General features: G+C 43.3%; 2 protein-coding genes and 1 long non-coding RNA gene across 5 annotated transcripts; 2 read left to right on the top strand and 1 right to left on the bottom strand.

The window, feature by feature from the left end:
- Positions 1 to 383: 383 nt before the first annotated feature.
- Positions 384 to 11615, bottom strand: LOC306838611. Of its 2 annotated transcripts, none has more exons than XR_013781106.1 (4): positions 11265 to 11615; positions 4994 to 5272; positions 4814 to 4899; positions 384 to 608 (listed from the first exon to the last, which is right to left on the bottom strand). It is a non-coding gene; the product is annotated as an uncharacterized lncRNA (long non-coding RNA). The 2 variants fall into 2 exon arrangements; XR_013781107.1 differs by having other exon boundaries at positions 4825 to 4899.
- Positions 11616 to 26829: 15214 nt separating this feature from the next.
- On the top strand, positions 26830 to 117430 carry sdk2a (sidekick cell adhesion molecule 2a). Of its 2 annotated transcripts, none has more exons than XM_079366894.1 (45): positions 26830 to 27658; positions 74208 to 74367; positions 75957 to 76063; positions 76343 to 76490; positions 79267 to 79400; positions 85189 to 85300; positions 85720 to 85910; positions 86181 to 86264; positions 86393 to 86587; positions 87091 to 87207; positions 87465 to 87632; positions 88084 to 88186; positions 89036 to 89212; positions 89508 to 89644; positions 90284 to 90431; positions 91677 to 91817; positions 92193 to 92374; positions 95670 to 95785; positions 96052 to 96247; positions 96342 to 96440; positions 96541 to 96732; positions 96914 to 97035; positions 97189 to 97298; positions 97663 to 97813; positions 99633 to 99870; positions 99959 to 100074; positions 100263 to 100452; positions 100826 to 100924; positions 101127 to 101321; positions 101941 to 102142; positions 102262 to 102365; positions 102593 to 102663; positions 102760 to 102895; positions 103441 to 103497; positions 103960 to 104061; positions 104188 to 104303; positions 104429 to 104615; positions 106394 to 106531; positions 107213 to 107395; positions 107493 to 107618; positions 107736 to 107900; positions 107997 to 108137; positions 111049 to 111193; positions 114157 to 114286; positions 115958 to 117430. In XM_079366894.1, exons 1-45 carry the CDS (start codon positions 27502 to 27504, stop codon positions 116366 to 116368), a joined length of 6699 nt encoding a protein of 2232 aa, XP_079223020.1. In that variant the 5' UTR covers positions 26830 to 27501; the 3' UTR covers positions 116369 to 117430. The 2 variants fall into 2 exon arrangements, with proteins under 2 accessions (XP_079223020.1, XP_079223021.1); XM_079366895.1 differs by having other exon boundaries at positions 26831 to 27658; positions 107234 to 107395.
- A 6947-nt stretch (positions 117431 to 124377) lies between these two features.
- cdc42ep4a (CDC42 effector protein (Rho GTPase binding) 4a) lies at positions 124378 to 137572 on the top strand. The gene is made up of 2 exons (XM_079365861.1): positions 124378 to 124675; positions 135224 to 137572. Exon 2 carries the CDS (start codon positions 135367 to 135369, stop codon positions 136420 to 136422), a length of 1056 nt encoding a protein of 351 aa, XP_079221987.1. The 5' UTR covers positions 124378 to 124675; positions 135224 to 135366; the 3' UTR covers positions 136423 to 137572.
- Positions 137573 to 144179: the final 6607 nt, after the last annotated feature.

The raw sequence follows: 144179 nt of genomic DNA, 5'->3' as shown, positions 1-144179 counted from the left end.
AGGAGAAGGCCATTTTCTACACTTCAGTTTAATCTCCCAGATTTGAAAAATGCAACACTCCGGCTCGCTTGTTGCTTGTTGTCAGGGAATCTTGTTTGTCTCTGCGAGATATGGATGAAGTAGCTGTCCCTTTTTGTAAGCAAACATTCAGACACACTAGAAATAAATCCATCCAGCTGAAATGAGGTGCAGCATTGGGCTGCGAAAGTGTTGACACGAGTGTTAAGTAGGGTACAGTCTGTGGCGTCATATGGGTGTGACACCCCGGAGAGAAAAGCTTGTTTTGTTAGGGGAGCTTTTGTTCAGCCCCGATAGCAGCGATAAGCTCGAGCTTATTGTAAGGACCATTGTTCTGGAAATAGAAAACACACAAATACGATGTGTAACATGTCTGGCAGTCCTTTATGCAGTGTTAATATATAATCTTTGACTACAATCCCTTGTTATTGATTACACGGTTTTTTAAACAAAAATTATTTCAGGCACTTTAAACCCACAACGTTTCCCTCTGCAGAGAGCTCCTTCTGAAATTGTTGTCAAAGTCTCTGTGCTCCGCCACCCCATCCTCATTAGGCAGCGGTCCAAACCTCGCTTCGGATCCTCAGCCGCTGTGGAAAACAAGAAATCAAACTTTTCAAGATGCCTTGCCAATCAATATGATGATAGAATGATTCCTGTGACTATGCTCTTATCTGAAGGTTATGCTGTGGGTCAAACTAGCTCTACTGAATTTCACAAATCTGACTGTTTATTGCTTGCAAGTTTAAATCCGCTATTTACAAGTGGAAAGCATCCATTATTCGACTGATGCAGCATAGCAATGTGATACTAGAGAAGCTGTACATACTGTAGTAGTGAATGCATCCTTTTGGAAGGACACTCTCCCCACTGTATATCTAATAAAGGCAAAAATAAATCTTTAAAAAATAATAAATAAGTAGCTTGCCAAGCAAATCCAAAATATAAAAAAACCCCAAAAAGAATCTACCCTATATGCATAAACAAAGCCTCACTCATAGCAACCTGTATCTACTAACTACAACTCTAGATCTATCTAACCAGATGACAATGCCCTGTTCGACAGCATGCAGTGTCAGAAATGTCATTAAAAGTTTAATATTAATATACACTGCAAAAACAAAACAAAAACAAGGGGAGTAGCAGAAGCTTGTGTCTTGTTTTATTTTTTGAAAGTAGCTCTCATCCTAAAAGAGGTTGGAGACCCCCCCGCTAGAGTATAGCCTACCTAACATATAATATCAAAACAACCTGGATTTGTATTCAGGTTGTTGTCATTGTTCACTAACACGCGCATGATACGGATTGAATGAAAGAAGGAGGACATGACAACGTTTCTGAATCTGAAAGAGGGAGGAGACCGAGAGAACTCCCTGCTCCCGACCAGGTTAGGTTCACAGACTCAGAGTGACCTCCCCCTCTGAAACAGAAATCCCAGAGTTTCCCTCATTTTAGGTTTAAGTGACTCAGTGTTTTCTTTATTAAACCCTTGCTGTAACATTCAGCTGAATCATTGTTTCCATTAAACAAGCAAAACAATCAAGATCATAAGTGTGCAATATGATTCCAAGCCTTTAGTGGGTACTAACCAAGATTATTTTTGTGTTTGGTTTTCCAAAGAAAGGCTAAAATATATAGATATTTTTTTATAAAGAAAAACAAACACTAAAGAATAATCCAAACAAATATTAAAACCTTTAAAGACAAATTTCACAACTGCAATTTCCTGACCATATGACCAGCATTGTGGATGCTTTTCATATCAGATCTTTGTTTTTAAATCCAACCTTCCTTCCCAACATTTCCTAACTAAGCTCATTCTGAAGACTTGCAAAAGTTAAAACATGCCTAACTGTCAGTCAACTCAACCACCTTAATGTCATTACTGATGAGTTGTCAATAAAATCTCTCTCTCTCCTTACATATATGTCCTTGTAAGACAGTTATATATGAAATACAGGTGTCATGGTGTTTAATTTTGAGATGGGGGGCAATTTAGAAGACGAGAAGCAACAGAGGGATCTGATTGGTTGTTTGGGTTAACATTGTGTTCTCCATGACCGATTCAAGTATATGATGACTTTATGTTTTGTACTCCTGTTGTATTTTTTAATAAGCAGAGATAATTCCACCTGCCATACAACTGCATCAAATTGTACACATTTCTGTTGCTGTTTGTGGATTAAATGCAGTAAAGTGAAGGTACTGTTGTTGCTGTTAGCAAAAGTCAATACTTGTGCCCACAATGTCATTATTTCGTGGACTTCAGGGACTCAGTTGACATGTTCTGTTCCCCATACACACACAAGGTCACACCTTGGCTGTGTTTGCTCCACTGCTCTCCACCCACTTCTTTCAGCACTTTATGTTATTTCTGTTAGCTTCTGACTTGTCCTAGATTGATGCAAACTTCAGTTGGACAAATGTATTTTCTTTTACTCTAACGGCAATAGAAAATAATGTGGAAGAAGGAATGCTCAAATGAAAACATGAGTTTTAATCACCATCATCATCAAACAGGGTCAGCTCTCGGCATGGGGAATAAAGGTGGCCCTCTAGAGAGCTGTGAGCCCTACATATTTTGAACGTAAACAAACCCTTGGATTGTAATTTCCCCCGCTCCTTACCCTAAACTATGCTTAATTCAGCCTCTTTCTCTGACTCTCTCTATTGCTCACTTTCCCACTCACTCTGCAACAGCCGGAGAAGAAGAGAGAGGTTTGAGTATTTCGATCCTGGCGGTGAAAAAACCCCAAAAAACTCTGTGTCTTCAGACTGTTCCAAAACCGAAGCGAGGGTAAAAAGCTTGACCCTGAAGTAACTCAAAGAATGATGATTGACATTGTACGTGTCCTCATATGATCGTCTGTGCTGATCTTACAGGAGCAGTCAAATCGGCTCTTCAGTTCAGCTATTTCTATAGAAAAGATTGACCACCAACATCTGCACACATAATGCATTCACTGACTGCATTAGAACATAGTAAGTTTTATCCTTTCTCATTCTTGTTCCTCCGTCTTCAAATTAGTGACTGATAATCAGTACCTTCTGTCTGACTGTACTTCCAGGCCACTCGTTGCCCTCGTCCTTGCATCTTATCCCAGCTAATCAAACATCTGATGCAGTATGATTGGCCCGCTATGTTATACTCTTCTACTCACTCCTGAAATTATACGACACAGTAGTTGAATGTTGGACTATTTTTCTTCTTTCAGTAATGAACTCTCCGTTTTCTCTTCGTTTTACTGCAACAAGAGTTTTTCAAGCTTTCGAATTATTTTCCACAGTCTCCCCACCAACAAAACAAAACAACAACTGTGAAGGTCCTTTGCTCAAGCAGCTCCCTGCAACCTATATTCACTTTCAACATAACAGAATGCACATACAGTACCAACATTATTTGCTTTGTTGACTGTTGTTTGAAGCCTTGGGTTTGCAATGCTAAAACATTGCCTGTTTGTGTTTTTTTCAGAATTATAAGCATTTGGATTAGCATTGACAACATTTGATTATCTATACGACTACAAAGCTGTAAGAGCTTGTAGGAGGCTGGCCCGCAGAAATAGCCGGGCCCCTGAAAGGCCCAGTGAATGGGCACATTTGACCAGTTAGCACTAGCCTTGTGGCTAACATTAGCTCCCATCAGCCTTTGGAGCTTACTGAAATAAGTTTGTCAGCAGGTTCTTGTTGGGATCAAATGCTTTTTCTGGCATCTTGACTTCGTGCAGTTTCTTGAATGGCAGTTTGTAACGAACAAGTTCACTGGGTCCGCTTACGTCGGTCACAATACAACAACAACAACGGCTCATATCATTTTATGAAGAGGGGTTTTACATGTTGAAACAGCCACAATTTATGGAAGCAACAATAAATAAAATGTGGGTTTTTGTTGCTTTAGATGAAATGGTGAGTATTTAGGTGTAAAATAAAATGTGGTCATTGTTGATTGAAATTTAGATTTTTCCTCCATGGGCCCCCACCATGCGACTGGACCCCAGAAAGTGTTCCTTTTTTTGACAAGATGGAGAGATACATCACCCAACCGTGACTCAAAGCTGTCATGCCCCTTACTGTGCATCATTTCAAGCCTTTACAATTTCAATCAGTGAAGTGTTCAACTTTTGTTTCAGTGAGAAAGTTTCAGAAAACAGAATGTTCAACCCCGAGTGGTCCTTATCTATGGACAGTAATTGCAGCAATTAAACTGATTTTGTTCCCTTAGGGGATACTTGTACGGGACAAGACTCCTAAAGAAATAACTTGATTTTCTGCCAAATATATGCTAAAAAATCCCCAGAAACAAGCATGACCTCAGACCAACTACATTTGGCAGTATGACAGAAAGGAAAACACTTCTCTGAAAAGTGTATTTACTACTCCTAGGTCAGGTCAGGATACCCTATGAGGACACATAGCCTTTTTTTTTCTTTTTTTTAGCCATGTAATAAAGACGGTGGATATTGTTCAAATATATTAGGAAATCTGGTATAGTCTACATGTCTTGGGACCGATGAGCTCTTTAGCAGTGAAGCACACTTTTTTTTTTTTATCACTGAAATGCACTTGGAAGTGAACAATACAAACAGCTGGATCTATTCCATAGCATGCTTGGCAGGAATTTTGGAGGTCAAATTGGATTAAATAGCTTGAATAAAAAAAAACAATCTTCTTGTTTAGTTGCTGTGCAGCTAAAATTGGCATTAAGCTCCTCTTTGATGAAGCTTGTGGCATTAAAATCCCATTGCATGTGTCAAGACACTGGAGCGACCAAAACAAATACTTTTAATGTACTCACACTTAATTTACCTGGCTTTAACCAATTAATGTTTTGGGGTTGACCACATGTTCATTTTTCATGCAGTGCTGGAGTCATCATAGCATCTTAAACAGAAAAATAAAAATCAGATTTAATTTAGATGTCCCTTAGTAAATACAAGCAGTTGTATAATGGTTACATTATGAATAATAGACTCACGTTGTGCCTCCGATGTTTCAGTCTGTTGGGTGTTAATAAGAGAGGCACAGCTCTGTGCCAGGCTGAAGCAGAGGGTACAGAAGGTGTAGCTGCAGTCTCCTGAACACAAGCCAGTGCATACGTTCACACACATCTGGCAGCAGATGTCACAGCAGCGGTCAGGGCAATATCTCCAGTCGTCACTCCGCACACATGAGCAGCCGCCAGCAGCTCTGCAATCCTCCTTACTTTGTAGACACGAGCTGCAAGGTTTGCAAAACTGTAAGCCCATGGGTCCGCCTGTTAAAAACACACACGCAGACACCAAGAGATGAGATTGGAGGAAATCAGTGTCTGGAAAAAAAGTTTTTCAAGACCGGAGCTGGAATGGAGAATGAATGTACAAAAGGAATTCTGTTGAGGAAAAACAAGCTGATAATTGACTGTCAGGCTGTCCTGAGCATTGAGCACGTCTCCTATCTCCAGTTAAGTCCAAAGTTCTTGCCAAATGAAATATCTGCCAAAGTCCCATACGAAGAGCCTGAGTAACTTTTATATGTAATGCTTGATGTCATAGTGTTCCCCCCTGAGGCCTTCCTCCAGTCAGCTCTATCATCTCCCACATTCACAAGACAAAGAAGGAAGTCAGCCTGAACAGCAATTCAGGGAAGAAACCAGCCCTTCAAAAGAAAACAAGAGCGTGACAACCTCAAACGTCACTATCAACCCAGTTCTCTGTTCACAGGAACTGAAAATAATCAGAACACCAGAGACACTGTTTTATTCCTCTTCTGAGCATGAAATTAAACAGAGGAGCTCATTCTAGAGCGACTCGTCACGGGGCCTTTAAGATGGAGAAGGTGGTTAGCAAGGCTAATGAGCAATGCAGCACAAATGAAAAAGCACTGATTTAATTACAGCAGCAATAATCATCCAAGTTTCTTACATAGGAATAAAAGATATTACAACAGATGTCTCCATTTGAAACAGAAACAGCTTTTTTGGGGTGTTCACTCAATGATAATGTGCAGATTTAGTATAACAATTAGTCACTGTTATGCAGAAAACACAAGATCATCATTACAAAAACGAGACTGAAAGCATTCACAGTTTTCCTGGGATAGCGATTAAAGTTCATCTGTTGTCTTGGAATCTCAACTCATCTATCTTTATCTTTGTATAACAATGCCACTTTTTCCACGAAAGAGAGTTCATTTCAGGCAATGCTCAAGATTGTTGCACCTTTGATCTGTAGTCCCAGATAAAAGTAGCACAAGACATACAATAAAACCCCTGTCACCCAGTACAAACACTACATTATGAAATGATTTAAACACAATACAGTGTACTAAATACAGAAAGGTGGCGGTGGATGTAATGTAGTGGGGATAGGGTGGAACAAATGGGTGAGAGCTTGTGTTGGTAGCTCAGCTTGTGATGTTGGAAACTGAAACGCTTGGTCACATAATTTTTTACCATATTGCCCTTTTCTAAAATCTACTTTGCACACTCTGCTGAATACATAGCTGCTAACCAGATGACTTGTGGTGATAAACTTACAACATATTCAGTACAGCTATTCTTAAATTAAATTAAATTTGCAGCCATAGTTGTTTAAATGTGTTTTTTTTGTCCTGACATTTTCAGCTCTCATTCAGCTTTCGTCCCGCCTTGCGTAGAGTCGAGTCGTGTCGTGCCCAAAACCCTTCAATCAAACTGGATGTTTTCAGGTCACGGGGGCAGAGGGGTTTACAATTTATGAAGCTTTGGATTGTAAATGTGAATGAAAGGTTCAACCCTTTGTTTGTCTTGCAGTTAAATATACACTGAACAGAGTTAAGTAAATAAGTAAGCAAGAGCAAGGGAACAGTTTCAAAGTGCATCATATGGAACGCTTACTTTTGAAATTGTATGCAAAGTACAACATTTTTGTTTCTGTAGCTTTAAATGCAATGAGCTGTGTCTGAACATTTGGGCTTTCTCGCTCCATGCCCCATTGATTACAGCGAGACCACAGACTCAGAGAGCAGAACAAACACCTAGCTGTGGGAGTGTTACCGACTTAGGAGAGGGGTTACTGCCCTTTGTGATGTCATGAAGGGAAAATCTCCAAACAGCCTGTTTAAGCAGACATTTTCTGAAAAGTGGAGCAGGCAAAAGACGGAGAGGACTTTTCTCATTAACAGGGGTTTGCAGGAAGACTAGGGACACACCGTGATAGAAAAACATGTTTTGTGTTATACATTATGTGTAACCATCAAATCAAATAATGTACTATATAACAGCTTAACCTGAAAAAAATTAAGATTTAAAACTAATCTCCTTTTAGGTTGTAGCGCCGTGAAAATCGAGGAAGTTTCCCTTGAGAAAAAAACTAAATGGGAATAGTGCCACGAGATCACCTTGAAATACAAAAAAAAAAAGTTATCAGCAGAGAGAAAAACTTAAATTACAAGTCACCACAGAAAGACGGAGTGAAACAAAATGCATGCAGTTTAAATTTGTATAACTTACAATGCAAGTGTAAGAATACTTCAAAATCCTATAAGAGATGGTACATTGTATTGTAGAATGCAGATTGTATTGGACTGGACCTTTTTTCAGAATTGACTGATCTAAGTGAAAACTGTGGCACATTCAATGTTTAATTCAATGAAGTTTTCAACTCTCAACAGAAACCAACGATCCAGTGATTAAAAAATCCACCTCAGGAAACAGATTGGCTTTTTATTTTTTACTTACACATTGTATTCTCATAGGAGCCACACTCATCAGGCTTAATCAAGGACAGCGAACAGACTACATCTGTTCACATGGCAGCTCTCCTGACGTTTTATTATTTCCCTTCCTTCTTCTCTCCGTCATTCTGTCTCTTTCTGTCTCTTACCCTCTTCCTCTTCTTAAGACACACACACGCTCCTTCCTGCTCCCCATAACACAAACGTCAGCAGGCTGAGTGTGGCAGGTGAGCGACAGCGAGGCAGGTTTGACCTTGGCGGGCTCCGAGAGTGAAGTGACAGTAATAAAAAGCTGTAGTGAGCTATTGTTGGCCCTGGGGCGCCCATTAATGAATGACATGAAACAGCGACAGGAGGGAGGAGGTAGGAGGATGATGGAGGACAGGTGACAGAAGCCCACACAAGGCCCTCACCTGTGATGAGCTTGGCCAGCACCTTGCACAGGGTTCACACTTAAACATACACTTGATGGCATACAGTCAGACATCTGCATCCACACACACACACACACACACACACACATATACAAGCTATGTACAGAGGTGTCAAAACACACAGCCACCTCCAAACACTCACCAACTGAGGACATTCTGTCAAAAGGGTGTGTTTACTGAAGAATAAATCACCAGCTATTCCATTACATTATTCATGTGCTAAGTAGACCTCCATGCACCCGAGGGCGACTTGGAGTTTTTTTTTTTCCTCCACCTCCCACTCACTCCAACTCTCATACCCGGATCGTGCACTGATACAAACCCCAGTGACAATTCAGCTTTAATCCCCAGCTTCCCTTGCTGCAGTGCATCCTGTTAGAGAATTGTTGCGAGTGTGAAAATGAGGCTATTTCAGGGATTCAAGCATCTTATACTCAAAGCTCTGACAGTACAGAACCGTTTCAGGTTCTTGCACTGCAGCAGGATCGGTTGGGTTTCTTTTTTCCCTCTGATATCATGATAATTATAGATAATGAATTGATAGGGGTGATAAGAGTCAGACCACTAATGGAATGCAGTACTTAACCTCCATAATCCCTTTGTGCCCTTCACTTAGTGTCAGGATAATTAGATTACTGCTGGTGATACCTTCTTTAATCGCAGACACCAACACACACACACACACACACACACACACACACACACACACACACACACACACACACACACACACACACACACACACACACACACACACACACACACACACACACACACACACACACACACACACACACACACACACACACACACACACACACACACACACACACACACACACACACACTTTTTGGGTGAAGAATTCCCACTCAAACCAATTATGTTTGAGTGGGCTTCAGTTGGTTGGAGGAAAACCGTCCATTTTGGGAAAAAAGAGGCTCTAGGCATTGGCTGAAATGCCAGGTGTGATTGGCTATGCGTTTAATTATTATTTTCTTTTTTTTAACTGTATGTTCATATGTTGCTATCTGTTTGTAGAGATTAGAAATAAATGTTGTCTCTCATCTCCCACTAAATTCTTGGGTGCCATGATGCCTGTAGCCTGGACACGATGCCCAGGAAAGAGGCAGTCCTGGCCAAAATCTTTAAATTGGTTAACAAGCAGACGTTAACACACACAGACTGATTGTGTTGTGCTTTATTTTAATTGGAGATATAGTATTGCTTTCGACAAGCGCATTTTAACAAATAATTGTTCTCGGGAGACATTAAGGTACTTGTAAAGTTTTCAGATCCCCTGAATGTGGCATAAAGCCATTATTTTTAGCTCCTCCTGCAGTTGTTGCTGCTTTATGTTGCTGTTTATATGCAGTTATCTATTTGTAGAGATTGTGTAGATGGTGTCTCTTCACTCAAACTCCATTCTTGTAGTGCCAGAATGCTAGTCAGACTGTAAACAATGACAAAGAAAAAAGGGAGTCCTTGTCTAAATCAATTATTTAGCTTTCCCTGTAATTCAGCAGAACCTCAAATAATCAATCAATCTGTATTTGTATAGAACCAATTCATAACAAATGTTATCCCAAGACACAACACAAAAGAGCAGGTAAAAGACATTACTCATTCATATATTATCTGCTAAGACCCAAACATTAATCCATCATGAGCACTAGGCAACACTTAAAGTTACAGTACAGTGGCAAGAAAGGACATCCAAATGAAAAGGCCAGCAGGCCTTGTTCCAGCAGCAGGAGTCAGGCTCTTGAGTAGATGGGGCTCCCCCAACATTCAGCGAGGTGATCTGGCACTACTCCCACCCAACGTCCCATGCCCAGATTCCGCCGTCGAACTGTGTCCTCCCTACAACAGCCACCTGCAACCCAGCCACCACCATCGGACTGTGTCTTCCCTCAACCATCGCTTGACGCCTACTCTCCTCATTTATGCATGGCCTCAAACCTCCACCCCAGCAGACAGAAAGTGTGGACAACAGGAAGGCGAGGAATACAAAAGAGGAAATCCTTCCTGCATTTAATCGAATATGTCCTTTTGTAAAGCATCTCGAGATCACACTTGTTATGAATTGGCGTTTTACAAATTGATTGATTAATTGATAAGGGATAGGCTCCTAAAGGCTAAATTGTCATTGGATATAGAAATTGAATGTGCAAAGCATGTGGACGATGCACTCCAAATTTTCAGTCTCAGCTGACTAAACATGAGTCTAAATATATAAATTCTGAATCGTCTCATTTCCTCCATCCTCAAAAACTACATGTTCTAAGGGAAAAGAGTAATCCTGAGAAATTGCACGTTGGATAGTTGTGATTAAAGTTCCATCACTTCACTACTGGGCCCTGCCTTCAGCCGATGGCTCAAGATAAGGGATGAGTAACAGTTTAAACTGTAAAAACTGTGAGAGATTTACTGAACCTGTCGGAGAAGATTTGGTAGTGCTGGGTGAGTTATGAAGGCAGGGACGACACATTGTATAGAATGGGACTCTAACATTTCATCGGGATTGACAAGGTACTCATATTTTACCCCGGTCCCCCCCCCCCAACGGGCTCTGTGCTAGGACCCCACATCGCTACATCACTCCTATCTACTGGGTGGGAGGCAAGATCTAATTGGCAGGTAGCATGTCACATTCAGGGGTGACAGAAAAGAAAGAGGGGAAATATACTGCAAGAAGAGCCTTAGAAGGAATTTGTATCAGACTTTGTCAAATGGCATAACTGTTTGTGACCGCTTCCTAATGACTTGATGTGATTTTCTCACTTTACTTTAAGCCTTAGCGAAAAAAAAAACAAAAAAAACTCTAGAAACAGATATCTACATAGAAGTGAAGTGAATAGTCAATTATATGTAGGCTACAGATGAAATATCTGCTTGACACTGAGTCATGAAAGCCAATCAGCGTTTAGATTTCCTGAGTGCCTGATCAGAATTGATCAAACCAAACTCGACAAAGCCTGACATTATATTTTGTACAAATCTGCATCATGATTTTTATTTCTGCAAACTCACTTCCTGTTAGTTCAAAGTAAATCACAAGAAAATCTATTTCTTTTCTCATGTTAATGATTTGAGATGTAGTAAAACGTCTGTATAACTTACTGTATATTCGACAGTTGCTCGACTTCTTGTTGAAGAGAAAACGGCAGCATAAAAAATGGCAGCATTAAAAAAACAAAAGAAACTCACAACTCAAAGTGGGGGTCCGAACAGACTGACAAAGAGATTATGTGTATGATGTAAAGAACAGCTAGATTGCTGTATTGCTTGTCAAAACCCACATTGCTATAGCAGGTGTGAAAATACAGACTATTTAGCAATTAAAAAGATTACAAACGTCACACTTTCATTTGGTCTCCAAAATCTACATACACTCTACAAAACCTTACTTTAGGCTGGATTAAATTAAAACAAAGTACAAACAGAAAAATCATCCCAATTACCCCCATCCAAAAGTCTAATTTGGTAAATTCAAGATTGCCAACACCTGGGGAGGCATGGTGCATTCAAGTGTGCGTGTTAATGAGAGAACTATCCTTAACCAAAAAGTTGAACATAAATGATCATTCAGTCAGAACCAAGAAAACAAATACTTAAATGAGAACATATTATCAAATTAAACACACATATTAATCAACCAAAGTGGATCCTAAAGTTTTCTGATACGCGCATAACAAACAACCAACAAAGATTCACACAATGGAGTTTTTCACAAACAGAATTTTTTCTGTTTTTTCTGTTTTGTGCAGGTACAAAATGGCACGCCATTTGTACCTGCTCTCAAAACAACTATATGTAAAAACACTTTGTAGACAATTTGGACAACTTTATTTATATTGATGACAGGGTTTTGATAAGGTTAAAGGAATAGCTCACTCATTTTGGGTTTGTTTTGTTTTAAAATGTACGGTTGGGATGTAGCCTAACTTTCCTGAGTGTTCATACCCAAATGTACAGTCAACAGGAAAAAAACAGTGATCAGATTTGACAGTTTCAACTCTTGAATGGCACATGAAGCCATTTTTCTTTAATCGGTATCTTTCTTCTTCGAATAACCTGCAGCAACAACACACCAAATGGCATCAGGTTAATAAATGAGTTGAGGGCTATTAAGCAAATGTTAATATTCCAACATAATAATTAAGCTTAACACTGGAAACATTAACTTTTTCGCAAATTCATTTGGTGCTGTCTGAATTATTGATGAGAACTTTAAATTCCTATGTAAGTGCATTCATTGTATCCCACAATGTGTCATGTCTTTATCGGCATAGACATTATATTCTCACCATTTTTATTGAATCATTCAGTTTTGATTTTATGAAGGATAATAGTTATTCATAATAAAGGGCATAGCTGATCTGAATGATAGTTCCCATTACGCGGCTAGGTTGACCAAAGGTTAGTTTGAGACAGCATTTTCAATTGGGCTTCAAAAATCTGCTTCAGAAACCAATAGGTGATGTCTGTGAGACTATATCCATGTTTATACAGTCTAATAGTTCAACAGATGGTCACTAATCATTGTTAGTGAACAACAATACAAGAAGAAAACAGTGCTGTTTTAGTCATTGTGCCAATTAGCCCACTATATAGCCCTCTACTGAGAACTCCCCAGGTTTCTACTACCTACCCATTCACACACTGATGGCAGTGGTTGCCATGTAGTAAGACCATCAGAAGTACATCAGAAGAATAATTTGGGTTAAGTGTCTTGCCCAAGGACACATTGGACCTCTTGCTGCATATTTTGGGTGAGAATCGACAACCTTACCAACTGAGCCACAGCCGAGCAGAGAATGTATGTGTTTTATTTTGTGCAGAGCCCTTACTAATGCATGCTAACGTTGCTATCTTAGGTTGATAAAAAAGCAGTTTACAAAAAATAAGCACTTATTACTTCTTAGCAAAGGTAAAGCTTCATAGAGCTGCTACCGTGACTTATGCCCTGTTGAGTCTCAACACAAATTCAAAAAGTGTCTTACCGTTACACAGATGTGCCTCTCTGGAGTTTGTTTAACCACTAGGCAGCATCATCAGACCAGCTTTCAGCTCCCTGCCTTACTAAATGACATTTTTTAAAGTGGTTGAGGACTAAGGAGTAGTTTTCATTGCCCCACCTAGACCTCCAGCCTGTCTGGAGATTTGAACGCAACACTTTTTCAGAGACATCCTTGCTTAATTTCCATGCTACAGCCGCGCAAGGACAGACTGGCCATCTGGAGCTGTGGAGGACCTTTGCGCCCGTGGTGACTCCAGAATTGCTGAAATGAAAAAAAAAAGAAGAAAAAAAAGAAGAAGAAAGGATCGAGTCATTTTTCTTTGGATATCCGGATTAAGATGATCCCACTAGGTACAAGAAGCTGCTGGTGTGCATAGGTAAACCATTTATAGCATAGAGACGCATTCTTCTTTGTCTTTGTTGACTTTTTTCTCCCTAGTAACACATGCAGACTGATGGTGTTATGCTTTTATTTTTTTAAATTGAGGTATCACATTGCATGCACAGCTTAATTTCATATAATAGGTCTTGGGAGGATTCGCTGTAAATATGTCAAGTTACCCTGAATGTGTTATCTAGGCTCTTTGTTAGAGCTCATCTTGCAGCTGCTGATGTTACAGTTAAATGAATGGTGATTATGATGCCCCTTTTTAAGCATACAAGCTAAAATGTAGTGTAATTTATTTTTTCAGTCTAGACAACAACTTCTCTGTGTTTGCTCGCTGCAACTTGACAACATCATTTTTACTGTCAGGGTAAAAAGTATAAGGTAGAGTTGACACTGAGAGCTGCAAAGGAGAGCAGCCGTGCCAGGCTTTTCATTATGACTGATATCATCTGTCCCACTTTCATTTACAGTTCAAAGTGATGGCCGAGGGACCGTGTCATCAAGTTGTCTTTTTGAAGAAGTGTTTTTTTGCACTTGACAATCCGGCAGTGTGTTTCTGTCACTGTCTTGCCCACGGTGAGACAAGATCGATTATGATTGGTTTCCCAGCAAGTCTCCGAGCAGCAAGATTGACTTGGTAATGTGTGCTGACATGGAGATCAACGGTGCCTGCTCAAGCAGCTAGCATTAATGAAGCACAAAATAACAACTGTTTGTAAGGTGGCGGCTGCACAGATCCTCATTTGCTCTCATTAAGTGAAACACCCACACACACATGTACTCGTGGGGCAACAAACTGGTCCTTAGTAGCAAACTAGCCATGACTCATGTGTGCTTGTGGCACATAATCTTGCTTGGTCATGTTTAAACCTGCGCTCAGAAGTATAGAATATGGACATTGTCTCAGTGATGTCACCCATTGGTTTCTGAGGAGACCTTTTGAAAAACAGGATGGAGGTTGCCATGTTTGAAAAGCTATCTCCAACTCACTTTGGATCAGTCCTGTAACAGGCAAAGGGTTGGACTTAAGTCAGGCCTTTAGCCTCCTGGCAAACCCAACCTACTCTCTAATATTGAGTTAATCGGACTTTGAGCATACTTAGCAACCTTTAATTGAACACTCAAGGAACTCTAGTTTTGTTCAGGTCAAAATTAGAAACTGGCTCCCCTGTCTTTATTCAATACAATATTCTAGTTTTATTCTTTTTCTTTAACTTTTGCATGAAATCCTGCAGATATAAGTCTCTGCATATATATTGTAAAATATATATCTTAATATTATTCAACTTCATTACAGTGTCTGCAAGATGTCTTATTGTGTTTCTGGCTTTTTAGGTTAGAGAACTCCATACAGATTCCAGAAGACAGAAAAAAACTGCTGCTAATTTTAGCACAGTTGAATCTTCACTGTCTGTTTTTGAAGACTGTGCGCTCCTCTGGAGCTCGCCTGGCATCCAGTGCCTTCTCCAGCCCATTCATCAAAAGGACCAGTGCTCTTGTGAGTGAGAAGATTTATACACCATGGACGAGAGGTGGAGAATTAGCCCAGATTTATGAGCACAGACTGCAATGGCAAGGCACAGGCAGCTGCTACTTGACATTTGGACAGAAAATGTGCAAGAAAATTGGAGACGGGAGGGAAACAGGAAATTGGAACAACAGAGAGGTGGAGGAGAAATGAGACATGCTGGTTGGGTATATAAAAAAAATAGTGGTTTGTGATTGGGAAAGCTAAACTGTAGCAAAGGCTAAAGAGTAACCCATTAATTCAGGAGTCTATTAGCGTACCAACATATTTGTTTTTGGTTAGCCCTCAGCATACACTTTAGTTTTTTGTAGAGCTACAAGGTCAATAAAAAAATCGTATTGTACATCAAATAAAAAAGTGTAATGAGCTACAATCTGAAAGGGGTTAATATATCCCAAAGCGCCAAGAACCATCTTTTATTGTTTCTTCCATAGAAGCTGTGATCAGAAGGCAATACAGGGAACTGCCATCAACCCAGATGATCTTAAAGGGATACTTCACCCATTTACATGAAGCTGTGTATCATTAGAAACATGGTAGTAGTGTTGAATGGTTGTGAATCCAATCCTCATTTTGCCCTGAGACGAGAAAAATGTGTTTTTCTTTGGTTGAAAGTTTTCTTCATGTGATGCAAAAAGCGTCAAATTGCATCACATAAAGAAAATTTCCAGGCAAAGAAAAACACATTTTTCTCGTCTCAGGGCAAAATGAGGATTGGATTCACAACCATTCAACACTACTACCATGTTTCTAATGATACACAGCTTCATGTAAATGGGTGAAGTATCCCTTTAACGAGAAGGGGAAAAAAACAGATCTGTTTCAATGAAGGTTTGGATGAAGATGTAGTGTTCAAAGCCTCCTGTCACAAGTGAAAAGAAGTAACTGGCCCTAAGTGCAGATACTGAAAAAAATGATTTATTTAAACTAAAGACAAAACAAAACTTCCTTTAAAAAACAAAATCAACGAATGAGGAACAGAGAAAAAGAAAAATCCAACAGAAGACATAAGACAATGAACAGGCACAGAGATTAAGAAACACTGAGACTAAATAGACATGGTAATCAGACACAGGTGAGACTAATGAGACAGGTGATCACAATCAGAGTAATCAACACAGGAAGAAAAAACAGAGGGGCAGGAAACGAGACAACACTGAAAACCAGAACTATAATATGAATCAGGAAACACTGAAGACTAAGGCCTTGTCCACACGTAGCCGGGTCTAGAAAAAAACGTACGTACATACGACCTTGTTTGTAGAAAAAACTTCATCCACACGTAACCGCAGAAGTGCATTTTTAAGCACATTCATAAGCATGCCAGACCATTACGTGGCAGTAGTTCCCCAAATCCTATCCAATCAGAGTAAGCTTCCATCTCTCGACATCACTGATAAATAACAATAACAATAAATAACCGTCCTTAACGTCGTCCTTCGCCTGTGTTCTTGAACATGGAGCAGTATCTGGGCTTGTAAAAACAAACAAGAAAAAAGCGCCTGGACAAAAAACAGCGCCAAAACTGTTGTGAGGGCATCCATACTGTTTCCGAATGTAAACACAGGTCGCATATGATGTAAGAACATATTTTGTCGCAGGACAGTGACATTTTGAAACGCAAAACCCCGATTATTGACGTCCACATGCAAACGTGTAAACGGAGAATTCGCAAATCTTCCCTTTGGTCTGAGGATTTTAGAAGCTTTTTAAAGAGTTTATGATGCTGTAAATCTGCGTTTTAGTGTGGATGAGAGGCCAAAACGTAGAAAAAATATCTTCGTTTTGTGAAACAAAACAAAGGAAACACCAAACATCAAACTAGGAAACATTAACACAGAAGTAAAACAGGCAACTCTAAGGAATAATAAAACAACAGAACTCAAAACTCTGAAATACATGACACCTCTAGTTTAGCTCCCTGTCCTCTCTCCTGCCAGTTATGACTTGCTCCAATTACTGCAGCAGGTCAAAGGCTTAAATAAGTTGACTCCGTCCACCACACATCAGCATTCAGTTTATACTGTTGCAACAGCTGTGGTAATATGTGATGAAAATATCAAATACTTAAACACCAGGGTAAAAAATAATAATAATAACCTTTAGGTTGTTGGTATAGGCATTTTTCTTTATTGATGCTGTTAAGAAGCACCCCATCACCTTTTTTTAGCATCCTCCCTTCTCCATCCCAAAGGGCAAAACCTCTTTTTAACGGTTCTTTGTTGACATTGACGTTCAGCCCTGTGGGCCAAAAGAGAAGACGATGCAGCACATGCAAGTTCAAAGAATTGCAGTTCCTCTAGTCTCCACTTGAGGCTGGCTCAAAAAGCCTCAGATATCCTTATGTTAAAATGTCAAACATAGTCTGATTAGTTCAAGACTTTATCTAAATGTACTATTAAGTAAAGTATCAAAATGAGTCCTTGTGCAGAGAGCCCTATTAAAATATTATGTATAGTTATATGATGTGTTAATTATGATTAAAACTGTGTGTAGTCCTGTGAATTTCAACCCCTGGGATCTGAGTTTTTATAACTAGTTGATACAAATTCGGGATTTAATCAAAAATCTGTTAAGTTACCAGTATGTGAAATACAGTATTTGACTTAAGCCAGTTGGAGTAGTAGGTATCACAGATGTAGAAGTAGAAAATGCCAGTTATCATATATGTACCTACCTGAGGGCAGTACGTGAGTTCCTGAGCTACTTTCTACTTACTGTACGATAGGCAGCCTCCAAGTAGCGAGAACAGTGAGTTAAAAGGATCGAGTTCTAAGCCTCTGCCATTTCACCTAGATGACTGAAATGTGTCTCATTGTCAGATTTCTCATGAAAAAAGGAGGTGGCTGCAGAAGTCCTTCTACCCTTCTACATCCACAGAGTGCTAATAATGTCATGCAAAAAATACTTGACAGTGCACAAATAAACATTAAATAAATAAAACCCATTCCAGTAGAAATAGAAATTACACAGCACACAGCACCAGAAATAGAAGCCGCTAATCCAGTGGGATAGCTCATTGACTCTGTTCATACCACGAACATAAAAACACCTACGTTTTGCCTGACAGGTGTTGTGGGTGGAACATGAATGCCGATGATGGCCTGCACCACTGTGGGTCACTGCCTTTCTCACCTGGGGTGAGAGGGCTTGCAGGAATGGCTGAGAGACCAGACATTGGTGACAAAAATCAAAGGGAGGGCTTTTAGGTCATGCTGTGTGCAGTCCCATTGACTGGAGCTGAATCATCGCAAGGTGACACGGGGAATCACAGAGGGTGGTGTGTGCATGGCCCTGCGGCACACGTCCACATCCAAACGGAGCTCAAAACTGACTCACAAAGTCAGTGCTCAGCTTCCATTAGTCCGCCGGTGGTCTTCACTCCTACCTGCTGACATCATCATGATTCTCCCACATCCTGTTAGCCATCTGTGAGCAACGACACACAGGAGGGGATTCTCTGTTGGGGACATTCCACGCCACAGCTAGTTAGGTTTGTCTTGGTTGGATGGCATGAACCCCTGGAGCAGGCTGGCTGGCTTCAGCCCACTGTTTCTTACCTCCGAAGAGTTGTTCAGCCAGATTGGGTTGTTATAGAGCTGACGGGGCTGGAGGTGAACAGGCTGGGAGCCAGTTGTGTCTTCAATGTGCAAATCAGCACTTACTATCTGATACTTTCTAAAGCTGAGGGATCAGCAAGAAAGCAAAAGAAAGAGCATCTCTTTTGGCTATGATACAGTGTGTGTGTGTGTGCAAATGCACCCCTGTTGCTATGACAAGCAAAACCACAAAGGATGTTCGCTTACAAGGCACACATTGTCTTTTGACCCACTGCTTTCAGGCCAAATCTCTCACAATGAAATGACAGGATGTGTTTTTGCCTCCTGAAGACTTTTAATGGATTTGACAAGAAGCTCTGTGGGAGTGGGTGTTTGTTTCTTCATGCAGTACATTCACATTTTTTTATTTTTTTATTTCAGATTTAGATATCTGCGATGGCATTAAATATTTCTTTTCCCTTAAGACTACGGAGTGGAAAAATAATTTCAGGGTTATGGGAGTTCAGTCACTCTGAAGTCTCATGAGGGAGCCAGTATTGAATCAAGAACAACAGAGTTGAGTCAATACAGACCTGTGAGGGCAGGACCGTGAGGGAAACCATCCAGCACACGTCAATCACAACACAGAAAGTCTGCAGATTGCTCGAGTCTTTTTTTTGCTATACTCTTCTCCCTTCTGTTTGTTTATAGACTTGCATAAATTAACTGAACTTTATTCTGAGTAATCACCGCTTGATCTCAGCATAATTACTTGGGGATGGCTTGAGATGAGGCACAAAGTCTATCTTAAAGATAATTTCTAATGAAGTTGCTGTGTAGTGTGTGTGTGTTCCAGTGAGTCTGCGTGTGTGTATTATAAGGAAGGCAAACATCAGAAATGATGAAGATAAAGCTGTTTCAGATGTGTTTGACTATGATCCCTTGACAGAGCTAAACCCCAACGCTGATACATAAAGATGTTGCGTTTGGGAATAGATAAGCGCTCAATTGTAGACTATTGACGCTGCCAAAGGCCCCGGGCATTATTCCTGGAGGTTTGGAGTCTGACTGTATACTTTAGGAGGATGGTGGAAGGCTGTTGCATCAACAGGCGATAATATCTGATTCTACCCTCTAAGCGCCTGAGGGAGGAAAATACATGTGAATGTGAAATGCGCTCTATTTGTTCAATCCACAACTGTCATCGAAAAAGACAACCACTGGCTTGCTCAGTGTTTAATGTTTAATGGACTTAAAGGACATGGTTGGCCCTTGGCAGTGGATCAGATTTATGGAGCAGCCCTTTCCAGTGCCAGGATAAAAGGGTTGGCAGGGTTCTCCTAATGATAAAAATGACCTCTATCATAAGTGGAACGTCTGCTGAAGTTCCCGCAGCTGTCCAAATATGAGCACGATGCTTACGTCACGAGGACACTAATGAAGGTTTTGATCAAATCACTTCACAAGAGCTCTCTATGATCAGCTCAAGTGGCCTCTCTAATGGAAATGATGTCTTGCTTTGTTAACCTTGTGTGGCTCCAACACTCAGGTGTTAAACAGCTGAGGACGTGTGCTGCATTCTGAAAATAAGACATTACATCGAGAGCGTTAAAACTCCTCCGCCTGAGCAGCTCCATCAGCTTTGATGCTTGTTCTAGCTGGGTTATGGCTGCATGTGCTTTACTGCCCACTTTATTGTTGCTTTATGAAAATCAATATGTCATTTTATGGCAAATCTTACAAATGCTGTCAATAAACTGTTAAAGGGTCGTCTAATCTCCTGTGGCCAATTACATTAGAGACAAGGGAAGGAGCCGTTTTTCAAGCCTCATTTACAGGGCAGGATCTTGTTTTTAATGTTTTAATCTCCCTCTTGTGGGAATCATTTCTTAATGATAGTCCGCTAACACTTTAGCAAGACATCTGTAACAATGAGCTCATTACTCGGTCCAACCAATTATTATTAAGTCAAAACCTGGTTGATTTCTAAGTTGCGATTACTGTCAGAAAAAGTGTAACTTCCCTGATGCAACGCGAAGACATGTGCTCCACCTCGCCGTGCTCTTGGAGAGGGATGAGTCACCCCATTGTTTTATAGTCATCTCATTTACACAGTGATTGTGTTGACAATACGGAGTGGAGGGCGCGGAGCATTTGGACTGAATCCTAATTTTTGTATACACCTTGTTTTGTGCTTTCAAGACAGCCCAAACAATGCCCGACCCACATGGGAGCACTCCAGCTCCGGAACATTCATTTACATTACACTGCAGGGCCAAACTCCTGAAAAACGACATAAATCACTCTGTCACTGCTAAGCTACTTCGGGCAATTCAATTGGCTTAAGTTTAGCCGGCTAATATGGTATAATGGCATCCATATACGGTGCAATAATTCAAACCCATTGATCTGATTACAAGCATTCTGCCCCATAATTCACTTAGTTGAAAATCCAGCTAATGTATGCAGACAATAGATTCATCTCTGCGGGATCAACACAGCTGGGTCAAGCATGCTGTTTACATGTTTAATATTCTGCCCATGTTAGCTGTGAATGTACCAGTGTTGCTTTTGGAAATCATCATATTTGGAAATGTTCACACTTTCTTAAACTCTGGGGGCTGTAAGTTGTCGCCCTAGCTCCTCTACTGCTCACAGACGCGCCGCAGCAATGCCAGGCTCTATAATGAACACCTGGAAACAGACTCCAAATCCACAGAGGTTCTTTACAAAATGTTATTAAAACCAAGGAATGGATAGCTTTCTGCGAGGTTGTTGGGATGAGCAGGTACACTGCAACAGCAATGGCACACACACACACACACAGGACTTACGGCATCAGAGTGACGGCTACAGGGAAGAATTTCACATGCTAAAACCAGCGTGAAATCGTATGAGACCTCTGGCTTCTCTATCTCTATTCATCCCACCTAATCTTTCGTGTGCCCAGGGTATTTCATAATGCCATGATACACCATGGCGGGGTTTATGGGCTCAAGGATTTAGCAGTGTGATGTGATCAGCCAAAAGGCAGAGCTGAGAACTAGTGGGGAAAATTATTTTGCTCCGCATGTAAATAGCTGCTTTAATTACCTTCCAGCAGCTGAATATGAAGATGACAAAGATGACCTTTATCAGCCACTGATCTAAAATTATCGGAAATATATGCTCTCTAATGCGTTTCCCTTCCTCATATTTGATTCACTTTTGTTTACAGTGATCTGAACAGTTTTGTGATTCATGCACTGCTATTCATATGCAAAAAGGCGGAAGAATTCATTATTATTGATTAGTGGACTCAATTTATTTAGAACAAAAACTCTACAGCAGAATGTGGTACACATTGATGATTGCACTCTCTATGTAGCGCTTTACACATTGGTTTTTTTTGCACTCTTTTTACATCCCAACGTGTAATGAAGTAATGTTCCTTTATATGCAGTATAGATTGCTGCATCTGTCACACTATTGCAGCAAGTGACAGAAAGAACGGGGAGAGACAGAGGCAAAAGATCACTTCGATTGGCATTTCTCTGTCTTGCAAGCTATTTATTCCAAACAAGGACTCGCGGTGGAAGTAGATAAAAGATTACCCAGTCATTGCTTTGGTGAAGGTCACAGGTAATGACACAGGATGGAGGAATAGTAACCCACTAACCCAAAACAAATGTCAGATTGTCAAGTTGAACAGAAGCTGTATTGATTATATTGTTTTGAAAGCAAACAGTCTGCTAAAGACAAAGCCCTGGAGTGGCAGCCAACTGCATAAATGAAGTCGTAATAGAAGTGGTTGACCCTAAAATGGCCATCAAATGCTCTGAGTGTGTACATGTGAATGTATAACATTTGATGTGTTCATTTCCATCAGTGCAGGGGTCGACAGAAATTGCCTGGGGCAAGGCAAAGAATCAATCCCAATAATGTTGCATCTTTCAGGTGGAGCAGTTTCTCTGACAATTTGAATGAAATGCACCCTTCACATCTCCGGTTTAAGACATTCAATTGCCAGTTGCTTCTGGGGGCAGAATTCAGCAGAGGAAGATCAATGCAAAACGACTGGAAAATTGCTAATGTTATTTACATCAAAGTGAGACTGGAGGAGACCAATTATGCCCGTGATTTAAGGCAATATCCCTAAGTGAGATGTCCCTTAGGTAATAACAGTATAGTATTTCAAGGAGATGAATATTCTGAGACAAAACCGGTAATGTTTTTTGTTAACCAATAAACCTACTCAGATAACCCGACGGGTTGCTTTTTGCTCTTTTTTCATTTTTTAGGAAAAAGTTTAAATTATTTCAACTCCTGTAAGTCATACAGAAGACGCAAAAACACACACAAATCAGCTTTTGTTGAGAGGAGTAAATGTGGAAAGTTAGACAGAGAATGTCAGTGTCTGCTGTGTAGATCAGATGCAACCATGTCTATGTAGCATCAGATTCTTCATTTTCTCACGTTTCAATTTGTTGTCAAAGTTTGGGACTGTCTGAAGTAAAGTGCTCTAATTGATTAGAAAACCGGGGAGAAATCAGATTATTAGAGACTGACAGATAAGGGATTTTGGGGTCCGATACTAAGAAACAAATCAGATACCGATATATCGGCCAATAGCTGTCTTAGAGCTGTCTTTGATTTTTAGAGATAGATATAGATATTCAAATTTATCGTGTTGATCCTTCAAGTCCAGTTTTCACTTTCGGAAAAGAAATATAATGAAGAGGAGATTGTTACTTAATGGGAAAATAACTGCGCATGTACATGCATTACTGCTTGACACTCTGGAGAGCGATGATGCTTGATGTAATCTATAGTGCACACTCTGCTTGTGACTGTGGTGGAATTTCTGTAATTACTTAATTAAAGATGTTGATTCACTGACCCTAAATTCAGTCAGAGCTGAAACAGTTCAGCTTTGTCTAGAAACCAAGGACATCTTAGAGAGTCTCAGTAGGCACTTCCTGATATCTGCAAGGGTGTTTGGGAATACTTGTTTGCTCTTTGCGCCTCAACGTCCCAGATTATTCTAGGTGGGTCAATGTGACACGACCCTGATAATGACAATATTTTTTTTGAATATATGCAGAGCCTTTGGAATAATACTAATAATAATAATGTGCTTGAGCGTGATCCTGAACGACAAGTGTGATGCTGAATCATATCTCCTGCAGTGTTCGTCTGCTGAATAAGATTTCACCAACGTGAGCCATCTGCTTTTAAGGAGTCGTATTGTGTGAAGTCAAGTCTTGGATAATTTCCTCGACAGTGACAGCCATCAAAATAACTAATAGTGTAATGTCATGCCACTCAAATGAACGGCTTTTTGACTGAATGAAGTAATATTGGTACATGTGTGCATTAAAATTAGCCCACACCGATAGCCACTTGATATGCTGGCCATTTAATCGGTAGGACTCGAGAGATGATATAGATGAGGTGACAAGAATGATGCAGCAACATATTCAGTGTATCTACTGTACATGTATGTATATAAGTGTGTGCTTACATTCCCGTTATGTTGAACAAACGGCAGCCAGTTGTAAAGAGGAACACAGACAACAAAAAACAAAGCTGAAGTGAACGACTGGTCTGTTCAAAACAGATACACCGAAGTAACTTCACTGTTTGTACCCTGCAGATGTGATGGGCAGAGGCTGGTATTTCATGGCCATTTTATTTCCCTTTGCACTATCATGCCTGCATGCATAAGTGAGGCAGCAGAGGGGCCAATCTCAAATGAAGCTCATTTCAATCAAGCCATTTCAAATCAGGCGAGCTGATGGGAAGAGAACAGCTTTCTAAAGGCCAATGTGCGTTCTCCCATCTCCCAAACCAACTCAAGCATTTATTTAGTCGTGGTGCAACATGAGAGTGCATCTCTGTCACAGTCCCGCTGCACTGCCGAGTGACTTACAGTGACCCTGAGAAACATTTGCAAAGTTTGAACATCCAGCCATCCTGATGCTATGACAAAAAAAGAGTCAAAATACACAATAATAAAGTTAAAGGTACCTCTTAAAAGGACTGATCTATGCTACAGAGCACCTGCTGTCTTTGTAAGTTGTTTTTTTCCAGACAATCTCAAATTTTACAAAGGAAATTACACTCTATTGAAGCGCAAGTGTGCTCCTTTCACAACCTGTTGAAAAGGAGCCTAAATACCTATCCAAGGTTTCAAAATTAAAAGAAAGGGTTGTTTCAAATAGAACAATGGAGGCGTAATTCTTTTCTTTTCAATTTTGTCAGTCAATGTAACAAAGTGTCTAATTCTGTCAATGTCTACACTCAATTAGTCCATCAAGGACTCATGGGGTACCTTTTGATAACATGTCATCACTCAATAAAACTGCTTGGCTCTTTCTGAATCTAATTTTTTTCTAATTCTGTGTTTTTGCCATATTTTGTAAATTAAGGAATTCTGCTTTTATGTTTGCAGTACCTGTGGATGAAACAGTTGTAACGTTAGTAGATGGGTACATTCTATATATGTGTAAAGGTCCTGTGAGGAGTTTATAGCTGGTTATGAAACAGACTGATAATGATGCACTTTTGTCTCTTCATGACTTACAATAACAGACAGGACATGCCATCGACAAGGTTTTATATATCTATTGGTATTATTAGAGCCTGAAACTGCTGACTCAGGGTAGGTGACAGACAAGCAAATTAACTGACACTGCTGTGACAGCCTTTGTTTACACCTCGTCGAGTCGCTATGAGAGATACATACGAAGAAGACATGTAACATAAGCGGTACTGCTTTGTCCACAGGAGTTGCCAAAATCATCACAGAGCAAATGTTCTTCCCAGGAGCTTTAATGTTCAGAGTAACACTGCTGATTCTGACTTGGCCAGTAAAAATAACCGATTCCTGAGAGCAAGAATGACTGTCAGCTACACAACACCCACAATGTAGTGTCCCCAATTCTCTCCCCGGTGTGCCTTGTAACATCACACAGCCTCTGTTCCCTCTGCTGCAGAACAGTTATAGAGCCGGAGACAGAGCACCTGCCCTCGCGCCTGAGCTCCGTTCCCAGCAGCTTGCTAATGTCAACCTGCCTGCTATGCACAGCGGGGTGGGGGCTCCAAGACAGCAGCAATTTTCCACTGCATGCGAATGAGTCTGGAGAGCAATCTGCTGGCCTAAGAGCCTCATAATCAGCACATCATTATCAGGAGGGGGGGGGGGGGGGGGGGGGGGTTGGTGCTTGGGGTGGCAGCAGGGTGGGGAGGGGAGAGGAAATAAAGGGAGTGATGACACCAGACGAGCCCCTGGTAGCAATGAGATGCTGTAAGACAGAAGGGAATGGGAAGTCGGTTATTTGTAGTGCAAAGGACAGAGGGCAGAATCACCGTGGGACTACACGGAGCACACAAAAAAGGAAGCATCCAGCAGTCAGAGAGGTCTACATTTAAAAAGCAGCAGCAGGCTTTACCTGGCTCCTGGTAGCCTGGATGTTCCCTGCTAGTCAGTATAACAGCTGGTCTCCAAAACTCACAAAATCTAATGGCACACATACAGGTAGGTTTTTTTTTGAGTGAGAAATATTGTGACAGCTCTTTGAAGCTTACCTTGCCCTGCATGCATTTTTCAGTGTGCTCAAAAAGAACCAAGCACAACAAAGCTGATATTACAGCGTGTGTGTATGTGTGTGTGTACCCCTCAGAAGTGGCCACCATTTCTGTGTCCTTAAACTTCCCCCTTTCATCCTTTTGTCTGCTGATAGAGGGAGCGTGAGCGTTCACAGACAGCCTGCCATCGTGCTTGATCTCAAACTGACTTCTGAGTCAATTGAAATTGTTCAAGTGTAAGCTATTTCATATGCTATTTGTCACTGCAATGATTCTGCCTCTCTGCCTTTAAACCACACCACAAAGTCAGGGCTTAACAGAGGCCAATGCAGAATAAATAGATTTACAGAAAAGGATGCATGCCATTTACTCTTAGTCTGTGGCCCAGTTACTGCTTTATCCTAAGCAGTGGCAACACCCAAAAAACAGCTTGAGTGACTGAGTTGTCATCAGGTAGTCTTAAAATCCAGGCATTTTGGTTTTAACTTGTCAACTATCAATCAAAAAGTGTTAAAAAAAACCGTTTCCTACCGCTCTCTGCCGCGTGGTGGCAATAGCGTACAGAGCACATGTATGTCAAGCCAGTGCATGGCTTAGGCTGTGCGCACTCCTTACATCTATGTGATGGTCAACTCTTGAAAACACTGCATGCATGTTCAGTCAGTGATCACCCCGTACTAAAACGGAAGATGTCGTTTTTATAAGAAAAAAAACCTTTTTGACCCCTGGAGGAAGGTGGAGACAATCTATTTACACTCTCAGACAGAACACACTCACCTGGGAGTTTGTGCTACCTTCAGCTGGATGAGGAAATGGGGCAGCTTGCTGAAGTGCTTTGCTCAAGGAGGACAATATGTTGTGGAAATTAAATCATTTCTCCCTAAATGGTTGAAATATGACTGGTAAAAAAAAAAAAATAGGCAAAAACCTGGCATGAGAAAAAACTTGGAGACTATGTTCAGCAACATTTTCTAACTAACTCCATGTCACTATCTATATGTGTAACATTCAGAGGTTACAGGGGCAGTACAACAAAAATGATGTCAATATTCCGTCTCGCACACTTGACAGCCGAGCAAATTCAATTGGACTGACTCCGCCTTGCTCATGCGGGACTTGTCCACAGGCTCCTCATACTACCGCGTGCTTGTCTGCATGCCTGGTGCTCTTTGACGGCGCGAGCGCTCTCCACAATCCCCCCCTCGTCACTCACCCCATATCACCAGTGAGGAACAGTCTGACACACAGGACCAGCAGCAGCAGAAGCAGCAGCAGCCAGGACTCTTCCCGGGAGTGTTTGGCCACTGAGCAACATGTTCCCAGCGCGGAGACCGGGACGGCGCACCGGGGGCTCGGTGGTGGCGCCGCGGACCATGGTTACAGCTGGACGGACTGGACAGGTCGGACAGGTGTGGGTCTCCTGTTGGATTCTGCTTTGTGCGACTTGTATCCTCAGCGCTCAGGCTCAAGGTAAGATGCGCTTCTCTGAATATTTTTTTTCTCCACGTTGTGCCGTTGGAGTGGAGCAGAAAAAGGCGCACAAGAAAGTCTGTGGTAGTGTTGAATTGTTGGCATAAAATGTGAGGCGAACAAAAACTGTTCAAACATGACACAGTTCTGTTTTTTAAGACCTTGTCCTCAGTGAAATTGGAAAACCAACCAAATCGAACGGCACTCGACATTCGTCAAGTGTTAAATGCGTTTCCTTGTGCAAGGACGTGTTAAAACTGCCACTTTCACCTCATTTCTTTTGTTGCAATAAGGCAATTTAAATTGTCTGAAGGCAAAGCAGCACAGCCTCCTCTGCAACACTTGATACTTCTCTACATTAGAGGCAAATCCATGTTGGTGAAAATGAGTGTATGACTTGTCATTGTGTATATAAAATTTATCAAACGGTCACCCTCTAGTCATTATGGCACATTACGTTGCTCTTAAGTGGTCATCTGTGACTTTGAATCTTCTAGATATCCCATTTTATATGCAATTACTTGAGCTGTTTTACAACATTTGTAAGAAGGCTAAGGATCAGGGTCCTTGTGATTTGTCAAAATGTATTTAATCCCCAGTGAAAGCTATAAAAACCCCCAGTGGCCCTGGCTGAGAAACCTGAGAACAGATTGTTTTACAGCTTCTACATTGTGCCGCCCCTCCAGCCTATAGGCCACCTTAATAGCCTAGCTGAACCAGCCATTAACTTGCATGAATATGACTATGGCACAATGAAGCAGGGCCATTATTTGAAGGCTGTGTTACATTTCCCTAATGTCCCTTTTTGCTCTCCTGCTCACAGGCTGTGTGAAAGTAATCTGCATGCTCTGAAATGAATAACCACAACATGCAGCAGCCACAGACATGTGGATAAAAGCATGGGCATGTTCTGCAATAATCACATTATTACTGTGACATTGGTGTAACTTGTCACTTTCCATCTGTGAACGCATGACCTGTGCCTCCTGACCAATGAGAATGTGACTTACAGTATGGATGGTAGATCAAGACAAAAAAAGCAAGAAGTAGAAAATCCTTCCTTCCTGCATATTTCATAATTTGGAAAGCATTTCTCCATAGAAGTGAAGGTAAGCTCACTGGACTGTGAATTTAATCGCCACTGTTGCTGTACATTGGCATTAATAGGTATTTACTCTTGTGTTGAAGAATTCAACCACGGGGTCATGGTTTTTATTAGAGGGTCATGTTGAATGGCAAAAAAGACAGACGCGTGTTTGACATTCAGATCCTTGAGGCTTTTACTTCAATAGGTCTCTAAAGACAGGAAAAAAACTCACAGTCTCTCATATGAAGCTGATTCATATGAGAAGTGGCGTCTCCATACAATCCCCATCTTACAATCACAACACTCAGAGCAGCAGAGTGCTAAAAGCAGCATAATCCCTTTTCTTGTTTGTCTTTGAACAGGTCGCATTGCTCTAAAGTGCTCCCAACCTTATCTAAAAGGAGTCTCAGGCGTGTCTTATTATGCAGGGCGCCGTTCCTCTAGCTGTTATTATCATCCTTTGCTCGAGCTAACATGCCTGGAGTCTGTGAGGATCTGTTTAGCGCTTCAAGGCTACTTCACAGGGCTTTACCTTTCCTCCCCAAACAGACCTCGTTCTCATCCGTGCAGTTGGTATTCAGGCCCCTTGAATGTTCCCGGCTGCGCATTAGCATTGGTGAGAGATTCACTCCTCTGTCTGTCCGCTCCTTCAATTGAGAAGGACCTCCTCTATTGGGCACAATCGTTGCTTTAGGTTCTTTAGTGATGATGCAGTTGAAGTCCGTGCAGGGGGTCCTCAGCAGGCAGAGAGGGCTTGTTCTTCTGAAGTAGGAAGCAGGTCTCATCCTCATGGGGCGTCCTTGTTTGCAAATGACTGGCACTGCAGCTGTGCCTTTGCATAAAGTTCGAGGTGCTGCTGTAGTCGTTCGCTGAGAGCGGGGGGACCTCTGAGGATGTCATAAATTAGGCGACATTCAGGCACAAGAGGCCCCCAGGGAACTGGAGGCATGTACTTGTTTTTTCAGCAGGTTTCTACCGAGGCCCCTGCTGCGTTCAGTACTGCTGGCTGCTCAATTTCTCAAGAGGATACCTGATAAAGACCACAGGGGAACTTCTCTTCTGCTGCAGGCTGCTCTCAGTAGGCCTTTTTAAAGACTAATTTAGACCCACTCACTGAAGTACCAAGTAAATAGGTGTGTGGTTTTGTCTTTCTTCACCTCTTAGCAGCCTCCGTACCCTTTCACTCGTCCTCAAAGTCCCTCCGACTAAAATCTCCCCTTGTGTGGTCTTGTAATAGATTGTGTTTTCATGCTGTGTGCATCAGTGTGTGTGTGTGTGTGTGTGTGTGTGTGTGTGCAGGAGCTTACTGTATGTTCCTGTCTATTGAGCTTTAATCTAGATAGCAGCATTGACATTCTGCCAACAGGCAGCTGCTATAATTTTCTGGACCTTCGTTATTATGCAGCCTGACAGCTGTCAGCCATTTCCAAATCTTTAAATCTTATGATAATCCACCATGCTTACAAAAAAAGCATTTGTTTAAAACACTCAGAATCCTTGTGTGATTAAAACTGCCTGCTCTAATGCCGGCAACCAGATCATAATTCGTCTACATCAGTGACACAGTAACACACACACACACACGAGCAAACGTGCGAACACATCCACAGAAAGACAGAAAAATCAATGTGTACACGATTACACAACTCCATCAAGAGAAATATAATACACTTTTAATGGAATCAAAGGCATCTCCTAGTTCCAACAAAGACTGATGACAAACCCGATCGTCTGCGCCCACACGTACAACACTCCATCACAAATAATAGAAAGCTTAATCCGTTTTGCATGTAGCTTCACAGAAGTAGCCCCACATTCTCACATTGATGCCACACTGGCTGCTGCAGGCGTCAGATTTTCGACATGATACTAAATCTGAGCCCTATATGATGAAATAATTGCGTCTCCTCTAACTTACAGCACTTTGATCACGTCACAAGTCCCATATGGGGGTACGGTCGGTGACATGGGAGTGGGAGTGCTGAAACTTCTGAGCTACCATACCATAATTACACACCGTGCATATTTATGACATATGTATATCCCTGTTTGGTGAAATCCAGTTAATTAAACATGTTTACAGTTCCAGAGAGCTAGCAGATGTCTGGCGAAATTTGGACTAAATGCTTGTTTTCTTCTCGACGTGGCATGTGCCCAGAAAAGCCCAGCTAGTGGCTTGCAGAGCCTCAGGTGAAACGCAGTGGCAGCTTGACTTCCAATTCAGACTTGTGTGTTTTCAGAGCCTTCCTCCCATGTCTGGTTGGTTGGATGCTTTTTCTCTGGCTGCCAAATTCTGTCTCCACATGTTTATTCATGTTGCCACAGGATGCTTTATTCACCAAGATGGAACATATCACAACTAAATAGAAAAAAAAAACAAAAAAAAAACACAGAGACAATCTGTGCTCATTGGCAGTGACATTTGAAATAAAGGATTGGAAAACAACCTGACAGAAAATATGTTAAATAAATAATGCTGATTTTATATGAAAAAAAAAACTACATAGAGTTTCCTGAAACCTCTTTAAGGGTGACAAATGATTTCCATCTCCTGTATTGTTGAAGAACAATGGAGCTACTACGCTGTTTTTTGTTTTTTTTGTAGCTTCAGGAGGCCTTTAATTGGCTCAGTCGAGCAGCAAAACTGTGTTTATAGTTCATAATGGAAATGTAATCAAATTAACTTGTACCACAGGGTTTTGGCATTCACCCTTTGCCCAGTAATTGCCGTTTGCCCAAAGGGGTATGGTAATGGCTATTTGCATGGGGCAAAGGGGCCTTTCTCCCACCATGTTTCTGTCATGCTGCCATATTAGGGTAGCTGGATGAAACCATACTGCAAGAGTTTAGTTTTACACTGCTGGTGTTCACTCTTTTTTATTACGAGATGTTTGTATTGATAATTCCTTGGGTTAAAGTGGATACAGTAAACAAAACCTGCGTCTTTTTAATGATTGGCTGCAGGCAAACTAGGCAAAATCCATCACCAAAAATCACAGAATACAGACTGCTTTCTTCTTTCTGCAGGCTGAAAAATACAGTTTGGGAAGTTCTATGCTTCTCCCATGAAAATATTCAATAATAGCGGCATTGACGGAGGAGGCATGTTCTTCTTCTGGGGCCAGTTTTAATCACAGAGCTGTGAGTGGTTCTGTTTTCATGTCTCCTTGTTTACTGATGAGACTAAAGGGGAGAAGTGCTGCAGGGGGAAACAGACCAATTCTTCACATATTAATTCTCCTGGCTGAAAGTCTAATCAGTCTGACACAGGACCAGGAGCCACCTCTTTAACTATCAAGAACAAAACAAAAAAAAAGAAGAAGAAGAAATGTCTCAGAACAGGCCCCAAGCTGGGACAGAAATTAAAAGTGGAAATGACCTTGGTGAGGGAGTGGGATTTCGAAAAGAGGAACTATTGGTTTAATTTGCCTGATATCATCTTGACAAGAGAGCAAAGATGTTGTGCATGCCGCTCAATCAAAGCAACCTTCTGTAAAGATTGATTCTGAAAAAGCCCTCAAAATAGTGTCATTACTTTCGTCCAGGGAAAAGAGGGATTGCAGTGAGTCAGTATACTTGGACCATACATCTGTCTTCAAGCCCCCGAGCTGTTCCATGTAAACATTTTAAGGAACACAAAGGCAACTCAAGGAAAACTGTGTTAGGAAACAATGCTTTTTACAGCATCATGTCAGCATTGAATCTCTGCTCTCATTCAGCGTGCCCCTCCTGGGGACTGTTGAGTGTATTCTTGTGTTGTGAATAAAATGGCAAAAAAAGGCAAAGAAATAGAAAACTGTAGTGGGGGTGCATGGCAGGCACATGTTTTTCTCCCTCTCAAAATAAGAATCAACTGGATGTACCAGTCCTTTCTTTTTTTGTACTTTCATGCGAATGAATTCACATCTTGTCATTCTGCTTTGTTGAGTTCCTAACCACAAACCAAACCAATCACAGCACTCGGCGAGGTTGCCACGTCCAGCATCGGCAGCGAGTTTCTCTGCTGTAGATTGTGTGTAAAAAAAAAAAAAAATAAAAAAGGAAAAGAAAACAATGTTGCTGTTTCAGTTAGGATAGAAACATGGGAACTTGACACATTTTAAGATCTCTTGTCCCAACCCTTTTTCCAGATTTCCAACTGACCTGATGCGGGTTCAGCCTGTCACATGTAATATTGGCCATGTTTTATACCTTAACTGACTGTTCAGAGCGCTGTTCTTTCTTTCTTAAAGATGGACAGGGATGTACATCTTAATTCCTTAGCTTGATGCTATTACAGAATGGAAATTGCCTTTGATGGGCTATCAGAACTAGCATTACAATGTGATCATTTCAACTTAAGAAACCAACTGTTTTACTCGATGATACAAAGTGAAACAGATGTTCTTTTTTTGTCAAGAGATTCTCAATAAGTTTCTTTTTTTTGTATTTTAAAGATTTATTTTTGGCATTTTTGCCTTTATTATAGAGGGAGGAAAGTGGACAGAGGCGGACATCAGGGAGAGAAAGTGGGGAGAGACATGCGGGAAAGGAGCCACAGGCCGGACGCGAACCCGGGCCGCCCGCGTGAGGACGACACCCTCCATACATGATCCAAGATTCTTAATAAGTTTCTAAGCAGCTTAACAGTCTGTAACGTTACCGTTGTCAATGGTCAAAAGTCGGGCACGCAAATCAAGGGTGGCGTGCGATGAAACCTGCTGCTCATTTACACCAAACGAATGAAAGAGGACACTGGTCCTTGGACTGTGAGAAAAACGGTCATTTAAAGATAATACGAAATTAGAGGCAACTTAGCCTAGCAGCTTTTAATTTAACAACAGATGGGACTTGATCTGATTGTTTGTAACTAATCTTGGAAACTAATAAATTTAACTGGGTGGTTCCGAGTATTTTACGTTTGCATATTGTGAGGCTATAGGCTACAATACAGAAACAAGACTTTAAATCTACATTTTCATTATCTTTTTTTTTTGTGACTGTATTGATGTCTCCATCAGCTGATGATTGTTTATCCTGCTGTTCTAAGTGAGCCTTTTCTCGTATAAGCCCCATGTGTGTAGGTGGGGTCAGAGGTCACATGGTTGGCAAGGTTGTGTGAACAGATAAACGATTGGGGGCCATGGCACACTTTCTTGCCATGCGCAGGGTCTCGTCTGGCGAGAGGGAGCCTTCATGCTCTCCATCTGCAGGCCTGAGTTTGCTGCTTCGCTAAGACTGTGCTTGGCGCCACGCCTACCAGTCGCGCTAGGGGGCCTGGCAAAATGCCTCGAGCTGCATCTCAACGCCTTGTGCTCAGTATTGATTAGGGCCAGAGCTGACTCTCACTCCCCATTGTCCTGTTCTCAAACACAAGGGATTCAATATCATGTTTGGTATCACTTTTGTTTCCCTCTTCCTCTTCCCTGAGAAAGTCAGAGCACAACATCAGGCCCTCCCCGCTCTTGTCCCATTTTGACAGTTCTCCACCTTCACTCTGAACAAATGGCTCACGATAGAGATACCAAGGGATGTCAGAGTGGATGGTAAAGTACAGAACATGCGAAGGCATCAACTCGGATACAACGAATACAAATATTTACCGACAATCTCATCCAACAGATGTTTTCCTCTTTGCTGATAAGGAATTCCTGTCTGGTACAGTATGCATACCAGACTAGATTTGGTTGTCATTGTGGCATGGCAGCACTTCAATACACGCATATCTTTGATCACTGTCCTTGCCTCCAACATCAACAGAGTGTCAGTTAAGACGTGTGCTGTTGATGGGAGCTGACAGCAGAAGAGCGGGCTTCTTCTCTCTGGCTCATGTCACATCTGGATTCCCTTTCCTTGGCCCCCTCAGCACGAGTCATGAAAGCGCTTCAGGTGCGAGACTGATAGCATATGGAGGGATTCAACCTCGAGTGGAAGCCCAGACTAAAGCCTTCAACCAGCACATGGCAGCCATCTTTCCTCTCATATGGCACAGTGCATGGAGAGAGACATATTCAGAAGTGGAAAAAAGAAAAAAAAGGCCACATTTGAATCTCATTATGTGTGTGTGTCATTCTTCCCTCACACAGTAATGGGGTGTTTATACATCCTCCCTTCTTTAGGTGACAAAGATTGACAACATATTTGACCATAATTCCCTGTGCTGATAATGTCCTGGATCATTAAGTTTCCATTTATATGCTAAGCAAAGAATTTTGTAGTACACATTGTATGGTTTTAATTGAAACATACAAAATGAATGAGGATGGCAGAAAAAGGGAAAAAAAAGGTTTCTGAGAGCTTGACTACTTAAATGAAAGTAATTATGTAAGTGTGCAGTACATATGAGAATCAGCACGGAGAAGCGGCTCCTTTTTAAAATCAGCAAATTGAGAAACGAGTGGTATTATCTCAGCTTCTACATGCATAAAGGATTAATTGGTGCTGGGCCATGGAGAGCCAGTGTTTTACAATGAGGCATGGATCAATGTGTGCACGGAGTCTGTCGTGTGTCTCCTGCTTGGCATGATTTAAGATCAGTTTGGAAGAGCTCCTCAGGGGTTAAATGGGAAGTCTGTGGGGCATTGCACCTCTGAAAGCAACCCGTACCGACAAAGACAAAAGAGATCCTGTGCAGATACAGATGCCCATTTATTTTAATTTCAAAGGCAGCTTGAAAGAGGAATCTAATAAAAGTCCCTTTATTGCTCTAATGCATGTTAGCAGATGCACAAACATGCACGCACCCAAACCGTGCATATACACTAATACACCAATAAATTTTCTCCCTCTAACTCATGCATCTGCACACAGACACACACACACACACATGCAGATTGATTCATTATTGCTAAGTGGAGCTTTCTCATAAGACCAAACCAGTATTTGAATGCTGTTATTTTATTTATTTATTTATTTCGCGGCGCAACTGATGAAAGTGGGGCACGTCCTCTGCGTCTCGTGTGAAAAGACAAAATCAGAAATCAGCTTTTTCAGTGTGAGGCGTCATGCTCGGATGGCCCTCTGTGCAAATACTCTCCAATTTAACCTGTCTCCCTGCCATGTCACAGTCACCGCCAACTGCAGTGATGTGGGGGAGATATAGAGGAACAGAAAGAGAAATGAATATTGCTGTGGACATTGTATGGTGCCAATAGGTGAGGTGGGGGGTGTATTGATGGAGGATAGAAAAGAGAGCGCTGCATCAGTGGGGTAGAGATTGCTGTGGTGTACAGTAGCACAAATCCTAAATTCTGTGCAGATCCAATGGTAGCTAGGAAACAGCTGACAGTAAAATGGGGGGATCAAAGGGATTAGTGTGCCCAGTTTGAGTCCAAACAGTAACCCTTCCACTTCTCCCGCACTGCCGGCCTTTTTAGACATTCACCAGCTGACTTTAGAGTGCTCGGCCTGTTAGGCACAATCCATATCTGGTTATATTCTCCCAATTTTTTTGAGATTGAAATTGCTCTTTTTTTTAAATCACTCTTTAGCTCTTACATACTTTCACAGACAGGTGATGAGTGGCATAAAAGGTCACAGTTTCAATTATAGAAGTGAAGTAGGTTAAACAGAGGAAGGCACTGCTTCTCCAGCGCGCACGGACACATGCAGATAAGCTGCATAAAAAAAAAAAAAAAAAACCCAAATGCCAACGCAGGAGTGATCCAGACTAAACAAAGACATCACATCTGAGGGAAGAGGATGCACATGTCAGACTCGATCAGTGGGGCCTTTTGTGATCTGAGTGAGATTTCCTGTCACGGGGGTTTGAGATGCAGCCTGTTTAATTCTGCAGGGGACCGCCGTGTCCCAAAAGCTTCGGTCACTGTCTCCTCTTGTCTCCGAGCCGAAGACACGTACCTACACTAACGAGCCAAAGCGTCCCATGTTGGGGACCTTTACTGTACTGCAACAGAAGGACTTCTGACAGAGCTGGCCCCTCCTCTCCGCGCTGGAGATGCAGCGGACATGTGAACACACTCAGGGCTGACAGAGAGCTTTACCCAAGAGAGTAAAGCCAAATCGGATCTACATCACATGTGACGTACATATGATGGCTCAAAACTGATTTGTGATGCCTGACTTAAGCAAAAGCACTACAACAAAGGCAGGGATGGCTGCTGTCCCTCTACGGTGGCTGCAGCTGCTTTGACTTGTGTTGCAGGAGCCGAGGCCCCGGGATACATTTCTGTTTCTTTGTGCTCAAAGCTTTTCACAAATTGCTGGTCAGGCTATTTTAATTTGCTATCCGAGCGCCGGGCTTTCAAAGAGTCATTTCCCTGTTCTGTGAAAGGAAATGTTTGAGAACATATCTTAGTGTCGAAATGCTGGACATGTACTCCGCCTGTGGGGACAGAAGAAACGGGAGAGTCAGTGGGATTATATCAGTTTAATGAAGTTGCTCCGGCCGATGTTTAATTTCATGAAATTCAATTAAAAAGCCTTATTTCCATTTCTGTAATCACTCAAGAGGTCACTGTCATTACAAGGGATTGTGAGAAGAAGTGACCAATCAAAAATGTGTTCTTTGAGTGCACTTTGTGCAGATCCACTTTCAAATGCTTCACAGTAAATATTGTGGCTCTTTAAGGATGGGAAAGCTGCAACAGACGACATAATTAAACGAGTGGGTAAAGGACCAAAGTGGACTAAGAGCATGGCTGAGTTCATGAGGGTCGGAGGAAGAACAACTGTAAGGCCAGGACATCTACGTTTAACATTTGTGTCTTCCTCGGTGGACCCTGCTCTTTACGCTCTGGTTTTATTGTTGTAGGTTCTGTAATTGCTATATATGGTAGAGTGGACGCAGCACTTCCCTTTCTGGTCAGTGCATTAGCGGAGAATAGTGAAGAATGGAAAAAAGAGACAAGGCAAACGACAGAGGGAACATGCAGCCCACCAGCCTTCCTACAAAAAAAACGGACTGCAGAGCTGACATATGCAAACTCAAAGGGTGGCGGTGTTTAAAAGCTTTAATCATGCTGCTGCTCAGAGCCCGATGTGGCGTTGCACTCTGCATCATTGAAAGCTTGTTTTATTAATGTTGTCCAGAGTGAAGTACGGTGGGGTAGCAAGGGAAAAAATGGGAGGGGGGGGGGGGGGGGGGGGGGGGGTGTTGCATTGTGCTCTTGATTTAAAGTGGGGTGGAGCAGAAACAATGGCCATGAAAAAAACATGGCAAGGCTTTGAGCAGCAAGCAGCACTTCCATTACTTTAAAAGGCACCGTGCCCAAAATGGTGCATGAGAAAGTGGACATGAAGCATCACCATTTTCCCTAGCAAAACAACATTTAAATCAAAATTGTATTGTGACGTCAGTCTTGGCAGAGGAGTCGGCGTTCCCAAGATATCAGGCATTGAGCTGTCTTTGACTCTTGACTCTGTAGGATTAGTTCATCGTTTGCTTTATGTGACACATACAAGCCAATCAAGGCAAAGTGTGCCGCCTCGGAGCGAGTGGGTGAAGTTAAATCTCGTGTGAGTCTGATGTCTAATTGCTCTCATTAGCAGCTGACGTTCTCACCAGTTATTCTGCGCAATTAACCGGCTGCCACCAAGATGTTATGAGGCGGAATGTTGCGGTGGGTCAAAGGGAAGTAAAAAAAAAAAACGTTGTAATTAATTCTTACTTAAATTAATGATTCCATATTTCAAAGGCTAGTACAATGGCATTTTTTTCCGTAAAGATTCCCTAAGGGGAGACGACTGATGAGTGTGTTGTTTTTTTTGTTCCAGTATGTCATGTGGAAATGAGGAAGTGCGTGCAGTTGATGAAAATCAGGAGCCATTGTTGTTTGACAGTAGACACCTTTGCAGTGATTGCCTGTGTTATTAATTTGTGAGATGAGAGGCGGCGGGCTCCTCTAGCCTCTGATGGTTACACTCGGCATTAAAGAACTGCTGCCATGAATGACACTCGGGGCTAATGAATATGAATACATTTATAAAAATAGGCACGGGCTCCCCTCTCAGTGCAGATTGGGAGTGACAGTCACATTGGCTGGGCATGGTTGATGAGAGAGGGAGCCGCTGCCCCTGGAGAGGGAGGATGTTGCAGGGATCAGACAAACAACCCACACACACATACATACACACACACAGAGCCACACACACAGATGGATGCCCTAGTATGATGACATTCAAAAAGCCTCCAGTATTTAAGAATGCCAACCCTGTCATCTTGTGATACAATAACCTCTGGACACAAACAATCTGCCATATCAAAGCCTGTATCTACCTCATTGTTATGTACCTGCAATAATAGTTATCTCCATATCCATCATTGCTAAATACTGGATTTTTTTATTTCATGCAGTTGCAGCAAATAAATCAATTATTATTATGCATAATGTGCAGTGCAGCTGGGTGGCGTGAACAAGTATTTCTCTTACTTTTGAAACTCCACAGGTGTCATATTGTTAGCTATTGATTTATGCTGCACAAGCAACACATTTACATTGCCTGTCAAGCAATTTATAGACTGTTTCCTGTGGAAACAAAGTGCAGTCATTTATTGTCATTATGCACAATTCATTACTTTGAGGACACAGAGAGATGTCAATTTGTCTCTCTGTGGTTGTAGCCGGCATTTAAACACAGTCATTATCATCCCTTGCCATTAATAATCAAGCAATGTTCAAGTGACTGTCTGATATTGTGTCCAGTATAGGAGGAGGAAGATTATTTTTCTGCAGTTTGCTTCTGTATAGCATGTTGTTACTGAGTGGGACCGTTTATTTTTCTTTTTGACTGAAGAAAAAAAAAAAATAATCACTGCGTAATCTGTCACATGTTCAGTCTGCCTCACCAGGCCCTTTCCTCCAAAAATGTATTACATTTTTCTATTTCTCGTCATCAACTGCTTTGACCTAAAAAAAAAAAAAAAAGTCATTCCAGCATGCTGTCATCAGAGAAATTTTTGTCAATCACTGAATGTCTTCAACACAGACGAGAGATATGACAAACAAGAATATGCAAATGTGTTCATGTCTCCCTCGGCAGGCAATCCTTTTTACTGCAAAAACACAGATCATTTGTGTTTTTGCTGCTTAATAAACCAGAATGTTATTTGTCAAGCTGTTCAGTTTAGGTGCACGAGTGTGACTTATTCGCCCACTTTTTTCCCCCCCTGAGTAAATAAATAAATAAATAAAAACGAACAAGCAAGACCAATCCCTGAAAGATTAGTGAAGGACTTTGATTGAGATAAGTGGGATGCTCATTGGCTCTGACAGACGTAACCTTGGTGAGTGTTCTCTGGCAGCCACTTGAGGAGTGTGGCAGACTGTGAGCGCCGGACATCGGGGCTTGACTGACACTGTGGTACTAACCTTGAGCCAGGTTTCCTGTAGAGCGGCGGCTCAGTATTTAACGCCCAGAGAAAACTCATTGAGCAGCTGACTTAACTGGGTTAGACTGCACCCATGGATGCAAGCCATCAAACTGAACTAATTAACAGCTGAAACAACCTTGAAAGCTGCCGACAACGGTGTATTAGCGGCGTTTACCCCTACCGCTCTCAGTCCCCCACCATGTTTTTTTTCTGGTGTTGGTGCTATGTGCTATGCTACTCAATTCATTTATTTTGCACTTGAACAACAGTTACTTTATAATCCTTTCTCCCCGGCTGAAATTAGGTTAGAAGTACCTACCCATCAAACCGTTGTGTTGAAAATCGGAGCGGCATAAAAGACAGATAAAAGCACTACACGTCGCCCTTGAAAAACATGTTAGTTTGTGAGGTTTTAGACACAAAGTGAGAGCAGATGCACGAGCAGAACAAACGGTCCATCACTTTCTAGGATGCTCTTTTAAAAGAATCCGCTAAATGGGGTGACTGATTGATTTTATTTATTTATTTATTTTTTTGTATGTTGGTCTTTATGTTGCTGCCGTGGAAAGTGAGAAGTCTTTGGTTTTCGACTTATGTTCACTTGAATCAAAGGCAGCAAAAAAGGATTTACTGAAAAAAGGATGGAGGCTCATCAAATTCTGTCAGATTTGAACTCTCATACCACGGAGCCCCGGGAGTTCTGTTTGATTTCCCCCTGAATCAGCAAGCCTGCCATTTCTTTCTAGCTGGTAGTTTGCTGCGAAGGGGGTCAGGGGGCAATACATCTTTATTGAATAATAAATAAATAGAAATGTGTTCCGGCTGTCGTTGATCCCTGTTGTTTCTTCGCTTCTCACTTCCCTGGGCAGACAGACAGCAGCTGCGGCCTTGTATTCGCTGTAATGGCCTGTATATATGCAGGGTTTCATATTTCAATCACTGCCACGGCAGCTGAAATTGGTGGTTTAAGATGAAGTTGAAATTGGAAAGTGGCTATCGTGTCTGCATGAGGAAACACATTTGAATCCCGGCAGAGAAGGTGCTTGGCAGCTGCATCTGGAGCGCAGACAGTCGAGTCCTTAGGAGTGGAGTTAAAGTTAGAGCCACAAGTGCTCCGGAGCCTTTCAAGCCTTAGCCAAATGATTTTCCAGCGGAGGTCGCATCAGGGACGGAAGATTTGAGGAAGTATTTCATAATAACCCCCATAATCAATGATTCATCACTGGAAATATTAATGAGCCATAAATGATGTATTGGACTCTGATGAGGTAGATCTACAATCGCGTCGTTAAATGTCACGCCGCTGTTCATTCATGGTAATAAGGTATTTGTAATAATTAATGTTTCCTGTTATTTGTCTTGAAAGTCTGCCTGGAGAATGATATCCCGGTGCACATTCCTCTGCTTTTTTGTTCTCCTTCTGTGAGGCCGCAGAAAGCGAGTCACAGAATTCCACCTTTCATTTCTCGCTGTCACTTATTTCTGTAACCCGCTCAGTCTCCTCTCCCTGCTACATTTACTGAATATTCATTATGTGGCTAATAGTGGTGCCTTTGAAGAGGAATGATCATATTTAATTTTCTCGCCTGAGAAGGAACAAGTCGGCGAGGAGAGGGTGTGGGAGAGGAGTGTACGGGAGAGATAAAGGGGGAAGGAGTGAGAGAATTAGATCAAGCGATGAATGAAGTGGCAGCGGGGCATGGAGTTTATGGACTGTCAGGGGTGGGAGGATGGAGGGCGGACTCAGGTTGTGGGTGGAGAGGAGAGGGGGGGGGGGGGGGGGAACAAATCTCCAGATTACAATATGATTATATCAGTCTATCTGCCTGACAGTATGGATTGACCTGCACCTGGGGCTTCTCAACTCCTCCCTTTCTTTATGCCGATGCAGCATGTGAAGGTGAATCGTTGAGCCTCTCCTCCTGGAAAGAACACACTCTTTCTCTTTCTACTTTTCCCTCCGCTGTACTCTTTGCAAGAGGGCATGAGATTATGAGGGAGGGGAGAAAAAAAAAAAACTCAACCAGTGACCACCGGTAGTTCCTCGCTCCAGCAGCTGCAGTCCCTGGCTGCGTTTATCGCTTTATCGATTACCATCACAAGGCAGTAATTTGCCGAGACTTGCAGGGACATGATTAAAGATCCACAAGTGATGCAAGGTGGCTGGAGTCGGTTCCGGGCGGGTGGGGGGTGTGTGTGGGGGGGCGGTCGTCATGTTGATGAACACGCTCTGACACACACATAAACAGACACATAACACGTTGGGAAGCAGGGAGGGTTCAACGGCGAGGTGGATGGAGGGGGGGGAAGCGAGGGTTGCATTCCTGTCATAGACTTCAATGGCTTTAAATCTCCTGAGCTAACCTTTTAATGCTCTCAGATCCTTATGGCTGGCTGGATAATTGATTGTGTTTGGTCTAATGGGATTAAGAGGCAGCAGTGGCCTTGGGCTGGACACTGGAAGTGGCAGGAGAGGTAGATGCATTGGAAGATGGAGAGGTTGATAGAGGCACAGAGTGAATGTAGTGAATCCAGAGGTGTGAGTGTCCGTGTGTGTGTGTAAGACGGACAAAGACAAAGAATGAAAGAGACAGACAGGTAGGGCAGCGACAGTGGGAAAGATTAAGAGGAGAGAGGATAAAAACAGGGGAGATAGATAGCTGGAGGTCTACTTCTCAGTCCATCCCTAATTAGCTGTACGAGAAAAGCAGAGAGCTGATGGTAACCCCAAGGGAAATGCTTGTTAGCGTAAGAGATGCTATCCGCCGGCTATTGGTTTTGGTTGTGTTTTGCACACTGGGTGAGTCACCGGGTCCTCGGTGTGCAGCGAGATGAAAGCGGCGGGAAAATCAGAGCCAAGGTGGTGAGGCCCATCCCCCCCCCCCCACACACTCTCATCACCCGGGATAAAGCCTGTCCCATCCTAACTCATCAACAACCGCTGTGCTTCAGCTTCATCCCAAACTCCAGAGCTTGTTTGAATGTGTCAGTCTGCTAGCCCCCCTTTCTTCTCTGAATTATTTTTAACTTCCCTTCACACTTGGGATGAGATAAAAGCAGAAGTTTGTGCGGGAGAGAAGCTAGGGATGAGGCTGTGGTTTGTAAAAAAAAAAAAAAAAAAAAAATTTGCTGGAGTTTTTTCACTGACTGCTCATCGCCTGTATGTTGCAGGCGTGTGTGCGGAATCCCTAGTCGCTTTATGTGGCGCATGGCTCTATTATGAGCACACACGAAGCACAGAGCTGTCATCATCAGTGCCACTTTTCTTTCTGTTTTTTTTTTTTTTATGGTTCCCTATTCTCTTGTTCACACACAGGAAAAAACGTCCTTTTCCATCTATTTTGTATACAGGCTTTCACAGCCTCATAGTATATGGGTTAACAGGGTCTGTAATTGCAGGATTGCTGGCTCTATTCAGAAGTCCAGCCGGCCAGATCACACCACAGATCCAGGTTTTGTCTCCAGTGAATAGAGAGGCGGCTGCAGCCCACCGGCCCTTTATGCAGGCCTGCGCTTCACTTTGGCTCAGAATATGCCAGGTCAGGATAACAGTTGCCATTTTGATGGGCGGCGGAAGGCACTTTGCCAGCTTCCTGTTGTGAGAGTAGTGAAACCAAAATGTGTTATTGTGCGTGCAGTTCTGTGTGTGCAGTGACACTGGGAGTGCTGGTGAATATGACTCAAACAGAGGGGAAAGAGAAGAGAGGGTGTGATTAAAAAAAAAAAAAAAGTGGACAATAAATCCGATGAGCATGCTATGTGTGTCTACTTATGCTCTTGCAGGATGTGAGAGAGAATTGGGGACTGCGCGGCGCATGAAAAATCATGCCGTGTGTGAGTTAGAGAAAATATGTCACTCTGACCTGGCTGTCTGCCTATTCTTGTCGAGGAGACGACAGGTGAGGGGTTTCTATGGTTACCTGGAGTAGGGGTAGGGTTAGAATGAGTGTTTTTTTTGTTTTTTGTGAGGGGCTTGCAATTTCACAGTTCGAACTTTGTTTTTTTTTGTTTTTTTTTTACGCTTCACATGTTCTAGTTTTGTTGAGGTGATGGGTGATATTGTTGCACCATATGGGTGCAGCAGGTGTTCCTGGTAACTGAGTGCCAGTCCCTGCACATAGTGGGTGTTAGAAAGAGCTATCAGTCAGCCCCTTTTCTCACCCCCAGAGAGATTTCCCAGAGAGCTGTGTTGTCCCTACAAGGGCCAGATGCTTCCTCGGTTTGCTCTGCTGCCCTCTTTCCTCTCTTCCCTCGTTCCCAGACCCACATCAAAAAGGTGCAGCCCGTTTCCCCCCACAGCTCTAAATCTCTTTAATTCCATCATCTGTTGCCCATTGAGGGCAGCAATTTAGTCTTAACGCAGCGTTTTAGTGTGCCATTAAAAATTCTGTGAGGTTGGTGGCCAGGCCCTGTTACAGAGAGGTGGCCGGTCTTCAGTCTGTGTCTAACCTCTGCATGGATCTCTCGTGGGACTCATCCACCATTAAGAGAGTGTTTGAACAGCGCAGCCTGGACACATAGAAAATACATTACACAACCCCTACACGCCAAGCTCAGACACTTCATCACTATGGCTGTTTCTACATCATTCATATATTGTGACCGAGGCCACACTGTTGGGTAGAAACTGTCTGCCTGAGCAGTTATCAGATCGTTTCTGGGGATTTCTGGTAACCAGATGAGCTCTGACCTCAACTGTCATCTGTACAGGAAGTTTGTAAGTGTTGCTTCTTGCCATTTTATAGACAATAGTTTTATGTAATTTCCAGCAACTTCACCATTATTTTTTACAGTGATTGGAAACTGGCTGTGCTCCGCTAATGACTTCCCTAACTCCCAGATGGTGAGCAACACCCACACTGAAAACAATGATGGAACAATGAGTTGCAAAATAATTCTGTCTCCAAGAATCATACCACTCTGAATTGTTTACATCATTATAGCAGCAGCACTCCAGACCAACCTTAAGCAGCCCAACTTTTATTGGGCAGGCGGTTTGGCCCTGAACTGTGTCAGTGGGGTCTCCTGAGGTTGGGTTTCATTGGCTTACTCCCACTAATGCAGGGTTGGTCGAACTGGTGTCGGCTCTCTTCTCTTCTGGACGGATACTCTTCTCATCCAAGGTGAGAGAGAGGGTATGTCCTCAGTAGACCCGGCAAAGACACAAAGAGTGATTGGCTGGTCTTAATCAGTGAAGTGTCTTGCAGCAGCAGGGAGTCCCTGTGTGTGGAGTCGACCTGACCTGTCCTAATGCCCTGCTGCCCGCCTCTCTTCCTCACTCCTGCTGAGTTGGAAGGAAAAGATGAGTTTCATACTAATATCTTTCAAACCTTGTAAGGCCCCTGGAGTTGTTAAAAAAAACATTCTAAAAAGTCGAATAAAAAGTTCATGTGACATTTTTTTTAACCACTAGAGGTTAAACTTTTTTTTTTCCGCCCTCCGAGACTCCGTTAACTGTTTTTGTTATTACCATCTTAGTTTTAGTACTTATTTTCTACTTAAAAGTTTTTCGTGAAAACTATCGAACTTCTCACATTACAACCGATTGAATAAAAAAAAACACAATTTCCTCCATCGTTAACCAAGTTTCCAATCAAATTACACATTTAATTGTTTTATTTCAATATGCAAAAGAGGAAACATTACTTATGGAAAGTCAACTGCAAAAAGTGCATAAACGGAATCTCCTTTATTACCTGATGAATCCATGATAATACATATTTTACCTTTTTATACCTGCTTTATCAAATTTGATACACACATTTATGACACAATTGTATATATTGCCTCAATCCAGCTAACATCCCTGATGAATTATCTGCCACTTTTAGAGGTTCTGTGAAAATTCAGTTGTTCAGTGAAAATAAGGGCCCGACTGATGTAAGATTTTTGGGGCTGATACCGATATGTGGGAGAGAAAAAACTCTAATACAGATATATTGGCTGATTTCTGTCTTGTATGGATGTTAAATCGAACACATTTTTTCAGTCGATCCCTCCAATGCAGTTACCAATCGCTTGTTGTAAAGACATGAAGACAAGATGGTCACCTAAATGGAAAGTAAGCTTGATAATGGAGAGTGATGATGCTTTTTGTGATCCATTCAGCATCCTCTGCTGGTTTAATTCCACTATTCTTAAATAAAATGCTTTTTGACTGGTGACTAAATCTAGTTATCGGATCAAATTAGCCAATAGTCACTTGATATGCTAATATCGGCCGATATTATCGGCTAATTGATTAATCAGTCGGGCTGTAGTGAACATATCCATATAAAATCATATTTCTGTCACCGAGGTAACATCCACTTCCGCCCTGGTAAATGATAAGTGCAATTCATGTATCTGGCTGTATTCATCAGATTTCTTTATACTGAAAAATAAAAATCTAAATCAGGAAGCAGTGGACTCAATAAACACGGTTAATTGAAACTTTAAAGCACTCTACTGGAAATACCCAAGCAGAAAATAGCAGTACATACTGTTCAAATAATACGTTATCTTTTAATTACTTTACACGACTGGAATATCTTATTCCACCCAAATCATTCTCCCTGATGTGATGACACCATTTTAGAAACTGTACACAAAAAACAAAAATCCCTCTGGATGTGTGAGAAACCTTAATCTTATCAGAACTTGCACAATCTTCTTAGGGGGGGCGGGGGGGGAGGTCACAGTGACCAAATGTTAGAGATCAGTGTCAAGTGTCCCTGAAAGGAGCAACGCTACCAATGCACACTTAAGCGAATGTGTCAGAACTCATCAAAAAGAAAATGATTGAATGAGTCATTGTTCTATCTGCGGCACAATGTGAATCATTCCTTTTTTAGTCTATGTGTATGTAACAGAAACTATGTCTTTATGAATTTTTATCACATTTTCTGCGTTTACCAGGACACATGCAGGATGTGTTTTTTTCACACTGTGTTCCTGCCAGTCTAACACAACAAAGAAGATGTTTGTTGTTGAGGAACGGGAACCTTCATTCATCTGTTTGATAAGATTATTATCAGTAAATATTTCCTGTCTACCTATTTACTCTGGTATGTCATTGGCAGTGGCGGGCTCCCATCTGGGAGTGTTTTTCACCCGGTATCTCGCTGACAAAGATAAACACTGGGGTTGTTTGCTGGTGAGCCGATGTCAACACCAGTGATGTCACGGATACCCATTGTAACAAACAAAATCACAGAACAATGATACGGGATTAGCCTCCCGCCGATCAGGGACAGCTCAAGGGTAGCAGAGAGATACGGGCGGACTGCAAAGCGCCTCGGTTTAGTAACATCTTGCTGACAGCTGTCTGTCCACATGTCAGCCGGGGCAACAGAACTAATCCAATGCTGCGAGGCACCTCGAACATACAGCGACTGTGACAGTAAGGAGAGCAACAACATGCCCCCCCCACCCTCCCGATCACCGTGGAATTGCTAGGTGCTAGATTCTTCTTGGTGTGGCAGATCATCCGCAACCCTGTAACCCGGCATCAGAGGTGGATTAGCGACCTGGTAATCTGACTGTGTGTAGTGACACATGTCAACCATGGCATGCTTAGAGAGCGGAATCGGGTGAATTAAAAATGTTGCATTAATCCAGGCCATGCATCCAGAGGGTCTTCCACTTTATCCCCACATTGAAACACATGTGTACCCACAAACTCACATGTTGAAGGCACATATTGCACACTCACACTGACGTTTTGGGCCTGTGGGGCTTCCTCGACATTACCTCCCTGACATTCCCTCCTACAGCAACATGATTCTTGCTGCAGCCCACCATGGGCAAGACTCACATTTTCATTACAGTGGAGCCAGTGGCGCTGTGCAACCTTTTTCTCCTCTCTTCCTCTCCTCTTCTCCTCTTCATCACTGTGTCAATCATCACAATGCTGTCACTCCGGATCTGTCTCTGAACTAAGCCGTCTCTGAGCTAAGATCCAGACGCACTTGAGAGACGGAGGCAGACTAACCACCCAGACGCTTCTCACTTGAAGTTGTGCCAGTATCTCACTCCTTTCTGCCTCTCAACACATCCCTAAATTCCTATTTTCCCCCCAGATGTTCATTTTTTCCCCTCCTTTTTTACTGATCTAATTTGCAATATTTCCACATATTAGATGAAGCCTGTACATGCGGAACAGAGTACACATGGCCAGGGAATTGAGAAGTGCAAATAATTCCCTCATGTGGAAAGGCTGCAATTAACTGGGGATGTCAGCCTTTGTAAAATATAATTGAGTTCAGGACGAAATGAACGTCTCTAATCCGGCCGACAGAGCACTGTCAATCAGCGTTCTTCGCATCCCCAAAACCAACTGTCATGCTTGTTTATGACTGTCTCTGTACTGAATTTTGGACACTAATGCTCTGGCAGCTGCCTCTTTTTAATGCGCGGATGACTCTGTGCACGCCCGGTGGGAGCAGGATGAAGCACTATAGGGAGACACCGGACATCTGTTTTCTCTGGTCGAGCTGAAGATAACATTGTGAGCTCAGGCATGGTGTCAGACACCTGTGTGATTGAAGATACTTCCCCCCCCCCTGTTAGCGAGCATAAATCGCCTCCTGTGACATGTGGAATGATACCAGCAGGATGTGGAGCTATTAGCATAGCCTCGATCTCCTCAATTCACCTCAATTCTCGGGGGTCAAATTACAGTCAGCTGTCTTTCTTGTCAATATGCACCTTCCTCTCCCATAGATATTGTATGCGAATTACCTTCCCCATCATCGCAGCGCTGCGCTAAGCATCTTGAAGACATCCTCCTCCTGGAAATGTCAACCGTTTTCAATGCTGAAATACTGCCTGTCATGGCAGAAAGACAAGAGTTGACCTTAAAGTGCCAGGATAAATGAGTCCACTTAGAGAACAATCATTTTTTTCCCTCTTTAATGCTTTTCCGGCAGTCTGTCCTGCTGTGGCGGCTGCTTCAGGCTCTGATCTTTGGCCTGTGTCTAATCAACCCTCTTACACCGAGTACACCGGGTAAAGTGTTGTGAACACATCAGATACCTCGCTGTCACTCAAAACAGGTCTCTTTGTCTTGTGCGTGTCACACAGTTCGCTTGTGTGTGTCTAATGATTGCCTTTCAAGGGCCTCCTCAGTGATCCCAACCGACCGACCCCCCCCCCCCCCCCCCCCCCCAGCAGGCTCCCATGGAAATGGATTAATTACAGGGCGCCTGACAAATGGCTGTCCATGGTTGCAACGGCTTTGTAAACTCTCCCAACTAATCAGTTGGAGACAGGACCCAGTCACTCAACACAAACTCATCACCAACCTGACACTGGCTGTGGCTGAAGGGCCTCAGGCCGGAGATAAATTGTGTTGAACTCTGAATGTTGTTCGCCGCAAACTGATGCTGTCATCTCAGCGCAGTCGGCGAAAGCTGCGGTTCTTCGCCCGAGACACCTGCAGAACTGTCGTGATTGAGAAAACTCTCTCCTCTTTTCTCTTCAAAGCCTTCAACTCGAAGAGTTTTGATCTCTCAGTGAAAGAGACTGTCTGATTGATTGCGTGCGTTCTGCAGTTGGTTCACTAAGAGTTGCCGTGTTTGTTATGTGCACTCTGCTTTTGTGCTCCTCTGTTGTCTCTGGGACTGTTGAGCAGCTGAATGCACTTGTTTGTTTTGTTTTTTCGTTTGAGCTATCAAGATGAAATTTTAGTAGTTGTTGTTCTTATTGTAACCCTCAGAATCTGTGTGCCAGATGCACAATGTGCACCCCATGCATAGCAGATACTGAAATGTGTTAATACTAACAAGAGATGTGCAAATATCCAACATGGTTTCGTTAAAATATTAACCACAACTCTTTGTGTTTCCCTTCTCAAACCCTCTCAGACATGCTTTTCAGTCTGTAACCTGTTTTCTCAGCTGCATACCTACCATATGTTGCCTTTGAAACTAGTTTCTTATCCAAAGCTTCAAATTAGATATTCAAGTCGGAATACTTTATTTAATGTATTCAGTCGGCATTTTCTGAAATTCAGAGGAATGCCTGCAGCATTGTTTATGAATTTGAATAACCCCAAAAATCATAAGAAAAACAGCAGGAATGCAGAGCAATGCCCCCGATGTACCTCTAAGAACACCTTTGTAAGTAAAAGTGTGTGTCTTTGTGTGTGTGTGTGTGTGTAGAGAGAGAGAGGGAAGAGGAAGTGGATGAGAGAGGGTTGGTGGGGTGTTGGGCATGCGTGATCCCCTTGACTGGGATCCAGATCCACAGGCGGAGCGCACTGAGCCCTCAGTCAGCACATCACATAAAAGCACCCGGCTTTGCAGGATTGCAAACCAAGAGTTTATTTTTTCCTCATTTGTTTTCCCTCCTCTCGGTGAGGACAGGTTTCCTGCTCTTGCGAGGAGCACACAAAAGAATCTACCATTATCACAGCCGTAATCGACCATTACGCTTTCTCTCGCATCAGACTGCTCGTTAACTGCGGGACAAAAAGCCTCCAAAACAGACAGCGTGTCCTGGTGCAAACAACAGGGTGGCTCATCGTGCCAGCTTAAACCAACAGCTTGTAAATTGAATCCTGTGGCATACAGTCAAGTTTACAGTGTTCAGTGAAGCTTTGCCACTATCAAGCAGCCAGCAGAGCCCCAAACTGACCCTGAGGCTCAACAACACCTGGCTCTTACCTTGTTAATCACGGGCAAGCATCCAATGCAAACAAAAGTGTCTGTGTAGCTATCGCCTTTTTTTTTTTTTTTGTCAAACGGCGACCAAGATTTAACAATCTGGTATATTTTTATACTTCAAAATATATGCTTTCCCTTCATGTCTGCAGGTTTATAGTCGATGTCAGCTGTGCTGCATTGCGCCTTTTTCAGGGTTAGTTTAATTCACTGTGCTTCTCACCGTGTCTGCATCCATTTGCAGGTTTTTGTTCCCTTTGTCAAAGCGTATTATTGATGCTAATGGACTTAGATGCCGTACATGATTGGAACTGTCAGCATCTGGATAAAAGATAAAGGCCAGTTGAAGATGGAGTTTGTGTTCCAAAGTGTGTGTCTGTTTCTGCGTGTTTGGGGAACAAACTGTTACCTGTTTGGATGTGTGCATGCAACTTTACCTACGCTTCGGGTGGCTTCTTCTGCAGGCGCGCTCGCGACAAATATCCAGCCACATCAGAGAAATTATGTGCGACAGCAATCACTTTACATTCCCAGAACTGAGCAGATGGAGCGTGCCATACACGGAAATAAACACACTGGTGAGCATTACACTGGTTAGATCCAGCCAGCGCTGTCTGGAAGGGGCAGAAGGGGGAAAACATGGAGGGGAAAAAAAACAACATTTGGCAGGGCTTTGTTCAGGGGGCCTTGATGGACTTAAGGTAGAGAATTAATCTGTTGTTCAAAGTCACATTTGTCCTTAACACAATGTCATCCGTTTATTTCAAACCAACTTTTTCAACCCTCAATCAGCTCTCTCCTCTTCAGATGTCTTCCACTTTAAGTGTTGTGGTCAAATGGGATTACAAGGGACTGGACCACATATGGCCTGTGCTGGTCCCCATCCCTGTTGGGGGATGTAATCCTTCTCCCTACCCCCCTTGGCCCCGCCTCAATATCAGATGGCCAGCATGTGTAGCACTTTTACACCACATACCAGCAGTATCAGCGGCTCTCTCTTTCACGGAGAACATCTTCAAGTTTCCTCAGCTAACTGCCTCCTTTGTCTTCCTTTGTCTCCCTCTGATTGTGGCTGACCGGGATGTTTGATTTTCTATATTTGGTGGATTGGGTGGGGTGGGGTGGGGGAGTTGGGGGGGGGCAGAATGGACTTGCAAGGAGATTACAGTGAGAGAAGTAGAACAACAACAATGTACGGATTACAGACAGGATTTGTGTGAGGAACACATGATATCCTCTCTCATCCCTTTATCAGATTGGCTGTGATGGAGCGGCAGAAGTGGCTGAGACCAGAGAGAGGAGTACGTTTGGATTCATTAGGACGGAGACAGATCAGGACAGAGAGCGATATCGCGGCTCATAATTCAATAGGAAATCATCTCACAGTCGAGATGACGTGGCTCACTGCGAAGTCCATCATAACAAGTTATGTTCGAATTTTCTTTTTTTTCAAAACAAGAGAAGAGATTTGCCACTTAGATTGGATAATTGTAGCAATCTACGATTCAGCTTGACTTGATACATGGGTTTGTATAATTAATTCCCTTCACTGTGTTTTAGAACAAGTGCAGTGATTTCACAGACAATGACACGTGTTCCTGAAGCGTGAGAAAACATCAGAGTCAAATATTTTCTGTTAACTAAAATTTTTAATGCCCACATGATTTAATTTTACAAGACATTTTTCCAAGCCTCTCCAATGCAGGATAATGACAGCATTCGTTTCTACAATTAATCTGTCTGTAGCAAATGAGGAAGTCAGAGGGAGTTACTTTAGACCAATGCAATTTGTACAGGGAGTACTTCAAGGTGCTTTGATCAATCAGAAGTCCTGGGCAGTAGCAGGCCAGCACTCCTTTTTTTAACACGAGAGGGGGGAAATCCTCCCATGACCCCAATTATACCCTTAGCTCAAGAGTTGGAGCCATAATTGTCAAATTTCCTTTAATCAAAAAGGAAACGCGTTTCTCTTCAGGTCAGTTAGTGTCTTCTTTTTAAAGTTCAAGCAAAAGAAAAACAATGTACCCGTTTCTTATCGTCCTGGCATATATTGGATTCTTTTCAGTTGTTGTCAAAGTTACCTAACTGTCCCTCATATACACTCGTCTACAATGTTCTCTACTGTAAACTCCTCTGTTTTTGAATAGCGTGAAAGAAATCCAAGGTTTGTGAGTTGATTGCTAAAACTGTATAGAAACGGAAACAAAGTAAAGCACATTTTCATCTGGAATAGCTACTCAAAAACAAGCAGTGAGGTTGTTCCTTTAAGAGTACACAGGATGGGTATTTTTCTGCAGTAAAGGCAGCTGAATGGTTAATGGGAATCTCAGCAGTGAGGGAATTATAATTTAACCTATACAGACAGAAAATCTATTCTTTCCCTCCCATGAAGCCGTAAGCTAACACAGAGCAATCAACAACTTGCCCTTTACCTATAGTTATCTGCACAGACTGAAGAGGGGGAAATGAATAAACAGTTCCTCGACGCATTTAGGGTTGTGTGTTCTGGAAGAAACCCGTCTTCGGCAGCATCAAAAAGACAAGGCTGCGTCCATCACTCGTCAAGCCGATACACCTTCTCACAGCGCTGTCCGCCCACGCCTTCTCCCAGCTCCCTTCACTTGTCTCCCTCCAAATAGCCACAGTACATGTTCGCAATGCGCGCAATCACAAAAAAAAAAGACAAAACTGGCGAAGGTTGACTTTCTGCTACTCCGTCACAATGCCAGACAGAGGGAGTCGGAGTCGGGAAAGCGATTTACAAATGAAAGCGCAAAGAAATGAAATAGCCGGAGAGAGAGAGGGAGAATAGGGAAACTAAGGAGGCAAAGAGTTGGAGGAATAATAGAGTGAGGGGAATTGGGAAGGAAACGGATCGAACAAGAGGATGCCATGACAATTATAGGCAACAGAGCCCCGAACGTCAAAGTGGAACCCTATTTCTGGGAGCCTGTCTATTCTTCGAAATGTGAGACAGTAAATACCTTGTTTCTATCTTCCCCAGACGTCATTGTGACCACCAGAGCCACAATGGAAACCCTGATGAGGAGCACATGCAATTGCTCTCTCTTAATAAAATCTCACAGTTCCCATTACACCGCTGCACAATGGGCCTCTCGTCTGGCCACTGATTGAGTTCCTACTCTCCAGGAGCTATAATAGCAGCCAAACCACTCCCTCCCAGCACCCTCACCTATCCTCACCCTGTTTCCTTCCCCGACATGTCTTTACACCTCCTACTCTCCTTTTCCCTCCCCTCTCCTCTCCTCTTTCCTTTCTTAATTTCTCTTTCCTTACGTTTCCTTTTACTTTCTCAAAGACGAATACCTGCTATTGATCTGATCGATAAGCAACTACTTTTAGAGTGTTTCCCCTATCTTATTGATGTGAGGCAAACCCTCATCAGGACAGCCTCAGTAGCCGTGGAGACCGAGTCTGTCAAGGAGCGGCGCTGATTATGAGGGATTGTGAGGAGGTTTGCTCAAAGAGTCACGAGGTGGGCTGGATTCCTGTGCAGAGGAAAAGGGCGAGATGGTTCTCAGAAGTGGGTTAGGGGTGTGGGAAAGGGGATTTATTCAGAGTAATTGAACTTTCTTTTCTAGCAGCACTTTGGCCTCAAGCACACACAGACCTTGAAGGTGATTTTAGCCCAGAGCTGAAACACAACGGACAAATGTAACAGTGAATGCCGTCACAAATAACTGATTTTAATGAGTGGTTCAATGACAGGTCATGGTCACACATGGATGAGACGTCAGACTTCTACAGAATATGAAACTCAAACAAGTCGTAGACCATTGTCTAAATATTGATGTGTATTGAATAAGGGTTCCGATGATGACGTAATGACATGAATTGGAATGTCAGACATGTTGTCACATTTTGCTACTTTGGAATTCAACATTGAAATGTTGTTGGAAACAGGTCTGAACCACTAAGAACTGAACTCTTTCTTTAACCCCACGTAATTATGGTCATTACATCAACGTGTCAGAAACACCATTTTGTTCTCTAATTATGATCATTTGGTCATTTAAGCTGCATGATGGAAATCATGGTTGTAGGAACAGTCGTCCAAAGTCTTGCAGTGTTTGAAATCCTGTCTATGGAAGAAGTCATTTCAATGTAAAAAAAAAACAAAAAAACATTTATGCAGCACTTCGTGGGCTGAGTGATTTGATTAAGACAGGTCAGCAACATCGCACATTGAGCATTTTTATCAACATCCAGAGGCTAAACAAGAATCAAGAAAACATGCAAAGGTGATGCACCTCCGAGACAGAAATATCTCTGAGTGCTGATGCAGTGATTTGGTACTGCAAAAGGTAAAGAATTTAAAAGACATGAACCAGGTTTCTCCCAAACAGATTTTCCATTGGGGGGGGGGTTTGAACCTGGGCCGTCCGCTTTGAGGACTTCAGCTTCTGTACATTGTACTTCCCATGTGAGAAGGAAAACCCAGAGAGGAGGGGATTGTGGATTAATATAGACCACTCCACTGTCCCTGTGAGGGAACAAACAAACCTCCTTGTCTTAAACCTGCCATGACATACTACGTGATCTTGAACTAAAGTTAGTTTTCTTTTCACTAACATCACAGCCCTGGAACACTGATTGAAAGTGACAGCTGACACAGATCCTGACGCTGACGTTAGGTGAACTATAGCGAATCTTAACTATTTTGTACTCACCTATGCTTTAATGATGAATAATTTACACTTCCCAAATGGCAGCATTATTGACCCTGGCACGTCTGTACTTCGAGTCTGTCATCCAGGCGGTGGTGTACGAGGAGGAATTCTACATCAAACGTATGTAAACATCCCCAACGGGAAGCTCCGGGGAGGACTTTGCTGTTTGCAGTGATTGAAATCTTGTCGCAGGTGCTCTATCAGGGATGCCAGTGATTGAAACTTGTACTTAATTGTTATTTATCTCTGTTTTTCTCTGGTTGTCTGGTGATGTGAATAATCATTTTAAAGAGATAGAAAGTTAACAAGCCTGTGCTGCAGCTCCATGGGGTTCAATGGTGGCTGCTACTTTCCTAAGATCTTTTTGTCCTCCAGGCCCCCGCACCGGTCGCCCTGAGTGGGTGAAAATACTGTGATTTCCAGCATCTCTTTATTGGTGGCCGTAGTGATCTTTTGTCCGTCTGTCAGTGGAAAACACGTTTGCTTGGCAAGTTGTGGTTTCGGTGTTTCATGCAGTTGCTGTTGCAAAATCTTGTCGTTACCACAAATTAAAAGTTTACGAATAAAGTTAGACTTGATTTATTTAATTATGGTTGCACCCGCCCACTATGAGGGCAATTATAGAAGAGCCCATGCTAAGACACTTTGTAGCAGGTCAAACAGGTAATTTTCTTTTCCCTGTTGACTTTTAATCATAATGTTTCATGAGAGTATGTATACACCAAACATATACACACATGCAGAAACATCAGTAAACGGATACACACACACACACGCAGCTCCTCACAGGTGGAAGCCCATTAGAGACATTTTTGATTAGCTGTTTTCAAGATGTGAGTCAGGTAAGCCGAGGCGCTCCCCGCTGCTGTGTGATGTTAGTAAAGGTCAGCAGCTGGTGGCTCTGCTCCTGTCTTCACCACGCTCACTCCCCCCGAGCAGAGCTCAGAAACCCAGGGAGTGATGGGGTGCAGGGGGAGAGAGAGAAGAAAAGCTTGTGTTCACAAGGCGGCTTCATGTATCCTCCAGAGAGGACACACAGAACTGTAAGCAGACATCTTCAAAAAAAAAAAAAAAAAATCAGAAATGTGATGTGCAATTTTGGCTTTACACTGCTTTTTTTTTTTTTTTTCTTTTTTAGATGAGAGCATTGCTTCCAGATTCTTTTTTTTTTTTTTTTTTTCTTGGCAGGGATGATTTCAGATTCTCAAACTTGGCAGGGTGTTTGAAAGCGAGGAGGAGAGATAGAGGATGGGAGATGTGTGTATTGGCACTGTCCAGTCTGCTGTTTAACTTCATTGAAGCTGTTTGTAGGTCAGGCTTTCTCTAACTCTGATACTCCCCGGGCCTGACATCAGCAGCTTATGTCGTGTTAATTTCATATGGAACAGTAGATGGGCAGCCTTTGATATACTTTATATTGATTTTTTGTTTGTTACTTATATTTGCTTCGGTTGGCTGACTTGTCTGTGTGCGAGGGAACTGATACCATGAAGATAAGGGTGTCAGATCAGTCGGGTGCCATGCTTTATTTCCCCCTCGACAAATCTGCGCAAGTTTTTACGCATCTCATCCCGGCACCGCGGTGACAGGCCAGACAGGAAGGGTCCGGCCCGACACACAACGATAGACAGCTCACACTGACAATAATGCCACCGTTGCTCATGCTGACAGAGCCCATCCCCTCTCATTTCATTGAGAAGGGATGCGGAGAGAGAAAAACGGAGGGAGGGAGGGAGGGGAGAGTGGAGAGGTGGGTAAAGAGAGGGAGGCTGACTGGCATCCAGTCAAGGAAAAAATACCGATTTTGGAGCTCCAGACAGACTGTCACCGCAATGGTAATCCTTCAGTAACACCCCTCTTCTGCTGTGTAGGTAGACTGTCAGACTGATAAACACATGCAAACACAAACACAGATTATATAAACGGGACCTTCAGATACAGTATACATAAGCAACTTGAATGCATTATAACACGTCGCTCCGTCATATTCTGATGCAGAAGTCCCTCTTTCAAATTCAGGAGAAAAAAAAACACGGATACCGATTTGAATATTAAACCGCATCTCGTTTCCTGTGTCTTAAAAAACAGAACATCTATGGAGACATTTCCAACAAGTTCACTGTAAAACTAATTTCTATGCAATCATTCCCCTTTTGCAAACTTTTTCTCTCAGCATTCTCTTTGACAACGTTATCCGGCTATCAAAATGCAATTTACATCAGCAAATTGGAAATTTCAATTCAGTATCGAACGCAGACTCTGACCTCGTAGGAACAATGATTACGTTTAGAACGAGCATGCACATCTCATTTGTGCTGGTTTGTGTACACAATAATGGTTGCCCTAATCAGAAGCCTAACCTTGGCTGTCTTGAAGAGTCTGAAAACATTGGTCAGTCAAGAGCGTTGCTTTTGCTGTGGGTTGTTTTCACCCACGTTAGAAAATCATTAAACATATGCTTCCTTCCCCCTGCGAAAGGAAGAAATGTCGAATTCCCCCTCCAAGCGAGAACCTTTGCCAAAATCACGAGTGATTTCATACCACACTGAAAAAGCAAGCAGTGATTTGTTGTTTTTTAAATGTGGGTGTGTGGCTCTTCTGGGGCTAATGTGATTAAGCGGCGCACAAGTAAGTTCAAGTTGAATCCGTTATTAGGGGACGGACCTGTTAATCCAATTTTTAGATGTGAGCTTACCTCTCCAATCTCTGCTGGAAATGCTATGATTACTTTGAGCCTGAATGTGACCCAATTTTTACACATACAAATGCCACACTCCCTTTAAGATACATCTGATAACTTTTCCTCACGTTTGAAGTCAAAATTATAAAACGTAAAGAACATATTTTTTGTCTGTTTTGATCGACCGGCAACCTCCTGTCCAGCCTGCTCTATTCAGTTTGGGAATTCACAGTTGACCTATTCGGAATATAAATGATTTTTTTTGCAAGCAGTTGTTTCATGCATTTACAAAAAGAACCAAGAAGTAATCAGGGAAAGGATTAATAAAATGAAAAGGAAAACCATCAAATAGAAGGAAGTAATGAATATCTTTGTGGTACAGGATCCTTACAGTGTTCAACCCACATGGGACGGCGCAGCTAAACCCGAGCTCTCCGTATATAAACGCGCCTTTCTGTGGTTGATATGCATTGGATTAGATATGAGTGGATTAGAGGAATGTGGAGGCAGGTTTGTGAGAACAGATCACCTAGATTGAAGAGGGATTTTTAACACTTCTAAATGAGATATGAGCACGCATTCCGAGATAAGACGCCGCACATGAAAATGGGTCAATTGTTCTGCAGGTTTAGCTCGTGATTAAGAAGATTACGTTCCACCATCGAACAACAATGGCAAAGTCAGACAGCAGCCCAGTTGTACTTAGCCACTCTGTCAGCCTGGCTGATCTCTATTCTGTCCTTTTTCACCAACACCCAGACTTTCATGTCTTGAGCGATGGGACTTAAGTACCGAGGCAGTGCTTGTCAGGCTGCAGATTTTCCGCCGGAGCAGAACATAACAAAGTGCAGTATAATTTGACTCATTCCCGGACCAAAGAGTGTTTTGATGAAAGTTTGTGCGGGTGTCTTTCTGGTCCCCGAACCTCACCCTCCATATTTCAGAGGAGAGAGATTAGAGCAGGAGCACTTAGGCCACAGAGACTAGGCTGGTATTGATTGATGAAACCTGGCCGTTCGGTCCTGGAGAGAAGGGAGGGTTTCGACACAGTTTTCTATCCCTTCCTAATGAAAGGGAGGCAAAGCTTGCTGTCTCCTTTGATCCAGAAGGGATTAAAATAGTGTTGCTTATGGAAGTAGAAAGATCAGGGCTGCCTGTTTTCTCTGTACTGCTGGGAAATATACAACTCTCTGCTGTGGAGTCCGGGGTTGGGTCAGTTCACAGTGGGAGCACAACGTCTCATAGTCAACTAATAAGAAAACTGCTCAGTGCTGTGATGGCAAGCATCACTTTGCTCCTCGTCTTTTTATTTTCAACCTTTGTTTTCTTTCTTCAGAGGGCTTTTCGAGATATTGGCTGTGCCTCTATATCTTCTTTCTGTGTTTGTTTCTAATTTCCTTCCAGAAGCATATCTGTGTTTGCTACCATTACATGTTTCCTGTGTCTACAAACAGTTGTCTTTGTAATGCATCACAGGCTTTCCTTTGGCAGCAACAGATCTGAGCTTTTTTTTTTTATTTTTTTTTTTATTGACATTGATTCAAACCTGCTTTCCTTGTTGCAAACGGGCAGATTGACTACGAGCGTTTTTTTTGATATGCACAACGGCTCCTTGGACAGCTATTTGAAGGAAGTCCTGAAAAAAAAAAACACTAATAAACTTGAAACCGCGCTCTCAATAATTAAAGCTGATTTTCTCGGGGAGAAAATATTTTTCGAGGCGAGTTGGTGAGGTGGAAGGCTTTGATACAGGCTGGGAGCCTTCATAAAAGTTTTAGATGTAGGGAGAGTAATTGACATTTTTCGCAAGTTGGCAGTCAGAACCACACGCGCTTTGCCAAGTGGGCCCTGAAGTTGGTGCGGTCAGTCTCTCTCTCTCTTTTTCTCTCTTGCTCTGTTCTTTTCTTACTCTCTCTTTTACACACACACAGACAGTATATTAGCACACACACGCGCGCGCTTGCTGTCCGTTGCATTTTCAGTTTGAGTTGTTTTATGGATTTCCTGCATGGCTCAGTTGAAAATTCAATTAATTGAGCCGTGCTGTGCAATATCTATCAGATCAGGATGTAGTTGTTTTTCAGAGAATGAACCAAGCAGCGTTCATATCTGCATGATGCATAGAGAGAGCAACCAAAAAAAAAAAAAAAACTATGGCGGAGCAGCTGATTTATGCGTGTATCTACCTGATTTATCTCTGCTGGTACACACGCATACACGGTGGCAGGCACTTTAGGTGATGAAACAATCGGCCAGGTACTTAAGTTTTCAAGCCTCGGGGCAGTGTGATATGTACGGTGACATGCGGCTTCGCTATTAACTGTACACTTGTTGTATGCCCAAGTGAGGCCACTGTTTGTGCAGCCTCCAAGCAATTTCCAATGGTCTGTTTATGCTAAATCCAGCCACCAGAGGGTTTATGCATGGCCATTTAACACACACACACACACATACAGTTTCCCTGTGTGCTACTGCAGAGAGAAGGTGGAGTTGTTAAAGAGACACTGATAGCCGCTGGCAGAAGCTGTAGCTCTGTCTGATTGTTCTCTCTAGGAGCGTTGTGCATGAGAGAGCGAAAACACAGCAAGTGGCATCAGAGAGAGAGAGAGAGAGAGAGAGAGAGAGAGGGGGGAAGCTCCGTTCATCCTCTTCCCCCAACTACCTACTCATTATGGTTGGAGACCGGGGAGCTTGCGCTCGGCCTGTTAACTGCGCGCCTACCGGAGAAAAAGGCTGACATTATCGCCTATTTATCAGAAGTTGCAGAACTCGTCAATGTGCTACCAGGCATCAATGCATCAATAAATCAGTGATCACTCTGGGCGGTCCTGACTTCTATAGCTTCCTGCCGCCCTGACACACTTTTATATACTCCGTTTTATTCACTTTTTATGTGCTGGGTTGATGTATTTTATCGAGCTAGTTACTACAGAACATAAACTAGGGATTACAACCTTGTGCATAAAAAAAATCTGCCCCCAGAGAGAAATGGAAGCAATCTGTTTTTAATATACCCTACTTCTTATTCTCTGCACTGCCTCCACACTTCACTTTCCGTCACTCAGACTGACTTCCTTCTCCGCCTCCCGATGTATGCAGAAAAGGAAGCAACGTTGTTTTTATATCCTATTATCCAGAGTGTTTGCCTGGCCTTCTCACCCTGCCGTTTCCCCGGTACTTTTCTCTTTCTACCTGTTAAGACTTCCAGAGGCAGCTGCTGTTATCTCCCAGGCTTTCAACAGCCTGTCACATCCACTAGCTTCTCCCTTCTTCAAAACCTGTCTCCCACTACTTTTCTGGATGCACTCCCTGCGGTTGCTCGTACCTACTGGGAGGTGCAGGCGGCGATGTCAAACTTAGAAAAAAAAAACACAAAAAAAACCAGAGGAACCCAAACAGGGGTCAGAAGAACGATGGAAGGAAGGAGAGAGGGTATGATTGAAAGACCGAGGGGAGGCTGCTGCAATGAGGTTGTTATTTATTTTTTTCCTTCTGTTTCAAAAGCTGACTTTATTGATTTTTTAACCTGAAACACAGCCACAGTAGAACCTTCCATCGTCCTATGGATTGGAATTGATTGCCTCGGGGCTCTCTTGTCCTGTAAATATTTGTGAGGCTTCATCGATTCCATTAGCAGCTGGCTCCTATTTGTGACAGTGGTATGGATGGTGCCTGTTGGTGGGACTTGACCAATGGTGGGAGGCTGGTGCCTTTCTTCACAGCACATTAATGTCTTGTTTCACGTGTGTATTGTTGTACACAAACTCTCCTGGCAGCCATTAGAAGGCAAAATGGCCGATGCTTGAATTGTGTGCCACCTTTTGAAAGCCAGCCTTCAGGTGGATGATTTACAAGCTCAAAGCCCTTCTCATTAGTGCATTTACTCTTTGATACTCTATTTACTGCCAGGTGTTTCTGTAGAGACTTTTTTTGTTGTTGTTGGAATGTATAAAAGGCCTAACCTTGGACGTGATCACTACCCAGGAATGATTTCCACATGATAGACGTAGAAGGGAGGAGCTCTAAAAAAAAAGAAGCTGTTGTCTCATTCTCGTAAAGCTGGGATACAATGCTCGTATAGGGGCCAATGATGTACAGCACATATAGACTGTGGGTGTTTCATCGAAGGAAGCGAGGGGCCGGGAGATTGCCGCTTAAGAGCACATGGGAGAGCGAGGTGGCCCACGCACTGCTGCTCTGTTAACCCGCATCTCCTCAAACTCCCCACCTCCTGCATATTCTACTGTTGTCTCAGGAACACAAAGACTATTTTCAGGCAGCCAATCCACAGAAGAGTGGGAAACTGCAGCCCTTCATGCCCCTAAAAGCCTTCATGACTTTTTAATCGGTGGCTCAGGGCTCTGCGTCCGGCGGTTGGAGAGTGGACCCCACAGCTAGAGCTGGGCTCCACGGAGGGATCAAATCCCCCCCTGCCTGAATCGCAGGCCTGTCAAAGCAGTCAGGCATGGAGGCATCGGACGGGTGGCATCCGAAGGTAAAAGAGAGGGAGAGAGAGAGAGAGAGAGATTTGGCAATGGAAAAAAGCGGTTTGCGGCTGAGAAGGGTGCACGGTAGAAGGGAGCCAGGAGGGTATGTTTGTAAAGAGAGAAAGAATTTATGTGAAACTGCTGAGAGAAGGAATAGCCCTGCACCGAAATAGCAATTTCTGAGGTGAGAAAGAGTTTGTTCAGTGGAGTCGTAAGAGAAAAGTGATGTATGTGCGCGTGTTTGTGTGCGCAGGGTACATCGGTAGCACAGCATTTGGAGGTGATGGATTGTTACAGCATACCAAACAGAGTGGGAAAGGTGGGTGGTGGATTTTATTGGAGAGCTGGAAAGGTTTTGTGATGAATAATAGTCATGAGTGAATTGGTCATTGTCAGAACCCTCCAGAGCCTATTGAATCAGCAAGGCAAGGGTTTTACAATGAGCTTCAGCCATGAAGATCGGCCTGTTGGGTCGTAATAGATGGAAAGTGAGTTGATGGAGGCAGGAGGTACAATGGATGAGGCTAGCTCTCGCTGCTGGAGCGGCATTTGTCTGTGGGGAAATGGGCCACAGGAGAGACCTGTGTTTCCACCCACACGCTGTGCAGAGATCAGAGAGCAATATGGATGCATTTGATGATCACATACAAGCACACACATGCAACGGTGCACACACACACATACAATAGGGCTCAGAAAGTAAACACGCTGCATGGGTAGCATGCTGGCTAATGATACCCTGTTGACCCATCGCTAATGATCCCCCCTCAACTCAGCCAGGAACATGATGCGCTTTGATCTGTCTGTCATTAAAGGACTGTGGAGTACATGCACGTCTCTTTAATCTGCTGAAGAATTCAGATATACATGGATCAACTCACAAGAGAGACACACACACACAGGTTTGCAGGCTTATCTGCAAGTGAATAATTATACATGCACACACTCACATGTGAAGACACCTAGTGTTTAAGCACCTACTGCACCCACACATCTGCATCTTTTGTATATTAAGGTCAACAAGTACAGTATGCAGGCGCTTACAGTCACAAAGTTAGGCTTTTACACACACATACATACATGCACACACACACACACACACACACACACACACACACGCAGACACACATACTAGGGAGCACAAAAAGCCCTTGAATCCATGACAGAGATTAAACATGTCATTTACTCGCTCTGGTAAAAGAGCTGTAATAAATAAAACAGATGATTTATTAATATCCACTTGTAATCCACTGCATTATATGTGTATTAAAGCACATTACTTACCATGGCATGGTGAGCGGTAAAGTGCTTCTAATAAAATTCTTAAGTGCCTACAGGCATTTCAAAGCAGCGGCAGCAAATCTCGAAGCAGAATCTCCACAGTGTCTCACTAATGGGACTGATGTAAATATGTTCATTTGTGAATCTTCCTTCCAATTTAGCAACGCTCACATTGTAGATGAAGATTATCCCGGGATTATGAGGTTAGAAAAAAATGCTATTTGATGTGTATTTATGCACGGCTTATAGATGTAGTAATATGGAATTAGGTCCCATCATGGGTGGAATATACAAATGTGGAAAAAAAAGTGTCCTCCCCCATCTGTCTCCCAGTCAGGTTGTCATTGACAGAGATGTTCATTTCCAAAAGTGGAAATTTACCAGGCGTTTATGATGCAAATCACAAGCTGTAACTCTATGTGGTGTGGAGAGCCGCATTAAGCCTTCAAATCACTCATGCTGCTGCTTGGGCTCCAGTTACTTTATGCCACATCCGCTTGATCGTACGCGCGCATTTCAGCGTGTGATTGCAGCCAACAACTTTCGATGCCTCCGCCTCATAGGGTCCTCAGAAGTGCAGAAAGTTCAGTGAATTACAGACATGGTTTGTTCTACACTGGGGTGTTAAGAGCAGTGATGGGAATATTTCAATAACACAGCATGTGGGAAAATGCTCTCTGAATACATTAACCTGAAAGAAGATGGTGTTACTATTTAAATTTATGTAATTTTTAATGATAACCTCCAGGAATATGTGACATTGTGTGAAGACTAAAACTGCTGTGGTTGTGATTCCTCTTTTTTTTTTTTTTTTTCTAATATAAAGAGCTCTTGCATATGTTTAAGACCGTGTCAGAAAAAAAAAAAAGTCAAGCTAACCTTGGATTTTCCTTGCAAATTTGAAACTTATTTACAGCTCCCAATACTGCACACACTCTCTGGATGATGAGAATGGGAAAAAAAAAAGAATGTTTTCATGTTGAGTTGCAGAGAGTTAACATGTTAAATCCAGAATGTGACAGAGTGCTTTTTTTTCTCCCTTTAGCAAGCCTCTCAATATTTACTCCTGTCCCTAATGGAAGAAAACAACCCTGCCAAAATCTATGCACCAACACTTGGAGCAAAGTCAGCTTGAGTGCAAGCTTAAGAATATCATAAGGAAAACATCATCAGCCTCTTGTTTTAGATAGTGTCGTTGGCAGAGGGAGTCTTGCTGGAGCTTGTGCCGTTGTTATGAAATCTATTGATCCACTGCAGCGGTATGTGGTTTCGTTTTCTTGTTAGACAGCTTGCATTTCTTTAACAAGATGACTCAATGTTTACAAGTGGAAATTTGGATCCTGTCGTGGACAGATGACAGGCTTTTAGAAGGATAAGTTTGATTAAGTATATGGGGAATTTGATAACAAACAAATGCATGGGTAATGCTTAAATGTGGTCTTCATTAAGCAGGAGAAATACACACTTGCTTTCTTTTTCTGGTGTGGTATGCGAGGATAAAGCCTCTCATCATTATTAATTTCATTTTCAGGCATGCATAATTTCATAGTATTCACTTTGGATGTGATTATGCACACCCAATTTTAACAAGTCGAATTTTTCACACTGAACCATCAAGGATCATGTGGAGGGGGCACAACAATTAGTATCTCTGACTAAAATTTTTTTTTCTTTCCCCTGCTTTGTACAAATTGCATGCATCTCACTGAACAGCCGTTACTGTATCTGATAATTGAGATGAGCAATGTGGTGTGAAGTCATGTACGAACCAGCCAAACGCTACCATTAGCATAATGTCAGGGCGTTAGGATCTTTGTCTGCCTGCTGGCATAGTGCTGGCTGCCTGTCTTTTCACAATACCACCAAGCTGTGTTCTGTGTTTCCTTGCTTGAGGGGGGCATGTGCACTTCAGACGCAGAAAAAGGGTAAAGGAGTCTCTTCTCTCTGTGCCAATGCCACAGAGGTCACCGATGAGGCCTGGCGGGGGTGTTGGGTATGGAGGCTGACAGCTTTGAGGATCCATCTTAAGGAAGTGATTTGGGGCTGATGGCGTAGCTATCACACCATCACAGAGCAGGACTTGGTTCTCTAGCATGGATGATGGGAGAAAATAGTGGTCAGAGGGCCCTCCCTGTAATGTGCTGTAGAGAGGCAGTGATGTGACAAGCTCCACTCTGTCAGCTCTCACACTCCAGAGGTCTCCATTAGGAGCAGGGAGTCTGAGCTCCCACCGGCTTTGCTGCTTACAAGGGTGATGATCCTGCTTCACATCACCTCGAACCCCCACCAAAAATCACACACAAAAATCCGAAAGAATCCATTCCATCCTCCTTGCAGTCTTCAATTCTACTCATCTTTCATCTCCATCTCTTCCCTGCAGAAGATCTGTTTTTGCTCAATTGAATCCGTGTGACGTATTGTCAATTTAAGAATCTTCGGAGATGCCAGTGCCGCCGTGGATGATGCATTGACACCGGAGAAGGTGTTTGTCTTCTGCAAAACAGGTAAATAAAGCATTGCCAATACCGTTTGCCGTTCACGCTTTCTCCCAGAGGAAGGAAGTGAGACAGACAGCCAGGCTGTGTAAATGTAATGAAGGGAGATAATAATTCTTTTCTTTGTCAGCTGCTCTCTGCCATTAGCATTTACTGCCAGCCCCTGCCACTCACTGCTTGGCGCCCATGCACTCTGCCACACTGATAAGAATCACAATCACCAGTCTTTCCACACGCATCTATTACAATGGCAGCCGCCCTGATACCTCGCACCTAGCAAAAACACTATTAGCATGCCAGCGGTATCTCCTAAATTCAGAGATTCAAAGGGATCGGCTGGGGAGAAAGGCACGGATGGGACATGGCAGTTTGAGTCCATGCATTTTGTCTGATAATATTCTGGTGTCTGTCTTTTTAAGACACGCAGACATAAACACAGGAGGAAGAGCACATTGACTCATTTTTATGCACAGGCACACACCTGCATACACACTTGTGCAGCAGGAAGAATAAAGCAGAACAAGGTGCTGACAGGTATTCATAATGTCAAGAGCAAAGATGATTCTCTCCTCAAGAAAAGTACAACTCTATCTATATTTTAATGGTGGGAGGGAAAGATCCAGTTAGTGTCTGGTGCATCGGGGCTCTTAAATTAGATTTTTTTTTTTTTTTTTTTTTTTTGTGATAGCTACTTGTTCGTGAAGCTGCCCACAGAGGTCCCAGGATGGACAGAAAGCACAGCATCACAGGTGCATCTGATCATCTCCATCTCAATGCGTGTGAAGTAATGTTTCCCCCACCATACCATCTACTAATTAGGATCTAATTATCCGGGCTAGTGTAAACAATCGCAGCAGATGGCATAGCGCGCAGTATTAACTCTAATGACCCGGGGCCCTGTGGAATTCACATTTCAGCGCGTTTGTTTATTTTCCTCCATTAGTCTTTGCCCTACTTTCTAAATTCACTTAGGCCTATTTCCAACCTTCTCTTGCCTTGAGAAAAGCGGCCTGCCTCCTATTCCCGATGCTGCTCTCGTTGTTTTTATTTATTTATTTTTTTTATTTGCCGTTTCTTCCACTTGCTGTCGTTTATCTGTTTCTTGTTGCCTTTTTTTCTATCGTTCTTTTTTTTCTTCTTTTTTTCCCCCTACAATGTCAATTAGCTCTCACAAAGATCAAGTGAGAATTTGTACGTATCGTCTGCCCCCACCCATCTCTATCTCCCTTCTCCCCAGTGAGAAAAGAAAGTCAGAGAAAAAGGTGTATGTGAGCTGGCGCACTAAAAACCTGACTTTTTCTTCAAAACTGGAGAAGCCTGTCTCACCTGGGAAATAATACTGTGATGTCAGTCACACACGAACTACAACGGATGGGAAGCCTGGATTGTTTCCCATTGTTTTGCACCCTAAAAAGCTCTGCAAACCTCACTTCTATAAGAAGCAACACTTTCATATATCTTGTCCTTAGAAAGGAAGAAATTGCCACAGTGTCTGGCTTACATTTCTACGTTGATACATTGATCTGTTGGCTCCTAGAATATGCTCACAGCTCACTGCTCCAAGACATAAATCTTATCAGTGTCACAACGTCAGACAAGAATCCGTGCTTTGTCTTTCACAAAGCTGTGACTATCCCTCTGTGATTTGAGACACAACTTTCTTACAACTAGCTACAGTTGTTCAGCTGCGGTTTTGCTGCTGTTCATCGGACATGGCTGAGCTGACTGGAGACGCGATGCTGCAGAGGGCGTGTAATGGTGGCTGTGGGTGTGTGAGGTCTCATTAATTGACGCCGGGCCTTGTGCCTGTGCTCCTCTGCGTGCCGTGTTCTCTGCCAGGAGCTGGACTTGCTAATTAGGCTCCTGGATATCACAGACACGTCCCGAGGTACGCCATACAATATACTGCTAGTGACTCAGAAACAAGAGTGCGTAAGGGGAGGGGAGAGCAGGGGCATGGAATCAGGAGTGAAAGAGACGGACAGAAAAAGGATGGAGGGGCATCTTGACAGAGATCTTTGAAGAAAAGTGTGTGAGAAAAGAGAGTGAGAGGAGAAAAAAAGGGAGATGACAACTGATGAGCGAGAAAGGAGAGAGAGAGAGAGAGAGAGAGAATAGAAAACTACTGTACTGGGAGAGATCAAGGCGGCCAAGAAAGAGAGACTGCCATAACACGCAGAGAGGATACTAAATTTGGCGGGGGGAAAAGGAAAGAAACTTACGATGGGAAGAGAAAAAGAAGAAAAAGGTACTTTGAGACAGGCAGAGCATGGCAGTGAGGAAGAGGAAGACACTCAGAGGAGCAGCGAAGCAAACAGAGAAGAATCCCTAACTGAAAGAGTTTGTGTGCGACTGTGAATTTGTCTGCTCTGCCCTCTGGAGTGTGTGTCCAGATAATTCAATCTGCTGCCCATTGACTGGCCTCTCCGCTCCATCTTCACTCCTAATTAAATCTCCATTTGTTGGCTGGATGCTACTGCTTCTGATTGTGTTGCTGTAGCATCAGATAGGTACACCTCAACCCACATGAACACTCACAGACACACACACACACGCGCGCGCAAACAGACCCCATAGCGGGAAGTGGGATCCCACTTCCGTCACTGTGCTACATTACACCTCAATTAATCACATCAATTACACATCAATTAACCCGTAGCGATCCGCTGAACACAGCTGGGACGCCGGCTGTATTTCAGCTGAGGGGACCTGAGGACGTTTTTGTCTGAGACATCAAAGCAGACGTATCGTTTTTCTTTTTCTTTTTCTTTTTTTTTAATGCTTAAAAAGAAAATCCATATCCCTTCTTCGTCTCCTCCTCCGAGTATTGAGCCCAACTGCTCCAGCTTTTAAAAGCATGCTACTCGGGCCATGGAGTCTATATTGGCACAGCACAGTTACCCTGAGGTTCCTGACTGCCGGAACAAACATGTTCACAGACTTTAAACATGAAGGGGGGTGGGGGGGCCATATCCAGCTATGATGGACTGGCACTCACATGCAGATCCGTGAGCCATTTTCTGAAATGAACATAGTGGTATGGAGGCTCTCCATCTCCCCTCCCTGTCTTTCAAGCCTGGTCTGCTTGTTTGGCTGTAATGGGTCGCTTCACCTTGCTGCCTAGTGTTGGAGGACACTCCTCTTCTCTCTTTTACTCCCCCCCCCCACCCAACACGCCTCACAGTCTCTCACCTTGTACTGTGTCGACATCACTTCCCAATCTCTGCATATCTCTTACCATCTTTTCCACTGCCACTCCATCTTCTTCCTCTCCGTCTTTTCTTTCACACTGTCTTTCTTAATCCCTCCCTTTGTGTCCGCCTGCTTTCTGACTCACCTAAGTGATGGAGTGTAAATTGGCGTGGTGCCTGTTGTCCTGGTGACAGCAGCTTGTGACAGAGTGACAGATCAGCCTGACCTTCAGGACGGGCTGTGTTTTCATGAGGGGGAGGTGTGAATATCGGTTGGTGTGTGTGTGTGTGTGTGTGTGTGTGTGTCTGTGCGTGTTTGTAGAGCTTCATGTCCTCGCTCAGAGATTCTCAGATCAACTTGTAAAGCAACAAATGAACCTGAGAATAGAACTTAGCATGCATGCGTGTGTGTGTCTATGTGTGTGTGTGTGTGTGTGTGTGTGTGTGTGCGCATTTTGTGCATGTGTGTACCCATAAGGGAAATGTTTCATCAGCTTTCAAGATGCTTTTAACCTCCCTCCATCAACCACACAACACAAAACCTTTTCGCCAACCCATTACTAGGCCAAGGTCAGTGCCATGACTGTTCCATAACCCCCATCAGAGAGGCTACCCATGACCCATCTTGCACGTTAAAGTCCAATTGCAGAGGCTAAAGGATAGCTCTAAATTTTCTTGGGTGACACGATGCACCATGAGGCGGATTGGAGGAGGTGGATGGTGCAGCAGGGGAGTTGTGTCCTCTCAGACGCGTGTGTCTCAGAAGAGGAGAGAAAGGTGCCGAGACGGAGAAAGGGTGGGAAAGTGTAAAAAAAAAAAGAAAAAGTGAGTGGATATCAAGAGCGGACCTCAAAATGTTTCAACAGACAGGGCCTCCACTTTTTCCGATGCATTTCAGTGATACAGTTGTTGCCGAGTGGCACCTAGGATGTGGTTACGTCTGCTCAAACACAGGTGCCTGAGGATTAAACAGCAGGCAGGAAGAGCTCCCTGCTGCTGGAGAGGAGCAGGGGTAAAGAGGTGAGCCCCCACCACCAAATAAGCAAGAGAAAGGATACAAGACAAAAGTGGAATGTGAACAGCATCTGTGTGATTGCATGCCAGCGTGGCACGATGGGAAGCACAATGGGCCTTGGTTTATAAAACTGCCCCAATGCCTGTGGTCTTTGTCTTACAGCTATTAAAATTCTGCGTATGCAGCGGGGGACCCAGCTGGAGCCATGCCACCATTCAACCTCAGCTGTCAGGTTAGAGTAAGGTGTTTTATATCTGCGGTGAATAGGCTGTGGTGGTCCAGCTTGACTGTTGGGGGCAGCTGCTTTACACAGCAGCCACATGAAAGCCATCCTGGTCCCCCCCCCCCCCCAACCCATGCCACTTTTTGGTCTTCCCTAGATCTGTCGACCCAGTTGGGTTGCCTTTTTATTTGTGCTCAAAGTGATGCAGGAATTCCCTGGTACAGAACAACGGCCCTCTGGCTTTCCATCTGGATATGAAGCCTGCATCATGCACTGCCATGAATCCAAAATGCACCAGGGTCCCTTTGTTCATCGCAGTAAAGGAGGAAGCGACAGTTCCTTCCAGCCAGTGCTCTTCCAATTCCTACTCCCGTCTCCGCGTGAGGGAGAATAGCTTCTCCTTCTCTCAGCGCAGCCAATCAGAAGTACACAAGGTCTCCAGTAATTAAGTCCAGTTTATTGTCCCCTTTTTTTGTACGTTCCTGTGTTTGTGTCTTCAGGCACATGTGTACGCCTCTGTTCTGTGCTCGAATGCAAGTTGACAACTGAGACAAATTACGGATGACATCACAGTGGAGGCAAACACATTGACATGACACATTAGTGACAAAAGCATTCTCATCAATAATGAGCCGACTGTACTGTACATACTGTATCAACTGAGCTGTGTCTGTAGGCACCTATATAAGTGATCTCCATGAGCAAAAATAGACAACAGATGATCCTACAGTACATTCACATACAACCACTCTGGATACACTTAAGGGGCTGACAAAGAAATCTGAGGAAGCTAAGAAAACACACCTGAATCGCACACTGTGTTAGTTTTGCAGGGACACAAATACGTCGGAGTAAAATCGCGGCGGCTCACTGTGAAGAGCGACCCACCCACCGCGAGCGACCCAGAGAGTGGTTCTCTGTTGGAAACTCATCTGATCCCAGAGCCCAACGTGCCGAAGAATTGGCCCTATCTGATCCTTTTCTCAGCAGTTGGCATGGTTAGTGGTCGCTGGTCAGCTGTAATTTCAGTTCTCGCTGAGTCTTGAAAAAGGAGATCACTTCTCAAGTATGTAACATAGAGAGCAATCTGTGGAACAATCTTTGTAGTGGCAAAAAAAAAAAAAAAAGTCTTTCCTTTTCCTTGCTGTCGTTGTCGCTGAAAATATACACTTTTCTTAAGCAGTGACATTTATCACAATTTCTAGCAGATAGCCACTGTTTGGGGATTTATAATCGGAGTCCAACTTGATGGCTAATTTGTGGCGGAAACGTATTTTGGAACACATCGAATTGCACTCAAACTGCTTACCACAGTGCACTCAATTTCCAGTTATGTAATTTTACAGTGATAACTTGGTATTATGTATATTTCTTGCTGTGTGAGTCTGGGTTTGGCGTGTTCAGGTCTCTAATGGAGACACGTTGATGGAGCTACATTGCTAAGTGCATGTTGCCCCAGAGCCCCTAAACCAGCTGGAAGTGGTTGGTGATGCCGGTGCGCATTTGTTCAGGCATAAGTGAATGTTCCCAGTTTGTGTGTGTGTGTGTGTGTGTGTGTGTGTGTGTCTCTTTTTTTGTGTACATGCTTGTTTCAAGTATGGATGCATTTTCTGGTGGATGGAATTACCATAAAGCCACTACTCCAGCAGCTTGTGCTTGGGGAAAATCTGGATGCCCCCTCCATGTGGGCTCAACCAGGAATCAATTTCAAGTGCCTGGTCGGGTTTGGTGGTGATTGTTTTTGAGGGTTTTTTGTGATGGTGGTACAGATTAGCAGGTGGAGGAGTGTTGTTGCTACCGAACAGTGAAAAATGTTCGGACTGGTTTGGAAACAGAGAGCGATGAATTGCCTGTTGTTTGTTTGCCTCTGTTTATGAGTGCTGTGCTTGTAGGTTATAGATTGGGGAGTAAGCTGCAGCTTTCGGAAGTGTGTGTGTGTGTGTGTGTGTGTGTGTGTGTGTGTGTGTGTGTGTGTGTGTGTGTGTGTGTGTGTGTGTGTGTGTGTGTGTGTGTGTGTGTGTGTGTGTGTGTGTGTGTGTGTGTGTGTGTGTGTGTGTGTGTGTGTGTGTGTGTGTGTGTCTCCCCGGTTTTCTGTGTCCAAGTGTATCTATACCCGCTGAGTGCATGGCTGCTTGTGTGAAACACAGAGGTGCACAGTCATTCTTTATTTACAGTTTCAATCAGGTTCAATTTTCTGTCTCCTCTTCCCCTGCTCGGCTGGACTGCCCTCACATGCACTCTCTTCCGCCGCTCCCGCCACCCTGTCGTCTGTTTTAGCTCCATAAATCTCTGCCGTGAACTCGCGTACGGACGTGCGGAGAGACAGCGAGAAGGAGCTCCAGTAATCAGACATGAGTGAGTCAGCGAGTGTGGAAGACCTAGAAGCAGGCGTGCTTGAGGCCTTGGCGGCTTACTGCAACTATTAATACAGACTTTAATTAGCCCGCCACAAACACTGGCACAATCGGCTCAGTGTCGCCCGTGGCTGGTGAGGCAGACAGATCAATAGGTCTGATCATGCCTTTTTCATCAGCTCAAATGAAAGCACTTTGTCTCCAAGCTGAGCCCTGGACCTTGTGTATCACCTTAAAGGCTTTCTGTGACTGCACTGGCTGTGTGCAGTGTTGCGGATGGGGCTTGTATAATCTGGCTGCATTAGGGAACTATAAAGATAAATGAAGGGAAGCACAGAGCATAACTCATCCTGTCAGAGGAGGGGGTTTAAGGCTGGGAAACTTTGTGTTTTCTAAACCCTGCCCCTACCCCCATGGCTTCCCAGTTTCACACTCTTTCTTCCTCCTACTTGCTTGCGTTTCGGTTTTTTTTTGTGTGTGTGTGTTTGTAAACAATCTCGGCTGTATTTTTCTCCATCTGCTTTCTGTCTATTTTCTCTCCCATCCTCTTTCAATCTCCCTCCCCGTCTCTCTCTCTCCATCTTCTCTCTCTCTCTCTCTCTCTCTCTCTCTCTCTCTCTCTCTCTCTCTCTCTCTCTCTCTCTCTCTCTCTCTCTCTCGCTCTCTCTCTCTCTCACTTTACCCATCCTTTTTAGTGATCTGGAGGTATGGACGTGTTCAGTTACACTCCCTCTGCTGCACAAATTGCTCCTCTACCTTTTTGCCAGCGCGTTTCAAATGAAATAAAAGAGTAAGCTGCTTTTGCAGTAACAACTTATTCCATGCACTTTTTTGGCAGGCTTTTCTGTTGACCTTCAAGTTCCCAATCAGTGCGCGAGAAAAAAATGGAAATAGCTTGTTCTGAGCCCTCATTTCCTGTGAATTGCTGGAATTGTGTTGTGTGTCTGCTCGGAGGGGTTACTGAATCACTGCCTTTTTCACCAACTATTCTCTGCTTTTTTTTCTTCTTTTTTCTTTTTCTCTCAGCCTTTTCTTGTCTTTTTATATCACACTAACCCTTTTTTGTCTGTTTTTCTCCCACTTTTCAATAGATGATGTCCCACCTTATTTCAAGATGGAGCCTCCACAAACCCAGGTTCACCTGGAGGGAAACCGCCTGGTCCTTACCTGCATGGCAGAGGGCAGCTGGCCCCTGGAATTCAAATGGATCTACAACGGCACCGAGCTCACGCGCTTCTCCCTGGAGTACAGGTGAGAGACGCAACCTTGTCTGCCAGAGCTGATTCTCTTTTTCTTTTTTCCTTTTCTTTTATTATTCCTCAAATATAATTAGCTTACTACACAAGGACATTTCAGAAGCATTTAATTGTAACTAATAGCTCAATTGCTCATTTTTATTCATATTCTTGACTCATTTCTATGGATTTATTCAGGACCGATTTGGCTGCATGTCTCCCTTGAGACATAACAACCTGCATTCGGGGGATTGTCAGATTTATTCCGATTTGTATCTCACACTGTATTCAACAGTCAGAGATGGTGGGAGCTGATAACTATTCTACTCTCTGCTGTTTGTTCAAACTATCAATGCCTGCAACAAAAATCACACAATGCATATTGTTTATCAGATTGTATAGTGTGGATGTTGGCCTGCACTGCGATGTCAGCGGAAAGATGCTGTTTCACTGACCGGGGAGTCCTTCTGGGCACTTACTTCAGCCTGTAAACACAACGCTGAGCAGTTTTACGAACAGCGCAGAGTGTGGCAGGAAAAAGCCTCAGCCTGCGCTAACAAGGCATCTCTTTGTGTGTACTCGCCTATGCATCAGTATGCCTGCGTACTGTATAAGGACGTTAACAGGTTGCAGTTCCAGTCCACAGAAAAAACTCTCTCTCACTTTAGGAGTTTTTTTTTTCTCTCTTCTCGACTCACAGTCAGACTCGTCTCCGAGACATGGACAGACACTCTCTGGTGGCATTGTCTGATTGCTATCAGGAGCTACAACCCTCCTTAACCACACACTCATTCCTTCCTCTACCTCTCTCAAATCCTCTCCCTCTCCCCCTGTCTCACCCTTCGCCTTCTCCTCCTTCTTCTTCTTTTTTTTTCTTTTTTCTTTTTTTTTTTTTTACCCAGCATTTGGCTGAGCTCTCACGTGGCTTAGTCTCTGGGTCTGCTTTGCAGGCCAGCCCTCTGCTTGTTATTCTTCACCAGCCCTGATCAAAGAGGAGAACTGGAATCCATTTAATCAGAACCCCTTGCACCCCCTCACCCCACCCACAACCACCACCACCACCAACCTTATCCAAATTGCGGTGCAGAGGGTAACATGGCAGGGGTGGACAACACACTCCTCAGTGGCTGTGGCGAACCAATTAAAAGGCGACTCTGCTCTGGGGTTATCTCGCTTGCATTTCACACAGCCCATTTAACATGAATGCACATGAGGGGATAGACAGACATACTATATATTGGCTGCACATGTGAGAGGTGCTCGTATTATTGCATTCCCCCTGACTGGAGATACAAGATAACAATGGGTGAGTGTGTCCTGCCAGTCTGGAGCTCTGCAGCCTTTGCTGTACACTCCCAAGGATAGCGTTGAAAATACATTTTCCCTGCTTTAGTTTACTGGGAAAAGAAGAACATCAGCAACAAATCTCCCTTCAAGGCTGCTCTAAGTAGAATGCCATTTGAGATGTGTTTAAGGTGCCCAGTGAAACATCTCTATTAATTTAGCATCATGAGTGTGGCGGACAAAAAGCGGCGAGATGACAAATGTCGCTGTCTGTCATGCTGATGATGACTAATGGCACTTTCTTTTATGTGTGCCCGTTAGGTACTTGATCCCGACGCTGGACCGGGCGCACGCTGGCCACTACCGCTGCATTGTGAGGAATCGAGTGGGTGCCATAATGCAGTGCAGCACTGAAGTGCAGGTTGCCTGTAAGTGTGGTCTCCTCTCCATACATCTGCAGCTGTGACAGAATAAGGGGAGGACAGTGTTTTTGTTGAAGGCTTGTCACGGGGATGAGTCACTCTGGGTAAAGAAGCTTAGGTTTTTTTCAAACAGGTACAAGACTGGGTACTGGTGACAATTCCCCCTTTTTATCTTCTTTGTTGCTGGCATGCATTTTCAACATTTCGGCAACAGTTTCTCTCGCTAGTTTTAATATTGAACTTTTCTTGTCTCTCCCTCCACAAACTTTTCTTTATGTCTGCAAGATATGGGTGGTTTCGTGGAGGCCGAAAGGTCTCAAACCGTCTCCCAGGGTGAGGGCGCTCTCCTCCACGCGCCGCGGATACACAGCTTCCCCAGGCCACAAATCACATGGTTCAGAGATGGACGTAAGATTCCCTCCAGCAGCCGTATGTGAGTCTACTCTTCCCTCAGCTTGGTTCGGGTGGTGTGAGAGGAGCCTGTGCGAGTTTGACATTGTGCATTTCTCCTGAGCTGCTTAAAAAAAAAAAGCCGGAATATTTTTCACTTCACAGAACTCTGCGATGGCTGATGCTGCTCGCAGATTTTCTCTTAACCCCCTCACCACAAGCAAAAGTTTAGCAGGGTACTTGATGAACGAGTTTTGGCGGAGGCCCCGTGTTCATCATGGAATCACCTCTCAGTGATAAAGCAGGTTATTATACTGTATCTCCCCTATTGACTCTGTGAGGCAGAATGATTGAAGGGTAGCGATAGAGCAGGCAGCAAGGGAACCAATTAGACAAAATTGGACAAAAGGCCTCAATTGATGATATGTTTGACTGACAGCGCTCACCCCTGGGTGGACTTGTGTGTGAAAGGGTGTGTGTGTGCATACTTTTTTGTGCAAGTAAGAATCATTGTGAGGCTGTATGTGCAGAGTGGGAGTTCTGTGGGTGACGGTTTATCTCTCTATGCTCCAATTGTCAGCGTGTGTTTGCTGTTTTTTTTTTTGTTTTTGTTTATGTGTGTCAGATTCATGTTCAGTTATGCATTTTTCCCGAAGACAAACTGTGAAGGGAATCACCTGAGATTAATTTTGCCATCCAGACAAATAGAGGAAGGCAGCATACAACTCCTCCGAAACCTCCTCCTCATCGATTATTCATCAGCGAGTTCTTGCATGTCGTAGCTGACATGAAGATTTTTACTCCGAGTTGCATGCTCTGGCTTGAAGGTCGGATTGGTGCGAATATCGTCTGCCTGGGGGTGCGCCCCAAAAAAAAAAAAAAAGCAAGTACAAGCAGTGAGGGGAATTGAAATAATAAACAACTTCAAGGAATGTTTGGACCAGTTCCAGAGCTGGTTACTCTGCAGCTGACTCTTATCAGAAGTGAAGCGCTGAAGCTTTGCTCTGTGACAATAAGAGGCACTGACAGGACACTCTGCATTTACTGCTTGTTTGCTCGCTTTGTGTCAAGCCACATTGATATTCCCTTCCGCGTGTGTATAAACCGTTGTTTGTGTGTTTGTGTAAGTGTCTGTTGACTGGGTGAAAAGTACAGCTTGTAATTGTCCAGGAGTGTGTCTGTTTATCCTGAACCGAATCGCTCAGACGCCTGCAGATCCCAAGAGTCTAATCTGGCCGCGTGCTTAGCGTCAGCTCTCGTTTAGCGGGTCCTTCTCAGACGCTTCACACCATTCGGGCTGGGAATCGTAATTCACCTCACGATTCGATTACCAAACGATTCTGGATGCGTCGCGATGCTTCTCAATTTCAGATCCATATAGGCCACATGGTTAATGTTTACCCATCAATTCAAACAATCAGGTGAATTTAAACCCTTTTATTCAAAATCTTTGCAACAAATAAATCCCCACCAAACAGCTGCCCCTTTGCAAATATGTAACTTTCAAAGTCCTCCTGATAATACTGCACAAGCGCATACTCCAAAATAGTTTTTCGGTTGCAGCTCCCATTTTTGATCTTGAATAAACACTCCACTTGCACTCATGTAGCAGTAACCCCAGAACTCGAAGTGGGCCAGTCTGTTGCCTTAAGAATCGATATTGGACTTTCCTGCATCGAGGCTGAATCTTTCAACAAAGCATCGCCGTGCATCTTTGAATCGATTATTTCCCCCACCACTGCAGACCATCATTTTAACCAATCTCATGGCTACTGAGAGCCAGCAGTCATAAAAGTCTGAGTAGTTTAAGATTTTCAGGCTTATTGCTTGTATTCATTTCTACAAGTGTTCATTATTAGTACAAATGTTTGAATCAATATTGGACAATCACCAAAGACAGACCATGTTACATGATGCTCATATGGCACGTTTAAGCAAGTTTAAATAAATCAAAGCTAATTGTGTATATCACTTAATTAAAGACGTGTGCTCCTTTTTAGCATCTGCCTTTGGCAATTATTAATATCTATTACTCATGGGCATGTCTCACAAAGATGGACTTTGACTGTTGTTACATCTTACAAACATTCTTCAAATGTGTAGACATCCAAGTTCATCAGTTTCACAAAGCTGTTGAGGGACCAATTAATTTGTCGGGATTTATTTGAATTCTTTTTTAGTTGAGAGAAAGAAAAAAAAAAACCCACACATCCAACCACGGAGCTTTCTCTATGAACCTAGAGTATCTCACAAGACCAGCCTAACTGATCTCAACCCCCTGGGTTTCTACAGTGATTATAATTACGGTTCAAATTTGTACTAATAACCAAGTTATGCCGAAACAGAAATTCTCCCTTAATGTTATTCTCACTGAGATATTCCTTAAAAACACTGCAATACCTTGTAGAGAGACGGGCTCATAAAAGTTGTTTTTGTGCCCTTTTTTTTTCCTTCCAGAAATAATATATGCGTACATGTGTGTGAGTCAGTCTACCCTTAGGATTTATTGACTCTAAAAAGTACTTCACACTGATTTAATGATATAAGCCTGTCCGTGTGCTGATGAATGTGTAATCATGCAGTTTAGTGTGTTCAGGGTCTATTTTTTTAATGCACACCAGTTGACTGGGGTCGTCTGTTAAATTAGGAACTACATCGGTGATCCCAATTTAATTTTACCAACATTCAGAACCACCGTTGGCTTTTTGGGTATTTATTAAGCTTGGGCTTAGGTTAGACTTGCCATGGGATGTGACTGTTAGTCTGAACACTGTGTGTCGAGGTATGCTAAGCTAATGTATGCATGAATATTTTCTCAGTGCCATCACGCTGGACAACACGCTGGTCATCCTGTCCACTGTGGCCCCTGATGCGGGACGTTACTACGCCCAGGCGGTCAACGACAAGAACGGGGAGAACAAAACCAGTCAGCCCGTTGTACTTACAGTGGAGAGTAAGTACACACACGTGAAAACACACTCGTGCCTCCACACAACAACACACTTAGCAACTCACACTTCACTGGCAGATTGTTTGTGTCATTGACAGGTTGCATCAACAGGTCGTTGCAGATGACGGTAAAGAAATGGTTTCATTCTTCTTCAGATCAAGCGCTTCAACACACATGCATCAAAGCAGCAACACAACAGGTTGCTCAGGCTGACAATAGAAACAGAGATAGCGCCCTCTACTGGCAGTCCCCTTCTTTAATTATGTCTTCCACCTTTCCAGCAGATGCAATCGTACCAGTTGTCTTCAGCACAGTAGTTGTCCTCTTGCTCCGATAATCATCAGCCGCAGCGGTGAATCACTTGCATATAAGGTGTGTTTTTTAGCTCTGGCAGCATCTCTGTGGTCGTCTGGATGTAAAGGCATCATAAAGAGGACCTTCAGTTTAATCACTCCTCACAAAAAGCAGATTTATGAAAATGACACTGAGCGAACAGGAAATGATTTAAACATGCCCACACTCACGCTAACACACACTCTGGATTAGAGGTCGGCCTCACTTGTAAACAGAACTTTAAATAAGTTTTGGCATATTTCATGCAGGCATGGTTCCATGTGGAATCACAAGCTCAAACAGTTGCATCCTTTCCATCGCACTTACTGTCAGCTTTCATCCAAACAAAGTCAAATAATTTCTCCCACCTGCAGTTAATATTGTATTTAGGATGATATTTTACACCACCTACATCGCAACCTTTGAGAACAGATAACGCATGATCCCTTATGATTTGCATTATTCATCTGGCGTATGAGATTTTGAACCTGTTCAAATGTAGCGCTGCACATTTTAATATCTTGCTGGCGTCTGCTTCTGCTCATCATGCCATTAATACAGTGTTTGTAATTCCGAGCTCAATACGCATGACACAGCAATCTGTGGGGACCAGATATCACAGAATCTCTCCGAGACTGGCCTTGCGGATCACACACGTATTTTGCATCTGAAAGTCAATAAGGTTTTTTTTTTTTTTTACTGCTGGATTTGTTCATTTTAGCGATTCTGCAGAGGGAAAATATGCAGTAGAGAAAAAGAGTGTCGATCCAGAGGGAGCATACAAATGAGACACAGCTCAGTCTAAAAGTAAAAAAGCAAACTGACTGACTGGCTAATGCTCCAACTGGGCAGATATTTTCTTTTCCTTTTATTCCTCAGAGTGTGAAAGTCATTACAATTGACTGGGGTTTACCACTGTCTTTGGACAGGGACACATGTAAAACAATATGGTGACATTTGTTTTGAGAACTTGCTATGCAGGTCATCACGTTGTTTACTTTCCCCTTTTAATTAGGAGATTACACACTTGAAGTATTCTCAACACTGAGAGTTTATGAACTGCAATACATTAATTAGTGTCTGCCAAGGAACCAGTCATGTCTTGTGGAAAATAAAATGAGTTATGCGACTAGTGAAATGGATTCCCACTTCTCATTGTGTTATTGGCAAAGAAACATACTGTGGAATTGAGTAAAAAAAAAAAAAAATAACTTGAACAATTTTGAAGTTTAGTTTCTTTGCACAAGAACATCTTAAACGTCTTGAAGAGGTATCAAGACTTTCTTTACAGGGAAGCATTTGAAAAAATTGCAAGCATTTTAAAACAAATTGCAGCAACCCAGTTTCACCGTCAACAAATCATCCATTATCTATACTGCTTGTCCTGTGCAGGGTGGTGGGGGGGTGTAGATGATCTGAGCTGTGTGTGTGTATGTGGGGGGGGGGGGGGGGTAAAACCTGGAGTGGTCGTCAGTATATCACAGTGTTGACATATAGAGACAAACAACCTGCCACACTCACACCTATGGACTATTTAGAGTCTCCAATTAAGCTAATGAGCATGCCTATGGATTGTGGGGTCAATTTCTCTGGATTTCCCAGAAACCAAGTCTGACTTGGGATTCAAACAGGGACCTTCTACCTGAGAGGCCGCAGCACTAACCACTGCACCAATATGCTGCCACTGCATCAACAATTCAAATAAATAAATCCTCATCATGGCACTCTCATCTCATTTGTTGGCCCTTTTCAGCATGGATCTGTACATGTTTACATTTATGTACATTGGGATTCTTAAATGGCAAAATATTGGTGTCCCCGACTGTGAATTCCCATTGCCTTACTACGATACATGTGTGTGCGCAAACACACAGCGCTGTTTGACCCGCTGGCTCAGTCAATCCCATCTCACCCCTGTAACGCCTGTTACTACCTCCGAAGGCGATACAGAAGTGGAATCACTTCATCCCTCCATTACACCTCTGTGACATTCACAATGCGGGTGAAACATCACAGACACGTACTGATTAGGGCTTTTTATCTCTTCCTCATGTTTGTGGAAGTTGAACGCTAGTGTTAATAGAATTCGTCATCTCCCCTCTTCAACTATCAATTGAGTCTCTCTGACTGCTTTGTCTCCACTAAACCAGAAGCTAAGACACCACAACACTTAATACGATCAAACTCTCTGCATAAGCTCAAGTTAATAGGCAACACAAATTACATAGATTAGAAAGAATGTCTATGATCTTTTATTTGAGCCAATAATTTCTGATTCCAAGTGATTATAATTTTTCCTCCCAGGTCCTTTGGACCTATCGAAGCCTCTTTTATTTCCTAATTTTTTAATTTGTTTGGTTCTTCTAAAGACCTTACAGGAAGCCGTTTTCCTCTGACTTATTATTCTTCTATTCTGATTGATGATCATGTCAATAATGCCCTCACGAAGATACTCGTACCACCGTGATGAAATGGATTACTTTGGAGGTCTAGTCGGATTCTTCAAGCTCTTCATCAGCCAAAGCATCAGATATCAATCAATGAGCACATCGTCTGCTTCCACACGTTTTGAAAATAGATTACATCTTATCTGTTTGAAAGGACACATTTTGCTGTTCGTCAGCTGACTCTAACCTTTCCAATCCTCACTTCATAACTACTGAACGTCATGAAAAAGGATTCACAGGTCAGGGTCCGTTATTTGAATGTAGCCGTTTTAAACTCTTCAGACTGCTAATACAGAATCATCTTTTCAATCTGTGCGTAGGTATTCTGTATGCGTTGGGGTTAATTAAAATGTACCTCTAAAATGTTAAATGCATTTGCTAAATGTTCTAGTAAATGTCAGCAGTAGTTTAATATGACTTTTTTCTTATTCTTGTTTAACTATTTGTACATTACGCTGCATAGTCATTTCTTATAGTCATTGAATGGTCTAAGGCTGCCTCTCAGGGTGGGGGCTGTCTCAGAAGGCTAGATATGTGGAAATGCCAGACGAGGCAACAGTGTCCCTGACCCTATGAGTATATACAGTAAGATAGTTTTTGTCCAGTTATAAATGCTAGCTGAAATTGGACGTATTTACAGCATCAACAACTGAGTGGTACAGAACAGAAAAGCAGCTGTACTTCATTCATAACGCTCAGATTGGTCATTTACTGGAAGCATAACATAAATGTCACCACCCGTGTCCGCTCGCTCGCTCACTGTGAATTTCCTGGATATTTCCTGCTACTTTCACAAATCTGCTCACCGAGACTGCACGCCCAAAATATGACTTTGAGGCTGGCAGGTAAAGTCGCTGCTGCTGTCAACCCCAGAAATGTTGGGACATTTTCAGGAGTTTGATTTAAGCTGTCTGTTAAACATTCGTAGGACTCCCTTACTGGTAATGAAACACAATGAAATTAATACTGATGTCTCTGTATGAGCTTCAAGAGCATATTGACCATCAGAGAGATGATTCATTCTCTTTTGCATCATTTTTACGTCCTTGTTGCGCCTGTTGGGGGTAGTTGTCAGAAGACATTTACAGCATGTTGTTTTCAACGCCAAAGACTCCTTTCAAGTCGCTGTTAGACATTAAGAATAAAGGTTTCATTTTTCTAAAAAATCTAATACAGGATTAGATCTGCGGACTGCTTTGTCCACAGGGGTCGCCAAAATAAGCCCATTCTGAAAGTTCCTTCAATAACTTTAAAGAACATAGTGTAATAGTGTACACTTTACCATGGTTTTAATACGAATATGTGTTCCTAGCTTGTTTACAGATGCCCCAATTATGAGAAGAGTCCGTTCTCTCTGTCTTTTGCCTGCTCAGCTTTTCAAAAAACGCGTCCTCAAACAGGTCGTTTGGAGAGTTTCCCTTTGTGACATCACAAAGAGCAGTAACTCATCCCCTAGATGGGTGACATTCAAACAGCAAGGTGTCTGTTCTATCCTCTGAGTCTGCCATATCACCTAAACCAATTAAACATGGTGCAAGAGAGCCCAAACCACCCAAGCCCTTCAAGACATGGGTTTGGTCAGACACAGCTCAGTTGCATTAAAAGCTATAGAAACGGGTCTGTTTTGAGCAGGGCTGAAATAGAAGGGTTAATAGGCATGATCAAATACAGGATCAGAATGGATTCTTGGCGAGAAACTTCACAGTCATGTTTTGGGGAGCTGTGGGACTTATCTAAAGTGGTTGGAAAGAAGAAAAATATGTGACATTTAAACGACAGCTATCCCATACAAAATCATTTCAAGCTTTTTTGCTAGTTTTTAAAAAAAGCTGAATTTAGTACAGTTGCCTTTTTCTTACCTATAAAAGCAAACAGAATCGCCATTGACAAGGTTTGTTAATTCTATATTTGTTCTATTAAATCCTTGTCCCAGCTGATGTGGGGTCGGTCTCAGAAGAAGTAAATTCAAAACATGCTGCTGAAACAGGCTTAAAAAAAATGTTTTCCACAACAAACATTCAAAGTGACTGATACGTTTTGATAGGTTTTTTTTTCATACTTAAACATGTACAAGATAAGATAAGCAAAGACTGCTTTGTCTTTTAAAAGCGGTACCAGCATTGCCACAATTTAAAAGGTACTAACAAGAGCTTTAAAAAAACTTTTTTATAGCAACTTGTTGAGTTTACTGGATTGATTTTTGTGTATTGTCTTGCAACTCAAATCAGCCAAGAAAACAGGAGGTTTGAGTGAATGAATGGGCTGCACTGAACTGAACAGTAATACCCCCCACGAGAAGGGCTGCCCCTCATTGGGGTTTTGTTTGTGGAGAAAGCTTTGTCATTGCACTGCTGACTCCCCCACAGAAAATCACCTTCATATGGTGGGTTTTACAATGATGTAGCACAAAATAACAAGCGATTATAAAAACTGGATTAGGAACCTTATAAATCTTGGTTAGCTCTGCAATAAAAAAAAAGTTTAAAAAAAAAAAAAAAAAAAAAAAAACACATTCTGTACGCACAATTACAAGACACTGTATAGTCGCACAATCAGTCAAACGCATAGACGCACACAGGCTCTGGCTCCCGTACACAGGGGAGGTGGGGGAAAATGAGATCAGATTCAGAGAGAGATCACTGATTGAGGGCAGTGAATCGATGGCTGGCTGGAGGCTCCGTGAAACCCGTGAGTGATGGTGCTGCATTTAATCGCCTTTTGTGTTTGTCTCAATTATGCTACATAATGGCTTCTAACACCTGGGCTAACACTGTGCTCAGGAAACGCTGTGTGCACTAGAAAAAGGATCCAAAGTAAAGACAAGGGTGTTAATAGTTGGCTGATAGCATGCTGGCTACCTGCTGGTGATAGTGACAGATTGTCAGCCTCCATGTACAGATCTGGTCATACTCAACTGGCTGTATCAGGCACACATGCACAGACTTAATCTCAGGTGTGCATAGACTTTATAGATTTTTCACTTTTTTTCTGTCTGCCTCTCTACGTGATAGATGTGGGAGGACCTGCGGACCCCATCGCCCCGTCTATCATCATCCCCCCCAAGAACACAAGCGTAACAATGGGCAGGAACGAAGCTATAATGGAGTGTGTCGCAAATGCAAGGTAATATTTCCCACAGACACGCACGGATTCAGAGGATGTAGTTTTGTCATGAATGCACAAATTATCAAAACAGCCCCACCATCTCTCCCCTCGTCGCCTGGTATCTTTCATTTGAATGAATCCGGAAATCTTTTGTTTGAACATGATAGGAGAAGCATTTTGTTCGTCTTTTATTTTCACACCTCAGCTTCATTCTTCGCTTTGATTCAAGGCTTCACTCTGTTCTCCCTATCTTGCGCCATCCCAGTTTTGAATTCTGACTATTATCTCCAATTCAAAGACTTAATCAGACTGACAGATGTATCGCGTTGCTCCCCCAATGCTCTGTAACCTTGAAACAGAATATGAATCAGTATTAAAAACCAGACTCCTCACTATCTATTGCTTTCTTTTTCTCCTTTTCATCTTGTCTCCTTCAGACCCCTCGTCAAGATGAATATTACTTGGAGGAAAGACGGCGTTGTGGTCAATACAGGGATCCGAGATTTTGGCCGTAGGTTGGTGATCAGTTTGCCTGCAGTCAGTGATAGCGGCTACTACGAGTGCGAGGCTTCGCTCCGCAGCAGCAGCGTCCCCTCAGTCACTGCCGGGGCTTTTCTGCATGTTCTTGGTAAATAACCCACAGTTTGCATTTGAAACGCCACAGAGCAGCTGGGCCTAAATCATCCAAATATTGCATCAGCTTGCTAACTCCCATGTTGAGAGAACATTTTGTTGCCATTTTAGACTACAGTAATTGAAAAGATGTTATCTGTGCTCGTTTATCAGCGATGTGCCAAGTTCTAAAAAAAACAAACTCAGATGATTTGTTAGTTGTTTTTAAAGAATTTTATTGAGCACTTCTTTTTTCTTTTTTTTTTATCCTTCCTCTGCAAAATAGAGTATCCTCTGTTTGTCAAAGAGCCTCCGAGTCACATCAGCGCCGAGATGGAGAAGGTAGTGGATATCCCTTGTCAGGCGAGAGGTGAGTCGTGTTTGTTTTTCTTCCTACTATCGTATGTGTGAAAGAGCAGGGAAAGAAAAAAAAAAGAAGAAGAAAAAAAAGGGGTCACTGTGACAAGGGAAGAAATGAATCCTCTCCTTCCTCTGCAGGCACACCGCAGCCAGACATAGTGTGGTACAAAGATGCCGTGCCCATCAGCCCGGTGAAGATCCCCAGGTACAGGGTGTTGGTAGGAGGCAGTCTACAGATCAACGGCCTCCTGCCAGACGACACGGGGATGTTTCAGTGCTTTGCCCGCAATCTCGCCGGGGAGATCCAGACAAACACCTACCTCGCTGTTACTAGTACGTCCCCTTGGAAAAATGTCAAAACTATCTGCACGCCTGCTGCTTAATTCTGCTCATCTTTCCCTCTCTGTTTCCAGCCTTCTTTTTTTTATTCTTAAATCCGCTTCACTGTTCTCGTTCCCTAATCCTCTTTTCTGCCTCTCTCTGTCTTGCCTCCTACTCCCATCTATCTTTATATCTCTCCACATTGACAGATTTGTCACCTTGGCTGCTCGGGCAATTATCGGCTATTTTTGAATCAGAGAATGAGCAGAGAGACGCAGAGAGACGGGGGCGCCCTGTCAGATTCTCAGAGCTGTCCCTGAGAATGAGACCTGACAGCCCGCCCCTTTTGTCAAGTCTATTAAGTCTCTGAGCTGCCGTCTGCTTTATTAGGGAGAAAGCTGTTTATGTCCCTCATTATCACCTCTGTCTCACCTCATTTTGTTTGCATGTGTGTGTCTGTGTGTGTGTGTGTGTGTGTGTGTGTGTGTGCGCGTGACTGAACCTTCCCCTTCCAGGTATCGCTCCAAACATCACCGCTGGCCCTTCCGACAGCGCCGTGATTGACAGCATGTCAGTCATCTTGCATTGTGAGACCTCCGGAGCCCCAAGGCCAGCCATCACCTGGCAGAAAGGTGCGTGGGCAAACAGCATGGTGTTCATTATGCCACGTTGTCAAAGCTAGACGAGAGTTATGGATGGGATTCAGGATATGCACTTCCTCCAAACAAGAACGACGCCTTTGCTTTTGCTGCATTGCTTTTCCTGCTGTTTGTTTTTCAATGACTTTTCTCCAATAACCTTAATTCCCTTCTTCACCTTGTTCCCCTTCTTTTTTTCCCCCCGTCCTCTATTCCATACCATAAATCACACCCTACGCCCCTCCCTGCAGGTGAACGTGTCTTGGCCAGCGGCTCAGTCCAACTGCCTCGGTTTACCCTGTTGGAGTCGGGCAGCTTGCTAATAAGCCCCTCCCACCTGTCTGACGCAGGTACCTACACCTGCATGGCCAGTAACTCCAGGGGCATCGACGAGGCTTCAGCCGACCTGGTTGTCTGGGGTGAGAATTACAGAAACTCTCTCTGCACATCATTGATGATGTTTGTTCCGTCTGCAAAACCCCTAACTCGTCCAGTGGAAAATAAGCACAATTCCAAATACCCATGAGTCCAAGCTGTTGGAAAAAAAAATAAAAATGAAATGTCCTCCTTTTTTTTTTTAATCCCTGACTTGTTTACTTGGAAATGCTTGGATTTTGGAGGTCATTGTCGAGATATTTCGTCTATGGTCTAATGACTCACCCATGTGCTTATTTTTTTACCGCATAAATTCACATTATCAGTCCCTAGAAGCCTCGCAAAAATTCTCCAGCCGTCAGAACATTCAGTGTGATTCACCCTCTCTCAGAGAGACGTTGAGTGAAGGATGAGACGGAGTCCAGTAAAGTAAGCTCCGTTCAATCCGCTGTTCAAACACAGCCCCTGAATAACAACCTCTGTGTGTGTTCGCAGCACGAACTCGCATCACGAAACCCCCGCAGGACCAAAGTGTCATCAAAGGGACCAAGGCTGTCATGACCTGCGGCGTGACCCATGATCCCAGCGTCACTGTCAGGTAATTATGACATCAGCTACATTTTATTTTATTTTATTTTTTCGGGGTTTTTTTCACATTCAACTTCGATTAATGTCTGACTGCCTTTGCAACTATTTCTTGATGCAACCTCAGCTTAGAAAACAAGCTCGGCTATCTTGTCGTGCTTAATTAGTTTACGGAATCTGCGAGCGATCTTCTCGTGTTTATCCACCCTTAGACGACCTCCTATGGGAAGATTTTGAAACTCTTAGAGAGTCTGATTGAGGAATTAGCCCATCGCTTTCCCCTCACTCTTCAGACAGTCTTGAGCATGATAGAGTGCGTATACATGCATCTGTCTCAGAGGGAGCGAAATGATGTCTGTGGAGCCCAGTGATTAGAGTGCCTGTCACCTGTGGGCCCACGGCATTGATCAGATCGCGGGGTAAACAGATGAATATGTAAACAGAGTAATAACTTCAGACAGCGCCTTTAATTAAACGCAACACAGAGGAGATTAGCTGGAAAGCCCGAACAGTCGCAATTAATCACAGGCTCTCCTTGTGTGTGCGTGTGTATGGGGTTGGGTGCAGGAGGGAGTGGGGGGGGGGGGTTCCATATGTGCTGTCGGGTATGTGACAAGTAGAGGAATGCATGGAGGAAAGGTGGAGTACAGTACGTGTGACAGAGCGAGATGGTTTTCACATTCAAATCTCTTCACCATGAGACGTACGTGGCTTCTGATCGGCGTCGGCGCCTTTTCGTGTTTCGCTGTGTGACCTGACACAAAAACCCGACGCAAGCTGTCAAAACACTCGCAGAGGCGCGTGGCGTGTTTCCGCGTGCGTTTGTGTACGACTCTTTTCATGGACTCGTTGGCACCTCCAGGCATGTGTGGGAGAAAACCGGCTCAGTGATTGACGTGAACACCTCGCCCCGCCTGCGGCTGGATCCCGACGGGACCTTGCACATCTCCCAAACCTGGTCGGGTGACATCGGAACATACACCTGCAGGGTGACCTCAGTCGGTGGCAACGACTCCCGGAGCGCTCACCTCAGAGTCAGGTCGGTTTTTTGTTTGTTTTTTTTCCTTCATGTCTACCCTGTTTTATCTCCTGCTTCCCCCCCCCCCCCCCCCCCCCTCTTATTTACGTCTCATCGGGACATGATGGATGGGTGTTTTCTCCGCTGTGGTGCTTTATCGCTCCTCTCCTCTCTAATCCATCAAATGTTCTAATATTTACAATGCAAGGCCCTCGCTTTGGCTCTTTAATTCTGTTATTTGCTGCCTCTCTTGTCTGATTCTATTTCTCTTTATCACTTCCCCCCCCCTCCTTCGTACACACATACGTCAATATAGGCAGCTGCCACATGCTCCAGAAAACCCAATAGCAGTTCTGAGCACCTCAGAGAAGAGGGCCATCAACCTCACATGGGCCCAGGCGTTTGACGGTAACAGCCCCCTGATCCGCTACATCCTGGAGGTCTCAGAAAACAGTGAGTGGAGGCTATAATCAATGCTTGTTGCTGTTATTTCTTCCCTTTTTAAAGGCAATATTCTGCCTTCATACTCCCTGAAAGCACGCATTCGCCAGCCTTGTTATTGTAATATATTTCCATTGTGTCCTTAAAATTGGCTGCAAAGTCCTCTCTTACCTTCTGCGATCATTAAAACCCAATTGCCTTGCTTGGAAGTGATCAGGGGAGCAAAATTGTGTTGGTGCCCGTTGCTTCTTCGCTTCCTCTGCCGAAAGTCGGAGCACTCTCACCCACGGAGAGGAAATCGTTCAGCCATTTCTCACTGAAGCTCGGGCTAACTGAGAGGATGACAACTCATTAAGAGGAAAATGCAGATGCAGATGGGATCTGCTTTTTTTGGATAATTGAATTTCAATTTGATCTTTAGAGGGAGTGTGCTCAAAATAAATGACTTGTTTTTGTTTTGTTTTTTTATCGGTAGCCGCAATATTATTATAGAAAATGAACCAACAGTGTGCAGTAATAGTCGGGGATAACACAGATGAGGAATTCAAGTTTTGCCGAGGAGATATTTTCTCAGTAATGTAAATGCTCTTGCAAGGTCATTTACCGTTCACTTGCCATGGCTCACAGCTCCGTCTGTTTTCTCCACCTCAGATGCCCCTTGGACAGTGCTGCTGGCCAATATTGAACCAGAGTCCACCGGGGTTACTGTCGGTGGTCTGATCCCGGCACGCTCGTACCAGTTCCGGCTGTGCGCCATCAACGACGTGGGCAGAGGCCAGTTCAGCAAAGAGACTGACCGGTTGGTGCTGCATATTAGCAGTTCTTCTGCATCCTCCGCATATTAAATATGCTGCTGCTTGTCTGTGTAACTCCATGTTGACGCTGGCGGTGAGAACGGCTTTGCACTTTGAGGGCTTTCAAAGTTCTAGAACAACCCGTCTCTCCCCCCCCATCGTCTTGGTAGTTTAATAGAAAAAAACTCTGTGATTATTTCCCTGTAAGTCCACTTTTTGGTCTTCACTCTTCGGAAAGATGAAGCAGCTTTGGGACTGGCCTTTTTTTTTTTTTTTTTTTTAAGATAAAGCTGTGAATGAGCTGAAATTGTGCTTTGTGAAGACTTGATGGGTGTGCTGACCCAACTTCATTTCTCTCCCGTCTATTAACGGTCTTTGGCTGGTACTCCATGAGTGAAATACAGAGGCTTATAAGAGTCGAGGCTGCACACAGACTCCAATCTTAAGAAAATTCTCCCGACGAGCAGGACGAAGCTGCCACACTCATTCACACTCCGCCCACACACGCTCGCAAACGCACACGTTTTTTGAGCTCATCGCAGTACACCTACACATTCCGCTGGTTGACCTTGTCCACATGAACACAATCATAGCAGCTATTGAACCTGCGGGATGTAATGCCTTTCAAGCCTGGAAGTCGTCAACGCACCTTCTGCGCCACACGCTCATTCACAGGGCTGTATTTGGTGTGTGTTAATGTGGCCCCCAGACAAGAGCGCACCGCAGGAGATGGGGGGGGGGGGGGACCGAACGTCGAGAGAGAGTGCTGGGCTTTTCCGAAGGCATCTCTCGGGCACACCTCTTTGATCCTAAACACTCTGCTTCATCTCCTCCAGAGCAGTGCTCCGGTGCACTGGGAAGAAATCAAGATGTCATCTTAAATTGACTTAAGGGAGAAGTCTGCCTGGATCGCTCTTTCTTGTTCTTTTATATCTTTCCCTCACTCTCTGTCTTTGCTTTTTTTTCGCTGCTCCATTTTCAACCAAGGCCTCTTTGATCCTTGTCATGCCACAGCGAGATGTCCCTCTGCGGACGGCAGTATAGAGGAGATGCTTCGGACAAAGACACAGCCACCCTCATCCCAACTTTCCTTGATGGTGTTTCTTAAAAGAAATGCAGCTGTGTTATGATTGGATGCCTATGATGAAATGGGATAGAAATATGCAGAAACTCACAATAATTAATGCATGCTTTTGTCTCTTGTCTCTTACTTCACCTCTGTTTTCTGTCTTCCTTCCTCACTGCCGCAGACTAACTCTCCCCGAAGAGCCCCCCAGCGCCCCCCCTCAGACAGTCATCGCGAGTGGCCGCACCAATCAGTCCATCATGATCCAATGGCAGCCACCCCTGGAGAGCCATCAGAACGGGCCGCTCCAAGGCTACATCATCAGGTAAGAAGACCGTGACAACCTGCCTAATCTCTGCCCAGTTATAGGTGCCTGTCTCGGGCCAGAGCCATTCACAAGTGACAATAACTGGTATGTCAGCTCCTTTTCTTCCTCTCCATTTCACTTCATTCTCGCTCGCTGATGCAATAGAATAATTGGTGCCAATTAAATACCTTCCTCTCCATTCATCTGTTGTCGCCTCTCTTTTAGTTACCATTTTATAACCTCTCTGCATGGCTTCTCTTCTGTTAAAACTCTGCGCTCGTGTCCTCCTATTTTTTTTATTTCTTTTTCCCCCACAGAGAATTAGTCTAATATATTCATATTCATATCTGTCTCTCCCTTCCTTTGTATGTTGATTCCTCCCTCTGCTGCCAGGTACTGTCTTTCGGGGCTTCCTGTTGATTGTCAGATGAAAAACATCACCCACCCGGACCAGACCAGCCTGCTCCTGGAGGACCTCATCATTTGGACAAACTATGAAATAGAGGTGGCAGCTTATAACGGAGCAGGACGCGGCACCTACAGCCATAAAGTCACAGAATGGACTCTGCAGGGAGGTGAGGGCAACACACAGAGTGTGTGCACCATATACTGTGTGTCCCCAAGGGATCCTGCCAGCAAAACCAAGCAGCAATACTGAACCTTAAGAACGTCTACAATCTATTTCAGACTATTTTTTTCAAAAGGTGTGCATGATGCTGAGATTTAACAAGTTCCATTCATCACCTACAGCCTCATCGTCTCAGTCCCCCTCAGCTCATGTCAAGCCTGCAGCACAAAACGTGCGACTTTTAATCAAATCATCTCTTTTTTAACATCAAATTAAGAGATGTAAAGAGATGCCCGCCTTGAAAAGAGGACTCATACGAGTTGTCAGCAGCGAGCGTCGACTCCAGCAGAAAAAAAAGCTTTTACAGAAATGTAAAAGAAGACAAGGCCACCGAACTGCTCTCTGCCAAACACTGCTCCCTGTTTGTTTTTGTCTAGTTCAGTGTCGTTAATTTTTCGCAATAAGTGCTGCAGTACAGCAGAACAAATCGTGTGCAGGAATGAGCTGAATGCCTCCAACAGCCTGTTTTGATATAAACTCCTGTAGAGGCTTTTACTTTGGATCTGAGAGCACCACTTTATTCTTCAGAGTTTTGCTGCATCATGTGGTGGCATTAAAAGCTGATTTGTTATTACAATGATATGACAGAAGTCTCTCCTCAGAGCTTTGTCTTTCTTTTTTTTTCGACTGCAGCCTCTCAACGAAAACAAATATCTTGACCCTGTTTTGACCACCGAGAAAAGTACATCAAGCTCACGAAGCACATTTTTTAATCAATTGTGCACATATATTACGAGGTGATGATGTGCGTACGTACCTTTCACATTTCCTGCCATAGGAAGCTGCCTCGCTTGACTTCTCGTCTCATTGAGCATGCTGAGTAGAATAATTAGAACACACATTGTGAACTTTCCTCGGTGTCACACAGCTACGTTACTTCTGTCACGGCCGTTGATTCCAACACCTTATGTTCCTTGCATGCCTGTCTATTCATATTCCCCCGTCTATTCAAAGTCTATGGAGGGCGAGAGTCACGTTTTGATACTGTGAAAGCATACTCAACCAAATCTGAGATAACCATTTGCACCAAAACGCAAAGAGAGCACAGCTCCAGAATCTCTTCAGAGGAAAACGAAGAATGCTAAAGTGTGATTTTACAATATGACTGCAACTTAAAACAGCCCATTAAAATGCTATTTGTCATTAAGAATTAAAGCCAATGTAAGCTTTTGTTAATGCATGAGGACGTTGAAAAGTTAATCCATGTTTTTTTATCACAAGAATACTGAATGAAGCTCTCTTTCCTGGCTTTCCAAAAACGTCAATTCATAGATTACAGCGAGTGAGAATTGCTGCCTCTGCTGCAGCTGCTCGACTTTAACAAACACAAGAAAAAAGGATGTGGCTCCTGGTTAAGATATGCTGCGCTGGCTTCCAGTTTGATTTGAAATTCCTTTAACTTGTACATACAGCTTTGAAAGGCTTAACGCACTCACATATCTCTGAATCCCTGTCATGTTAAATCCACTCTATGAACAGAGACCCTCGGCGCCAGACTCCCTAAATATTCTCAAGAGCACTCACAGGAAAATTGGGGAGTGTTTCCATTTCCTATTCTGTTCCACTCCCTGCTCACATAGAGCCATTAGAGGGGGTGAATCAGCAGATATTTTTGATTTAATTATGTTTTGCAAGTGTTCATGATTCCTTATATCTGCCTGCGACACTTTAATTATATTTTACCTTTGTATTACTCAGATGTCCCACTGAAATTCAAAATTCCTTTTTCTGAAAGAGGCGTGTATAACATGAGGTGCAAAATACAACAAGGAGGGGGAAACAATAGCGTTGTGGTTAACGCAAGCACACCATGTACAGTTCTCTCTCTCTCTCTCACACACTCTCTCTCTCTCTCTCTCTCTCTCTCCCTCCCTCCCTCCTTGGTCCTATCTCTGCAAAAAGCCACAATATAAATAAGCCTTTACAAAACTAAAATAATACGACAAAGGCCACAACATGCCTCTAGCATTAGTAATGCCCTTTAAATGTATGAATGGGGTCACATGCACACTAACAAAATATTTAATTGTCCATTTATTTATATTGCTTTGGGGATGATTAGGTATCAAATAATTAATGGGGACAAAAAGGTGAGGAAAATATTGGGTACCACAGATAATTGTGGTTCAGTTGATTTGAATTGGCCGTCTCTTGACGGGATGGTCAGGGGTTCGATCCCCATCTCCTGCAGCCACATGTCCGAACTAGAAAGTTCCATTTAGCATTTACTGATACCTCATGGGGCCCCTTCCCTTGCGTTGCTTAAAAATACAGAAATGTGCTCAGATGTCACTGGTTTACTAAAATATTTGTTTAAATTGTGTGTGTTCAAAAATGTGTCTTCAGTTTCTGTTGCCTTCATTGGCCGGATGGTTGTTAAATACCTTAAATGCTTCAGGATAGTTGGCTGGATTCCTTCTGGCACAGGTTATTGTTAAAATCTTGGACCCTTCAGCATAGGTTTTGTGAAGCATGATCAGTCACTTTCATCAAAGACTCGAGCATGTAGCTACAGAAAAAAACAAATATACCACAGCTGTAAGCAAACTACAAGCTTGTTGTGTTTTGTAAGCCCACCCCCAAAAAAAGACTATTAAAAAAAAAAAAAACTTGCCAGCTGGAAGGTATGGCGTCACGGCCGTGGTTTCAAAAAATTTAAGATAATGATTTTATCATTCATGTCCCTGTCAGTGAAAAAAGACAGGAAACAAGTGTGCCATGTTGTTCAGCTCAGCTCTCATTAATTGCATGTTTCCGTCACTCACTCCATTAAATGCAAAAGAGCAGATCATGTTCCGAATTCAAATCCATTCAAAGAGAATGCAGGATAGCATAAAAATGAGAGGACCAACACTGACCAATCAGCTTCATTAAAGAGGGACTGCTCCACTGTTTTTCCTCTGTTACATCAGTATCGCACGCTCACTTCAAACAAACCGCTGCAGGGTTCACCTGGAAGCTGCCTGAGGCAACCGCTCTCACACCCGGTTTGATTGGCATGTTCTTACCTCCCCAAATGAGCCCCCCCAAAAAAAATCAAATAAATAACTACAGCCTGATTCTCACGCTCTGGTCTGGAATTGCCTGTTGTACATTTTCAAGTTATTCCCTTCCCTATCTCATCACTATTCTTTTCTTTCCTCCCTCCCTCTGCTTGTCTGCCCATCTCCCCTCCCCCTCTTTACTTTTTATCTCTGCCCCCCCCCCTTCCCTTGTCTCCGTTTCTTCTTCGTCTGGATCAGTGCCCACTGTGCCACCAGGAAATGTACAAGTCGAGGCTGTCAACTCCACCACAGTGCGATTTACCTGGAGTGCCCCAAGTCCTCAGTTTATCAATGGAATCAACCAGGGATACAAGGTGAGCAGCCCCTTTCTGTCCACCGGTGCACTCTAGTGGCTGGAGGCAGATTAGCACTCTGTTGGCCGAGTCTCATTATGTTGTCAGATTGATGGCTCCAAAAGCTGAACTTTCGCAATAAATCATGAACCGAACAGATGTTCACAGCTTTATGACAAGTTCACTTCATTAAACCTTAAGTATAGCTTGGCACCTTTTGGCGTTCTTGGCTTGTTTTCTGGAACTAAAATGAACAAATGGATGCACTTTCATTGCATCTTTTTCAGCTTTTGGCGTGGGAACCTGGAAGAGCAAACGAGGTCACCGTGGTAACAGTGCGTCCCAACTTTCAGGACAATGTCCATGTCGGCTACGTCTCTGGCCTGAAAAGGTTCACAGAATACTACACTTCAGTACTGTGCTTCACCACCCCTGGAGACGGCCCACGCAGCTCGCCTCTGCGCACACGCACCCATGAGGATAGTAAGTGTTCCCATTCAGGATATTATAAAGTTTCTGCAGATAATGGCATGTCAGGATTGTTGGTTTACTGCTTGATTTTTATTCTTTCTTACAGCCCCTGGTGCTGTGGGACACCTCAGCTTCACTGACATCTTGGACACCTCACTAAAAGTCAGCTGGAAGGAGCCGCAAGAGAAAAACGGCGTGCTCACAGGTGACCATTAAAAAATAACTATGTAATATTAACAAGTCCGATCTGCTTCTACCAATATGTGTTGACTAAACGAGAGTTCACTATGTGACACGTCTTCCAGGCTATCGGATCTCCTGGGAGGAGTTCAACAGGACCAATACCCGAGTGACCCATTATTTACCCAACTTAACGCAGGAGTACAAGGTGACAGGGCTCACTGCATTGACCACTTACACCATCCAGGTAGCAGCCATGACCGCAAAGGGCCAGGGCCTGCTCTCCGCCTCAACCATTTCCTCTGGTGTACCACCAGGTCAGTGTTAAAATGAGGAGATTAGCCGTTTGACTTTTAGTAGAACATTTATAAGTACTTCAAGTATCCACTCTAGGGCTACAGTCTGCCTCCACTGATTTCTACTCCTCTATTTCTGAAAGCACTGATAATTGGATGTTTTTTTCTTTCATAAGTGTCTCCTCTCATTCCTCCACCGCAGAGCTGCCTGGTCCTCCGACTAATTTAGCTATCTCCAACATCGGCCCTCGCTCAGTCACGCTACAGTTCAAACCAGGTTATGATGGCAAAACATCTATTTCCCGCTGGCTGGTTGAAGCACAGGTAAGACTCTCCCTTTTCACACGATTTTAAAAGTGTGCTGTGTTTTCTGTCAAGCTCTTAAATGGCGCCGTAATTGTTTGAACCTTTTATAATCACTGTTAATGTTTGTCACTTGCTCTGCTGCTTGTCATCTATTTTCCCTGCGCATTTCAGATTGGTATAATCGGAGAGAATGAAGAGTGGCTGATGGTTCACCAGATGGCTAATGAACCGGATGCCAGATCACTGGAGGTGTTGGACTTGAACCCGTATACTTTCTACAGGTAAGCACACACGCGCGCGCACACACACACACACACACACACACACACACACCGGTGAAATAAGGACAAAACAAAAAGTGAAAAATCCTCTCTCCTATAAAGTTATTACTGGTTATCTTTGATCTTAAAGAATCAATTAAACTGTTATCTAGGATGTGTTGCTTTCTTACATTTATCTTCTCCGTTCTCTTCTCATAAGATGAATCATATTCTCTGGCACTATAATGACCTAGTTTTCATTTGCACAGCATTAAAGTTTCATCTAATCTAATCTAAAGTAATCTAATCCTTTCCCGTATCATCATGATTAAACGCCCACCTCTAGACTCATTTATCCAGCATCAGCTGTTCTTCTTCGCTGCAGGTTTCGGATGCGTCAGGTAAACATTGTGGGCACCAGTCCTCCGAGCCAGCCCTCCAGAAAGATCGAGACCCTGCAAGCCCCTCCAGACATCTCCCCGGCTAATGTCACGCTGCGCACAGCCAGTGAGACCAGCCTGTGGCTGCGCTGGGTGGTGAGTTGTCATGAAGCATTGCACACTTGGCCTGAATCAGGGATACACAGTTATGAAGGTGAAACAGAGATTCATCCCTGTTGGTTAAGGACTGCATGCATAGCACTCTTTGAAATTGCTTCTTTCTTTTTTTTTTTCTTTTTTTTTGTCCTTCTTCTTTATGGAAAATCAAATAGCAAGTCAGCTGGCAAAACACCCTTGAGATAATAATTGAAAATAAAATTCTAAAGATAAAATGTGTTTAACAACATTTAATTTTCCCAATCAATAATGATTCAGTTTTTCACACAATAAAAATTTGAAAAGAAATCGTGACTTCAGCTCAAATGACTCCCTATCGGGAACACTCAAATTATCATGTCAGTGAAATGCGGGCTAGTTCTGTAAATCTGTCCTCCTCATGCTGTTATGTGATGAATACAAGCGATGGCACTGATAATGTTTAGAAAGCTGCGTGTGCTCAATCCTTGATTAGTGCTTTTCTCTGCATCAGCGTTTGGCCAGTGTACTCTTTGCTGCAGCTGTCCATTATCACCGCTTTGCCAGGAAGTGAGAGAGACAGAGGCAGGGTCCTCCTGCAGCTCCTGCGGGATTAAAACAAGTGCATGTTGCCTGGACTTAGATGCAGAGGAGTGTCAGCTCTGTGGGATACTGCCCTACGAATGACTCACATCGCTCAATAATTACAGCTCGTTTAAACATCTCTGCGCTATGTGAGTAAAATGTTGTCGTCCGCTTAATGGATGTCTTTCATCAAGGCCATGTTCAAGTTTAGGTCACAGAATGAAATGAATACTGATTCATTCTCAAGAGTTTAAAAATCAAGGGCGACCATCAATGACAAGATTATTCCTTATTCCTCGATTATTTCTAAACAGCTTGCTTTGTTTGTGTCACCAATGCAACAGGTTATGTAAAACATGTTCCTGCCGAAGAGTCACTATGAGTTGCTCATTAGACATTTTAAAGTCTAAAGGATTAATACAAGAAGGAAGGAAAATATTTTTCCTTGAAGACATCATACAAATGTAAAGAATTGAACACCTTTGTCCAAACGGGGGGCGCCAAAAGCAACACAACCCAAACGTTGGCAACAAGAGCTTTAATTTCAGGCTGCAGGCCTGACAAACATTCAAACACAGCAGTGGCTCAAAATGTGCAAAGTTTGCAATGAATGGGAAAGATAAAGATGGTGACATTATGAAAGTGAATGCTTGAATGCGGCTAGTCTAGCTTTAACTTTGGAGCAGAGACATTTCCACTTTTATAAACACGTCCTTCATATTTAATGGTTTGATCAACCGATTTTATCCACTCCTAAACTCACCTGTGTGTGCTGGGGGAAACACGTCCAACCCTCCTCACCCGCAAACGTCACGCGTCAACCAAAACAACACAAAACATCAGGCAGAGGACAGGCTCTCTGTGACACCGTCACCGCCACTCATGTATGATGATTGAGCAGCATTACTTCTGTATAAGTTTATATTTTTGGGATAAAGCTACTGACTCTGCATTTAAGGATTATGTTAATAGTGCTTCAACAGATTAAGGGGATGTGCTATTATTTATGACAAGGGTTACCTTATTTTGTTAAATCTACTCAATACAGAGCTGAGGTGTTGAAAGGGTTTAGCTTCTACTCCCATATTGCTCCTCATCGTCCCTGTCAGTGCCTCTTACCCGCTGTTAAAATCCCTGTGAAGTACAGCCTCTCCTGGCTTGTGGCTTCATTGTGCGCTCAGAAATGTCGTCATTTTTTTTTATATATTGATTTTGCTCGAACTGGGTGAGTAAATAACAAAACAAAACCTCCCAGCCTCTTCCAGAGTGGGAGTACAACGGGAATCCAGATCTGGTTGGCTACCGGGTGCAGTACTCCAAAGCTGGGACTAAAGGGGGAGTTCTTTCCCATGTCATCATGGATCGGTTGGAAAGGGAGTTCACCATTGAGGACCTGGAGGAGTGGACCGAGTATGAGGTCAGAGTTCAGGCCATCAACGGTATCGGATCCGGGCCCTGGAGTCAACCGGTGCACGGCAGGACGAGGGAGTCAGGTGAGGATAGAAAATATCTGCGAACATATGCCCTCATTCATCAGGCGGTGTGCTGAGCTCTCTCCTTCAATTTTTTTTTTTTTTGCAGTTCCCTCCAGCGGTCCCGCCAACGTATCCGCCTTCGCCACCACCTCCAGCAGCATTCAGGTCCGGTGGGGGGAAGTCCCAGAGACGGACCGAAACGGACTAATCCTGGGATACAAGGTCAGGGGTCATCATCCGCATTATAAAATCTGAGCATGGGGGTATCAAGGTTTCTGTGGTATCCAGACTGGTATCCATATTGTCTGATTTTTACTGGTATCTTCAGCTCGATGACGTGACGTTGAAAGTTCTTAAAAGGGGATGGAAACATCCACTGACCTCAGAAGTCTGTAACCGGTGTCTTTCAGGTGGTGTATAAGGAGAAAGACTCAGATAAGGCCCCCAACTTCTGGGAGGTTGAGGGAAACACCAGCCACAGCGTCCAACTCAACGGTCTGGGCAAGTACGTGCTGTTCGAGATCCAGGTCCTCTCCTTCACGCGGATAGGAGATGGAAGGAGAAGCACACCTCCCATTTTAGAGAGGACCCTGGATGATGGTAAACAAATTGGTCTTAACCTACCTGCTCAATCTTGTTTTTATCTTTTTAGATTGAGTTTCTCTCGAAACCAAATTGAAAAAGTTATTTCCCTGAGCTGAGATCATTTCAGATCATTTGTTGCGAATCAATTTGTATCGAGAATTTTCTTGTTAAAAGTGTTTTTTCAGCAAATGATTGCAATGTTCCGCCTTATTACTCCTCATCGGAAAAAAAAAAAAAATCTCACCCAGTGTTTTTCTTCTTCTCTGTTTGCTGTTAATAATTGAAAAGTGTCCCCCACATTTCAAGATGGATATTTTCCTCCGTCCTTTTTTAATTCTGGGTTACTATTCCTTGTTTTTTTCATTGTGGTCCTTTTTATGTGCGACAGTACCGGGCCCACCAGTCGGCATCCTCTTCCCAGAGGTCAGGACCACCTCAGTCAGACTCATCTGGCAGCCTCCTGCACAGCCTAACGGCATCATTTTGGGTGAATACACACACTTTCATCCACAACCTCAGATATTATCATCAGGCAAAGCGTAATGCTTTAGTGCCGGTCTGGAAAGAAAAAAAAGAACGGATTGTCCTTCAAATTCCTCCATAATATTCGTTTGATCTTGTAGAGCACATGAATTGCTATCATGGCTCATGCTGTTTTTACTTTGTATTGATATGTTTGACTTTTTCAGCCTATCAGATCACATTCAGGAAGAATTCTTCAAACAGCAACGCCGCCACCGTTGACGTGCTGAGCCCCAGCGCGCGTCAGTACACAGCGACTGGACTGACGCCAGAAATGGTTTATGTTTTCCGCCTCACTGCTCAAACACGGAAGGGTTGGGGGGAGGCTGCGGAGGCTTTGGTGGTCACAACAGAAAAAAGAGGTAACCATTTTTTTTAAAAATGCAGCTAAAATATTTTATTGAAGGGGTGCCGGGTTGGTATTCATGAGTGCGGCACGGGTTCAAATCCAACCTGTTGCTCCTTTACCGCATCATTCCTCACTCTCTATGTCCCGTATTTGCGACTCCAACCGTCTGGCCTATCTCTAACATAAAGGCATAAAAACCCCCTAAAACAAATCTTAAAAGACAAGCAAATGCTCTATTTGTCTTCCAAATATTAAAGCTTCAGTAAGGGAGGTTTGCAATGTGTCAGATTTTGTGACCAATGTGAACAAAGGTGGGAGGTTTATCTCTTTGCTGGTATTGTCCTGTACATTTTTTAGTCGCGTGCTCACGGTGCATCTTTGTTGTGTCAAAATTAAAAAAGGCTGTTTAAATACCTGTGTGACAACTCCACCGCGGCATGGGTAACATGCAGGCATGTAATGATATGTAAATATTCAAGTTTCTCTCTCATGGTCATTTAAGCTTGTGTTGGTTATTTCGAAGCATCATTATCAATTTCAGTGTTTTCCATTGCCAGCTAAAATCTACTGACAGGAGCTTTAAGTCAGACTGATCGCACTTGTATTCTTATTCCTCTGTGTTTTGCCTTCAGCCCGACCCCAACCCACGAGCCGTCCCGTAGTGCCTCAAGAAGAAGTCCAGGCTCGCAGAGTGCTGTTGTCATGGGAACCAGGCAGTGATGGCCTCTCCCCGGTTCGTTACTATACAGTCCAGTACAGAGAGCTGCCAGACAGCAACTGGACCGTCCACTCCGCTTCAGTCAGCCATGAGACACACTCGTACATCGTGGACAGGTAAATGTGAAGGTCCTCTTTTATGTCCTTTTAGTTTCAGGAGCTTTTATTATTATTCACGCAGTCTGAACATGCTGATATGTGCAAGAAACACTTCTTATTTTCCCCACTTTTTCTAGGTTAAAGCCTTTCACTTCTTATCAGTTCCGTATAAAAGCCACCAACGACATTGGAGACAGTGAATACAGCCAAGAGAGCGAGGCCATAACTACACTGCAGGATGGTAAGAACTTAAAATGAGTTCAATCAACTGATTTCTTTATTGAGCTCATTTTAAGAACATTTTGTTAAATGTGTTAGCATGCCTTTATGTCCATGTTTTGACTTTGGGTTTTAGCAGTGAATAGTTTGCATCAACAGTGCGCGTTTATTCTCCCACCAGGCTGTTTGAATTATATATCACTCTCCTCGGGTGTTCTGCTGTGCTCACGCTTTCCTTATCTTTTCCAGCCCCGGACAAAGCCCCCACGATTCTCTCTGTCACGCCTCACACCACCACATCTGTACTGGTTCGCTGGCAGGTACGCCGATAGAGAATGTGTCACCGCTTTCACAGGCGGGCTGAACATTTCATTTGTGTTCTTTATCTTCTTATTCGACACCTTTTCTCTCCGTAGCCGCCCGCTGAGGATCACATCAATGGAGTCCTGTTGGGGTTCAGGGTTCGGTTCCGGGAGTTACACTACGACAGGTTACGCAGCTTCACAGTGCGCACAGTTAACAGCCCCTCTAACAACTGGGCTGATCTCACAGGTGGGTTGACTCTTTCATCGTGTTCTTGCATGATTTTTGCAGAAAGTGCGGCTGTTTTAATTCAAGCATATACATATAATAGGACAGAATGTCTTTATTGTTATTATACAACTGTACAACAAAATGATTGGGCTTCACCTTAAAGTGCACATAGCTAATAAAAACAACAGAAGAATATAAAAAAGTAACTCCAAAAGTAACTCTATTCGAGGTGATGATGTGCTATGTATGCTAGGATTAATTTACGGGTCGGCATAATAAATGATAAATATTTCAGACATATAAAGTAATTCTTTCCCTTTACCTTTTGATATTGTGAATTTTGCTATTTTATCCATGCTTTCTTTATTATGGCTACCCCTATAGTCTTCTGTGAGGATGTTATTAGAATATGGTCTGTAATAGTCTGTACCTGCAGCATTGTCAATAAGTGTTAACTGTCATTTTGTAAAAAAATGTCAATACATGAAGATGATATTCCTTTAGGAACAACTATTTCTAACCTTACCTTTTTTTCCCCCTAACATTGTCTATCCAAACTCCAGCTCCGTACAGCATCAGGAACTTGAGTGAATCCTCTCTCACCCAGTATGAACTGGATAGTAAGTCTTAAACTTCCCCTCTGTTCCATTAACTCTCCCTCTGTATGCACATAATCAGTTTTATTATACAAAATGTGCCGTTTGTATGATAGTTGACAGCAAGTTCATGCTGTGCCGTCCTCCCACTCAGCCGCATCCGCTGAGGGGCCGCCACCAGCTCTTCTGATGTGTGTGTGACTTTAATCTCTCCAAGCTGCCCTGTCATTACTCCGCTGTGTTTTTTTGCATGTCTTTTTAATCACTGACAAATCTTCCGCGCGTCCCCAAAACAACCCCCATCTTTTCATCAGTTTGTGTTATAAATCCACACGTTCCTCTTTCTGTGCAGGTTTTTTTTTTTTTTTGTGATGTCGTCGTGCCACAGGCATCACTACGGCTGTGTGGTCTCTCTGGAGTAACTTCTTTCGGCTCTTTTATCCTAACTGTTCTATTACAATGCTGCTGTGGGTTCTCTCCTTGCAGATTTGAGTAAACACAAACGCTATGAGATCCGTCTCAGTGTGTACAACGCTGTGGGAGAGGGTCCCAGCAGTGCACCACAGGAAGTGTTTGTCGGAGAAGCGGGTACGTTTCTTCTCAGACTGTGCAGTGCGGGAATTAGTCAACTAATATGCATTTTTCCTCAATCTGACATGAGTCACATTACATATAAAAAGTTAAATATTTTCTTTTACACTCTACCCCATCTAGTCCCAACATCCCCTCCCCAGAATGTGATGATCCAGTCCTCCACAGCCACACAGCTGGATGTCATGTGGGATCCTCCTCCTCTGGATGCTCAGAATGGGGACATACAGGGATACAAGGTATCAATAATGTGTTCTGATCCTGTGTAGCTACAAATTAGCTGAATTTTACATCATGCCTTTCTTATTTTCGTTGGAGTTAATTATACATTCTGCACCCTGAAATCTGTTTAATCTGTTTCTAGATCTATTTCTGGGAGTTTCAGCTCCAGAATGAGACGGAGCGCCTGCGTACTCTGTTCCTGCCAGAGCTGGGTGTGAAGCTCAAAAACCTGACAGGCTACACCACCTACATGATCAGTGTGGCAGCCTTCAATGCTGCAGGGGATGGACCCCGCTCCCTGCCCACCAGAGGGCGCACTCAGCAAGCTGGTAAATTCCTCTCAATCCAGATTAAAGTGACGTCCAAAAGACCTGCGGCATTTATCTTGCAGCTTGGACCTTCTGCTGACACAGTGCAGCATTTCATAGTCTTGGTTTCTGGAGCTCTTTTGTTGTCCGACCTCCGTTTGTCTCCCTCTGTCGTCTGCACAAGGACATTCATTCCTATTACTTAACCATACGTTTTTTTTGGTCAGTGCTTCTGCAAAGTAGAATCTCAAGGTGATCTATCCATATATATACATATATATATATATATATATATATATACATACGGCGAACATAAAAAGAATAAGATAGATAAAAAGATAGAATAGAAGTGTCGTAGAGTAGAAAGTCTTGATTTGGACAAAAGCTCGAAGTGGAGCACTGCAGCTTTAAGACTAATAAAATCAGAGCTGCTCCTCCTTTAAAATTTATGGAACATTTTCTCTTAAGAGTTTAGTTTCATCCTGGGAGATATGGCAGAAGAGTTCAGAGTCTTCTTGGCAACTCCTCGACGAGAAGTCACGGGGGTGAATGCCTAATGACAGCCGCGGAGAAATGAATCCAGAGTGCGTGGGGACACGTAGTTTTTTTTTTGTTTTTTTCTTTGGGTCGCCGCTGTACAAAGACGTCTGTGTTTACCAGCAAGCGAGAGTCCCTCCTCTGCGGTTTCAACACAAAAATGGTTTACTGTAGAAATATCCCCCCCACACCCTGAAGGCTGTGACATTGGTGAGGGGTACAAAGTGCTGAGAATTTAAAAAAAACACAGGCAGGAATTTTGGCTCTCTACTCTACAGGGCACCAGGAAGTGAGCCAACACAAGCTTTTGGGAGTTTAATGCGGAATTGGGGTGAACAGTCTGACACTTAGCTATATCTGGGCTGGGTCAGCAGGCAGAATAATCGTCGCTCTTGTTCTCTTCCTTCAAGGTCAGAGAATGATTTTGCACAGCTTCTTTCCAATGACTCTATTGCTCAAACAGCGGAAACAGCACAGCACCTGTTCTACATGCACAAAAGCTTTCCCCGCTCAAGCTCAGATAATACACAGCAAAACCTCTTTCTTTTTTAATCTCTGAGCATTTCTGTTTCATGCCATCTAGCATTTTTCATGCCATCTAGCATTTCTTCTTTCCTTGTTCTTTTTTTTCTTTTATGAATGCATCTGATTGTTTGCTGTAGACAAGGAGGCCTGCCTTTGGGTTTTGCTTTCTTAAACTCGTCCAATGCTATTTTTACAACCAGTGAAATTAAGTTCAAATGTCCTGAGAGCAAATAGAAGGCACTTTATTAGTCGCGGATGACTCCAGAGGGCCTTGAAGAGTGTATAGCATAGATTTTGCTAAACTTTAAATTGCTCGCTAAAAAGTATTATAAATGCATCTATTATTCTTCTAAAGTGTTTGTGTTCACTTATTCACAAATGTGCATGTGACTATGTACTGCACATCTATGCTATTGCACTGCAGTTAAGTAGCTGGCAGTTAAGTGCACGAATGAATGAATAATAATACTTTGTGTTGCACTTTTCAAAACCGAGGATAAAGTGCTTCACAATAGACAAGTACAGAAAAAAAGGAAAATCTTTTTTTTTCTTTTTTTTGTGAATTAATGTCTTTAGTACAGAAAAAGCCTGTGGGCTCTGACAACAAAAGCCATGTCCATCTTTAATATTCTTCCAGCTTTTTATCCAGCTCTCAAACCGATACGTCGCATAATGAATTGATCCTGCTTTCATCTCAGCCGTGTCTTCACCTCTTGTTTTCCTCTCCTTACATTCAGCGCCCAGCGCTCCCAGCTTCATCCATTTCAGCGAGTTGACCACCACTTCGGTCAACGTGTCCTGGGGAGAGCCGAAGCAGGCCAACGGTATCATCGACGGTTACCGCCTGGTTTATGAGCCCTGCACGCCAGTCGATGGTGAGAAACTTTGCTTGAAGCCTATAAACTCTGCCATGTCTCGACATTCCTCAGCTGGCTTCCTCTGACACTGATTTACAACCTCTTGCTTAGATACCATATTCACTTTTTTCTAACGCACGCTGCTTAAGCTCATGCTCTAATCTGTTACAGATGAGTGAAGGCCCTGCAGTTACATATATGGCAAAGCTGATAATAAAAAAATAAAAAAAAAGTGCTGGAATGCTCTGGTGAGACTTTGCACAGTTTCCTGTCTCTCACTCAGAGAAACATGGCTATTAGCTGGCTAAGTGTGGTTCCCTGGACCAGATTGTCAAGTAATTGGGAGCAGAGGTGGAATGCTGATCCGAGGCTGCTATGGTCCCAGTGCTTTCCACTAATGGACCCAGAGCAAAGCCGAGCAGAGCAGTAAAGACGGGCAGTATCAGTCGGTCTATTATAAAAAGGTCTCGGTGTCTCCTCCTATCTGGAAATCTAGATTGCTGCTGGAATAATAGAGCTTTTTGTGTCATATGCAAAGATGTCTCGTCTGTGATAGTCTGTGGATGTGTCTGTATAATCCTCAAAGTCTTCGTTGAAGTGAATGTGACCGTGTTGCACTGTGTCCATCCTTTGCACAAAGCTTGGCTTTTTGGACGCTTGTAGCAAGCAGCATCTAGAGTCTTAGTGTTTTCTGTACAGACTCCTCTCCTCGCACTCCAGGTGTCAGTAAGATAGTGACAGTAGATGTGAAGGGAAGTGCCCCCCTGTGGATGAAGATCAAAGATCTGGCCGATGGCGTCACCTATAGTTTCCGAATCCGGGCCAAAACGCTCACGTATGGCCCAGAGGTGGAGGCGAACATCACTACTGGGCCTGGAGAAGGTGAGGCGGCTGTTTTTCTTTGAAAATATTTCATTATTTACAGCCCTCTTCCCATCTGTATTTTCTCTCATCGTTCACCCTTTGTTGTCTTCTTAAGGAGCCCCTGGCCCTCCTGGGGAACCCTTCATTTCTCGGTATGGCTCTGCGCTCACGTTGCATTGGACGAGTGGCGATCAAGGCCGTGCGCCCATCACAAGATACGTCATAGAGGCCAGACCCTCCGGTGAGTCACATGCTGGAGTTCAGCATTCAAAAGGTTTCCATAATTTGTGTTCCCTTCATAAAAGCTCAATCTTTGTTTTCTTCAAAAAAAAAAAAAAAATCCATTTTATAATTTTAGATGAAGGATTATGGGACATCCTCATCAAAGACATTCCCAAAGAAGTAACATCCTACACGCTCAATCTGGAAATGCTACGAGAAGGCGTCACCTATGACTTTCGAGTCATTGCAGTCAACGACTATGGCTATGGGTCACCCAGTGCCCCCTCCCCTTCTATATCAGGTACTTATACCAAACTAAGCAAGTTAGCACAAGAAAAATAAAAATGTCTGATTTCTATTCCTTAACTTTATTAACTTTTCTATGCCCTTTGTTCAGCCCAGAAGGTGTCTCCATTCTATGAGGAGTGGTGGTTCCTGGTTGTGATCGCTCTGGTGGGCCTCATCTTCATTCTCCTCCTCGTTTTCATCCTCATCATCCGAGGCCAGAGCAAGAAATACACCAAAAAGGCAGATTCAGGTAGGAAAACACTTGACTGTAGAATCTGCTAACGGCTCAGTTCCTTTTCTCCATTTCTGCAAATTAAGCTCTCTACTGGAATCTGTCAACCATGTGGACAGGCCTGCCGAGTTGCATTTCTAAGGATTTCACGTCCAAAGTGTGCATGAGATAGATGGGCCCTTGAAGGCTCAAACAATTAAACAAATTACCAGGATTTCCTGGACATTGTTTGGGTGACAGGGGGAAAGATGAGAGTAAAGGTTACCGGTGAAGCGGCTGCACAAGGCAGGTGAATAAACATTATTGTTCACGTTGAACTGTAGTGAGAATCAATAGCGGGATAAATGGCTTGGCACTGGTTTAATGCTCAGGTCATTAGTCAGATAGAGAGTAATTATGTTACTACAGCACTGTATCAAGAAGCCAATTTTCATGATTGTAAAGTATCCCAGGTGACATTGCTGCTCCAGGAGGCTCTTTATCACGGTTTCTTTCTTCAACATCAATATTAGTGGACTCATTGTTGATACTTCACATTAAAGTTGGCAGGTAATCACACAGAGGGCATCGGAGGCTAAGTTTTTTGGTCATGGTCTGATCTGCAAGCTGCGTGGGAGGAGCTTTTTGAAAAGATTGACAGAGTTGTGTTCCTAAAGTCTCGTACTGGTGTCTCTTTAGCTTAGTCAGCGTTTTAGATTGGTGCCAGGGTTAGCAGGGTCAGTAAACATGGCTTGGTTGGGACCAGAGAGGACAAGGGCAGGGTCTGTGTGGGTACACAAAGAGGGCCTCTCTAGCCCTCCTAACCCCTCCCTGGTTTTGTCAGCCATGAAGTTGATCCTAGCTGTTTGTTTTACTGGTAAAGGTCAGGACTGGACCGACTTAACATAACCCCAGTTCCCCAAAAGTTAGGATGCTGAACTGTAAATATAATCAAACTGTGATGTTTGAAACACTGTGAAACTCCTTATTTAATTGGAAATGGGACAAAGGAAACATGTCAAATGTTGAAAGAGAGAATGGAAAAGAAAGAAAAAGTGATGCAACATGGTGTTAAACAAGACCCTCTCCCTACTCTTTTTAAAACATGTTACAGACATTACATTTGAAATAGGCCCATCATTTCCCAGAAAGTATTGTTTTGTGACAAACATGAGATTCCAGGGTCACAAAAAGCATCACATTCCATTATTGTTGACATTTTTACACACAACAAAGTTACCAACGCTGTACAGGAAGCAAAGCAATTGATTAAAGAAGGATTAAAGAAGCAAGTGCGTCAGTTAGTAGCGCAGCGATTGGTGATGCTTTTCAGATGTGGATCTAAGAAAAAGGTAATGATTAAAATCAAACAGAACATCAAAGCAGTGGATGTTAGAATCCAAAGCAGCACGGTGTGTTTCGAGTACTCATTTAGCACACCTGCCTGATCTTCTCAGCAGGAGCATTCCAACATGTGAATATGATCTGAACTGTTAGATTCTTATTATATTCACATATCCTGATTATACAGCTCTGATGTCTTTGTTAAGTAACTGTGACGACCCCAGGCTACACCAACATGCTGTGAATAAAGTGGTCGAGTGCAGATCGAAGAAAACAGATGGAATTGTGTTTGGTTTACCATCTGACGCTCACAAAGCCCCTATTGTTATTCATAACGGTAATAAAAGTGTGCTCGTGTCATCTTGTAAATATTTGGCTGTAATGATAGACTATTTGTTATCCTGGAAAGACAGCAGTTAATATAAATGCAAGATGGCAAAACAAAGAATGAATTTCCTCCGCAGCTTGAAATCTGATGTGGGCGGGCAGACGCGTTCTTGTTTTGTATTTTGCTTCTGAGACTCTCAGTGTTCTGCAGTACTAAAACAACATAATGGTAGGGACTGACTCTGCAAGTCGGATCTCCTCTGGCGTGACATGTGTCACTCTACTACTACACTGGGCCAGCCACTTCAGATATCAGCCCACTATAAAAGCATGTTAAGGCTGGATTACAGCATTGTCTCTGACCCTCACCACATCCTGAACGGTGAATTTCCAATAACTTTAAGATATTTCTAAGAGATATTTCCTGTAACTTTTAGACAGCCTTTTTTTGGACATGTAATTGTCCCAACATTATGCTCTTTAACATCCTATTTCTTAGCAATAGGACAGACATTTAATGACTTCACTGATTTGATAACAGTTATCTCAAAAGTTGGCGCCATGTATGGAGGCTATAGTCCTCGCGTGGGGCGGCCTGGGTTCGATTTCAGCCTGAGGCCCTTTCCCTCATGTCATTCCCCTCTCCCTCCCGATTTCCATCTCTATCCACTTTCTCTCTCTCAAATAATAAAGGCATTAGAAGAGCTAAAAAAAAGTTGGCATAACTCCGCCTCAGTTGCCGGTAACTTGACCTAGAGTACTGTTGGGGGATTTTAATCCAGACGATCGTTGTGTCTCTTTGATCCCACTTGGCACTGTAGTTGTGAGTGACGGCTGGCCTTAGTCATGAGGGGTATACTTCTATACAGATAAGCAGACTTGTCTGTCTGTTATTGCGAACGTATGTTGGCATTTAAAAGTCTAGACCCGGAAGAAAACATGATCCCACTTTCTTCTTGAAAGTCTCTGTGCTCTATTTAGACCTTTAGTGATGATCCCTGGATTAAGGAAGAGGAACATTCTGAGTCTGTTTTTTTTGTGTGTGTTTTGTATATTCAATTTCCTGCAGATGTAAGATCTATTAATACAGTTTTGTTCAAATTGAAGAATTTTGCTCATGAAAAGAAGCAGCTGTTGGATCAAAGGCTAAGCCCTGTCACTTAGTTGGTCTGCATTCTGTATAAATGTTCCACCAGACTGAAACTGATCTGACAGAGGATCAAAAATCACTTCTTTCATTCCAAAAATCACACAGTGTCGTCCTCCTGTCCCTGTCCAGGAAACCACTCCAACTGCACGGCTCTGCCTCTGACCCACGGAGAGATGGTGCGTCTGGACGAGGGACGTTTCCCAGCACTGGAGCTGAACAACAGACGCCTCTCCGTGAAAAATTCCTTCTGCCGCAAGAACGGCATCTACACAAGGTCAGTCCAAGTTACTTTAAACACGAAAACAAACAGCCATGGTGTTCCCATGACCGTCGCGTTCATTTCCTGCTTGCTGCGAAGTTCCCATCTCGGACATGAGGTTGATTGTTGATGCAACTCACAATCGCTGTTGGCTGTCCATATGGAGTATGTGGGGGTCCTCATGAGGTAGAACATGATGTAACAAGAGCAGCATGGACATGGTGACAGAGGCAAAAGAATTACAAGAATTATATAACTTTTGCCTTTATCTCAATTCATTAGTTTAAGGGCGTAAGAGAACAAGCACAGGACTCAACATAGACAGCTTCATGATCATGTAAAGCCATCCTCATGTTGTGTTACAACCTTATTTACAAGAGGTAACCGTGCTCAGGCTTGGTTAGTCCAGTGTGAGTGCAGGCCAGCGGGGGAATGGCAGAGGGGGGCAATCAATGCTTAAGCACGGTGTCGGACAATTGGGCCTAGTTTGAGTGCACTCTAAATTGGCATATTCACCATAGCAACAAAAGAGCAGAGAGGAACATGCAGGTGACTGGTCACAACGGTGGCAGGATACAACTACATCACCCCCCTCCCACTCATTTGGGGCTTCACGCCAAAATTACAAAGGGTTGGCAGGAAAAATTCAAGGTAAGGAGTGATAAATTCAGCTGTTTGCGTTCACACTCTCAGCTCACCTTGAAGATTTCCGGAAGCTTTGAGCATATGTGAAAAGTGCTTTAGTCTGAGTTTCAACGTGTTGCTGGTGGTAATGTTGTTATCCTCTTCCCTCATAATAGTCTGTGGCTCTTGAGAGAACAAGCCTGAAACCTTGAGGCGCCCAAGCTGCTGGTTTGGGCCTCCCTTCCGCTCCCCTAGTTGATATTCAGTGTTTGTCTGTAGCAACAATTTCTATAAAGGGCCAAAAACAATAGCAACTAATTAGCATTCATGAGCTTCTGCATGTGCTCTTTGTCTGTCCATCACCGCTTTAGACAAAGGGCGCTTATGGTTTCCGAGACGGCCATGTTCTGTTGGCCCTCAGCCCAGAGTTTCTCTGGAGTGCAGTGCTGTGAGAGCACTACACCCAGGGTACAAGAACATGTCCTTCTACCCCGCCACCTGGACTTTGGCATGCTAGCTCTTTAGTTTCAGGTAAACATTTGATAAGAGGAATTTCACAAAGTCCGAAGGGGGGGGTCACATGCTTATGTTGGGAGTTTGGGGGTTCTGCTTCCTGTCAAAGCCAAGGAGGAGAAAAAAAATATTTCACATAAATGTGCACATAATGGCTGATTTAAGGGCAGACAAGGGGGAATCTTTGCTGTTTTCTCCTTGACCACAGAGCCCAGAGAAGGGGGGATCAAAGGGTCTCACGCTGCTCTATCTCTTTGAAGAGCTTCAATATGCTAGCGTACTCTTTGCTAATGATCTGTGGACTAAGAAGAGGAGTGGGAGGGCTCCCTGTGGGATATTTGAAAGGGCGAGAGAAAGAAGGATGAATGAGACAGATAAGGCAAGGGGAAAAATACAGTTCTCCTAAATAATTCAAAGCTCACTGGGAGGATTCCTGTGTGTGATCGGTAGCAGGATCCATGGCCCCTCCCCCTACAATCACATGGCTCCATCTTTTTAATGTCTGACTCAACCTTCTGTCTGAATTCTAAGCAGTCTGAGGATATTTTTTTTTCATTTCTCCACCCCCACACGTCATCCCCTTTAACCAAGAGATGTCCCTTTGTTGTGTCAGCCTTTTCAGGGCCGTTGTCATGTTGTGTCTCCTGAGTTCCTGTTCTTTGCATTCCCAGGGATTTAGCTCGCGTGTATGTATCTCATCACATGTTAATTTTCATTCGAGGAGAAGTCAAGGTTGTCTGCTGTACGCCTTGATATTACACTTGACATAACAGCTTTTCATGTTCGTCTCTTCTCCCCCCACATCCAGTGTTTTCAATCCATTTCACATCATTTAAACATTTGCGTTCAAACCCATCCTGGTTTTTTATAATTCTGCCGTCTTCTCTCTAAACTCAATGGAGCGCTCTCTTGTTTTTTTTAATGCTGTGTTAAGTCTGAGTTACATACTGAGCCCACTGATGTAGCTCAGTGATGTGAGGGCTCACATTTAGCCCTCTGACCATCTGAACCAGTCTCAGCAGACCTTGAACACAGCCGCGGTCATTACTGCAGAAGGAGAGAAATAATTGTCCACACAGATGTTTTTCTCTGCTTCACTTTTATGGGCCTAATGACTGCTGAAGAAGGAAGCCGGAGGTCTTTCTACTTGACCTGCACTCATAAAAAAGAACTTTATAATTCTTTGCTGAGCTCAGGGCCATGCTTAGTTACGCAGCTTTTCTGCAGGAGGTCTAAATCTCTGACTGACTCACACTGTTACTCTTTAATCACCACAAAAAGCCATTTTTAGGAAGATGCACATAAGTTATTATCCTGTTTGCGCACCGCAGGACGTTTGAGGTGGGATGAACTCACCTCATTTGCCACAGCTGCTTAATGACACTATGCAAATATCCAGCATAGATTAGTCCAATTATCATCTTGTCCCTGTTTTAATAAGTGGCTTTTTGGAATACACAAAAAGAGCCCTCTCTGTTAGTCTAAACGAGGCCTTCATTTCCATTTCCATAATCAATGAGTCCTTGCATGTGCATCCAACTGAACTCCCTGTTGGATGTAAAGCTTCTTCAATTTTTAAGCTCTACTTTTCAGCCTCCCATTAGTCATCTGAGGGCTGTCAGTCACCGGAATGATGAAGCCTTTTATGTTTGGGTAAAACAAGTTATCAAAGAAGAGAGAACGAGCTCTTGAAAATCATCTTGAGATCCCCGCAGGGAAATATGAGGATGATGATCAAAAATCAAAATCTTATATAAGCATTACTTCTCTCTCTCTCTCTCTTTCTCGCACATCTCTCAAAGATGCTCTTTCTCTGCCGACTTTTCTCTCCCACTCTGCAGGTCTCCACCAAGACCAAGTCCCGGAAGTCTGCACTACTCTGATGAGGATGTCAGCACTAAGTACAACGACCTGATCCCAGCAGAGAGCAGCAGCCTGACCGAGAAGCCCTCGGAGATATCCGACTCTCAGGTAAGCAGTGACCCTGGCTTGCAGGTTCTGTTCTTTTAAATCTCAAATTGGCAAAAAAAAAAAAAAAAAACTTAGGTTAAAAAGTAAAGTATCTCAAAATGATGAGTTCATCCAGGGCTAAGGCACAACCTTCCCAAACCCACATTTCCTTTTCTCTATTCTTGCAAAAAACCTCCATCCTTTTTGCCCTGATCACTGTTGTTTGTCAGATGCAAAATCTCGAAAGCTGAGAAGAACATTTTAGAGGATAAACTACTGACTAATAACAATCTGCCTCAATTGAGTCATCTCTGAATTAAATATGATCTGTTGGGCCAGCTATAGCTGACATCTGAGTTTTGAAACTGATTCCTCCCATGGGAAGTTAGCACTTGACTGATTCTCACATCCCATGTGTTCTGAAATGTCCTCAAAACTAATTAATTTTCTTCAAACAGGAAATGCTGTGTTAATCTGGGCCTGCTCTGCTCATCATGTGACGATCTGAATGACTCAGTCTATGTGTTTGTGTGTGTGTGTGAGAGAGAGAGCGGGAAACGGAGGTCCATTGAAGGAATCGGGAGGGGGTAGACGTAATTTTGCGATGACAGATGCAAAAAGCAGAGGAGCTGCTTGTAGCCGATCATGAACATCTGTCTTCTCACGCTCACACTGGGTCTCCATGGCCAATTTATCTGGTACCTGCACCGTCAAAACATTGTTCAACCCGGTTCGAACAAACACTGCTCCCTTGGGACACACAAACCGGTGTTGTTTTTCTCTTCTGCATGGCCTCCCACTGTTTACCCGCCACTTGTGCAAATAAATGCCGCTTCAACATCTGCTAAGCCATGCTGTCTCAGTAGAGCAGTAGAAGACCAAGCACTTGTCAGGCACACAACTGTGCCAAGTGGTAATGTTGTCCGTGAGAGCAGTTTGCTGTGTGTATCTCTCAGGCAGTTTGTTGTGCTCGAAGGTTGTCTGGATGCACCAACAAAAACCTTTGCTACTTTCAAGACTTGTGGCTAAACAAACATGAAAAAGTTAACCATGTAAACATTATTTCTGCTCAACTCTAGGACACACTTGTGTACAGTTACTACTTCTGTGCCCCACAGAGCTACGGGTAGGCTCCTATGTAGAAGATTAGATATAGCAAGGATTATGTGTTAGGTGTTCCAATGCTAGTGTCAGTAGTGGAAGCTGATACCAATACAAATATTAATATCAGACTGGAGAAGGAATCATTTGTATTGGAACATCGCTCATTAATTCTACATGGATTCATAGATCTCCAGTTGTCTCTTTACAGATAGATCCGACTGTGTTGTGACTTAGTATTGAGCGCACGGCAACGATTCAAACCTGAGCGAGTGCATTTGTCTCCTTCTAAGTCGAGTTAAACTTAATAAACCTTTTGTCACCTGATAAAAATCTTATCACCAGACATAAAAAGTAAACATGTTGACATCATTTGGACGAGCAAGTAGACAAATGGTCTTGTTTGGATTTGAATGTTTGCCGTGCAGTTTGAATGTACAGCTGTTTTATTGGAATTAGCTAAAATTGTACTTGTGGTCATTGAGCTGTAATTCTTCTTTGTTGTAAACGTCCTGATCATGTTTCTGCGTTGTCATCTGTTCTGTTTTACTTTCATTGCTTACATGTCCTTGTTTATTTTTTCGTCTGTAGGGCAGCGACAGCGAATATGAGATGGATCAGAGCCGACAGAAGACCCACTCCTTCGTCAACCATTACATCAGTGACCCCACTTACTACAACTCCTGGCGGCGGCAGCAGAAGGGCGTCTCCCGCCCGCCGGCGTACGGCTACGCCCAGCCCGAGCCTTTGGTCGAACAGGAGTCACGGCAGCACCCGCCACCCGTACCCCCTCTGCCCCCTCTCCTCCCCCAGAGCGCCCCGACCCCGCAGCCCCAGTGCCAGGGCCAGGGCACTCTGTTCAGGTCGAAGGGAAGCCGGACTCCCACCCCCTCCCTGCTGTCCTCCGATCCCCCCAGCCAGCATGGCACCCTGTACCGGCCCCCCAGCAGCATGGGCTGTGCCACACAGGCACCTACCGCTGGCTTCTCCTCTTTCGTTTGACACACAGCTCTCCTTCCAATAACAACGGGACCCTGAGGACGAGTCTTTGAGTCGGTTGTTTATTTGTATGTTGCTCTTTGTTTTTCTTCTTCTTTTGTTTTTTGTCTGTCCAATTGACAGAGTTGTTGCTCATTATTAGTTATTGCAGGCATCTTGAATAGCGTTTTCTCCTCTGTGAAGAGTGAGTGTGTATGATTGTATGTTGGCCGTGTGGTTGGTTAATTCATGTGAAATGTATTTTATCGAAAAGACAATCATTTGAAAGTTTTATGCGTTGCTTGAGTACATTTCTTTGAGGGTACGTAAACAAGGGAGAACCTGAGGTTCTGAAAAAAGAAAACCTTGTTTTTAAAAAAAACACTATATTATTGTTTCACATGAGAGCTTTACGGGGGAAAAAAACAACCACATTATAGAGTATGGACCACTTGGCTTGCTGAGACTGAACAATGGAAACCCAAACTCTGATGTGACGTTTGGACAGTAAAGGACAAAGTGAAAGTGAGAAACAGACTCTGAAACGGAGAGCAGCACCATGAGGTCGACGACGCCCTCGGCTGCCTTTGAGTTTTTCACTCTGCCTACTCATTGATGGAACTGCATTCTGTGTTGACTATATGTACTCGTCTCATATTGTTTACCAGATATTTATATCAATCAGCTTTGAGCTCAACATTTTCAAAACATCGCTAGTGACAATGTTATGAATCACATTAAAGCATTGTGGCACCTTTTATAGTAGTCCGGGGAATGTGTTGATCGTGTGCTGGTGCTCATGTCCGTAGATAGAAAAGCTAAGACGACTTTTTTTTTTAATACGCTTCCATTTGCTTTTATGGGTTTTTTTTCTTTTTTTCTTTTTTTTTCACGGAATATGACTTGAGGACCAAATGCACAAATATTCTTGGTTCAAATAATCACTACTGCATCAAACAAATTTGAAAGTACAGTAACCACTGTCTTTGAGCAGGTTACAAAGACAGCTACAGCAATTGTAAAACGTGTGACTTTAAGTGCAAGAGATCCAAACTGTCATGGCACTTTTTTTCACAATATGCTGAATTTTTTTTTTTTTTGAAAATCCCAACATGAAATGAGTTGCTAACAGACTGAAAACTCTAAAAATGCTGATGTTGTGAATTTGCCGAGCTTGTCCATGAGGCTAGGAGAAACGTCAGCTTGATTGTGTATCTATATTTATTCAAACAAACACTTTACTTAATGGTCTACAAGAACAGGACACAGGTATTGTACATGCATCACCAAGAGACCGTCATGTGAGATTATGTGTGTTGAACATGTTACAGTGTAACATGGCTTTGATATGCTGACTGAAAAAAAGTGTTTTATTGCTCAGAGTACATACACGTGTTACGATAAGATGTTTTCTACAACACTTTTGAATATGCTGGATCTTTACAAAAAAAAAAAAGAAAAAACAGTTGAATGGGACTTTGCTGTGCTGGAGGTGAGCCCATAGTGTACAAAGCTTAGACAGTCGGTGGAAAATATCATCTGTCAATTTACTATGTGAACTTCACTGTATACATCTTGAAGGAAACACTATGGACCTATTCGTGGTAGCTCTCGCAAATAAATTATTCTATTTTGCAGTGGCTTTTTCTTCATGTGTCAAATGCAAGTGCAAAAATATGGGCAGCAAACAAAAGACGTTCAATCACATGAAATAAAACCTGAAAAATCACGGCATGGCAGACAGGCAGGTACAAAAACAGTAACAGTTGTCAGGAATGAATCTACTGCAAAAAATCACAATGAACTGTCAACGTAAAAGGCAAAACTGGCTGGTTATATGTAGGGATGCAGAAACAGGTGTGTGAAGGACATAAAGCTGGTTTCAAGTGAAACTAATGAGGGTGTGGCAGGCGTTTAAACGGGAGAAACATACACCGACAACCAGCCCCACTCACATTCACACCTGCAGCAATTTAGAGACACCAGTTGACCTAACGAGCATGTCTTTGGACTGAGGGAGGAAGCTGGAGTAGATGGTGGGTAACCCATGTATGCATAGGGAGAGCATGCAAACTCCATGCAAAGAGGCTCCTGTCAGATGGGGATTCAAACCAGGAAACAACGCTTACCACTGCACCGCCATGCAGCCAAATAGAAAATGTATGTAATCTAACTCTGTAAGTTAATGAAATGAACCACTAAACCAAACTTACAAAACCCATGACGATAATTAGTAATAAATCAGACAGAAAAAACTTTCACTATCAAGCCTTAACCCAAAACTAAGTAGAATATTGCAAGACATATTATTGCATGGGTAAATTTGATGGTTTATGGAGTGGTAAATATTCCCCAAAAAAATGGTATAAACAGGATTTGAAAGAAAACCCTGCGGACAGTCCAGAGTAGACAGACAACGGCAGTGGAGGTGACATTTGATCCCACAGTGTAGAAATGACCTGATTCCCTCAGCCACAACAGAGACATAATTTGGATGCAGAAGAAGCATGAGTTACAGGCAAGAATTTGAAGAAGAACCTGATCCGGTGCAAGCATGCTGAAAAGCTGGGGGAGGGTGGAAGAGTGTGCCTGGGTAATCTCCTTATTTCAGCCTGGAAAACATTGATCTTAACCGAGGCAAAGGGGGGAGCAACAGAGGGATCAGGCTGGAAGGTTTTAGAGAAGAAAAAAAAAGAGAGAGAGAAAGTCATGTCAAGGGTGCACACAGACAGTTGATGTTGGAACATTTTTAAGCGCCCTGATCCACCAAAATGTCAGTGTAAGTCGATATGACAGATTGTTAAATTTCCCTAAAGTGGATGGATTATCAAACACGGATAATTAATGGTCATAAAATAGAATTAGTCATGGGTTATTAAGCCACATTAGATAATGTGAAGTCAAACTTTCTGCAGTTGCATGAGAGACATCCGCACTGTCTTATAGCTCATTTACCTTTTTAACCTCAACATCAAATAGTGCTGACCATCAAGAACCCTGGACTTCTCTGAGGTACAGGATTATTGTTTGAGAGGGGATTTTCAATACAATATGCCTGCTCTAAAATTCTTCATAAATGTTTTATTTTAGAGTATGAAAACATGCTTCCTGTTTCCATACTTTGCAAATACAGTGAGTAATAGTGTTTGATAGTAATTCTGAATTATTTGGTAGGGGATAATTGTCTATATCAAAATATGCTTCCCCTGAAATCTTTAATAATACAGTATACGAAAACTATCTCCCGATACTCTGTGGAGTTCACATAGAGTGAGGAATGGTTTAGAATAAAGTTATTTTCTTCTAGTAGCATTAACTGATAGGGGATAGCCTCTGCTATCATTCTGTGCTCATGTAGAGTTTTTTTTTGTTTTTTTGTTTTTTTGAAGGGCAGCACATCTCAACAGAACACCGGCTTTTATTTTCTTTAACAAATCTAAACAGAACATCACGCTCTGGATTATTTTAAATAGTGATATAGCGTAAATCCCAACACATGTAATGTTTCCAGCTCATTGTTAATGAAACGACTGTTCACAAGCTGCAAAGTCACTGCGAGATCACACCGAGTAATCGTCTGTTCACCCATTGGCGGCTTCACATAAACAAGTCTGTCACAATTTTCCCATTCCAGGTCAGCGTCACCTCCTGGGAGAGACTAATGCAGAATACGTCCTAATTCTGACTGTGCTTGTCGTATAGAGCTGATAATAATACTCTGCTCATTCTCTTTGACTGCATGGAGACTCTAAAATGGGACAAATTCACAGTATGACACAGAGTGAAATTGGACAAAAGAGCTTTTAAAAAGTTTTGAAAAAAGATTTTGGTAAGAAGGCAAAAAGTCCTCAGCTTTGAATTTGCATTGTGTTCTGGATCCATCTCTATGTAGTCACATCAGTCTGCTTCAGGACAGTCAGGAGGGTCGTTTAGGTCGTGTATTGGCATCATAAACCCAGTTGTGTAAGCACGATGTAACCCATGAAAGTGTGTGCTACCTTTTCCCCATTGTTCTCTGTGAAGCACACTGCTGATAGTTGCATGCACCTGTTACACCAATTGGGGCAGTTTGGTCTGATCCTTTGTTATTTGCCCTTATACAAAGCAGATTGCTTTCATCACTCCAATTGCTGCCCACAGAGTGACAGACTTGCTGAGCAGCACGGTTCATACAGTTACAGGGTACAATCTTCTCTCTCTCTCTAATGGGGTAGACTGAGGCCTCAGACTGGAAAGGAACATTTCAGCCATGTTCACATCCATTCCAGGAGAAATACACAGCTCCTTAACTGAGCTACTGTCCTCCAACATTGTAACAAATCAAAGATATCTGCCATTGCTACTTGATTATTTGGAGCAAGAAGAGAGCATAGGCGTTTTCATGTTCTCACGTGTCTCTCATTGTCAGTGTCAGTGAGACACTCTGCAGAAGGCGAGAGACATTCGCCAAAACTGTCAGGTAAAGAGCTACTACTCTTATGTCATATGTCTGAGCAAAGAAACAACAAAAAAAACGGCTACAGTAGTAGAAGATATGATGAACGTTTTTGAGTTATTAGGAAGAGAGCATATTTTGTTATGCGGCTGGATAGATGATGCAAGGTTTGCCTTCAGTTCATAGTTGGTCTGATTATATTGTCAATTTAATTAACAGACGGGAAGAGAATAGACACAATCAACACAGGTGAGACTAGTTACACAGGTGCAGCCAATCAGGGCAATCAGACAGGAGGGAAATACACAAAGGCAGCAATGAACACAAGGCTAGAAAGACTATAGACAACTTAAGTAAACCATGAAACACTGAAGACAGACAGAGAACTCACAAAACAGCACTTATAGAGCGCAGAGGAACGAGAATACGAAATTATAAACTTGAACATTAAAGACCAAACCAGGAAACATTAACACACATGAGGGAAACAAGCAACGCTAAGGAAAAATTGAGAACTAAACCAAAACTAAAACAGACCAAATCATGACAATAATAAGAGATGACCATTAGATACCAAGGACCTGGGAATCTGTCCTGAGTTGATAGATACACTGAGAAGTACATTCATTTGATCTGGTTTTATGAAATCACGCTTTTTTTTTCATCCTGTACAGAATGTTGAAATATATATATTTTTTACAATCATGCCAATGTGGATTATTGTGCATCATGATCCATAGAACACAATCAACATTTTTGTTTCAATTGAATTCAAAGCACTTTCAAAACGTTAAAAAAGGGATTTTTGATTCATGTGATTGTTTGTCTGTATTGATGAAAAATCCATGTGCAGCAATATGAACAATTGAGAATTCCATCCATTGTGAAGCTTTACGATATTGAATCGAATTGAATAGTTGACAGGATAATTGTAATCAATCAAATGGTGAGAGCAATAAAGATACACAGCACTGCCGTTCAGCGGCCCCTGCTGGCCATTCTGGAAACATATTAGCATAAATCTGCAGTTTGGGGGCGGCGGTAGCTCAATAAAGTAAAACCATAAAGTAAGTTCAAACTCCAAACTAAAGTTCTGGAATCTTTAAGGGGTACAGTTGTATCATTTGGGGAGAAATGTCAACTCTGACCATTTGAGATGACAGCAGATGGTGCAGAAATAAAGAAAGATTTTTTTTCAGAAAGTTCACCCCACCAGAAGTGAGACTAAAGTCTTTGAAAGATTCAAAAACGTTGACTGTGCAGCACAGAGTAAGTTAAAGGCAACGGCACCCCTGCATAAACAGCCTCTTCTCATGTACTGCTGAACAGGGCTGTCAGAGTTGCCAACGCAACACAAAGAGCCGCAACAAAGGGAGATTGTTGTGTTGTCCCAATAGCAACATTGAGCACTGAGCAGCCCTCCATCAGTGATCACAGCAGACGTGAAATACAAACTTTAATGGAAATGATCAAAATAATGTAATTGAGAAATGTGTTGTTGTGTGGTAATTTATTCTCATGCTGGAAAATGTCAGCTTCACATTTTTAAGCATAAACTTTCTTTTACTTTTAACAACAATGCTCATTTGAACTTGCTGCATTACCATCAAATAATTCATGCAGGAATGACTCATCACAACTGCACTCAAATGCAGGTTTTACATACATCAAGCTATAGTATATATAGCTGCAGTGTTTGGTGGTGCATTCTTTGATTTCCTGCCTTAAACAGGAAGCAAGAAAGGAAACACATCATTGAGAAATGCTGAGTACAAGCACACATATAATGATTCTTGCACATCTGTGTTGGCCCCAGCATATCGTGTTACCACCACAGAGATCGTGAAAAAGTAACTTATAAAACTTGAACGCAGCTTGACACGGGACAAAAGGCCACTGCAGTCACATTTTCACCACAAAGAACTTTGTTCTCCCATCAGCTGGATTGAGAGAACATACTGGGAACGTAGCCAAAGGCAGGAAATGACTTTTGAAAGTGTGTGATGGGCAGTCTCCATGCAGCTTTTTACATGTACATTAAGAGCCGCAGGAGCAGATACAAATGTGACTGTTGAATAATAAAGTGAATGGTTATTCTGTCCAGGTAGGAGAATGACTTTTGCCCTTTGATAATCCTCGACGATTCACACATTTCTTTCTCTTGAGCTCAAGGTGAGAACGCACAGCCTTGGAGTGCACAATGGCTGCTTCCCTCTCATTTCCATCGCAAAAGGTACTAATGAGCGGTCACTGATGGAGGGCAGCTGATCAAACTGGAATACACAAAGAAGGAAAGAAAAATCACACATCACACTCTACTATCATCAAAGAGTGTGAGAGATCCATGATAGATTTTGGACTACTTTTCTTCAATTGGAATCATTTAATAGAACATGTTGTAATTGTATTTTGAGTGCTTGTGACTCCACAGGAAACCTTTTCTTAAATTCACACTCTGCCTTCTATCCCTCTTAGAATCATCTTCTGTTTCACATAATGTCCTTATTTCATACTGAGATGTTGCAAGATTGTTGTGCTTTAAAAGCTGTTGCACAAAGATAAATGACTGACTATTAGCCTTGTTAGCTCGGAGACTTTAGGGAAATATGAAACAGGGCAAAATGAATTCTTGTGCCACAAACTGCCTGACATTGCTGCTGAAGGGAAAGGTGTTTATGCATGCTGCTCATACTGACTTTTTTTTGTTTTTAACATTTCATGAGGCAAAAATTCTTAATAAGTGATATACTGTTAAATTAACTGTTTAAAAAAAGTGTAGGGTATTGTTCAGGACTCAGCAACGAGGTAAGAGGTACTTGTTCGAGTAGTTGTGATTGGGGGTCGCCAAAAAAGGAAATGTGCAAAAAAAGTTCCCCACAGGAGCTTTTAATTAATGCACTATATTAAATACTGTATACAACTCCTTCAGAGACCCGAAAGGTAGATATCAGAGGTAATATTTGGCCCTTTTTGTCACTAAGATGTAAAACTGTACATTAGATTTCCCCTTTTTTACATGTTTTATTTTATTTTTATTTCATTGTTCATTACTCTACCATCCGAAACAAATGAACATCCTGGGTATGTTCTGCATGCAAAATTCCCCCCACCTCGTTTATATCATGCAAGCAAATGAATTATTTACATGGTCATGTTTAATTTAGCACCCATTGCATTCTTAGTCATAAATCCCTGTTGTCATATGGTTAAAATGTTATTGTTGTATACTATACCTGGACATTAAATCTGATTCTGAATCCATAGTGTAACTTTACAGTATGACATGCATATTTTCCATATAACATACCGTAATTGTCTATTTTTACAACAGCTTGATAAAAAGAATACCCAACACAGCCAAGGAATAACACGTTCAATATTGAAACCCTATATTCTCTATGATGATGGTTCAAGAACAACACATTGGTGTAATTGTCTAGTCTGTCAAACTGACCTGATTTGCAAATGAAAAAATGTGACGTAAAAAAAAAAGGTTTTGTGCTTTTTATGTTGTGTCATTGTGGCTCAAACCCCGCCTCTAACAGTGGGGTACTGAGGCTGCCTAAAGGGGCCCCCCATGCTGGCAGCCCTGTGTCTTTAAGGAGCCATGAAAAGAGGGCGTGTTCAAACACACTACCGAGGCAGGAGGCACTGTAGTGACTTATTACGCCTCAGAGCAGCAGCACCGCTTGTGAGGATGCGGTGACAGCAGCAGCAACCTTTCTATCATTTAATAAGAGAGATCCGTGTCGTTAACTGTGATCTTTGGATATCTGAGTGCCGATCTGTGCGCTTTCGCCTCCGCCTCCCTCTGTTTGATGAACGCACCCCTCATTGTCTACCTGCTGGGGGCCTTAAAGTGAAGCTGCACCCGGCTTTATGAATGGGGATGCTCGGTAAGTGCGTGCGTGCGTGTGTCTTTCAATCTTTGCACTTGCACTTTAAGTTCACCACATAAAACTGTAGCATTTGCACGTGTTTAATGCCGCACACATGCATTGAACAAACAGAGCGGCTTTTATTCGGAGGCTGAGCCGAGCGCACCGTGCGTAAGGCAGCTGACTCCTTTGTGGTCAGCCACTTTATTGTTCTGCTGCCATTGACCCACCCAGAATCAGAGCTTTATTGTAATGTGATCGAGTCAGCAGACAGTGATAGATGCAAGGGTGGAGTAAGTACTGTCAAACGCACCATTAGAAATAAGTATTTTATTGTACTCTTTGGGGCGTTTCTTTATGGAGTCAGAGTGTCGCGAGAATTGAGCTTATTTGTCTGCAGCCCCCAAGCGACTTATCAGCTCTCCATAAGGGGTTAAATTAGTTTATTTGGGAACACTTTAAGCTGGAAATGATGCTTCGTTGTTGTTTTTATGTCACTTTTTTCCCCCAACGTCGAATTTGAGAATACACGTTGAGTTTAGAAATATCCTAACAATTCTGTAAATGCTGACCTGGTCAAATGTATCTCAAATGCATTTCTCAATGTATTGTTTAAATATTTAAAAACTTTTGCAAGAGTAAAATGTTCTTTTGGACAGTGAAAGAATTTAAATCAGCATGTATTGTCTTGCAGCAAGAGAAAGATTCAAAAGGATGAGATGACTAGACAAAAATCTCTCATTTCTGCCCCAGCATGCACTGCACGCCTGTCCTGTTTGTCCACTTCATTACCTTTTATTCCCAGGGTCTGTTGACTTGGCAGTCCTGCTCGGTTTGCTTGGCACTGGTGTCAAGATGGCATCTGATGAGCTCACTGACCAGGATAATAATGAGGTGATGGACCTCAGGTCTGTCGGCCATCACTCCATCACAGTCATGCTGATAAGAACTCCTCAGCATTTGTTTGTGGAGATAATGCTATCGGCAGACTCTGCTTCAGAGGCATATTGGGTGGTTTTCTTTGTTCTGGCCTGTTTAAATGTAACATTTGACCTGTCTTATCCAAAAACACGCGGAGGGCTTTGTGAGATGTCAACTCGCTCTGCCTAGACGCGGTGATGGATGTAGGTTGATGACACAGCACACAAGCAGGCTTCATCGCCCAGATTTCTGTCGTATTAGCCTGTTGACTTTTTCACCCAGAAGTGCCTCTCAAAGCAGGGGACTCGTGTTAATACCAGCCTGTACAGCCTCTACTCTCCTTCCAAATCTTAAATTACAAAGCATCTAATTGCCTACAGGAGACATGTGTTTAGTGCCTGCAGGTGAAAGTTATCCATGCTGGTTGTGGTGTTCAACACTGTGCCAAACACTCTGTTATTGGGCTCAGCACAGTGGAGATAGCAGACAGCAGTTTTTGGCGTGTAGCCCGGGAAACGCTACCTGACTCGGAATAATGTTTGCAAAAGTGAGTTGAAAGTTTGAGCACCGGACTTTTCAAGTTGGAGGCAATTAGCGTCTCATAAGCCTCCTGTGGCGGTGCACAACTTTCATGTGTTATTTGTGGCCAGTGAATGTGTGTAAGGCGGCGTCCTGTGTTTGAGCACGTCTGCTCAGTTTGTGTGCTCACTTGAAGCAATGTGTGTCTCCTGTCCAGCCCCCTCACATTCCAGGAAATACAGATACAAACTGTTATTTTTTTCCAGGAATGCCTGGAAGAGGGACGATAGTAAACTGTCGGATTATTATAGAGGACATGACAGGTCCTTTTGAGCGATGTGCAGCCATAAGTGACATGCTGCACTCTTCTCAGTTTGCTATGACCACAGGCGTGCAAATTGTCGAATTTTGGTTTCAGAAACATTCTCACTGTACATGTTTATTGATAGAATTTGCGCGGTTTATTTCTTGAGAGCTCAAGCAGCACTTCAATTGTACGCTTGTTTCCACTTACCCGTTTTATGACCTCGTCGCCCGAACGTCTCATTCTAAGGGCGTCTCGTGTGTCGTTGTGTTTGAATGCTGTGTTTGTTCCTGCGTCTCTTGTTTGGTTGCATTGTTTTCTGGTTGTACCCAGCGTGCTTTCATTGTGACTGTGCATGCCGGGGTCGGTACTATGAGCTGGAGGAAATGTTTATTCTTCTCTGCCATCCTGTTTCCTTGTCAATAGTTGTAAATATTAGATGGTGTTGACATCAGGGAAGCAGACAAGGTTAGAGTGTCATGAAGGCAGTCTGGTAGACTCTGGAAACTGTCTGAGCTCTTCTGTCCTAGTTTACGAGATTTGTTTTAATTCATTTTTTTTTATGCAGAGTGCACTTAATATCCACTTTAAGAATCAGCCTGTTGCCAAACAGAAGTTAAGTGTTTTCTTTTATTTAGAAAATAATTGATTCTGCTATTAAGGGCCCTTCTAGCTGCTTCTTTGGATTCCCTCCAGCCTGTGAAATGTTGTTGCTTTCCTGCGCTCCTGACCCTATAATTATAGCACTTGTGCACTTTAAAAGCGTGATTCTCTGCATCCCATCATTTTCCTGCATTCTTTCCGTTGAGGAACGCAGGTTTCCACTCGAGGGTTTAAAAAACAACAACAAAAAAAAACCCCTGCTCTTCTTCTACAGCTTTTTAAGAGTTACTTGACCGGTCTGTGCCAGTTCAGCTGGGACTCGTCCTTCTGCAGCAAAGAGGATCAGGTTTGGAAATAATTAATGTCACCCAACCTGAGGCCCTCTGGGTTCTGATTCAAGTTCACATGGGGTTGTCGATGAACACTCTGTCCTAGCTCCCGTAGCCCCTGTAGGTTATTAAAAGCCGTGTGCTGATGGAGATATGAGCTGTGTTTGTTTGCTGAGCCCGTCAGTAATGCCATACGATGGAGGCCAGCCTTGTTTACATTACGAGCGGTCAGGAAGGGCAGGCTGAGTAGATTTCCGGAGAGATGGGAGGGTTTGCTGCATTATTTTCTCCCGGCCCTTCCTGTGGACGTACCCCAGAACACGATAACACGTTTCCCTGTGTGCATCATCATGTGTGGCCATGCTCGGGTAATTGTTTACGGGTGTCGGTCACTTATCCTAGTTGTGCTAATTAGTCACATTCTTGCCTTCCTTTCTGCGTACGTAGTTTTACGAGTGCTCGGACATCTCGGAGAGAGCTAATAACGACCTGGTGCATGGTCGTTGACCTCGCAGGTCCAGCTGGACGAGAATGGAAAGAGTTCTGCCACGTCTCATTGCTGCAAAAACCTTGCAAAGTAATGCGAAGTGCTTATTTCTGGCACGCTCTTCTGTTGATATTCCCAGTGTCAGCCTCGCTTTCTGTTCATTTCTCTGTGATTATGAGACACTCTAAATGCTGGAGCCGTGCCAATGTCTCCCATGCGTCATGAAGTGATCCACCCTCTATTCTCTTTTCGGAGGTATAACAGAGGCGTTAAAGGTGACAGGGCGTCCGCGGAGCCTTCGGGGGGAGTGCAGCGCCGATTTGTGTGCATGTCTGACTTTGTGTATATGTGGAGCGAATGTTGTGCCGTGCTTCTGCAATGCCAAAATACGACCTGAATTCACAGACAGCAATAAATGAGAGCCGGTAGCATCTTTGGGTATCTCAAGATTCGATTAGATTCCGATTTCTTGGGCTACTTCAGGATCTACTCAAGTCATCTGTGAGACTGGCTGAATTTCTTGTTGCTCGATTTGGTATTCTGATGTGCAATCAAAGTATCGTAGCATCAATAATTGTGACGACCATGGCCCGCAGAATACTTGTCGTTCTTGAACGTGTCCAATTGGAGGACATCATTTTCCCCCGCCACCGGCTCCTTCTGCTGCTTCAGTCTGTAACAATAAAAGCTGCCGGTTCTCATCAAAGTGGACGACAGATAGGGAGAGAGATGGAGTGTCGTGTCTGGAGGCTGTGTTGGCAGTAAATGTGAAAGAGACAAGTCATCTCCTCTCGGGTAGCAGAGGTCGGATGGTACACGTCGAGCTGACTGGCTGCGGGCCTCTTCTCTGCCAGGAAGGCTTTCATTGGCTGTCGGGGTCGCGTTTGAAAACTACAGTGTCTGCTGCCCTGTGTTGACCCCGGTCCTCATCCGTCCATCACTTTAACTCCTTCCCTGTAGCCTGTCTCATCCACTCGTGTAGCTCATTTTATAGCTGGTATATTAATAAATACGATGCTGCCTTGAATATGTCGGCGTTACCTCATTTATTCAGCCACCAAGGCATTTTGATTAAACAGCATCTACACTGTTTTCAGTTCATTTAACAGTTTACTTCATGTTATTTTTAAACACTGTTGAGTTCTTGTAAGTTTGTTCCCCTGGCCCGAGCTTCTTACTGATCTAAGGATAGCTGAAGATTTAGAAGTCGGTTGATATGAATGCCAATTCAAAAGCCTGCGGGCGCTTTTATTAACAGGAAGGCTCTAAAAATCGGTCCTGCTTTGATTCTTACCGAGCAAGACATCCTGCTGGGTGAGGTGTGATATTAGCATAACGGACCGCCTCACACCAACATGCTAAGCATGAGGGGACTGGAAAAAAACACAAAAAAAAGCTGATGTGTGAAGTGTGTATTAGTCATTTCCTTCAATACTCCTCTTTTTTGTATTTCATTTGAAGAGTAGTTGTGACTCTGTGGTCATGATTTCCTCACAAAGGTTTAACTAAAAATAGTTTTTGTTTTTTTGACATCAGTTGATGATTTTTACGAGTGTTTGAGGTCTGCGAATAATGAATACTTCCCATTACAGTTTCCCTAAGGCCAAAGAGTAGCTTCGGCTCTCTTAATTTTACTGATTAACAGTCCCAAACTAAAAGCTATTCCATTAAAAACATTAACTAAAAAGGACAGAAAAAAGCGGCAAATTTTCCAATTTGACAAACTGGACCACCCTTGTTTGACCTTTTTTGTTTTTTTAGCCTTTAAAGTCAACAAACTAGATGTTTCACCTCTAAATCTTTTAAAGAGCCGTTAAATTGTGTTGCACAAAAAAAATAATTAAAAAAAATGGTGTCAGGATCTCTGTTTCCGTGCCCTCTATTTCCCCAGCGTTTCCTTTTAACAGATTTGTGGACTTGCCTTGCTCTTTGGACCGCCGCAGATTTTCACTTTGATCCAAAAGTGCCCTCGGCGTTCTTGCCGTTTTGGTGCTGCTTGGTGAAGAAAGGCGTGGGAAATGTGTGTTTGGGGCAGGAGGGCACTGGAGGATACCCTGTGGCTACGAAACAACTTGATCTGAATCCTCAACACCACAAGCAAATGGCACGTCACTCCCAGTGCCCTACATGGGCCTTTTCAAAGCAACTGCTAAATCTGCCTTTTTATACAAGCAGGATAGCCCTGACAGTGAATATGTATTAGAGCTGCTTGTTATCCTATTGCTTTATTTATCTCAAAGGGCAGAGTCAGCTTGATGTCTGTTTTTCCCCGTCTGTGTGATTGAGAGTTAATGTGATTTCCGCTGTTTGTCCTTGGGCTGCTCCTTCCTAAATGAGATATTAAGCCCAGCTAACTGAGTTGCATAGCAGATACGTATCTTGCAAAGGCCATTTGTCTGCTTAATTACTGGAACATGTGTGTGTGCGTGTCTTCCTATACCTAACCACATGGGAACACATGAGATTCCACCAACAAATGTCTGCAAATGGTATGAGTAGAGCAAGGGCCAGACTGATTTGGCATTTTTAGGGCTGATACTGAAACTCGAATGAAATGTTATGTATTTGATTGGTGAATGAATGTAGTAATCGGCTAATCAAATTTGCAGATACCAATAGTCACTGGAAATGCTTAAATCAGCAGATATTATCTGCTGGCCGATGAATCGCTCTGCTCTAAGTGCACCAGAATTGTAAACTTGTAATAAGATATTTTAACTATATAGATTCCTGATTTGATACCCTGCTAACGAAAATAGAATAGTATGAGACACCCAATATTGCATCATTTCTTGTTTGGATATACCACAATTTGCTGAAAGACTCCTAGACACACAGACTACATTAAACAAAAAAAAATGAAACATTGACCATATTTTGTGCCAGTTTGACCGCGCTAGTTTGTTTGCAATTTCCAATGGATTTCTTGCTTTGTCACGCATCTCTCATTATAAAATTGTAGCCCTTTAATTTCATTTTGTTACTTTTCAATACAGTCGATCAGCAAACTAATGGCGATTGTATAGTCTTGAACGTGTGGTATTAAAAGATATGAAAGTATTGAAACCCTGCACAACGGTACGGATGGTTACTGTAGGCTGATCTGCTTCAGACGTCTATAGGAGGGAGGAAACCAGCCTTTTGCAGTCACAGGTTTTGGGTTGCATGTGACCTCCCTCCCCCCCTAAATGTCATTTCACCCTCAGGTCATTCGGTTGTCCATCCAGGTCAGTGACTTCTAATGAAGCAGACAGAAACACCCCCCCCCCCCCATCCCCCCCCCCCCCCCCCCCCCAACACACACACACACACACACACACACCAACACATTAGCAGTGGCCCTCTCCCAGACAGTAGAATACACACTCGACGAATTAAGCACAAAGAAGCTGCATCAATACTCAATTAGGGAAATGGACCATTAGTCATGTTTAAGTGTGTGTGTGTGTGTCTGTGTGTGTGTGTGTTTGTGTGTCTGTATGCGTTTGTGTGAATTAGTGTTGACTGGCCCAGTGTAAGAGAAGTAAGAAGTCATGTTCCTGTTAAAAATCTAATTATCCTAGAGGTCAATATTTTCAATAAATGTTTTACAGAACACTGCATCATACCCATAAATTCACTTTCTAGTGTTTTTCTTCCCGGTGTCTGAGCTGTTAAACCTTAAAGATGAAGTGGTTTTTGAGCGTAGTTCATTCCCTCTTATGTAGCATCTTTTTACAGTGTTAAAAAAAAAAAAAAAAAAAAAAGCAGTGATACATTTCCTTTGCAACACAAAATGCTCCCCGGTGAATTCACCCAGGTTATAGCGTCTGATTTAATGCTCCTTTTCTCACCCTGTTCTGTAAAAGAACTCATTTCTATTTATCTCCCTCCTACGTTGTTTCTGTGCTTTTCCCTCCAAGGAATTGGGTGTGTATTTGGTTCCCACAAAGTAGTGGCTATAACCATATGATATTGAAGCAGATTTGGAATCCTCCCTCGCTAGCCCCGGCAGGCTAGGTATTTATATTGATAATTGGGTTATGTGATCTATAAACAGGAGCTCACTTTACATTCCCATGACATAAATACATGTGAGGGGAAATGGGGTGGAATACCATTTACCCAGGCAGATTAGAGAAGTGAAGCATCGTTGGTTTGGAAATGTTCCCGCTGTGCTCAAGTTTATCACGGCGTGCAAACATGCATGTATGCACTGCTGCTTTTTTCCCTTTGCAGGACTTGAGAAATACCACATCCACACCAGCTAGTCAGCTTAAAAAAATCACATATCACTGCAAGGGCTCAAGGTCTCGAGGTCAGACTGAAGTGTGCATTTTTTTTTTTTAAATTTAAAGCTTGTTAGCGGTTTCAGACGCTGCTGTCGAAATGAAAAGATGCAGATGTGCCTCCCTTTTTTCCCCCTCTTCCTGTCTGTCTCTGTCCTACATTCTGCATCTCACTAGAAGCAAGACCTCGAGTGTTGTGAAAGTCTGTTTATAAAGTCACCCCCCCCCAACCCCCTCCCCCCTGCTGGGACCCCTTAGTTCCCACGCTAACGGCTGCCTTCTCAGGCCCTTTTTCCACTTTTCTTTTTTATATTTCACGTGTACACCCACACATGCATGTACACACGCACACTCACACAAAGCTACACAAAGCTATAAATATAGCAGGGCTGTGGATCCGGCTTGATGTAGTTGCTGAAGGCCTTGTGCTTGTGCGGAGCTTTTTGGATCTGATTTAGATTCGGCAGATGAAGAACCCGTATCCTTGCAATGGGCTTCTATTGAGCTTTTCAGCTTGATCTTGGCCTGAGGTGTAAGATGAAGGAGAGGGAGGCGGGCTTTCACCATGTCCCCTTGTTCCATCTGCTGGTTGTTTTTTTTTCTTTATCTGTTTGTGCCACCCAGAAGCAACTAGTCAGAAAAAAAAAAAAAAACGGTTTGGGTGTGAATCATGTCCACCTCATTATTCCCCCCCCCCCCCCAACAAGACAGATTAGAACTTGCAGCTTCAATAATATGCATGTGTTGTGGAGGGAAAACAATTAACTTGTTTGTGTGCTTTGGCAGAAAAGTGTTGAGAGTTCATGGAAAGTTTTCACATCGTGTCTCTGCTGCCTCAGTCAAAAATACCCCGAACCCCGTTCCCCATCAAGATTCTTCTGTGCGCCTGTTGCCAGTAGCGGAACATTTGTGTATTTGAATAATTACATTTCCCCCTAAGAAATATACACACGACATGGATGGAGTGACTGTGCAGAAAAACACATCAGACGAAAAAAAGGGCCGTATTGTATGGTCTCTCGGTTGACGCAGAAGGAAGCCATGTGTGCACGCTCACATGAAGCCTGAAGCGTTCTGAAGCCACTGACAGGAAACGCTGCTGCAGGAGGGTGTTTCCATAGAAACCAAAGCAGGTGAGGGGCATTAACAGGAAGACAAGTAGAGGCTCAGCTGGCTAAGACGAGAGGGAGGGGAGAGGGGAGGGAGGGGGGGGGGGGGGGGGGGGGGGGGGGGGGGGGGGGTGGGGGGGTAGTGACAGAGGAACGAGGTCAATGCACTAAAAAGCCTGCCACATGAACAAGCCAAATTCTCCCGCCGGCACTCCTACTGAAAACATCTCTGACTTGAATGTCTTTTGAAGGCTTGCCTGCAAGATATCTAAAGTCAAGGTTAAGTTTGCTGACTGTTTGGGATGATACGCTCGGCGTTGAGCGCGAGTAAACAAAGAAAGAGGCCACTACAGTATGTGTGAGCCCCAAAAGGTTCAGGCCCTGAGACGGCAAGGTAAGCCATTCCTCCAGGCCTCCTTATCAAAAACAGTCGAGATTTCCCACCCACCAGTCAGAGGTGTTTTTGTGTTTATGATGTCTGTCTGCAGAACGATGCCTACACTCCACTTGGAAGACCACCGTGGCAGTGCTCTTTTTGATGTGTATTTAATATGTGGGGCTGTCTCGCTAATGAGACGCCCTGCGTCTTCAACCCCAGTGTGGCACCTGAGGAAGAAGCATGGCGGCCTGAGGTGCGGTTTCCTGTCTGGGGCCGCGTGTTTCAATAAACACGTTTTCTATCAACTGTCAGTCAAAACAAAACCTCTCGAGGCTTAGACGCTGTCTGAGGAGAAGCCGGAGATATATTGCCTCTCTGTTTCACTTGATCACAATGTCTCATACATTTGTCAAAAGTCTGCTTCCATACAGTTGATAGGGCTGTTTTTTGTTGTTGTTGTTGTTCTTGTTGTTTGTATAATTTAAAATCTTCTCTGCCTTTGGGGTTACTCTCTGGACATTCGTGTAGTCAGGGTTGAGTTTCGCGCCTGGAAATCCCCAGCAAGCACTCGACTATCCCTCTCCCATTCATGTTGCTCTGCGGTTGGTGTTTTGCTTCCAATTATAAATCGGTATGAAAGCAGAATCCTGTGGTGTTCCCCCGTGTTTGTTGATTTTTGGTTTGTTAGTGTGTCATAGGTCATCTCACAGGGACGTCAGTAGTGTGGGGCTTATCATTACTGGTGTGCATGATTGAAAGCTTCAGCTCTTCTAATTGCCGGAACATTTGGAATTCCTGGAGATGTTTTTATTGACACGACGGGATAACACAGCCATATATGGATATTCATAAGCAGGATGTAAGGTGCAAGGTTATCCTCACGTGATCAGTCTTGTGTTTCCTTTTGACAGTTATTGTGTTTGGCTTTGGAGGTGATGAATTGTGACGTGCTGCACATGCTGCTGCTGCTGCGTGTCTACTTAACTGTGTCTTCTCCTTCTGCATGTACGATGAACTTTCAATCACAGTTAGTGAAAGACAGCGAGCAGACTGAGAGTGTCTTGGAAGGCGCAGATGTATCCGTTGCATCCATCTGTATCGGCAGATATCTGCCCTGTTGACAAACATCCGCGGCGTGCGCTGATGTCGGTAGTCGATGCGTCATAGAAAGCTCGTGAGATTGAGAGAAGTGGTTTCATTGGGCAGAGAAGATCTCCATGGTCAGACTTGATGGAAAGAGTTGGCGGCGTGGGAGTCTCAACTCGCTCGCTGAGAGAGAGATCTGCGACGTGCTGTTTGTGATGCACGCTCCAGTGACATTTGAAGAAGAGGAGGAGTGAAACATCAACTCTCATTTGAAGGACAGTCGGAGAATTACAAAGAAGTGAAAAGAAAAACATTGTTATCAGTGCATCTCTGTTTGTGACGTACGAGAAATGCATGGGTCCGTCCACTCCATTTGTAAAGTTTCGAATCTTGCTGACTTGCACCTGTACTCTCTCTGCCGTCGTCTCACAACATTTGCATGCAGAAAGTTAATTTCAATGTTTATGTAAACAGAAAAGGTATTGCAGTGTCAGTTGTTACCGATATCTTGCAGCCGTTATTTTGAAGTGTAATTTATTTTTCTGTATTTTCACATTTTAGGTTCTCAGGCTGACTGCATTTGAGGATTCAATCCAAAGTCTCTAATAAGGATTATACTTAAGGTTCGGGAAAACCCTTTTCGAGGCCCATCTGCATCTTGGACTATTTTAGCGAAGCAAAAACCCCCGAAACAGTCAGCCACCATGCCGATCCTGAAACAGCTGGTGTCCGGCTCCGCCCAGACCAAGCGTCGCTCCCGCATGGACCTGACCAGGGAGATGATCAGCGCTCCTCTGGGCGACTTCCGCCACACTATGCACGTGGGCCGCAGTGGCGACGCGTTCGGCGACACCTCCTTCCTCAGCAGCCGCTCAGGGGAACCTCCTCCCCCTGAGTCCACGTCCTACCCCAGCTCCCCCCGGCCTGGCCTCCTGTCTCGCACCTTCCGGAGCAGCAAGCGCTCCCAGTCGGTGACCAGAGTGGACCAGCAGAAAGACAACACCCTGGTGCTCCCTTGTGGGTCGCCCACTTATGTGAAGAACGCCATGTCTCTGCCTTTTCTCTATGATGAAAGCAGAGGAGACAGTGCGGTGTCTAAAAGTTTGTCCTCAAGTCCGTTAAAGCAGCCCGTGGACGTGGATGGCAAAGGCGCAGCCGCAGCTACGGCCACTCACTTCTTAGAGCAAGAGGAGAGGAACTTCGGTGAGCTGATGGAGCTTCCCGAGACCTCCCATCACTTCGGAGGCGGCCTGAAGCGAGCCGAGTCGGTCATGTCCTTCCATTTAGACCTGGGACCCTCCATGCTGGGGGACATCCTCGGGGTGATGGAGAAGGAGGACGATGATCTGGGCTACGAGGAGGGCAAGAGCAGCGAGGGCCGGGCCTCACCACCCCTCAGCACCCACGGCGATGAAGGGGACAGCGTGGAGCAAGGGGAAGAAGAAGAGGAGGCAGAGGCAGAGGTAGAGGTAGAGGAGGAGCTACAGGAGGCATCCATTCATCCAACCGGCTCCATTGATCTGGAGCCTGAAAATGGAGGCCCCTACACGCCCGAGTACACCCCTGAGACTCGTCCCAAACACTTGCAGCACCTCGACAGCTGCTCCATGTCCAGCTCTGGCTCGGCGGCCCTGGATGAGAAACCAAACAGCCAGACCTACGCAGGAGACACGGACAGCGCCACCTTCAGCGCGCCGCCGGAGGAGGAGAGCAACTTCTCGTCCTTCTTGGAGGATGAAGACGATGAGATCCGCGTATGAGAACACTGTAAGCACAGAGATCTGGATGGAGGTTATGTGAAAGTGGCGAGTCCTTGCGGAAACGAGGCGCTGCTGTCGAGTGCTGCAAGACTGCAGAAGACTACGGAAGGAAGACAGTGAGGAGAGAGTGACTGCTCCTTTTAGGACGAGACTCACCCTCCATTTTTTTTTGTGTTTGTCTGTTGATCCATTTTCTCTGTTTTTGAACACTTGAGTGAACGGACATGGAAAAGCAGCCACTTTATGACTCTGGATCATTCCAAAAGTAAGCAGGGACGACGTCTTGGAGAGAAACCTTTTGTAGGAAAAAAAAACAAACAAAACATTTTTCATTACTAAAGCTCAGCTCACACTTTCTCTATTTCTGTCCCCTCCTCCTTAATCTGTCCCATGTTTTGTTTTTCGTTTTTTTTTGCTATCACATTCCTCTCTCCTTGTCTTGTTGTGCTCTTTCTCTGCCTCTGGGATATCAAGCAGCCTGGGCTGAGCTGAGCTGAGCAGAACAGGCCTCTGTCACCACAGGATCACTGGTAGGTATCTTGTCACAATAATAAAGAGGGCCGTGTTCGACGCTGCAGTGTGAAGCCCTGCCTTAAGCCTCATGTCATCTGAAAGCATAGTAAGTGCCACAGATCTATGAAGAGTTCTCTCCCTTATGCAACTAAGGATCCTTGTGACGCTGCTGCCATTTCCTGCAGTTAAAAAAGAAGAAAAAAAGCTGGACCACAAAGCCCCAAACCGAAATTCTGTTCTGTTTTTGATTCCCTCTGAGCGCCACACAGGCTGAGCCTCAATGTCAATTTGAGAGTAGAAGGTTTGTAAAGCTAGCAGAGACACATTAGCCTGCTTTTACTGCAAACTACAGTGTTACTACAGGAAACCAGTGGTGGTGGGAGTAGCTTGTGAGCAAACTGGAGGACGTCTCTACCTCCCCCCCTCCCCCCAGAAATGTTTTCTTACTCCTGCTTGAAGCCATAATAATGATGATAATGATTTTGCAGATTTCTTGAAACTGACATGAGTCGACTACCTTTCTTCTTCTTCTTCTAATCTGTCATCAGAGCTAAAACTGAGAAGCCTCTGATAACCACTTCCTCCTTATCTCTCTACATCCGCTGAACTGAACTTTGAAAAAAAAAAAGAAGAAAAAGTCGATCCTCATTAGCGTAGAGGCTGCCTTAATGCATCAAACAGATTCCACTACCACTCATGAAGAGGGCTTGAGGGTGTGTGTTATTGAAAAATGAGTGCACCAGCAGGCACAATTAAACCAGACACTACTTGTATTTGGTGTTTAATACCTGTTGTTGTCTGTATCTTTGAAAAGAAAGGAAAAGTCTTTGCTATGTTTGTGCGGAAGAGTTGATGAAAAAGGAAAAGACGCAGCCAGCAATAGATGCAAGAGCATTGAAAAAAGTCTATTTTTATGCAAGTTGCATAGTCATTGCAGCTCCACTGTATCTCTTGCATCATTAAAAAAAAAAAAAAAAGAAAACCGAGAAAACCTTGGCCAGAAGTAGCGAGGTTTCGTTGCTCTGATTGATTTCTATGCCTTAACTGATGCTGACAAGATGTGCCAAATCATAATTTTCTAGCCAAAAATAATTTTAGTTTGTGAAGCTGACTTTTGGGAGAGCCTGTCAAATCTGTCTGTCACATCCTGCTTTGTGTGGGTAATCACTGTTGGATTTGAGTTTCTATTTGTCAGTTAAAAAAAAAAGAATTAAAGGGTGTTTTAAGAGGGGATGTTATGCAGGAATAAAGTAAAAAGTACACATTTGCATAACTGGATATTTATATTCCCAATCACACAAACACTACATTATATATTCAGGTAATTGCTGGGTGGACATATTTGTGCAAATGGGAAGATTTTAGATTTTTGTTTTGTTGCCCTCTGTGTATACATTTAAATATTACACCTTTCTTGTTTCTCTTTCTCTCTTTTTTCTGTATAATCTAAAGTAACCTATATTTTTCAATAAAAGAAATCCCGAACATTTTTGTTGCTGGACAGTTTTTTTTGTTTGTTTTTTTGCCGCTTTTGTCTCATTGCATCAGCGGGGTAACGTAGAAGAACTGTTGCTCAATCAGCAGCACTTCCAAAAGGAATTCCTTGAGTGCCGTCTCCGTTTCCTGTCACTGTTCTTCAGCTCTCCCAGGAGAGGAAGGAAGGAAGCAATCGAGCACTTGTTGGATATGTCTCTTAAGTATTAAAACCGTGTGTGTGTGTGTGTGTGTGTGTGTGTGTGTGTGTGTGTGTGTGTGTGTGTGTGTGTGTGTGTGTGTGTGTGTGTGTGTGTGTGTGTGTGTGTGTGTGTGTGTGTGTGTGTGTGTGTGTGTGTGTGTGTGTGTGTGTGTGTGTGTGTGTGTGTGTGTGTGTGTGTGTGTGTGTGTGTGTGTGTGTGTGTGTGTGTGTGTGTGTGTGTGTGTGTGTGTGTGTGTGTGTGTGTGTGTGTGTGTGTGTGTGTGTGTGTGTGTGTGTGTGTGTTAGAGAAAAGGGACTAAATAGGGACTTATTTTAAAAGATACCCCCATGAAGTAGCTTTAGTCTTCTCAAATACGGTTTCTCTTATTCAATGATCGATAGCCAAGTATTGATAATAGTATTTAGTGTAGTATAAGTACTAGACCTTAAGAATACAGATCTTCACCTAATTTTTCAAACCAAAAGCTGCTGCGCGTGAAAAAGAGACCACTGTCCAAATAGCACAGTTACCCTCGTTAGGTATTTTTGCAATTCCAATGGGGGACACGGGAGTTGTCTTGCAATTTTCTGCAATTAGAAGCCAGAAATTTAGCAATATTGGGAGCCGCAAAGAGGCTGGCAAGAATCTCAATTAGATTTTCCATCCCAGTTGCCACATCAACATTGTAACCCATTATCATTTACCTAGTCAGAAGTAAGATGTATATCAAATCAGCTTTCTGGGCTGTGTTCTGACAGACTAGGGCTGCAAGGTGGAGCAGTGCTTAGTGGAGATTTTGCATGTTCTCCCTGTCCTCCTGCGAGTCATGGCAGTTAATTGTTGACTCTAAATGCACATAGGTCATGTTTGTCTCTGGATGTCAGCCCTGATTCTTTGGGTCAGCCATGTGATTGACAGGCGACCAGTCCAATGTGAACCCAGCCATTTATCCAATGACAGCGGGGCTTGTCTTCTCCTTTATCTTGGTTGCTGTGGTATGAAAGATGCTAAGATCAATATGTTTTCATTCTTACTATTAGGCCTACAAATCTTAGTCAAACAATGATGACAGGGAGGTTTTTTTTTATTAGTCATGACATGGTTAATGAATGAAATCCTTTTTATCATCACTTACTCAGAGCTGTTTGTCATTTTTGATTTTTTGCATCTACCGTTTTTGGTTTTTTTTCCAACCCGCGGTGAACCCCCCTCCTTCACTGAAAGCTCAAAGTTCATTGCTCTCTGTTTAGTCAGCCAACAATACAAAGTCTCACCCTGTGTGCCAAAATAACATCTCCATTCTTCTTTTTGGAAGTTTTTTTTTTGTAATCCCATTTTTCATCCGCCTCTTCGGGCCATGTTTAATCTCCTTCCACTTTCAGTTTTTCACAGTCACATTAGACCAGCGTCCAATCTGCCAGGGGGCAAGAACAAGTCATTATTCTTATACTTGTGGTAAAAACAGGCCATTTATATCGATCGCTGTGGTCAATACAAACCAGTGGGGGTATTGATCCCACTGTTCTCCGTCTGTATAAAGTCATTTTTCTTTTTAGAGCTTGTTGTTTTTTTCTTGTTCGTTTCCTGGAGAAGGAAATTCTAAATCTTTTCTAGTCACCACTTTGGCCTTTGTACGTAAAAAAAAAAGAAAAAAAAAAGGGTTTTATTTTGTTCACTATATTATATATGTGTCCAGTGCTGCTGGTCCAGTACTTTGTCTGAAGCTTGTCATCTACTGCCATCTAGTGGTTGAAGGCAGCTCACATCTGGGTGTGTCAGTGAAATGGCTGATTTGACTTTGCGGCTGTGAAATGTATCTTTTCAATATCTCTGCATCATCTTACACCCCCAAACATTATTTTGATTGATTATTTTCATTTCAATTATGGTATCTACAGAAAAGGTTACGATGAAAAAAGGCTCCCTACTCATTACAAAGTCTGTCAAGTGAGGTGATTTGGGTGATTTGTAGAAGGAGGCAGGATGTGAACACAACTGTTCAAGTTGTCCCTCACATTTGAACTTGATACCGGAGACGGACGATTTGTTCTGGAGACTCTGCCCCCCCCCCCCCAAAAAAAGAAAAAAAACCTCATTGTAATTTGAGTCTGCCCTGCAGCTGTTTCTCCCTCTCAAACACCCTGGATGGACTTTCTCATCTGCTTCAGAGGCTGTCAAATGTCATTTCCCTTCACTTTCCAACTCCTCTTTGAAAATCATATTTTCTTACTCGATCGGCCAATGGGAGGCGCTCATTGCCTTTCGGTTTATTATGTCAGGAGCCCCAGCCTGCACCCACAACCTTTTCCGCCAAATTCCATCAGCAGACTTGCAGCACTTCCAGGAGGCCGACGGCATGCTGAAATCTGGAAAGTATTAAACAACCTGTTGGTGGAGGGGGACAAGGGTAGGGGAAGGTGGGGAGGGGGATGAAGGAGGGAGAGAGGGGAAGTCGAAAGTGGGGGATGGGGGAGAGAAAAAATTGTTCATATCCCGCCCTTTGCCTGGCTCTGCTCCCTCTCCCCTCCCACACACACACACACAATAGCGTGTGAGTTCCCCCCAAAAAATGCAGACCACTCCCCAAGCGGCTCCAGCATTTTTTCCTTTAAGTTAGCAGCACTATTTTGCAAGGCCTTTTTTTTTTTTTTTTTTTGTAAACGGGTCATAAACAAACAGCCGTTTCTGCTCTGTAGCTCTGTTCTGATGAGAGAGAGTGTGTGGGTGAGGTGTGTGTTTGTGTGTGTGTGTGTCGTTTGCTGGCAAAGAGCTGGAAGGGGAGTATATGATGGTCAAAAGCCCTTACTGTGCTTTTGAGGTTGGAAGCGAGAAAACTGGATGCCATCCAGACATCCTTTCCCATGCCGTGATGCAGATATCTCTAACCAAATGTATGCAGAGTACGGGGTGGGGGGGCTCACTGTACCCGGGGGAGGAAGCCCGCCTAGAAGAAGATGTAAAGAATCTGAACTGTGCAAAGGTGACCTTTTTCAAACGAGAAAGAAAGACATGATCCTTTCAAGGACTTTTAAAGCTACTATGAGGAGTTTTTAGCTGGTTATGAAGCGGACTGAAATCAATACTGATGTGTTTTTATGAGCCATGAAAGCAAAGAAGACCATCAGCTACAAGAGTAACGCAGTCATTTGTCACGCCTTAAACTGCTGGCGCAGGGTAGGTGTCAGACAAAGTTTATTACTGCTGAAACAGCCTCTTTTTTGAAAACATTTACCATGGCAAATATTCTTCACGAGTGCTAAAAAAAAAGTAGAATGATATGTTCATTGAAAAAAAATGACATGCAGGACCAGATAGAAAAGATAACAAATTGTGTGTTGTCCACAGGGGGTGCCAAAATCAAACAAAACCAAAAGTCCCTCACAGGAGCAAATAATAAAATTTATAAGAAAGTTTGGATGGAGCCATCACTGCTCATCATTTATGTGTCAGACATTCTGCAAACACATTTTTCCCATCTCTTTTTATTTGAACAAATCTCAAGATTCATTGTGAGAGTATCTTATTCAAACGCTGCAAATCTGCCTGTAAGTGATCAATCACAGTGTAAAACAGCCAGACTAACAAATGTGATCATCAGGAAACATCATCATTCCCTTTGTGTCCTCACAGATCTGCTTGAGGTTTCCTCCAAGAGTGCATGAAGCAGCTCTACGGATATTGGTGTTAACAGAAACAGCGAACATAAACATTCCAGTACCCAGATTTGACCTCTTGACCTCTAAACCCTGGAACTGCAGGGCTGGCAGGAGGAGACCACACACACACACACACGTGGTGGGAGGAGGAGGAGGAGGAGGAGGAGGAGGAGGAGGAGAGGGTTTGTGTGTGCAAAAACCTCTCCGGTGTCCTTGCCTTAAAGAGCTTCAGATGGCTGTGTTGAAGACTGTGAAAAATTAGCCCATCCTCTTCGAATCACCGCAGTTTCCCCGCTCAGGGATGGCTGCAGGTATGTCAGAGTGTACAGATGGCTTTCTCAGATGGAAACACAGCCTCTGTCTGTCTCCCCTCTGTTGTCTTGCATAAAAGGAGTTTCCTTCAGGAATGTAGAAAGTGTGTCATCACTTCTATGGGAATAAGTGAAATGTGTAAGGTTTTTCCATCTGGCAGATTTACAATTCCTTAATCCTTCTTCAACTCAGCAGGCTCAAACCACAAATTTGGTAAAGCTATTGTTGTTGTTTTTTTACCATGAACCAAACAGTTTGAACACTGTATTGGATTTTGACTTGTGTTTCTTTCAGAAGTAGTGAATTAAAAAGGATGTTGTAAAACATAAAACCAGCTTCCACCGTGATTCTGCACATACTGTTCCATTTCATTTTCTGAATCCGGCATGAACCGAAATCTGAAGACTCATTTGTGCCTTCTCCACAGAAACAATGATTCATGACTTTATTTTTCCATTATTTTCCTTGTGTCTGTGCTGTGCGAACCATGTCTCACTCCACTGAAGAGAATAGCGGTTCCTCCAGCCATGTGCGTCCCCAGGAGGTCAGGCCTGGCCTGCACTCAGCCATGACCACATGAGCTTGGGGCTTTTACTGCTCACTACCCCTCCTTCCTCTCTGCCTGAGGCTGCTTCCCTTCCAAAACCTGTCTGCGCCTGACTGACACCGAAGCCACACATTATGCTTTCTTCTGTTGCCCACACACCTTTAGGCAAATTGTGAACTTCCACACATCCTCAACTTTTAAACAAATGTTGATTTAAAAATAATCACATTTCTAAAAGCCCTGAGATTGACCTGCAACCAGTCCAGGGTGTACCCCACCTTTTGTCCTGTGACTTTCTTGCTTCCCCCCGCCCCATCTGTGAGCCCAGCTGAGGAACATTGAATGTGAGTGAGCAGGGCAGACGACCCTTATCGAACATATAGTAAAGCTGCGTCATGCACGTTTCTGCTCACAAGAATATCCCCCCCAAAAAAAGTAATTATAGTGTTGGACTCTGGAGCTTCTTGTGACATCAGGTATTTTTCTTGCGTTTTTTTTTTTTTAACATCATGTCTTGCATCCTTAGACCCCTCCCCCCACCGTCCAACATGAACATCCTGAAACTCAATGCTCCTCAGGAAGATTTCAGGGACCAGTCTGTCTTGAAATTTTAAGGAGAACATATTAGTAAAACCAGGACTGATAAAAAAAAAAAAAAAAGCCTTTATAGATGTTAATCACACAGCAAGGCTACGTCCTCGCCGATGTCGACATGGCGCCTTCCCAACAGGGGCGTCATGTCCGTACAATACTCTCCTTGTTTAGCAGACTCTGCATGCCCGCTGTGAAGCCAAATGTTCTAAAGCTGACCAGGAAGTGGGGGATCACATAGGGTCACTCCCCATAGGGCCAGCTTTAAACTTTAACCTTCTAGTCCTTCTTCAACTTAATCTTCCCTCCCAAGTCCTGACATAGTGAATGATACCAGTGCCACCGAATGACTGCAGGCACACAAGGCTGAAGGACGGGCTCGAGGTGGATAAGGGATAAGAATCTGGCACTAAGTGACTCCTTTAGTGCAGCACGCAGTTCTTACATTCGTAACGGCCTTCT

This window comes from Symphodus melops, assembly GCF_947650265.1.
Source record: "Symphodus melops genome assembly, chromosome: 17".
Classification (NCBI taxonomy): Eukaryota; Metazoa; Chordata; class Actinopteri; order Labriformes; family Labridae; genus Symphodus; species Symphodus melops.
This window is presented reverse-complemented; position numbering and strand designations above follow the sequence as displayed.

Excerpts from the sequence above, each read along its gene's own strand:
- sdk2a (XM_079366894.1), top strand. The coding sequence starts at position 27,502 with ATGTTCCCAGCGCGGAGACCGGGACGGCGCACCGGGGGCTCGGTGGTG. Across the intron at positions 89,213-89,507 it reads AGCGCTCACCTCAGAGTCAG|GCAGCTGCCACATGCTCCAG; the intron begins GTCGGTTTTTTG and ends ACGTCAATATAG. Across the intron at positions 102,143-102,261 it reads CACTCGTACATCGTGGACAG|GTTAAAGCCTTTCACTTCTT; the intron begins GTAAATGTGAAG and ends CACTTTTTCTAG.
- cdc42ep4a (XM_079365861.1), top strand. The coding sequence starts at position 135,367 with ATGCCGATCCTGAAACAGCTGGTGTCCGGCTCCGCCCAGACCAAGCGT.